At 34.1% G+C, this 143066-nt stretch overlaps 12 protein-coding genes, 2 long non-coding RNA genes and 1 other non-coding gene across 21 annotated transcripts in view; 7 read left to right on the top strand and 8 right to left on the bottom strand.

Annotated features, from left to right (window-relative positions):
- LOC131183346 (uncharacterized) overlaps window positions 1-252 on the bottom strand; it is a 4419-nt gene extending 4167 nt beyond the window's left edge. The window contains exon 1 of the long non-coding RNA XR_009151468.1: window positions 165-252. This is a non-coding gene — a long non-coding RNA (uncharacterized LOC131183346). The remainder of the gene's footprint in view (window positions 1-164) is intronic.
- Window positions 253-20305: 20053 nt separating this feature from the next.
- LOC110652411 (Golgi SNAP receptor complex member 1-2) lies at window positions 20306-24178 on the top strand. Of its 2 annotated transcripts, none has more exons than XM_021807998.2 (6): window positions 20306-20541; window positions 21927-22123; window positions 22767-22856; window positions 22951-23022; window positions 23701-23830; window positions 23919-24178. In XM_021807998.2, the coding sequence occupies exons 1-6, from the start codon at window positions 20409-20411 to the stop codon at window positions 24014-24016; spliced, it is 720 nt and encodes a 239-aa protein (XP_021663690.1). In that variant the 5' UTR covers window positions 20306-20408; the 3' UTR covers window positions 24017-24178. The 2 variants fall into 2 exon arrangements, with proteins under 2 accessions (XP_021663690.1, XP_021663689.1); XM_021807997.2 differs by having other exon boundaries at window positions 20307-20541; window positions 21921-22123.
- A 9614-nt stretch (window positions 24179-33792) lies between these two features.
- LOC131183522 (small nucleolar RNA R71) lies at window positions 33793-33899 on the top strand. Its single transcript, XR_009151572.1, has one exon. It is a non-coding gene; the product is annotated as a small nucleolar RNA R71 (small nucleolar RNA).
- Window positions 33900-42881: 8982 nt separating this feature from the next.
- LOC110650779 (axial regulator YABBY 1) lies at window positions 42882-45724 on the top strand. The gene is made up of 7 exons (XM_021805901.2): window positions 42882-43219; window positions 43349-43501; window positions 43736-43856; window positions 44741-44789; window positions 45022-45097; window positions 45218-45295; window positions 45383-45724. The coding sequence occupies exons 1-7, from the start codon at window positions 43124-43126 to the stop codon at window positions 45440-45442; spliced, it is 633 nt and encodes a 210-aa protein (XP_021661593.1). The 5' UTR covers window positions 42882-43123; the 3' UTR covers window positions 45443-45724.
- A 5890-nt stretch (window positions 45725-51614) lies between these two features.
- Window positions 51615-53961, bottom strand: LOC110650781 (protein GRAVITROPIC IN THE LIGHT 1). The gene has a single exon (XM_021805903.2). It carries the CDS (start codon window positions 53670-53672, stop codon window positions 52161-52163), a length of 1512 nt encoding a protein of 503 aa, XP_021661595.2. The 5' UTR covers window positions 53673-53961; the 3' UTR covers window positions 51615-52160.
- Window positions 53962-62639: 8678 nt separating this feature from the next.
- Window positions 62640-64833, top strand: LOC110650780 (protein RGF1 INDUCIBLE TRANSCRIPTION FACTOR 1). Its single transcript, XM_021805902.2, has 5 exons — window positions 62640-63168; window positions 63288-63467; window positions 63570-63644; window positions 63945-64085; window positions 64179-64833. Exons 1-5 carry the CDS (start codon window positions 63166-63168, stop codon window positions 64512-64514), a joined length of 735 nt encoding a protein of 244 aa, XP_021661594.2. The 5' UTR covers window positions 62640-63165; the 3' UTR covers window positions 64515-64833.
- Window positions 64834-70899: 6066 nt separating this feature from the next.
- Window positions 70900-75514, top strand: LOC110654912 (vesicle-associated protein 1-3). The gene is made up of 8 exons (XM_021811042.2): window positions 70900-71141; window positions 71436-71506; window positions 71607-71688; window positions 71985-72100; window positions 72212-72373; window positions 72474-72515; window positions 74285-74362; window positions 75158-75514. Exons 1-8 carry the CDS (start codon window positions 71090-71092, stop codon window positions 75269-75271), a joined length of 717 nt encoding a protein of 238 aa, XP_021666734.1. The 5' UTR covers window positions 70900-71089; the 3' UTR covers window positions 75272-75514.
- Window positions 75515-80509: 4995 nt separating this feature from the next.
- On the top strand, window positions 80510-81189 carry LOC110654910 (putative lipid-binding protein At4g00165). The gene has a single exon (XM_021811040.2). The coding sequence runs from the start codon at window positions 80623-80625 to the stop codon at window positions 81016-81018; it is 396 nt and encodes a 131-aa protein (XP_021666732.2). The 5' UTR covers window positions 80510-80622; the 3' UTR covers window positions 81019-81189.
- A 2725-nt stretch (window positions 81190-83914) lies between these two features.
- On the bottom strand, window positions 83915-84597 carry LOC110654865 (14 kDa proline-rich protein DC2.15-like). Its single transcript, XM_021810998.2, has one exon. The coding sequence runs from the start codon at window positions 84530-84532 to the stop codon at window positions 84146-84148; it is 387 nt and encodes a 128-aa protein (XP_021666690.2). The 5' UTR covers window positions 84533-84597; the 3' UTR covers window positions 83915-84145.
- Window positions 84598-87648: 3051 nt separating this feature from the next.
- LOC131183344 (root meristem growth factor 10-like) lies at window positions 87649-88990 on the bottom strand. The gene is made up of 2 exons (XM_058154129.1): window positions 88387-88990; window positions 87649-88231 (listed from the first exon to the last, which is right to left on the bottom strand). The coding sequence occupies exons 1-2, from the start codon at window positions 88504-88506 to the stop codon at window positions 87971-87973; spliced, it is 381 nt and encodes a 126-aa protein (XP_058010112.1). The 5' UTR covers window positions 88507-88990; the 3' UTR covers window positions 87649-87970.
- Window positions 88991-89872: 882 nt separating this feature from the next.
- LOC110654909 (uncharacterized) lies at window positions 89873-92628 on the bottom strand. 5 transcript variants are annotated; one of them, XR_009151073.1, is made up of 5 exons: window positions 92506-92628; window positions 92227-92424; window positions 91066-91368; window positions 90652-90759; window positions 89873-90501 (listed from the first exon to the last, which is right to left on the bottom strand). It is a non-coding gene; the product is annotated as an uncharacterized LOC110654909 (long non-coding RNA). The 5 variants fall into 5 exon arrangements; XR_009151070.1 differs by having other exon boundaries at window positions 90439-90501; window positions 91316-91368; XR_009151072.1 differs by having other exon boundaries at window positions 89873-90759.
- Window positions 92629-97569: 4941 nt separating this feature from the next.
- Window positions 97570-100618, top strand: LOC110654907 (scarecrow-like protein 6). Its single transcript, XM_058152321.1, has one exon. It carries the CDS (start codon window positions 98100-98102, stop codon window positions 100287-100289), a length of 2190 nt encoding a protein of 729 aa, XP_058008304.1. The 5' UTR covers window positions 97570-98099; the 3' UTR covers window positions 100290-100618.
- Window positions 100619-106832: 6214 nt separating this feature from the next.
- LOC110654906 (phosphatidate cytidylyltransferase 4, chloroplastic) lies at window positions 106833-115494 on the bottom strand. Of its 2 annotated transcripts, none has more exons than XM_021811034.2 (7): window positions 115049-115494; window positions 114378-114679; window positions 114010-114227; window positions 113340-113464; window positions 112475-112608; window positions 111459-111574; window positions 106833-107400 (listed from the first exon to the last, which is right to left on the bottom strand). In XM_021811034.2, exons 1-7 carry the CDS (start codon window positions 115307-115309, stop codon window positions 107309-107311), a joined length of 1248 nt encoding a protein of 415 aa, XP_021666726.2. In that variant the 5' UTR covers window positions 115310-115494; the 3' UTR covers window positions 106833-107308. The 2 variants fall into 2 exon arrangements, with proteins under 2 accessions (XP_021666726.2, XP_021666727.2); XM_021811035.2 differs by having other exon boundaries at window positions 114037-114227; window positions 115049-115493.
- Window positions 115495-117035: 1541 nt separating this feature from the next.
- Window positions 117036-119988, bottom strand: LOC110654905 (vesicle-associated protein 1-2). The gene is made up of 8 exons (XM_021811033.2): window positions 119806-119988; window positions 119599-119669; window positions 119403-119484; window positions 119144-119259; window positions 118885-119049; window positions 118720-118770; window positions 117740-117817; window positions 117036-117337 (listed from the first exon to the last, which is right to left on the bottom strand). The coding sequence occupies exons 1-8, from the start codon at window positions 119855-119857 to the stop codon at window positions 117230-117232; spliced, it is 723 nt and encodes a 240-aa protein (XP_021666725.2). The 5' UTR covers window positions 119858-119988; the 3' UTR covers window positions 117036-117229.
- Window positions 119989-135717: 15729 nt separating this feature from the next.
- On the bottom strand, window positions 135718-137209 carry LOC110654864 (SPX domain-containing protein 3). Its single transcript, XM_021810997.2, has 3 exons — window positions 136845-137209; window positions 136271-136436; window positions 135718-136161 (listed from the first exon to the last, which is right to left on the bottom strand). The coding sequence occupies exons 1-3, from the start codon at window positions 137088-137090 to the stop codon at window positions 135794-135796; spliced, it is 780 nt and encodes a 259-aa protein (XP_021666689.2). The 5' UTR covers window positions 137091-137209; the 3' UTR covers window positions 135718-135793.
- Window positions 137210-143066: the final 5857 nt, after the last annotated feature.

Genomic DNA, 143066 nt, shown 5'->3' with positions numbered 1-143066 from the left:
AAAACTGCCCAAACAAGCTCTAAAACTTTGCCCCGCGGTCCTTAGCAATATTACTAAGCTATTGCAAAAAGAATCATAATTTTCGAAGCTACCACGAATATTTTATGGATTTTTAATCCTATTTAAGCACTAGAAAATTACGAAAAAGCAAGGTTCGGGTTTACCTTTGCCAATTCCGACTTCGGGAACGCGCTCGGGACGTCTGACAATGGGGGGGCTAGCCAAAACCTTGGTCCAATTCGGGGACTTTTCGTGCAGTGCATGCGGCGAAATTTGCGAACTTCGGTCAATCGCCGAATTTTCGCGAATCGAGGATACCTACACGAAGCCCATAACACGGGGGTTAGTACATAAATTTTTCAGAATTTTCTAAGCTCATTAAATGCTCGGAAAAATACTGCGAAGTTCCGTGGGACCCACCGAAAAATGGTGTCGAAAAAATTCGAAATTTATGTCGTTGCGAAGCTCTCGACGAGTGGAGCGTGCTGGTAGTCTCGGTTTTCTCGTGGGATTCACGGTTTTCGAGAAATCTAGCCCAAAAGTCGAAATGGGCTAAAATCTTCCCGAGCAAAAATCGGACAAACCGCTAGATGGATTTTGGCGTTCTTGGTGTCTGTGGAAAGCTCTCGCCGAGTAGATGATTTTAGACACAAGACCCGGTCCAATTGGTGGCCGGATCGGCCGGATTTGGCCGGGGAAGCTGAATCGACGCGCGCGCAGGGGGGCGTTTCGCGCGCGTTTTTCCAGCCGTTTGGGCGGCGGCCGGCCGGCTGGGAGGGCTGGGCAGCCACGGCCGATCGGGGTCAAGGTGGTGGCCGTACTGGGGTGGGGAGGAGAGAGAAAACGCGAGGAAGAGAGAAGGAGGAAGGAACGCGCGCGGGAGGAAGAAAAAGAGAAGAAGATCGGTCCGATTCGATCGGTCCGATCCGGTCCGGTTCGATTCGGCCAGTTCGATTCAAAATACAAAATTTTGAATTTTTTACTCTGCCTCGGGACCGAAAACGAGGTCCAAAAATTCTGAAAAAATTCCAGAAAACTCAGAAAAATACGTAGACTCCAAATATATTTTTAGTTTTGCCACGTGGTCTTTAAATAAATTTTTAAAATTCATCAAAGTTTATATTTTCGGAAAATCGAACCCGATTTTTAAAATCCGAAAAATCTCAAAAAAATTCCTAAAATTTAAATAAAATTAAAATACCAAAAATGCTCATAAAATTTAAAATTTTGGGGTGTTACATTCTTCCCCCCTTACAGAAAATTCGTCCTCGAATTTTACACAAGGCAGAATAAAGCACATGATTATACATTGAACAGATAAGGGTACTTGCTACGCATGTCCCGTTCTGACTCCCAGGTGCACTCTTCCACTGACTGACTCCTCAACAAAACCTTAACCATAGGGATCTGTTTTGATCTCAGCTGTCTCACTTGGTAGTCCACTATGGCTACAGGCTGCTCCTCAAATGTCAAGTTCTCTTTTAGCTCTATCACATCCGGCTGCAGTACATGAGAAGGATCGGGAATGTATTTCCTGAGCATGGAGATGTGAAACACGGGATGAATGTGAGAGAGGTTGGGTGGTAGCTCCAACCGGTAGGCAACTGCTCCAACTCTATCAGTAACCTCAAAAGGTCCGATATACCGAGGTGCCAACTTGCCCTTCTTTCCAAATCTCATGACTCCCTTCATTGGAGAAACCTTCAGGAATACATAGTCACCCACTGCAAACTCCACATCCCTCCGTCTGGGGTCTGCATAACTCTTCTGTCTACTGAAAGCTGTCCTCAGTCGTTCCCTGATTAAAGGAACTACCTCTGAAGTGTACTGCACTAGGTCTACATCATGCACCTTCGCTTCCCCCATCTCTGTCCAACACAGAGGAGACCTACACTTTCTTCCATATAATGCCTCATAGGGTGCCATACCTATGCTGGAGTGGTAACTGTTGTTGTAGGCAAACTCCACCAAAGCTAGCTGCTCATCCCATTGACCTCCAAAATCCAAGACACTCATGCGAAGCATGTCTTCCAGTGTTTGGATTGTCCTTTCGGACTGTCCGTCTGCCTGAGGGTGGAAAGCCATACTGAAGTTCAACTGTGTGCCAAGTGCCTCCTGCAACTTTCTCCAAAACCGAGAAGTGAACTGGGGCCCTCTGTCAGATATTATGGAAGCCAGAACTCCATGCAATCTGACTATTTCTCGAATGTAGAGCCGGGCATACTGTGCCACAGAGTATGTAGTCTTTACAGGCAAGAAGTCAGCTGATTTGGTTAGACGGTCTACAATTACTCATATCGAGTCATATCCTCGCGTGGTACGAGGCAACCCAGTCACAAAATCCATAGTGATCATTTCCCACTTCCATTATGGGATAGGGAGCTCTTGCAGCTTCCTTGACGGTCTCTGGTGTTCAAACTTCACCTTCTGACAAGTCAAGCACTTGGACACAAAGTCTGCTATGTCTCTCTTCATGCCATTCCACCAGTAGCTATCTTTCACATCATGGTACATTTTGGTAGAACACAGGTGGACGCCATGCAGGTGCAGCATGTGCCTCTCGCATGATTTCATTCCTGAGGTTGTCCACATCGGGCACACATATCCTAGAACCTTGCACTAGGGCGCCATCATTGGCAAATCCAAACTCACCACCTTCACCTTGCTGTACTCTTTCTATAATCTTCATCAGTTGTTGGTCTCTGTGCTGGGAAACTCTAACTCTGTCCCTCAAGTCTGGCCTCACTGAAAAGTGAGCCAACAATACCCCCTTATCTGAAAGATCTAGGATTAAACCTTGATCCATCAACTCATGTACCTCCTGAATCAATGGTCTCTTCTCTACTGAAATGTGCGCCAAACTGCCAGAAGATTTTCTGCTCAAGACATCTGCCACAACATTGGCCTTTCCAGGGTGGTACTGGATGGTGCAATCATAGTCTTTCAGAAGCTCCATCCATCTCCTCTGTCTCAAGTTCAAGTCCCTCTGTTGGAAGATGTACTTCAAACTCTTGTGGTCGGTGTATATCTCGCACACTTCACCATACAGGTAGTGTCTCCAGATTTTTAGTGCAAAGACTACAGCCGCCATTTCCAAATCATGGGTGGGGTAGTTCTGCTCATGCCTCTTCAGCTGCCTTGAAGCATAAGCCACTACCTTTCCATTATGCATCAAATCACACCCTAGGCCAACTCTGGAGGCGTCACAATACACGGTGTATCCTTCACCACTCACAGGTAGTGTCAACACAGGGGCAGTGGTTAGACACTCCTTAAGCTTCTGGAAACTCACCTCACAGTCATCTGTCCAAATGAATGGAACATTCTTCCTGGTCAACTTAGTTAGGGGAGCCGCTATCCTGGAGAAATCTTGTACAAAACGCCTATAGTAGCCAGCTAAACCCAGAAAACTTCGCACCTCAGTGACTGTTGTAGGCCTAAGCCAATCAGTTACAGCTTCAATTTTCTTGGGATCCACTTGAATACGGTCACTAGAAACTACGTGTCCCAAGAATGAGATGCTTTCTAGCCAAAATTCACATTTCAAAAATTTGGCATATAGCTGGTGCTCCCTCAAAGTCTGCAACACCATCCTCAAGTGCCACACGTGTTCTTCCTCGGTCCGAGAGTACACCAAAATGTCATCTATGAATACGATGACAAAACGGTCCAAAAATGGCTTGAACACCCTGTTCATCAAGTCCATGAAGGTCTTTGGTGCATTAGTGAGTCCAAAAGACATCACCAAGAACTCATAATGACCATATCTTGTCACGAAGCCGTTTTGGACACGTCCTCATTCCTGATTCTCAATTGATGGTAGCCTGATCGCAGGTCTATCTTGGAAAAGAATCTAGCTCCTTGGAGCTGATCAAACAAATCATCGATCCGAGGAAGTGGATACTTGTTCTTCACAGTCACCTTGTTCAGCTGTCTGTAGTTGATACACAACCTTAATGACCCATCCTTCTTTCTCACAAATAGAATAGGAGCGCCCCAAGGTGAAGTGCTCGGACGTATAAAACCCTTGTCCAGTAGCTCCTGTAGTTGCTCCTTTAACTCTTTCAATTCTGCTGGGGCCATCCTGTAAGGTGGCATTGATATGGGGTTTGTACCCGGAACAACATCAATGCAGAACTCTATTCCCCTTTCTGGTGGCAACCCTGGAAGCTCCTCTGGGAAGACATCCATAAATTCTCTGACAACAGGAACATTTTCCATGCTGACACCTTCTACAGATGTATCTCTCACCAATGCCAAATACCCTTGGCATCCACGCCTCAACATTTTTCTAGCACTAATTGCTGACACCAAATTATATGGAGCCACGCTCCTGTCACCATCAAAGCTAAACTCTTCCACACTAGGTATGTGGAAATACACCTTTTTGTTCCTGCAGTCTAAAGTGGCATAGTGAGTTGACAACCAATCCATCCCCAGGATTACATCAAAATCCATTACTGGTAGAGGAACCAAGTCTGCTGGGAGGATCTTTCCATCCACTACCTTTGGGCTACCGGAAAAATCATATCTACATCTATGTTGTCGCTAAGTGGGGTAGCTACGACAAAGGGCACTCTAAAGTTGTAGGGTTTCTACCCAACCTCATGGCAAACACGGGAGACAAATGAGTGCGTAGCACCGGATCTATCAAAACACGAGCCTCATAGGAATGGACTGGAAGAATACCGCCACAATTGCATTTGAAGCTTGAGCATCCCGGTGGGTCGGGGTGAAAACCCGAGCTTGACCCTACCCCGAGTGGCGAGAACCACGACATCGACTTCTACCTCCGACCGCCTCCAAATCCACGTCCCCTTGTCCTCGGCCTGTTGGCCATGAATCGATCGCTGCCATGTTGGAAGTACCGAATACAATCGGTGAGGAACATTTGCATGAGAACCTGTGACCCCATCGTGGCTCATGAAACGGGCATTCTCTAGCAAAGTGACCGGGTTGGCCATACAGAAGCATACTCGATCCCATCAAACAAGGTCTGAATGTCCTCTTCCACACTGTGCACAAGGTGCCAAGGAGGATCTGAACTGGACCAGGCTGTTGTACCTGAGCGTGACCACCGCTGGATCTGCACAGTGCGAATCCTCGAGGTTTGTGTCTAAAACCACTCTTCTTGTTCCTACTTCTTCCTCTGTAATTATTCTGGCCACCATGCGGAGTACCCATGGAAGGGACACACGAGGAACCCTCGCTCTGTTTTCTTGGCTCTCCATTTGTCATCCGCAGCATAGCTGATCTCTATCTGTCTAGCTCGATCAACTACCATGTCAAAAGACTGATCAGACATCATGGCTAGGTTCGCATACCTTCTGTCAAGCCCCCTTAGGAATCTCGTCACCTTCATAGTTTCTGTAGCTATTGCTGCGCAGGGCATATCTGCTCAATTCGAAATTCAGCAGCATATTAGTCTACGGACACGCCATTCTGTCTTAAGGCCTCAAAGGCCCACCGCTTCGATCTCTCGAAGCTTTACGCACAAATCGATTGATAAAAAGTTCCACAAACTGAGCCCATGTCAAACCTTCCATCCAGGGTAACACGTAGTCATTCATCCATTGTCTAGGCATAGGCCCCATGACATGCTACATACACTCTATCAATCTTCTATCACCAATCGTAATTGCATTTCGCTGCACAGAATCCAAAAACCGATATGCATCGTCTGACACATCATAGGTACCAGGCACCAACTTCTTGAAATTTATGATCTGTTTGTAAGATTCCTCTCTTGGTGCGGTGGACTGCTGCTGCTGTGGAGGGTGGACCATATATTACGCCATCATGTCGATGGTTCTCTGCAGACCAGCTAGAGTAGCTGCCATGGGGTCCATGGGACCCTGTGCCATAAATGATCGATCTCAGATCGGGGTGGTGCTCCTCTACTTGAGCAGCTCTAGGCCTCCTACCCCGCCTCCTCGGGGCAGGCGCCTCATCCTGTGCCGACACCTCGTTGGGCACATCCGTTTACAGTGCGATGGCGGCTCTCCGCTTCTACGCATTTTCACGAAATTCAAGACATTAGCCCACAAAAATTCAAAACTTCTCATTACACAGCTCTATAGACTCATATTTATACATAACATATGGAGCAGAAACTAGAAGCAAAGATGACAATGCAAGACGAATGTGGACCCTATATTTCCGCATGTGACTCCTAGTAGACTCTTCCCAACACTTTAGACAACATTCCCTAAGAATCTGGAGCCTAAGCTCTGATACCACATCTGTCACGACCCAACCTATGGGCCGGACCGGCACTAGGACCTAGGCCAGCCTAAAGCCCCCAAGGCCCGTAGTAAGCCTAACTGTTCATTAACCCAACTCTAAGGCCCATTTGGGCCCAATATCAAGAAAACAAACGGACAGAGTCCGGCCATAAAATGGACTTTCCAACGGGGAGTTTTCGACTCACCCGACCTGTAAAACATAATAAATACTCAATTGGGGAGCTCAGCTCACTCTCCACATACTCATATCCTCATAAAAATAAATGGGAGCTCAGCTCCCTCATCCAATCCATCAAACATGCATATCATTATATGTTTACAGGTCCAACATGATAATAATATTACAGACCATAATCAAATAAATACTTCTAACACCTGCGAAAATTCTAGGAGTAAATAAAATTACACAATATTGATAAACAACCTGCGAAGGAGAAAAGCAGGTTAACCAAAATAAAATCCTCCTGTAGCCTGAAAAAAATATTGAACAGGAGTGAGCGTTCGACTCAGAGAGTAAAATATCAATTTTAACCATAATCTCTATAACTATCTAGTACTAATGCAACCTGTGGAGTGAAATGCAACAGCAACAACATTTTCACATCATAACATCAAAAAGGTAATTTGGAGCACTCACGCACCCTGTAGCATCAATCATAACATATGGGAGCTGATCCTATCTGACTCTCTTAAATCCAACTTTGGTGCGTGAAGAACTCAAGCCGGACTTTCGCTTAATAAGCCAAATCGAGGGTCCCAGCGAAGAACTCAAGCCGTGACTACCCCTCGAAGGATCGGGTCCCAGCGAAGAACTCAAGCCGTGACTACCCGTCCTATCCATAGTCCACACCACATCACACGCACGCCAACGCACGCACACTGCTCCAAATTACCACAACAACATCATGGTACTTTAATATTTATCAATGCATCATAAATCGTGCCTAGAGTTTAACTACATAAATATATGCATATAAGTGATGCATGGGCATGTTGAACATATAATAATATCGAAATTACAATTAAAATTAATATTTTACTCACAGACTTGACGACAATCACTGTGGCGGCTGGGCGGAGGAAGAAGGCTGTCCCGGCTCACCTGACAATTATATTACAATTATTTAATACAATCTGACTCAATACAAATAAAGAAAAAGACCAATTACGTCCTAAGTCGTGCCGAAAATCCGGCAGAGTCTCCCCTATACCTAAGACCTACCCAACCTGCAAAAGGGTTCAAAACACACTTCTATACTCACAATCCATATATCCACAGTTCAATCATATCACACAGCCCCTCCTGGGCCCATCAAATCAGTCATCCATCACAATACGCAAAATTTCAATTTAGTCCTTATTATTGATCATTTTTGCAAAAACTGCCCAAACAAGCTCTAAAAATTCTAAAACTTTGCCCCGCGGTCCTTAGCAATATTACTAAGCTATTGCAAAAAGAATCATAATTTTCTAAGCTACCACGAATATTTTATGGATTTTTAATCCTATTTAAGCACTAGAAAATTACGAAAAAGCAAGGTTCGGGTTTACCTTTGCCAATTCCGACTTCAGGAACGCGCTCGGGACGTCTGACAATGGGGGGGCTAGCCAAAACCTTGGTCCAATTCGGGGACTTTTCCAGTGCTGTCCGTCGCCCGAAATTTGCGAACTTCGGTCAACTGTCGAATTTCCGCGAATCGAGGATACCTACACGAAGCCCATAACACGGGGGTTAGTACATAAATTTTTCAGAATTTTCTAAGCTCATTAAATGCTCGGAAAAATACTGCGAAGTTTCGTGGGACCCACCGAAAAATGGTGTCGAAAAAATTCGAAATTTATGTCGTTGCGAAGCTCTCGACGAGTGGAGCGTGCTGGTAGTCTCGGTTTTCTCGTGGGATTCACGGTTTTCGAGAAATCTGGCCCAAAATTTCGAAATGGGCTAAAATCTTCCCGAGCAAAAATCGGACAAACCGCTCGATGGATTTTGGCGTTCTTGGTGTCTGTGGAAAGCTCTCGCCGAGTAGATGATTTTAGACACAAGACCCGGTCCAATTGGTGGCGGACGCACGGATGGCGGGGAAGCTGAATCGACGCGCAGGGGGCGTTGGCGCTTTTCGGCCATTGCTTAATGCGTGGCCGGGCTGGAGGGGCTGGCGCGCCGGCTTGGGGTCAAGGTGGTCGTGGCCGGGTGGGGAGGAGAGAGAAAATGCGAGGAAGAGAGAATGAGGAAGGAACGCGCGCGGGAGGAAGAAAAAGAGAAGAAGATCGGTCCGATTCGACCGGTCCGATCCGGTCCGGTTCGATTCGGCCGGTTCGATTCAAAATACAAAATTTTGAATTTTTTACTCTGCCTCGAGACCGAAAACGAGGTCCAAAAATTCTGAAAAAATTTCAGAAAACTCAGAAAAATACGTAGACTCCAAATATATTTTTAGTTTTACCACGTGGTCTTTAAATAAATTTTTAAAATTCATCAAAGTTTATATTTTCGGAAAATCGAACCCGATTTTTAAAATCCGAAAAATCTCAAAAAAATTCCTAAAATTTAAATAAAATTAAAATACCAAAAATGCTCATAAAATTTAAAATTTTGGGGTGTTACATAAATCATCCAACAATTAATACAACACAAAGCGTGCCTATAATTGCTGAATACATATATTTATAAGTGATGCATGGGCATGCTTTGAATATACGGTAATAATATTAAAATTATAATTAAAATCAATATCTACTCATAGTATTCCAAAAGTCACTACGGCGGCTGGGCGAAGGCAGAAGATTGACTCAGCTCACCTAAAAATTATATAATAAATTTATCAATATTTATTTAAAATAAACTTTAAAGAGTCAAAGGATAACTTAAGTTTTATCGAAAATCGAGCAGAGTTTCTCCTATATTTAGGATTTACCCAACCTGCAAAGTGTTTTAAATAACATTTTTAAAGGTCATAATCTCACGTCCACAACTAAACATCAACACATGGCTCCTCCTAGGCCCTCCAAACCAGGCAAGTCTCGCACAAACCAACAACTCAATTATAAGGCTTAAAATGGACATTTTGCAAAAGTCATTTAAACTAGCTCTAAAAATTCTAAAATTTTATCTGCAGTCTTTAACAATGCTATAAGGCTATGCAAAAAGAATTATAATTTTCTAAGTACCCATGAATATTCTATGGATCTTTTATTCTAATCTCAGTACTAAGTAAATAAGGAAACTTAGGGTTTGGGTTTACCTATACCGATTTTGAAGCTTGGAACTCGTTTGGGACATCTAAAAATAGTGGGAAGGACCATGATTTTGACCCGATTCTGAGACGACTCTAGCAGCTTGTTTGCCCGGCCCGAAAATGCAAATCTGGGCACCGGTTAAATTTTCATGTAACGAAGATATCTATGCGAAGCCCACAACACTAAGAGTTAGAAGAAAATATTTATGAAATTAAATAAGCTCATTTAAAGCTCGAACAATCACTGCGAAGTCTATGGGACTCACCAAATTTTTAGTATCTGAAAATTTTAAAATTTATATTGCCGCGAAACCCTTGTCGAGTGCAGCACGCCGGTACTTTCAGAATCTCCATGGGGTTCTCGGTTTGGGAGAAATTTAGCCCAAAAATCGAAACGAGCTAAAACTTCCTAAGCTAAAATCAGACAAACCGCTCAATAAAAATTTATGATCTTGGTGTCTATAGAAAACTCTCGAGGTGTAGGTGATGTTTGGGACAAGACCCAGTTTGATTGGTGGCCGGATAGGCCGAATTTTGGCCCGAAAGACTAAAAGTTGCGCTGCTCATGGAGGCTTCTTTTGGCTCATTTTCAGGTGTCCTGAGGTGGAGGCCAGCAAGGCGGAGGTGCCCAGGTGATGCGTCGGCAAGCTGGAGAGGGTGGGATAGCGGTTGGCTGGTGAGGGGAGGAGAGAGGAGAGAGAAAACGAGAGAGAAAGGAGGTTGGTCAGGTGACACGCGAGAGAAGAGAGAAAGAAGAAAAAGGGGACTAGTCTGATTCGACCTATCCGATTCGGTCCAGTTCGATTTAGTCAGTTCGATTCAGGATACCCAAAATTAAATTTTTTACTTTGTCCTGAAACCCAAAACGAGACTCAAAAATTTCGAAAAAAAATTGTAGAAAACTCAAAAAAAATTTTGGAGTCAAAATATATTTTTTGTTTTGCTATGTGATCTTTAAATTAATTTTTAAAAATTGATAAAATTTATTGTATGTGGAAAATAAACTCGATTTTAAAAATTTTAAAAATTTCAAATAAATTCTCAAAATATTTAATAAAATAAAATATTAATATTTATATATAAAATAATTATTTAAAAATTTAGGGTGTTACATATATTATTTGAGTAAAATAATATTTTTGTAGATAAGTATATGCAGCATGATATAAATGGTTAATTTTATATGCTACGTGTAAACAGGGATGATAATGATTAAATTATATATATTTATATATAAAATAAAAAGTAAAGCTTTTATTAAAGGAAAACACAATATAAATATGAAATCACAATAATTTATATAAAAAATTTAAGACAAATCACTTCTATAAAATAAAAAAAATAATTATCTTATTTAAATGATTTAATTATATTGACAGAACATTTGATTTGATAATTTAGTGAGAAACAAGTTTTACTCATTGGTAATTTATTATAAAAAAGAAAAAATCATCGTAATTGGGGTAACAATAAATCATCATAAAGGATAAAATAAAACTCAGATTTATTAATAAGAATAAATTGAGGAGAATTACATATATATTTTAAAATGATATAGATCTAAATATTATTAGAAAAAAATATAAAGAGAAATACAAAATAGAAAATAAAAGATTTACCGATAATCACCCCAAAAATTTCACAAGGAGAAAAAAAAAAAAGAAGGCTAATCAAGAGAAAATTAATTCACCACAAAAAAACAATTGTTTCAGAGATGGAATTTGCGACGAAAATAAATCCATCAGGAAAAATTTCTTTTAGCGATAAACTTTTCAACGAATTAGTGACGGGTATCAATTTAAGGGAACAGTGACGGATATTAAATTAATTAGCGACGGGTTATAAACGAAATTTGTGATGGATAATATTTTCGTCAGAAATCTGTTATAAATTTTAGATTTTAAGACTTAAATCCCTAATATCGACAGCCACATTTTATCATTTTTCTTTCAAAATGCGTCTTCCTCTCTATTTCTCGACAGTAAGGAGTTGCTCCCTCTTTCCATTTGTGACAATCCACCACCGTCGTTGCCATCGCAGGTCACCATTGTCGATTGTGCACAAAGCCCAACTATCATTCTCAAGTTTCGGCTTCTCGATTCAGTACTTAATAGGTAAATAAGTTGATTTTAATTTTGTTTTGATTTTAGTTTTAGATTAGACTAGTCTGATTTTTAATTGGATTAAAATTGAATTTATATAGTTTGTATAGGCATTGGAGTTTTCTCTTCTACAATTTAGAGTTGGTTCTTTGATAATCCAATTCACTGATGATTTCGATTGCACTCTTGCTATTAAGCATTTTTTGTTGTGGAATTAAAAAATGTGCCTAACTTGAATGATCTATGTGAATTTGATTATCCATTATATATTAGAATGGATATTACGCTGTGTTTGGAGTTTTCAGATTTTCCGTTGTAGATAGACTGACTTCTTGTATTTGGGATGGCATTTAAGGAATCAGTTTTTTATCCTAAATAATGTTCAACCTCTTCTTTTTCTGGAAACTTGTTCAAACTAAATAATTAGCTGGACGTATCATTGTTAGACTATCCCTAGTTCTGATAGTAGGAATTGCATATAGGGTATTGGGCTTTTGGTAATTAGTGGAAGTAAATTTCATTGAGGTTTCTTAGCAGTAGGTAAACAATTAAAGAAGAAGAAGAAGAAGAAGAAAAAGAAGAAGAAGAAGAAATGAGGGAGGGTAGTAAAATAATTAGCCAGGAGTAAACTGAGATGTCATAACTTAAATTTCTGTTCATGGGTAAGGGTCAAAATTACCAATAGGTATGATTACAATTTGTTTTTTACTAGACCTATTTTGTCTCATTTTATAAAAATCTGCACCATATTAATTATGGATAACTAGAATAGATAGATGAATACTTAAGTACAAATAATCAGTGAAAAGCATTTGATCAAAGAAAGCTTAAATCACTGGATAGGCTGCACTACAACCTAACTTATTTTCAGATGTCACATGGATAGCAAGTCATGAAAGATGGCTATTTCAAAATCCAATATATCAAACTTATAGAGCATGCCATACATAAGTATCTAGTGTCCTCAAAGCAAATTAATTTAGGTTTGTTTTCTAAGGAAATAAAATATAGTAGAATGTCTAAGATCACAAGGAAAGATCTAATTATTGCAACTAGGAATATGTAAGTGGTAGAGGTGAGTATTCGATTCAAATCGAACCGAATTAAATTATGAAAATCAAATTATATATTTTAGAAACCGAACCGAATTGAAATGGATAAAAAAATCGAATCGAACTAAACTGCTCTTTTTGTTTTAGTTCGGTTCAAACCAATCAGTTTTGATTTTTTATTGATTTTTAAATTTAGACTTGATTTTTAAGTTATTTGATATAATTTTGACTTTGGTTTGAACCTAATAAACATTAATCAATGAAATTAAATAATTTATATATATAATTAAATATAATTCATAAATTCCCAAAAAAAAATAAACCAATTCAAAAATCGATTCGATTCTATTTGATTTGATTTGAATATATAAAATTATTATTCGGTTCAATTCAGTTTAACCGATTTTTTTCTCTTCAAAACCGAACCGAACTAAAATAACTGAAATTTTTATAATATAAAATCAAACCAAACTGATTAAATTTTAAAATCGAAATGATTGAACTGAATTAACTTGATTCGATTTGATTTTTCGGTTTAAACCAAAATCTGCTCACCCTTAGTAAGTGGTCAGGAGGTAGCATTACAATAGTGGCCATGCTTTATAATCATAAAGAAACAATATTCAACTTAACAATTTGAACTATTACACCTGTTGGAGTCCAGTACAAATCCGTAGGATTTTGCAACCAATAAATTTTCATGTCTAGCATTATCAATAAGCACTACTGGATGAGACGCGAGTTATACTAGTTGCAACAATCTTTAGCACTCTGAATGATCTGTTTTACCAGTAATTAAAAATTTCTCATTTTATATGTCACGATCCAAAATTTTGAGCCATGATCGGTGCATAATTTAATTATTCTTAAATCATGCAAGTCTTATCATAGTAACTTGAATAAATATATTGTCACTTACTAATAAAAAAAAAAAGACAAAATCCAAATAAATAAAATACTGAATAAACATCATAAATATCCCATAAGTAAACTGTAAAGTCTCTACAGATTTCAAATAAAAACTTAAACTGTTAAATAAACTAAACTAATTACTAGCCCGAGTAAACATGAATTCGGACATACCATGAGAACAAATCAAAGATTGTCCCTCTCCAGAAAATGGACTGAATATTTGGATCATTGCGAAATTCCACCGATTCAAAGCAGGATAATGCAGAGAAAATGTGATTTGAGCTAATGTTCAGTGAATGATAATTATAACACACAACAGAACAGGAACAGACAGACGCTTGATTAATTTCGCAATAAAATTTCTATCCAATAAAATCATGCTCATGCTATCACAATCATTAATAAAATAATTTCATAAAACATATAAATAAAAGAAATTCATTCAATAAAAATTTTATGGTACGGTATATCAGGGTGATGATATCCTACATTACCAAAGGCCAAATGGTAAGTGCGCTACCAGATATTAGATACCTTCCTCCTCCTTCACAGATATCAATGCATATAATATTAATGCAAACCATAAACTGCAATGATGCATGACTCGACAATGCAACCTAATACCGTGATAGTCCATACGGTGGGGCCAGATAACAAAAACAGATACTGGGCACAGGTACCAATTCAAAACAGAAAATCAATTTGTACAAATCAATCAAAATTAATAAAAAAATTTCAGATAGCAAATAATAACTGATAGTGCAATTCCAATAGTTTTTTTTTTTTAATAATTTCAGAGAGTCAATAAGATCAAATCAATCTCAAATAAATTCAATGTAACATATCATTAAATTTTATAGTCAGATATCAATCAATATAAAGACACTAAAGGCCTGTTCCCGGTAGAAAATCACATGTAAAATAATTGTTAAAATACTGATTTAAAATTTCATTTAACAACAAATTTAATGCTAAAAAATTTTAAAAGGAACTAAAACAGTGCTATGTATTATAATTACCACTCACTTGTAACCTCAAAGACAATAGTTATTTTCAATGGAAAATAGATAATTTCAACTGACAGATTGAATATTCGAATTTCTTACACACCCACAATATAAAAGAAAATATCAAATAATAACAAAATAAAATAGCTTATATATATATATATATATATATATATATATATATAATCTGAATTCAAGGTTTTTGTCTCATAATAATCATTAGCAACTCAATTCAATTCCAATGGTCAAGGAAAAAAAAATAAAAATAAGTATCTAGAGTAGTTGTAACAAATCAAGGAGAGAAAAATAAAATCAAATTCACCCATTATTGAACAAAAAATGAGAATTTTTACGTTGAAAATATAATCGAAGGTGATGAATAGAGAAGTAAAAATTTAGAAATTCTCTGCGCACATCAAATTATAAATCGTAAATAGGTATTTTCATCATCATTTATTTATTGTTATATAGTTTTATATATATATATATATATATATATATATATATATATATATATATATATATATATATATAAAACTATATAACAATAAATAAATGATGATGAAAATACCTATTGAGAGTATTTTGTAGAAAAAGGAGGTGACAAACAGGTTTTGAGAGCAAAGTTTAGCAGAAGAGATGATTAGGGTATATATATTTCAAGAGTTCTATTAGATATAGAATGGGATAAGAGTTATTATTGAACTTGGTTATTTAGATTGCAGATATATATTTAATTTCAAATATATATATATATATATATATATATATATATATATATATATATATATATATATATATATAAATAAGCAGACCATCTAATAAAATATTTTTTTATAAATACATTAAATTATTGTTAGCTAATTAAAATAAAATAAAATAATAATAAATAATAAATATATATGAGTTTCTACATTATAATTCTAGAACAACTTTCAGTAACACAAAGAAAGATGATAATATGCAGACAGTTCCCATTATAAATCCATTATCATTAAATTACAGAAGCATAAAAATACAAATGCATAATAAATATGATTTCTCCCATCAATAATCTCAAATGGATTTAGACAGTTCCTTTCTTTTCTTTTTCTTTGGGTTGGGACAATGCACCCTCTTGATCAGCATCATGATCATTACTGGCAAAGACACAGAACCTTGGAGCTTAATATGATTTGACACCCTGATATACTAATATGTACACGAATTGAGTAGTTTAACATTGTTCAAAATATTATAGGGACCTGTGCCATCTAAAGTAGTTCCAAAGTTATTTAGTGGTGATTTTTACTGTTCTTTATTTATACACTACCATGTAAATTGACTGTTATAATCAAACATGATATGCTTCATTCAATTGTAGCTTAATTGGTAGAGAGGAAGATTATGGCTATGCTATGCATGCGAAAAAAAATTTTTAGTGAACGAATTTTGATAATAGAATATGCTATTTGTTTCTTCCTTTCATTCATTATATGGTTGTTTATTATGATTGTTAACTATTGATATATGTTAGACAATGTAGACAAAGAGTTGTTTCCATCCATTTTAACATTTCTTGTTAAAAAATATTGTGTTATATTAAAAAATCCTGTTTCCTGTATTATTAAGAATAGCATTTTTTTTTTAATGGTGATAAGTCAATTTAATTTTGGCATTTGCTTAATTCAAAAAACAAAAAAATACTTGAGGTTAGGAAACATACTTCTATAGTTAAGCCTTGAGGGCTCCTTTTGAGTTGGCTTTGTAATTTTTATGTGCCTATTTGGTGATATAAGGTCTGTCTGGCACTGGTAGGTTGCTTTTCGTAGCCTGTGCTTGTTAGACCATGTTTTTGGAAAAGCTAGATTTTCCAGCTTTCACTAAATCATCGTCCACTAGCAGCAATACAAAAAAAAAAGTAAAAATAAAAAAGCAATTTTGATGAGCAACTGAAAATATAGTGCCAAACAAGATTTTGTGGCAGAGTAGTGACTGATTTATTGTGAAAAATAGCTAGGTATGAGATATATGGCAATGTTTTTTTTAATCATTTTAACATGTCATTTTCATTAATAAGGTTTTCTTTTAAATGATGAGGAGCTTGAAATGTTGCCGGCATAACTCTTTGTAGGTTTTACACATTTTTACTGTATATTAGATTGATATCAGTGATATAATTTGGTCCTCTGTTTGGCATAAAACTAGTTAGTGTGGCTTATGTATTTGGTTTTTCACACCATGTAAGTTTGCTTGATAATTCTTGAATAGAAGTGGAAGAACTTAAAAATATAAATAAGAATTTCATTATGTGCAAATCTAATACCATTTAAGGTCTAGTGTATGAGAAAGATGATTATTGAACAAACAGGATGGTACTGTTTGTGAGTTAACATGCAAAGGAAAAATAAAGATGTGTCTATGCATTTCTTATTACAAAAAGCTTTATAATGGGAGGAAATATACTTTTATTCTGAAAAAGCATAAAGTTCTTAAATTTGCTATTTGTGCCTATCATAATGCCAAGGTATTAGGCAGTCATACTCATATCAAACAAAAAGATGTTTAAATTGAGATTTAGCTATGTTGTTAATTAATATTCTTTAAAATTTATTCACTTAATATTTCTATCATAGTTAATGCAAGATGAAGGAAAGGAAGATTAATTTTCCTTGACGATTTGGAACTTCTGCACTTCCTTGGAAAAGGATTTTGACTCTCGTAATCTACAAAAGTGGGTAAAACTCTTGGTTGATGGGTAATACAAAAGATAGATCAATTACAAAACATGCTGGTGGTTCAATCAAAATTGAGATTTATGAGGATCGATTGGTATAATTTTTTAATTTAAGTTATTTTTTTATTTATAGTTATGGATTTTGTTGGTTGTAAAATTGTTTAGTATGTATTTTGTTGATTACTCAATATGATAATTTTTATTTTGTAGACAAAGAAGTTAGGTAGGCCACCAAATAAGTTTGAAGTATTTTGAGCAACTTGCACCAAAAAGGGTACTGATGGTGTATTCATTGATGGCAAATCACAACGGGTCGATGTAAGTTTTTTTGAAAATATTAATTTTACCACGATATTTTTCTAATTTAATTTCATTGTTATTAAGTTGTATTGGACTATAATGTAAGGTTATGTGTGTTGACTATTCATTTAATAAGATATTACTGTATTACATGTCTTTAGGAAGATTATGCAAGTGCAATTATAGAGAAATATGGTTCTAATTCTGAATCCCCGCCAATATTTGATATGGATAAGTGGATAGAAGTATCTGGAGGTTTTAATAAAGGAAAGGTGTATGGTTTTGGATATTCTGCAAAATCTCAAACAAGTGGATCATCTACTTCTCAATCATGTACATCTGCTTATCCTGGGTCATCTTCTCAGCTTGTGACGACACAAGAGGAAATTCAACAACTTATAAATGAAAAAACATCATGAATGAGGGCAAAGATAATGGCAAAAATACTTGATCAGGTATGAAAGGAGTTAAAGACTACAGGTGGTACTCAGTTTGCAACATCTTCACATTCGACCACTTCAGACTCCACAAATCCATAGAATAATATAGATAATTGACTATACTATTTATGTTTCCATTTAAATATATTATTATTTGTGGAATATTAATAGTACTTTTTCTGAATATGACTGTATTTTAACTTACATTATGTTAATATTAGCTACTTTGTACGGATTATTTTACAACTTTATTAATATATGCATTTTAATTATGTTGATTAGGAAAATTATAATTAATATATTGTATTTATTTATAGATTTTTTTATTTATTCATTATATAGGAATAACATAATAATTAAAAAATAATAAATTTAATGATAAATAATATTATTTTTTTGATAGATTCACGACGAATTAGCGATGGAATTTTAAAATTATTTAAAATTTTAAAAATTATTTATTCATTATTGACGAACCATATGACTTTAGCGACGGATTTAGTGACAAAATTAAACATAGATTTTTTACGGATTAACGACGACATTTTTCTGACGACACTAGTAATAAAAAATTAATTCGGTTTCATTTATATTAGTGACGGTATATTGCGTCACTAAATGTTAACGACAGTTAGAAATTTTGGTCGCAAAATTTCTGACGAGTGTTTTAACGACGAAAACTTGTCCGTCGTAAATCAGTCACTAAAGTCTTTTACGATGAAAAATAACCCATTTGCGACGGATATTGTGGTGATAATATTATATTATGGATTGTATAAAAATCATTTTATTCCAATTTAATTAATAAATTTAATATTCGATTCCTTTTAAATCCTATTATTATTCTAAACTAAGTTTCAAATTTAATAATCATTATTTAAATACTACTCAAATTTGTTTAATTTTGTAATATTTTAATAAATAATTTATATAAAATATTATTAATAATTCTATAAAAATATTTATATTTTATTTATTTAAAATATAATATTTCAAAATTTATAAACATTACTATAAAATATATATTATATTTAATTAATTATTTATATAAATAAATTTAAGTAATAAATATTTGATAATACAAAGCTTAAATTTATTTTTTTAATGGGTATTAATTATTATTATTATTATTATTATTAAATTTCAATTTAAATTTAAATTCAATTATTTATTACTCAAAATTATCAAATTATGACCAGATACTGGAAGAAATCTGACTCTGCCATAGTCGGTGGTGAATAAGAGTCACACGAGTTTTCCCTCATTTGGTGGGTCGCTGATGAAAAGCTCATGCAAGTATTCCCTCATTTGGTGCGAGAGTCGGTCCATTGGGCCATCTGTATACCTAATCATATTAATGAGGTGATCATATAAAATTAGTCCCTGTTAATATTATGTTTCTGTTGAAAAGTTGCTTGTGAACTCTTCCTATGGTTTAATTATATAAGTTCTAAGAGAATATATTAAGAAAATAAATTGAATTTAATTCAATTTCAAAAATTAATTTAAAAAAAAGGTATTTAAAATCACATAAAAGATATATTATCCGTATCTCAAATCAATATGAGATATTAATATATCCTCTCGCACTCAAAATCGTATACTTATGTGAGACCTAATATTAATTGAAGAGATTTTGATATTATTTTAAAAAAATAAACCAATCCTAATTCAACCCCAAAAATTAATTTAAGAAAGGGTGAGTGCAGGCACATTATTTATATGTCAAATCAATATATTTGGATGTGTGTGAAAAAGCTCAAACTTAATGACCAATGTGAATAAATATGGTACGAGAATTTTTTCTGGTTGAGTTTTTGAATGCACGGCTTACTTTGATGCTAGGGTTCCTATTGACAACTGCGCTATGTATGGAAACCCATTAACTACATTTTAAATTTATTCCATTATTAATTAAATATAAGAGACAACCGATATATATATATATATATCACAAATTAAGTCAATTGTTTAAATAAAAAATTCAATTTAAAATTTTTTGATTTCAAAATAAATTTAAAATGTGTTAAAAATTAGAGAAGGATTTGAATTGCAAAGAATTTATTCAGTATAATTATTATATCTATATATATATATATTAATTTTTAATTATGTAGAATCTACTATAAATAATATTTAGAATAAAATTATTATATACATAAACGGGTGTACTTTTATTGGGCCATGTTTAGGGCTTGGGTAAGGTCACCCTCTATATGGGCCACTGAGCAATTTTAAGGCCCAATAGAAACTGCACAGTGCATCCTTTTTAGTGAAATGAAGACTATGACTACATGGTTAGATTACTACCATCTACCAGTGACAACTGGCAAGATCGACTGTGTCAGTAACCATTTTAGATCACAGAATCTGGAATCCATTTCTTGGAAGATCCGAAATGACGGATCCGAGTCTAGAGTTGCAGGAGTCGGGTTGGGAGGAATTGAGGAGAGAGGCTAGAAAGCTCGAAGGAGATCTTGATGTCAAGCTCTCATCTTATGCCAAGCTTGGCGCTAGGTTCACCCAAGGAGGTTCGATTTTTCTCTTTTGCTAATTTTACATGCGCATTTTGGTTATTATCAACTCTAGAACTGGAATTAGTGATTTTCATTCCTTGTTAGTTTGGATTTGGAAAGATGCTGATCCCAATTTAATCATGATTTAACTGTGTATGAGCTATTTTGTTCTAAATTAACGATTGTCTAAGCTAGAATTAAATTACTGTGTCAAAGAATTTTTTTTTTTTTTTTTTGTTGCAAATCACATTTCAATAAGCGTTGTCTCTAAGCTGTGTGGATAGTGCAAATTTCCAAAGTAGATTACTGGGTTGATTAGGTTCATGATGAATGGCGTGATTGATACCGTTTACTCCGCTGAGTTGAATTTCAAGGGAGAAGGTGCTCAGAAGTTGGTTTGGAAACTGGAAAGGAAGAAACGAATGTGGCTTCTAAAAATAATTGATGACTTACAAATCCATTCCCCGTTAGATTTTTGCAGTGTTTTCCTTTCTTTACATCACCACAAACCTGGTCGTATTTCTGACTCTGAAGTTAGATATGCGGTACAACACTGTGATATTGCAACCTTATCTGGCTTGGTTTATCTTCATTGCTTTGAAAACATATCATCTGACATAGTTGCATTACACGGGGTGTACATTGGATACGCTATGGTCGGTGATTGCTCTAGGAGATGAATATGATGTGTCAAAACTAGAGAAGATATCATCTGTCTGCCCACTGTATTGCTGTAATCTATTAGTATTAGTGCCTTCCTTCTCTCAAACTGGATTGCCATCTTAGCAGTTAGGTTACATATTCATCATATATATTTTCAAATACTACTTTATCATTTCTTTTAGTAATGCAGTAACAGAGCAACATTACCGGCCATTCAACAAAATTGTTTTGTATGGCAATAACCTGTCACAACCTCTTTGTGCTTCTTGTCATTTTTTGATTTTTTCACTTCTTTAATATGCATATAGGTGTTGCCCTCATGTTCACCAAGTTTATTTTGTATGCATAAATCTCTTTGGAAACACCAATATCATATTCTTGGTTGGCATGTTCTTACTTACTCTACTACTGAGAATGCAATAATTCCGTATACTACTAGAGAAGCAGTGAGGACATGTCCTTTACTGTTTATATATTGTAAATTCCAACAGTTACCAAATCAAAATATACTTTATTTTGCAAATTGTTGCTTGTTTATCTAGGGTGAAAGTTTGGTTGCCAATGTAGCGAACAAATTTTAAGGCTTTAATTGTTATTGTTCTGCTGCTGCAGAACTGATATGTCATCTTAGATAATTATTCTAGTTTTAGCTTTAACTTGTTGCACTTTCATGGTTTTTATGGCAAATAGCTTGATAAGACTGTCTTGGTTCCTCATGATGTATGCTTTAGGTTCAGGTTATGTAGACACTGGTTCACCAACAGTTGGATCCAGCAGGTCATGGAAGTCCATGGAAATGGAAATCCAGTCACTGCTTGAAAAGTTAGTAGATACAAATGATGCTATGAGTAGATGTGCTGCATCTGCTGCACCAACTACATCAGTTACTCAAAAGCTCGCAAGGCACAGAGACATACTTCATGAGTTTACCCAGGTTTCCCATGAGTTGCTATGATTTCAATTTGTAGCATTTTCTGCATCTAGTTGCATTTGAATTTCATTGCATTACTTTGATTTTGAATTATGTCTTATGTGACTCTAGTTGCAAGACAGCATTGAACATTGCACTGACTATTCTTGAATTGGCTATTTGGATATAATTACATAACATTAACTTCCCAGTGGATTATCACAAGATCTTGTAACATTTGTCATTGAATTTGTAAACATTTCTCTTTATATCATTTCTCTTTATAGTTCATGCAGGCTAATATTCTATCTGCTTAGCTGTTTTGAATGTGGGTGTCTAAGATCAATCTAGGATCCCAGTAAGCAAATTTTTTTTTTTCTAGTCAATAGCACTTACATTCTTTTTGCTGCCTGTTGGTATTGCGGTTGAATGGTTAGTCCATTATAGCAGCTCTTATGTGGATACATAATTGAGAAAAAGAATTACACTATGAAGGCAGATGCTAGTCATAACAGGAATTTTCATGTAGTTTTTATTTAAACAGTTTTCCCTGCGTATGTACCAGGCATCTGCATTCTTTTTCTTTCATGTGGATGTGAATTCTGTATTAAGAATTGTTCTATCAGTGCTTCTGTCTCATTGGAAAAAATAGAATTTGTTAATTTAGGAATTCAAACGAATCAAGGGAAACATAAACTCAATGAGGGAACATGCAGAACTTCTGAGTTCAGTCAGAGATGATATTAGTGAGTACAAGGTAAGCTTTGTTCAGTTCTTAGATATTGTCATTTGACTTTATAATCTATTCTTGTTTATCAAAAGTTGAGGTTTTGTTGTCTACCTTCATACAGGCATCTGGGAGTATGTCTCCAAGAATGCTGTTACTACGAGAGAGAGCTGCCATCCATGGAAGTATTTCTCATGTAAGACTTTGCCTTTTTTTTTTTTTCACATTTCGTGTCAGATGCTTTGGGAAAAAGCTTTTTCAAAATGCATTTCTTGCAATCATATGGCACAGTAGGCAAAGAAATGAGGAAATATAGTGAACCGGCAATATTGGAATGGATAGAATAAAAGAGCAATTTTTGCCAGTGAAGACATAAAGGTGGGGAAAAATTTGGAGAGGACAAATAGAAGTTTTTTAATTAAGTTCAAAGAGCTACAAGAAGTAGAAGCACCAAAAGGGTGTCAGTGCAGTGAAGAATTTGCAATGGACTGAGTTTATTGCCTATCTGGCCTTGAGTACTGCTGACAGCTAGGTGGTAGAAAGTTGTTTGTGTTTCTTATTTTAAATTGAGGTGGTTTAAAGCTTTCTGAATTTTGTTTTAGTAAATAACAGGTGCCATTTATTTGTGTTGGTTGTCTATTGCATGATATCATGGTAACTTTTTGCATGAATATTGACCTAACATGGGTTTGGCCGTGGCATTTTCACTTCTGGGTGTGAAGTGGGCGTGTGGCATTCTTGAAGCACCCTACATTTTAGATTTGTTATGATCTATATTTCAGATTAAAAAACAGTTCATTTAAGTGCTAACTTAGTCAGCAATGGCTTCTCTGATTGCTAGCCAATTGACTATGTTAGAGTTGCCTTTTTGCAGATAGATGATGTTATTAATCAAGCTCAAACAACAAGAGCTGTCTTAGGTTCTCAAAGGGCTTTGTTTGGAGATGTTCAAGGAAAAGTGAAGCTTCTAAGTGACACGTTTCCTATTATCCGTGGCCTGCTTGGTACTTAATGAAATGATTAGTATTACAGAGTTTACTTCTTGATGTAGTTCAGATTCAGTAGTGATGCAGTACTCTTTTTTCATTTTAGGTTCTATCAGGAGACGGAGATCAAGAGACACCATTATTCTGTCCACTGTCATTGCTGCTTGTACGTTGTTTCTTATTATCTATTGGCTCTCAAAATGACAGGTGTGATTTATCATACAGAAATTACAAAATGATGATGGTCTTCAAAGGAATTTTTCTGTAATATGTTAGGATGAATAATGGATCAAGTTCTCTGTACCATAGCCTGTGGTGCCTTCATACTGCCATTGTGCATCAAGAATATCTTTTTTTTTTTTTTAATTTTTTTTTCTTTTTTAAAATGAAAATTTTGTTGCGTGGCCAAATATAGGTATTGCTATTAGAGAGTGTTTAGCCAACAAAAGACTCAGGTTATTATCAGAAGAAAAGAAAGTGTCTATGTGTTGTGGTTGTGTAGTGTTCCAATGGTTTCGTGGTAATGTCCTAAAGTCGAATTCTCTTCTGGTTGCATAGCCTTGTCAACAAATGGAGTTTGTTGATCAGCTTGTGCTAAAGTGCAATGAAGTATTTTTCCTACGACATGGCCAAATGCTCAATTGTTTTGCTGGGTAGTACATGTGAGTGCTAGGCATTTTGCCCTCTATTAGTGTTCCCTTTTTTTCCCGCAAAATGAAATTGTCCGTCCAGGTTGTGGTCCAAACGGGATGTGATGTGGCCCAATCGCAAGTGCACGGGTCGTACAAGTAGTATAGAAAAAGATATCGTTCCCACGAGGAGTTGTGTTAATGATTGAATTTTTGATATAAAAAGTTGACTAAATTGAACTATCTTTGAAATTAAAGTAACAAATTGATGGGTATTTGAGTATGAAATTTATATGTGCAAAATTAATAATCTATTAAAAAATATATTAATTAAATTAAAATTGCATCAAATTGAAATAAGTAAGTTCAAATATGGTAATATTTAAAATGGTAAGTAATAAAATTCAATTAGAAATTGACAATGATAAAAAGGCGATTCCGGAGTTCGGGATTTCATATTCAAGCTATTTTGGGATTTTTAAATTGGTTATCCAATCTTGTGGAACTTATGGGTTTTAAGGAGATTAATTCTTAAATCCTTTGAATACCCTTTCGAGTGAGACAAAAAGTGCCTTAATCAATCTAATCCTACTTTCGTGGAGTTAGTTAATTAAGACCCATTAGGTTCTTTAATTAATCTGTGAATCCTCTTAATCCTTAGTCTATTTCTAGATCTAAGTTAATTAAGTCCAATTTCTTGATTATCTATCACAAGGCCTTCTCCTTTCGGTGCCTCAACCATGGATTAAGAACATCACTTAATGGGATCCTACATTAAGCATGTCATTGAGCACACAAGAAATGAATAAAACTCATTAAGACCACAAAATATGGATTACCCAATCAAAATTCACAAAATATCTCAAATATTACAACCCTTACTCCAGAATCTAATTAAACTACTCACTACCCATAATGCTTACAAGATATTCTAAGTTTAAATGGAAATAAAGCTTTAATCTAGGCTAAGAAACAAAAAAACTAAACACTAGAAAGGTAGGAAAAATGTAAGGAAAGAAAGAAATCTCCAAATCTGGTTGGAAATGGTGTGGAAAATGAATATGACTCTTCAGCTGCTCCTGCTCCTCTCCCTTTTTCTGCTCTCCTTCTTGTCTTGTCCCCTCTTCTAAAATGGGAAATGGGGCTATTTATAGCATTTTCTGACATGGAGCCCTAAAATGATGTGTTTTAGGAGGAATTTTCTGAGGGAATCTTCTGCCGGCTCATTAATGAAACCTTTGTGGGACTGCATAAGTTATGCAGTCCTTTATGCAGTTTTCGGCTGTTTCTGGTTCACTTATGCGAAACTGCATGACTTGGCGCATAGTTTATGCACAATTCCGTGAGACTTGCATAAGGGAGGCGTGAATCTGCATAAGCTATGCACTCCCCTTATGCACAATTCGGCAGGTGTTAGAACAGTGTTTCTTCTCCTTATGCAGATCTGCATAGCTTATGCGGCAAGTTATGCGCAATTTGGTCAATGCATATTTCAACTTGAAAACTTGTTTTTGACATCTTTGGCTGTAGAAGTCACTCCTCAATGTAAAATTTCTCTTCAGTCCTTCAAAAACACCATTTTTCCTACAAAACAAAGTAAAAATTATAAATTAATCCAAAATTGACAATTATGAAAAACTAACTAAATAACTAATGAAATTAGCTAAAAAATGATTAATAATCAAATAAAATGGCTATGAAATTAAACCTAAATGATTGTGTAAAATGTATGCATCAAATACCCCCAAACTCAAGCTTTTGCTTGTCCTCAATCAAACTTTAAAATGTGATGCAAAAATTTTTAGGAGTGCCTTATCCAAAGAGCTATGAAAATCACCTATTAAAATAACTTAACACACCTTTAGCCATACCAGCAATTCATATACCATCCTTCAAAATGCAAAGAATCTAATGCTTATCCAAGCTTTCATCGCTTAGCCATCAAGTCAATTATCATTCAAAATCCCCAAACCAACCAATCAAAAGAGAGAGTCATGCTCAAAAGGAATTCTAGGACAATCAATAACCAAAGTGTCTCTATATAGAATGATGGAATTAAATGAATGAATGGATAATTTTCCAATCCCATAGGCAAATTCCCTACTCCTATCTCCTCTAATGTAGCAAGTACGATCAAGAGATCAAAGGTCTTTTTAGGAATATAATGGGGCTATGGGGTTCAAAATGAGGCTAAGAAGAAAAATGGGTAAAAAGGGTTCAAAGCATGAGAATATTTTCAATTTTGAGACATAAGGTACACTTCTTATTTTATTATATTTTTTTCTTTTTTTATATGGGGGAGAGAAATACACAATGAGGATTGTCAAGTGCTAGCATAGTTTACAAAGCACATAAACATGGAGGGACATTTTGATTCTTTAAACTTGTATCTTGCATTTTCTTTTGATGATTGTCCCTAAAATTTGCCACCCCCAAACTCATTTCTTTTAATACTTTGGGTGGATTTCTTTCATTTTGAATGACAATGGTGAAAAGCATATATACTAGCACTTTTACAAGATGACAAGTATTTCTTCTCCCTTTTATTGAATTTTTTTTTTATGTACCTAATATTGTAAATAATTATTCTCATGAAAAGGGTTAGAGTGTTTTGTTCATTGGCTAGGTAACAATAAGGATTTCAAGAAAAATTAGGGATAAAAAGGCTCAAAGGGGTTTGCAAGGGTCAATTTTAATTAGGAAAAGGGCCAAAGGTTTAAAATGAGAAGGTTTAAATCAAAGAATGCCTAATCATCTCTCTTTTCAAGTACAAGCTGGTATTTCGCCTTGAAAGGTTTGGAAAATTTGTTCTAGGATTGGTGAGACATCATTTGACTACCTTATATCCAATAACTCCCTCTAAACATTCCAATCTCTAAATGACTAGTTGGGTGGCTTTTTGGCTAAGAAGATATAGGCAAGGGATAGACACTTCAAAACCTTGCATCTCTTAGGAAACTTTCAATCCACAAACCAAACTAAAGGTAAGTCAAATCACTCTCATAGGCAACTTTTCAATACTCAAGGGATTTGGCAAAAAATTTTAATGCATGATGCATGATGCATGATTCCTAAAAATGAGTAATGCATTAACTAAATGGAGGAAATCTATTTGTCTATTTGTGTGCAATATGTACAATTTCTAAGTGATGTATAATGTGTGTGTAAATGTGTTATGTATATGTATGTATGGATGTATATGTAAAATATTTACAGTATATGTAAATGGAATGGGATGAGATGCTCTTATACTCAAAATGTGAAAAATGTAGCAAAAATTAAAATGTGCACCCCCAAACTCAAAATTAGACATTGTCCTCAATGTCTCAAGCAGTGTATTACCAAAACTCAAAGCAAATAGTAATTACCATGAATTGTGAAATTTAAGAGCAAAAAGAAAGAGTTACCTGATATAGAGCAGATGAGAATTCAAGAGATAATGGGAATGCATAAGAAGCTGCACATGTTATGCAGAGTAAAGTGCTGTCCAGAACAGGTGCATAAGTAGGGTGCATAAGCCGTGCGGTGCTGCATGAGTGGCAATAAGGACTGCACAGGCTATGCAGAACATTTGCATAAGGGTATTCATAACCTGTGCAGTATATTCAAAAGCTGCTGCATGATGATGAGCAAGGGAAAAATGTGCAACCACCAGTAGAAGCATGCAAATATATACAGAGTATGGACAAATATGCACAAAAGGGCAGTAAAGGCAATGAAAATCAAAGAAAAACTAATGTAATAGCCATCCAATAAAACTTCAAGAAAAACAGAATTCAAAACAAATTAAAATTGTTTCAACATATCTACAAAGAAAAAGGCCTACAAGTTTGAACAAAAGTAAAACAGAAACTAATCTAATTCTATTGTTTTGCCCTTGTCCAAAGAAGTTGCTAAGGGGCTGGTTGCTGCTGGTTGCTGTCGAAATGATGGTGCTGGAGGAGGTGATGGAAGTGGAGGAGGCATTCCCAGAAAAACCATCAGTTGCTTCATCATCTCCTTTAATTCTTTCTGCTTGTCTCTGGTTTCCATGACAAAGTCAAATAGTTGATCATGACGATCCTTGAGGGTATCAAGACCAGTGTCAAGCTTCCTATCCACAAAGTATATATCATCACTAAGCCTTTTAAGGTAGGTGAATAAGGCTTTAGTGTTGAAGGCAGGAGGGGCTGTGGATGAAGAGGGTTCAGCTGCAGGAGGTGTGGGCTATGCAGAAGCTGCTGGGGTGTCCTGTGCAGACTGAGGGGGTGGGGTAGGTTCAGCAGAGTGTTGTTGGGCTGGTGGAACAGATTGTCCCTCTGGTTGTGCAGTGGGTTCAGTTTCTGTTGCTGGTTGTGCAGTGGCAGAAGGTGGCAAGTTGAATCCTGTTTTGGATAGGTGTGTAGCATCAAAATATAGGGTGTCTACAAGTGCTGGTATTGGATGCTCTTCCGGATTAAAACCAAAATGCTTGGCTATGACAGTTATAAGCCCACCCAAGACAATGTCACCTATGGATTTGGTGGCAATATGCAACACATGCTCACAAAAGAAGTAACCAGGAGAAACCTTGACCTTGTGAAAGGCACACCATAACATGAATAATTCAGATTTCCCAACAGCACTAGAACTAGTCCCTTTGCCCAAAATAGTGCTAGCAATAAGCCTATGGATAAACCTAAGTGCAGGGTCTAGTATTTGAGAGGTTTTGGATCTGCCAGTAAAAAAAGTCTGAGGTTGGTGTGTGATAATTCTCCAAAATTGAGCAGCATTCCAAATAGCTTTGTTTGCTACCTCTACCCCAGTATATGGTACTCTAAATAGCCCATCAATTGCAAACCCAAGAATGCTATGAAATTGGTCCAATGATAACTCTCTATTCTGCCCCAAACATCTAAATTTCATAGTTGGCTTAAAATCTACATCATGCAATTTCAGGGTGGCAGAGAATGAGGAAATGAATTCCAAAACTAAAGCTGGATAAATAATTTCTTGCTTGTGCACAAATTCCATCCAACCCATACCATCAAGATAGGCAATCACATTGTCAAATAAACCAAGTGATTGGAGAGAGTCTGCAGAAATATACCTAGTGGGTTGCACCCTCCTTTCCTTAAGTCTCTTAAAGGTTGCCTTGTGAGTTGTATCATGAAGGGACCATGGTAGTTTTGAGACCTGTGAGGTTGCTGACATTTGCTTTTTGCTGGAAGAGGGTGATTTGGCTTGTGTGGAGGCTGAAGTTTTTGCGTTTTTGGGTGGAGATTCTGACATTGGGGTGGTGGGTGGTTCTTTGCGTTTTGAGAGAGGAGGTGCAGAGGCAATGGGTTGCGTAGATTTCGACCTAATTTTTCTCTTGTAAGTGGCTGTGGGGGGTGGAGGAGGAGTTTCTTGTGGAGGAGAATCGGGGTTGGGAGGTCGCATGGACAATGGCGAAACTTGGAAAGGGGAGGTTGGAGGGGAATGGGGAGGCGATTCCATGGGTTCCCGATAGTGTGGATGGAGGAGATGAAGGCGAAAATGAAAAATGCAGGGAGAAATTAGGGTTTATACGACGAAAATACGAGTGAAGAAGAAGGGGAGAGGAAGAGGTATGCCGGAATAAGGGTCGTGGGGGGAAAAAGGGAATGAACAGGGATATCGGGAAGTGGAGGTGGGAAAAATGGTGCCAAAAACAAATTTTTGATTTGAACAGGGCATGTGTTAAGGCTGCATAAGTGAAAAATGAGTGTGCATAACTTATGCACTCTCTTATGCATGTTTCGGTGGGTGATAAAAAGTGTGAAAAACTGATTATGCAAGAGTGCATAGCCTATGCACTAACTTATGCAAGTTTCGGCCTGTTTTGGATTTCAGAAAAATAGGTCATGCAGAAGTGCATAAGTCATGCACTCTCCTTATGCAGGTCTCGGTAAGTTCTGGAATTCAGGGAGAGCGGTCATGCAGAAGTGCATAAGTCATGCACTCCTCTTATGCAGGTCTCGGCAAGTTTTGAATTTTTAAGGGTTCGGTCATGCAGAAGTGCATAAGTTATGCACTCTGCTTATGCACCTCTCGGCAAGTTTTGGAATTTAGAGTTTTTGGTCATGCGGCAGTACATAAGCTATGCGCTCTCCTTATGCAGATTTCGGCAGAGAGAGAAAATGCAAGATTTGAAGTCATGCAGAAGTGCATAAGTTATGCACCCTGCTTATGCACCTCTCGGCAGGTTTTGATTTTTGGAGAGTTCGGTCATGCGGTAGTGCATAAGTCATGCACTCCCCTTATGCAGATTTCGGCAGAAAGAGAAAATGCAGGATTTGAAGTCATGCAAAAGTGCATAAGTCATGCACACACTTATGCAAGTCTCGGCAGGTATGAAATTTGACAAAAATGTGGCTATGCAGAGTTGCATAAGCTATGCACCTCCTTGTGCAGTTTGCAACAGAGATGAAAATGGCAAGAATTGTGGTTATGCAGGATTGCATAAGCTATGCAGTTACTTATGCACAATTCAATAAGATTGAGAGAACAATTGAAAATGATTTGCAAGTGTGAAAAATACCCTAGAATGAAGAAATATAATTCTATGAAGCATAAACCATGAGAAATTTTCACCAAAAACACATCAATATATACAAAGTCCATCAAAATTGCATCACACAAGCTTGTAAAAATGAATCCTGCATAAAAGGCCTTTGTTAACCATGCCATTTTGACTCAAATTCTGCAAATCAACATTTAGCACATTAAAACTCAATAAAATCTGCATAAAGTTGCATTTATCCACAAATGAGAAATGAACTCTCCAAGTTATGCCAAGAAAATGCAATATGTCCACCTTGAATCTCACAACCCAAATAAGCTCAAAACTACAAAGATGACCCACTTACCACCATATTAACATTATAAGCACAAATACTTAAAAATTACACACACAACCTCACCAAGAACATAAGTCATCTGCTGTAGACCCTTTTTTGCTGTAGAATTTCATTTTTTTTTTCTCTCTGCATAAACCAGGTAGCAAACCTGCGCAGGTTATGCAGCAAAAATCAATCAATTTTGGGAGAGTTGAAGGATAAAATATTAGCTAAGGATCACTCCCCAGCAGTTCATCAGCCTTCCTCCATTGAAATACATCTACAAGGGACAAGATTCAACAATGTCAAAAATTGAATTTGGGGAGATTTTAGATAAAAACAAAAGCAATGTAAATAAAAGTAAATCAACAAAAAGGAAAATAAAAGAACTTGGGATGCCTCCCAAGAGCGCTAATTTATAGTCCTTAACTGGACTCTTTTCATGTTTCATGATGGCTGAAATTGGAATTTATTGCCTCTGTTTCCAATAGGTGCTTCAATGAATCTATACTTCATTTTCTTTCCATCACATGAGAAGATCCTTGTTGCTTTGTCTAAAAATCCAACCATTTCTTTCTTGACAACCTTTGGTGCATCTTTTTCTTTGAGAGATGGTTACTTGACCTCACTTTTCTCCACTTGTTTAAGTTGAAAGATTGGTGCCATATGACAAGGTGGATTACTCTTCAAATATTGTGCAAATACAGCCTCTTTTGTATTTTCATTATTGATAGTCCCTTCATGGACAAGACAACTTTCAAGAGAAGCCTTTGGATAGCTCTTTCTAAAGTTCTCTTTTGCTAACTCATCAACTATATCAATTCTCGAACAAGAGTCTACATCTTCATGTTGCTTCTTCTTCTCATTACCAATATTGAAAACTAACTGATCCTCTCCGACTCTAAGAGTAAGCTTTTCACCTTTCACGTCAATCAAAGCACCAGCTGTAGCTAGGAATGGCCTCCCCAAAATGATTGGGATATTAGAATCCTCTTCCATGTCCAAGATGACAAAGTCAACAGGTATATAGAATTTCCCAACCTTCAGAGGCACATTCTCCAAAATTCCTTCAGGATACTTAATTGATCTGTCAGCTAACTGAAGAGAAATGTGGGTTGGCTTAAGATCTCCCATATTAAGCTTCTTATAAATGGAGAGGGGCATAAGGCTAACACTAGCCCCTAGATCACATAAAGCTTTTGTAGAACATGATTCCCCAATGTGGCATGGAATTGAAAAACTCCCTGGATCCTTGAGCTTTGGAGGAAGTTTCCTTTGGAGGATAACACTACATTCCTCAGTTAAGGCTACAGTCTCATAATCTTCAAGTCTTCTTTTGTTTGAGAGAATTTCTTTCAGAAACTTAGCATAAGAAGGCATTTGGGAAAGAGCATCGATAAAAGGCACATTTATATATAGCTTCTTCAAAACCTCTAAGAACTTCCCAAATTGCTTATCAAGCTTGGCTTTTTGAAATCTCTGTGGAAAGGGAAGCTGTGGCTTGTAAGGCTCTGGAGGTATGTATTTCTCTTCTTTCTCTTCAACCTCCTCTTTACCTTTTTCTGCACTCTCTTGTTTTTCATCTCCCTCAACATCTTTCTCATTTTCTCTCTTCTCAACTTTTTCACTCTTCTCAACTTTTTCACTCTTCTCATTTTTTTCACTCTTCTCATTATTTACAACTTTCCCACTTCTTAAAGTAATAGCTTGACACTGCTCTCTTGGGTTTTCTAGTTGACTTGGAAGTTTTCCAAAAGACTTGGTATCTGAGGAAGATGCTTGTTGTGCAATCTGATTTTCCAGCATTCTGTTATGTGTTTGTATCTGTTCTAGCCTTGCTTTCATCTCTCTCATCTCCTCATCATGCTTAATTTGGTTAGCAAGAATCTGTTGTAATAAAGTTTCTGTGGTGAAACTTTGTTCTTGTTGTTTTGGTGGAGGATTCATATTTTTCTGCTGAAAATTAGGCAATGGTTGGCTATTTTGCTGAAATGGAATTCCTTGTTGCTGTTGTGGTTGAAAATTCTAATTTGAAACTTGACTTTGCTGATTTCCCCATGAAAAGTTGGGATGATTCCTCCAAGTTGGATTATAAGTTTGAGAGTAAGGATTCCCCATTTGTTTGTTTCCATAATTACCAACATATGCAACTTGCTCTCCATAATCTACTCCACAGCTGGTAGTTCCTTCTGCATAAGCCACTTGTTGTGAACTTCCAGATGATGATGATGAACTAACCAACATACTTAAATCTTCCATCTTCTTAGCCAAAACATTTGTAAGTGCATCAAACTTTGCATTAATCATGTTGAATGGATCAAGATCATACATTCCAGCAGCTTGCCTCTTTTGAGTTGGAGCTGGTCCTCTTGGACTACTCCAAAGATGAGTATTCTTTGCAATTTTCTTCAATAGCTCATAAGCTTCATCTTCATGCTTCATAATAAATTCTCCTCCTGTTTGAGCATCAATAATTCCTCTAATTGCAGGAGTGACATTGGTGTAAAAATTCTGATTTATCATCCATTTTGGAATTGCATGATGTGGGCATTGTCTCTCTAATTCCTTCCATCTCATCCATGATTCATAAAGAGTTTCATCTTCTCTTGGTCTAAAAGCTGTCATTTGATTCCTCAATTCTTGAGTTTTTCCAGGTGGAAAATATTGTGCAAGAAATGCATCAGTAAGTTGCTCCCAATTTGTAATGGAGTTGTGAGGTAAGGAATCAAGCCAATCCAATGCTCTATCTTTCAAAGAGAATGGGAATAGCTTCAATCTTGCTGCATCATCAGACACTCCAGGTTGTTTTTGCATATCACAAATCATAGCAAACTTCTTTAGATGTGTGTGTGGATTTTCAGAAGGATGTCCCCCGAATTGGGAATTTTGAATCATTTGAAGAACTCCAAAATCCATCTTGTAACTATTTGCGTCAATTCTTGGTCTTGCTATGCTTTCTCTCAAATCATCAAAACGAGGAAAAGCATGATCCATCATACTTCTCCTAGGCACATTAGCATTAACAACTTCTTCACCTTGGGCTGCATTTTCATTGTCTCGATCATTTCCAGCATTACTTCCAATTCTAATTCTTTCATCAGCCATGTCTGCTTCAATTTCAGTTTCTCTCAAGGCTTCTTTCCTTTTTCTGATTTCTTTCTTGTTGGCTTTACAAAATTTCTCTATTTCAGGATTGAACAATAAGGATGTGTCACTTGTGCTTCTAGCTCTTCTCATAAAAGATTAAGAGTACCTGAAAAAGAACAAACAAACACAAAAAATGAAAAGATAACAAAGATAAAACTAAAAAACAACTAAAATAATCAAGAATTCAATATTAAACAAACAACTCCCCGGCAATGGCGCCAAAAACTTGATGTGGCCCAACCGCAAGTGCACGGGTCGTACAAGTAGTATAGAAAAAGATATCGTTTCCATGAGGAGTTGTGTTAATGATTGAATTTTTGATATAAAAAGTTGACTAAATTGAACTATCTTTGAAATTAAAGTAACAAATTGATGGGTATTTGAGTATGAAATCTATATGTGCAAAATTAATAATCTATCCAAAAATGTATTAATTAAACTAAAATTGCATCAAATTGAAATAAGCAAGTTCAAATATGGCAATATTTAAAATGGCAAGTAATAAAATTCAATTAGAAATTGACAATGATAAAAAGGCGATTCCGGAGTTCGGGATTTCATATTCAAGCTATTTTGGGATTTTTAAATTAGTTATCCAATCTTGTGGAACTTACGGGTTTTAAGGAGATTAATTCTTAAATCCTTTGAATACCCTTTCGAGTGAGACAAAGAGTATCTTAATCAATCTAATCCTACTTTCGTGGAGTTAGAGTTAATTAAGACCCATTAGGTTCTTTAATTAATCTGTGAATCCTCTTAATCCTTAGTCTATTTCTAGATCTAAGTTAATTAAGTCCAATTTCTTGATTATCTATCACAAGGCCTTCTCCTTTCGGTGCCTCAACTATGGATTAAGAACATCACTTAATGGGATCCTACATGAAGCACACAAGAAATGAATAAAACTCATTAAGACCACAAAATATGGATTACCCAATCAAAATCCACAAAATATCTCAAATATTACAACCCTTACTCCAGAATCTAATTAAACTACTCACTAACCATAATGCTTACAAGATATTCTAAGTTTAAATGGAAATAAAGCTTTAATCTAAGCTAAGAAACAAAAAAACTAAACACTAGAAAGGTAGGAAAAATGTAAGGAAAGAAAGAAATCTCCAAATCTGGTTGGAAATGGTGTGGAAAATGAATATGACTCTTCAGCTGCTCTTGCTCCTCTCCCTTTTTCTGCTCGCCTTTTTGTCTTGTCCCCCCTTCTAAAATGGGAAATGGGGCTATTTATAGCATTTTCTGACATGGAGCCATAAAATGGTGTGTTTTAGGAGGAATTTTCTGAGGGAATCTTCTGCCAGCTCATTAATGAAACCTTTGTGGGACTGCATAAGTGGACTGCATAAGTTATGCAATCCCTTATGCAGTTTTCGGCTGTTCTGGTTCACTTATGCGAAACTGCATGACTTGGCGCATAGTTTATGCACAATTCCGTGAGACTTGCATAAGGGAGGCGTGAATCTGCATAAGCTATGCACTCCCCTTATGCACAATTCGACAGGTGTTGGAACAGTGTTTCTTCTCCTTATGCAGATCTGCATAGCTTATGCGGTAAGTTATGCGCAATTTGGTCAATGCATATTTCAACTTGAAAACTTGTTTTTGACATCTTTGGCTGTAGAAGTCACTCCTCAATGGTAAAATTTCTCTTCAGTCCTTCAAAAACACCATTTTTCCTACAAAACAAAGTAAAAATTACAAATTAATCTAAAATTGACAATTATAAAAAACTAACTAAATAACTAATGAAATTAGCTAAAAAATGACTAATAATCAAATAAAATGGCTATGAAATTAAACCTAAATGATTATGCAAAATGTATGCATCAAGATGCCGCTATACCATTTAGGGCTATGATCATGCAAACTTTCTTCTCGACTTGTTCTCGCTGTTTAAAGCTTCTTATAGCTACCTAATTGAAACTCTTAAATTTACCTATCTCGGCCTATTTCCAAAAGCCATTTGTGTGGAGAGGTGGGCCAAATGTTCCAATAGGTTATAGTAGGTTCTGGACGTTTGGTATACGGATGACAAAATGTGGCCTCTCGGGATGTGCATATTTGCACCAAGTGCAGGCCCGGCTAAATACAGGGCTGGGTCGGTGGTTCTCGCTTGATGTTTAGCCTGTTTTAGTTGTTTTGGAAATTTGCTTCTTTACATGTAAAACGCGCATTTCTTGAAGGTTGAAGCCAAGCCATTGGGAAACATTTAAAAGGACTTTCTTAGCTGCCTCATGAACTGCCTAAAAACCTACCTTAACGTTAATTTTTATCTATGGGATTTTTCTGTGTCTTTGTGTTGTTAATTCCTTTTTTTTTTTTTTTTTAAAGAATGATGAGCATTAGAGAGGAAGTCAAAATCGCCACGTGAAGCTTTACACAGATTAGGCAACATTGGACTTGAACTACCGGCCTTCAAGCATTAAAGCTCCTGATACTCGGAAAAAACTGTGGTCCCCCTTTCGACCTACCAGAGATGATAGCTGCTGATCAAATATCAAATCAAGCGATCGAGTCAATTTGAAAATGGGTGGCGGTGATCTCTCACGATTCACAACTCATAACACATCCCCAATGCACATGCACTTAATTCCGACAAATGTGCCCGCTCATTCAGTTGTCTCTTTGTTGGATGCAAATCGTTTCCGCTTTCTTGAAAATGAGAGAAATACATGTATCAGTATGTGTGTGAAAACGTAAAAATGATGATAATAACAATGGCTTGTCTCTTGCCTGAATAAGAAGGAAAATACTTGATTCAATCTCGCATTCTAGTTTTTAAAGCCTGGCTCGCATGTTTAAATATTTTGAAGTGTTATTTTTCTTTTAATTTCAAATTATAACAGCTTTCTTGTTTTAATATTTGCTATAAGGTTTGCAACTGCTATCTGCTGTTAATTTAAAGGAGTGTGATATTAATCAGCAACAAGTCTATCAAAATGTATTACAACGACATGGATGTATCCCTTCAATTGACACTACGAGTAAGATGACCATTAGCAATTTCCTTTAAAAAAAATATGGCTTACCATTCTGATTATATATTATCAGTTGGTTTATTTATTTGGTTTTTTTGCTTTGTAAAAGATAAAAAAAGGGTTTGATAATGTAACAAAACCATGGCCAGCATCTTTATTGGTGGGACTTGGCTGCAGTGAACCCCATTGGCAGCTGAATTTATACCATTTATGGAGAATCAGAAAACGTTGCAGGGCTGTACAAAAACAAACAAGAAATGGATCTTACTTTCATGCCTTTTGCAAGTTGCCTCGAGGTCACAACTCGAGAAAGAGCCAAGTGGGGCTCATATATACATCTATGTATAACACAGGCTTAGTTAGCTCTACCCCCCAACCCACCAAGTACTTCATGTCACAGTAAAATTCGTACACTAACTCAAACCCTAGCTACTGCTTAGAGCTTGAGATACCAAAGAAACCGAACAGCTCCATAACTACCATCTTTATTGGATTTCTACCCCATTCCCACCGAGGAGGAGGGATGGATACAAGGGAGTTCTTGGTTCTTACAGGCTTTTTTATTATTATTATTATTTTTTATTTATACAAAGATAGCTATACAAGTATCCGTATATCTTTATGTATGTTTCACGTTTGCTTGCTTTTTTTATGATCTGGTTGAATAATTTTACATAAGAGAATTTATATATTCTGTGGTAGTTTATAATTTTTTCTTTTTTAGATCTTAGATATATTTGCTGGGTAACTGGGTGGCTTTGCTGTAAAAAACATTCAGATCAGCTTAAGTCATTGTCAAGTTACCTCATAGTACACTTCCATATTTACTCTTCCTGCACATAGCTGCAGTGCTCCAACTCCAACACAAGCCTCCCGCTGCTAAACAAGACTAGCTAAATTAAACATCTTAATTTTACTTGTTTTACATTCTTAAATTGTACATATCGCAACCAACATAATATTCAAATCACGTTTTATGATTAGTTCCATAAAAAAAAAAAAAAATTCTAAATGGAGTTATAAAATTATTTTTGAAACCCTCTGTATAAATTTGTGTCAGACTTTCTTAGTTTATGTTAAAGATATAAATTTAAAACCTTCATTTACAAGCTTGAATTTAAATTGAGTGATTTCTTCAACAATTCTCCTAAGGCTTTTCTCAACCACAAAGCACTTGGTATGACGCTTTTAACTAGGGGTGTGCAAAGGTCGGTTCGGTTTCAAACCGAACCGAACCGATAAAACCAAAAATCAAAAATAAAAAATTTTAAAAATCAAATCAAACCGATTAATAAGAGAAAATCGAACCGATAAATATCGGTAGGGTTTGGTTTTAAACCGATCAAACTGAAATTTATAAAATTTCATATTTTTAACATTAAATCTAAATAATAAAACATAAAAACAAAAAAAAAATAGAAATCAAAACTCAAAAATCTTAAAGGTCGGTTCGGTTTTCTTTGATTTCGGTTTGGTTCGATTCAATTTGGTTTGATTTTCTTTGATTTCCTATATATATTAATAATTTTGGTTCGGTTCGATTTTTTTTAATTTTTTATAAAAATAACCAAACCGAACCGATTTACCAAAATTATCAAAATTATAAACCAAACCGAATCGATTGAATTTTAAAACCGAACTGATTGAACCAAATTGAATAGGTTCGTTTCGATTTTTCAGCTTAAACCGAAAACTGCTCTCCCCTACTTTTAATATGATACATAGGTTGTTCATATTTTCTATTAGCTAGTGATCACATTTATGACAGAATTCAAGTGGTCGGCCCCCGTGATGGCAAATTTACTAATAGATGTTGTTCCATCGATATAAAAATTGTAATTATATAAAATACGAATGAGATGTTGTAAGATGGAAGAAATTAACGTCCATGAAATCTTGCAAAAGAGATGTCAAAAGAATGATACGAGAATTGGGGAAGAAACGAAAGTGATTTTTATCTCGCAGAAAATAAGCAGGGAATGGAAGGCATACTATCAATTATATACATGCGTCTCAGTCTAATCTCCTTCTAATTTGTCCCACAATTATGAACGAGTACGAAGACGCTGATATGTTCAGATCTTTATTTCATCTAATATATGTCTGCATTTTGTCTCCTATATCTTATAACCTTGTTCACATGTGACGGTGTAATAACAGATTTTTGAAGATCAATTATTGTTTCCACCCCTTATTTATTGAATCAACTACTCCCAACCTGGAAAGAAACCTGCTTTTACTATTTCCATTACTTTTTCTTCACAAAAAAAAAAAAATAATAATAATAATATCACCTTGTAGACGAACTAGCTGTCAACGGTCATATAACAAGTAGAAGCTAATTAACAACACAATAAGATCTTTCAAAATTCAAATACCTCAGTCCTGGAAGACTGGTATAAATTAATCAATTTATTTCAAAAGAGAAGGGGAAAAATCTAGGGGCAATCTGTTTTGGAAATGGGTATATTTCTCATCACAGTTTCATGAAATGAGGTATTTTCCTTTCAAGTATTTTAGTTTTTTAAATTTTATTGGATTATCTACCTATCTCTATCATCATCAAGTTAAAAAATGTATTTATGATACCAAGTGTAAATAGAGAGGGAGAAGGTTGAGAGTTCACTTACATAAATAAATACTCATTTCGTCTTATAAAGATAAATTTACTTTTTTTTTTCCTATTCGTTCTAAATTACAGGTCACTTTCCTTTTTAAAATAGTAATTTACTAATATGCTCATTTTTAATATATATTAAAAAAAGTAAAATTTATTAATTTTAATAATAATTTAGTCACATGAATAATTTAATTTTTAATAGAGCAATATGAATGAAGAATATATTAAAAAATACTAGATAAAATTTATTATTTTAATCATATTAAATACATTTTCTTCATACATGTGAAATCAAAACAAGCCCATCTTTGTAGCACAGGAGAGTATTATTTGTGTATTTCTACAAGTAAGTACAAATTTTCCCATAACTATACAACGGTTAAATTTTGGCAATTGGCTATAATAAAATCTAGGACGATTTATCATAATCAATTTTCAACGGTTGTATAATAAAATAGCATTTAAAAATTATTTGAATGATTTAAAAAGAAGGCTACTGCGATTTGCAACCGCGTGACTGACATTTTTACCGAAGTGAGAAATTCTGACCGTTTTGCAAACAAAAGGGTGGATGGTGATAGTTTTCAAAAATGTTAGGGAAACAACAGGCATCATTTTCAGCAAACATATATAGGGTTACAATGCAGCTTTGTTGCAATGAGGGAAGTAGTATATCGAAAGGGAAGACTGGTAGCCTAAGGTACAGAGAATGTCACATTCAGCTGGTGTGAATGCGTAGTTGGCCTTTGGCCATTGAAACCCATTCTTCCCCTTCGTCTTTTCTTGTTTTGTTGCTTTTAGTTGCTTCCTTTTCAGAATAAGGTTATCTGTCTCTAGTTTTGGAGATCTATTACCACTATGGGGTCTAGTTTTAACTTAAGGATATGAGGGAGGGAGCTTTTGGATTCTTCTATATTTTCCTTTTTGGCTAAAGGAGCTCCGTTTTGAGATGTTTCAATGGTTACTGCCAAAATTATAATGCGTGATCTTGTTGTGGCAGCAAGCAATAGGCCTTTTCCAAAGTTCCTATCTGGTGGAATCACCAGATACCAGTTACATCTCCGATCTTGCGTATGATGGTGGTTTAAGGGTGTTGCAGCATTTTCTTCCATAGAGTGTCGAGGATTTCATCCTCCTCCATTGGTTGCTAGACAAACTCAGTTTCTCTCCATGTTAGAGTATGCTATGTTTGATTGGAGTACATAGGAAGCTGAGTAGAAAAGGGCTTGAAATCTTTAGAAGCTCTCATGGCAGCGGCAGATCTTCCGTGGCATCTCTTTCATTTTTGCTCCTGATGGCTAGGGTTGAGTGGGTGGTTTTTTTTTTTTTTTTTTTGGACTTCTTTTTAGTGGGCTAGGCTTGTAATGTCTCTGCCTTTTGAAGCTTTTTAATGGAAATAAATCCATTGCTAAAAGAAAATGGAGGGAGTAGTAATCGCTCGACAGAGTACAGAACTCATATATAATGTTGGCACTTGGTAGAGCCCTAACAAATTAAACAAGCTATGACCAGCCCCTACTGGCAATCCAGGCGTTCGAGGACAAGGAAAAGTAAGCTAAATTCAATTAAAGGACCTGTGTCTCTTCTGTCGTCGCTGACAACTACGAATTCCTGTGTACATCTGAGTGGTCAAATCGTTAAAATATATAAAGCTTAATGCCTTTGGTTTGATTTTGTTATAATTGTGACAATAATTTGATGGTGAACGCGCACATAATATATAATATGAAGCCAAAAGCATCTTTTTGATATATGAGCTTGATGTGAAAGTCACAATCATCACTTGTGGTAATATTTATTTATCTGAAATTTATAAAAATATAATAATTAAATCCCTGAATTTAAAAACCTTTGAAGCTTATAAAACTGTATTATCATGTGCCTGCTCTCGGCCATGTCCTTGTGCCTTTATTATTTAGTTTAATCATTTCTTTCTGGCAGGTGAATTTGTATTATGTGGGGAGAGATTATTAAATACATTCAAAGTATATATATATAATTTTTTATAATTATATAAAATTTATTTTTTATATTGTAAAGAAAATTTATTTTTTTAATAAAAAAAAACTATTACTTTCATATGTATCAGAAATATTTTATAATCATTCGTAGCTGGTAATAAAAGGATTTTGGACTAATCATTGATCGATGTATTGCATAGTTGAATAAAAGGAAAGAAACAGGGATGAATCAATTAAGAATTAACGAATTAATTAATAGCTATCTTCGATTAGCCAGTTGACATTAATTAACTAGAGCAAGAGAAGGGTCAGAACTGATAAACGAAGGTTTATCAATGCACTTAGCAGCTTAGGAAACAGTCGCCAATGAAATCAGGGCGACTTTTGGGCTAGAACAACAACACAGCAGTGAAAAGACAGATGAAACCATAGCAGATTGGCTTGGGACAAAATAGGAGCTGACAAAAGCCACAAGGCAAAAAAAAGAGGCGTTATAGAGGATAGGTGCCCGCTATTTAGGGCTTTTATTTAATCAAAAGAAAGTTAACTAGTAAAGGTTGTGGGGGTGAGGCCTGGATGGAATTGTAGTGAACCAAGAAAAGGATTTCGCACCTCCCCCCTCCCTCCTCTTAACTGTGAAAACAACAGGTGAATGAGCCAAAGCCCATGCACACGTCCCTTTCTCACTCCCTCCCCTCTCCCCCACATTGCTCTCTCTATCTCTCTCTATACACACAAATCCATTGGGAATGCCAACCATTCATCTGCTTTCTCTCTTTAACTTCGACCGTTTATGAATTAACTTACCCCCTATATCTCTCTCCACTGTCTCCTTGCTTATGATACATTAACAAATTGTACAAATTCCAAAACATGTATAGATATATATATTAACAATAAAATATTATAACAAGATGCGGATTGAGAAGGAACACTTTCCGCTTCTGCTCATTCTCCTACTACATTAGTGGTATTTTCCCCTTCTCTTTCTCTTTCCTCTATCTCTCTCTCTTTCTCCCTTTATATCCATCCTATAGTATAACAACTCAACAATCAAGAAGATCAGATCCAAGAAGAGGATCATCTGTCTATCAAAATATACGCTGATCAGTCACTTCATCAATCAAATCAAGAATCAAAAAGATGTCCTCCTCATCAGCTGCCTTTACACCGGACCACCTCTCTCCCTCCGAGCAGCTCTGTTACGTCCATTGCAACTTTTGTGACACTGTCCTCGCGGTATCATTTTCTTTCTGTCTTTTGTCCCCTCTGATCTTATACCTAATCTACATGTGCCTCTGAAATATTGTTCTTCTTCTTCTTCGGTGACAAATCATAAGGGTTCCAATTGTATTTTTTGTGTCTTAGGTGAGCGTCCCTTGCTCTAGCTTGTACAAGACTGTCACCGTTCGATGTGGTCACTGCACCAACCTCTTGACCATGAACATGCGTAGCCTGCTTCTTCCTGCGACTAACCAGCTCCACCTTGGCCATGCCTTCTTCAATCCGCAGAATATCCTGGTATATCAAGAACTTAGGGTTTCAAACAGAAAATAGCAATGCTTGATCAATTCTTTTAAACATTCTTTTTTGGGTATCGATACATTTCCAAAATTAGGGTTTCCAAGCAAAAAAAAAAAAGGAAAAAAAAATCAGACAAATATAGTTACAATTCTATTAAACGAGTTCTAATTATCTGTATAAAAGTGAATTCCATGTATAATTCTCACGTTTACCGGGTGATGGTATTGATAGGAGGAGATCCGGAGCGCAGCACCACCAAATATGCTGATAAATCAGCCCAACCCAAATGAGCCAATAATGCCGGGGCGAGGAGGAATGGAGGAGCTCCCTAAGCCACCTGTGGTTAATAGACGTGAGATTCTTCAAATTTTTTTTATTATTTATTTAACATGGCATCTGGCCTTTTAAATTGCAAGAAAAGCTACGCTCACGTTCAACATTTTTAGGTCAATGGTAGACCTTTATGTTTTTTGAAGACGTGAAAGAAAGTCAACACCCTTGACTGTTTCTAGCGTTCGCTCGATGCAGTGGTCTATTAACTGATTGAGAAAGAAAGCTTGTATAGGCCTTTATAATCAACAGTGTTTGAGTTTTCTTGGTTTATATCACGAAGCAAGAATCTTTCGGACACTTGTCTCATGTCTAGCTTTCTTCTTCCTGTTGTTCCACTTTCATAGGTGACTACCAGAAAGCCTACTTCAGATCTGCGTGTATAGCTCATCACATAATTACTTTTTAGAGACCCCATGTAGCTATACCCTATATGCAACATTATTTTATTTACCACTTTCTAGTTTCTTCTTGTGTTCTTCCCAAGTCCCATACTTACAAAGAGAAGCTTCCTTAAAAGTCGCTTTATTCTTACTCGTCAAATGGATTCTTGAATTCCCGTCATGCATGTTTCATTTCATTATCAAAATGCATAAGGTATTAAGGTTGGTTCTCTTTGATAATTTTGTGTATTTGTATGTAAATGAAAGAGTTCTTTCTGCCCCGGAAATATAGATGGGGAATCAATGATTGATAGACCAGATACATAGATCGTTAGAGATGATGATGAATAGAGAGAGAGAGAGAGAGAGAGAGAGAGAGAGAGAGAGAGAGAGAGAGAGAGGGAGAAAGAGAGAGAGAGAGAGATAATAAATTGGTGAAAAATCTTTCACAAAGTCAGCGAATTGAATTTTAATATCTTTGTCCGTTTGTTTGTCTTTGTGATGTCTGCTTATTCATATCCAGCTCCGGAGAAGAGACAGAGAGTCCCATCTGCCTACAACCGCTTTATCAAGTAAGCAATCTTTAACTTAATTAATTAAACACTATTTGTTTTATTTATTGTGATATACACAAAAGATTTGAAAATTAAAGCTTGAATTAATAATTACTGCATAAAATTTATATATGTTTCATTTCTTTTTTTATTTTTGGCTTTTCTTATGTTAATTAATTTAACTACGGTGAGGAATTTGTATGTTTCTATGAAGCATATGAATGATCTTGACATACCTACCAATCTGCAGGGACGAGATCCAACGCATCAAAGCCGGAAATCCTGATATAAGCCACAGAGAGGCCTTTAGTGCAGCTGCAAAGAATGTGAGATCCAAGAAAATTCAACGAGGGTTCCATTCAATATATTGTGCAACTAAATTAGCTAGGATATGATATCAATTGATAAATAAATAAATTAAATATGTATTTGTCTGTTTGTTTCAGTGGGCACACTTCCCACACATCCACTTCGGACTCATGCCTGATGATCAACCCGTGAAGAAAACTAATGTGCTCCAACAGGTACGTACTAACTTTTGAAACCCTAAAACTAAAAGTTCTTTGTTTTTACATTGTCATCCTTTAACACTGTGTCTTGGTTTTGTGTAGGAAGGAGAGGACGTTCTCATGAAAGATGGATTATTTGCTCCTGCCAATATGCCCTACTAACAAGTGTAACTATTAGGGTTTCTTTTTCACCTCTCTCGCTCTCTATCTTCTCTTCTCTTCAAAATATTAGGCTACTGGTTTTAAGCTTTCTTCCCAGGAGACTACTAAAAACCATGGGTTATTATTGGTTGGCTTATGTTAGCTAGTAATTGTGTTTGGGAGAGCATTTTCAAGTTCAATTAACTACTAATCTCCCTACAGCCATAAGAAAGTGAAGATCTCTAATGTGGGCAATTTGGAATTCTTAAGACATTATTTGCTGAGTAGTTTTGCTGAATCTAACTATTCGATCTCTTATCACTTTTTTTTTCTCTTAAAATTTCATTTATTTTGTAAAAAATAATTTATACATGAAAAATATTTTCTATAAAGATTATTTTTTAAAAAATATTTTCTATGAAAATATTTTTTTATTATTTGATTGCAATATTAATTAATAATGTATTTATGTAACATATGTATAAATATTTTCATATTTTAATAAGATTGTTACAGTTCAAAAAATAACTTCCCCTTAGCTTAATTTTCCTTTTTATCAAGAAAATATTTTATATCGATTCAATAATTTCTTAAATGCTTAAAATATTGGAAAATGTGAATAATATTTTTAAAAATATATATTTTTTGTAAAACAAATAGAGCCCTAGTGTTCATTGATTACCCCTTCCCCCCCTCATTCCCCCTTCTTTTTTTTTTTTTTTTTTTCTCTGGGTAAACTTAAAATTCTGATTGATAAATCCATTTAAGCCATCTTCAACCAAAATTACATTAAGATCCACATGCCAAAGCAATCATAAGATAACATTGATATAATCAACTCCCAGTCTGCTTTGTACGACGGCGGATGGTGCTTCTGACGATAATGGCACTTGCAGTATTTAAGGAGTACGTCACTTTGCCATAGTCTTTGCATCCCCAGATGACAGCGTCTCTTCTGCACTCTTTTCTCCCTCGTTCTGCACTTTTACAGATGCGCTACATAACAAATTTGGAAACAGATTTATATATTTCTTTGTTAGTTAAGAGTATCATATAGGTATTTAGTTAGATTCATAAATCAGATTTTTGAAATGCATTCATTTGTATTATGGAAAATCATGGATAGTGAAGTATAGAACAGGTTTCGAGGTTACATATACATTTGAATTTATCAACAAAAGGAAGTTTCTGTTTCTACAGACGGAATATGGAATGATTAACTAGCTAGAATCTTATAGGTATAGCTAGAAATGGTTCTTTGCATGTTTTGTGGTATATTGCCACCACAGTGCACAGAAACTCTCCTATGCACGTCTGCATGTATATCATCAAGTTGATTCATCTATTCATTTTTAAATTTAATATTGCTAATTGAGAATAAGTTGAGAGAAGAGAGATTGAGATAGTTTGGTCAAGTGGAGTGCAGACATTCGGAGGCTCCAGTTAGACAAGTAGAACACATTAGGTTAGATGATAGAAAGAAAAAAAGGGGTAGACATAAACTGACTTAGAGGAGAGTAGTACAACATGACCTAGAAGCATTACATATTTTCGAGAATTTAACCCAAAATAATTTAGAGTGGAAAAAGAGAATCCGACTCTCAATTTTTGAGATAAAGGTTTAATTGAGTTGAGTTATATTTATAATAAAAATTATTTATAAGAGAAGATTATGCGCGCTAGGTGACAACCAGCGTAAAAATTTCGTCACACCTTATGATATGGATTCAAATGATATAAACGTTGGGGCGTCCTCTACTAACGATGCGCTACATCGGAGCCCGGGTGTAGTGAGAAATATGCAAGGGTGTATGGCGTTCACCAAAAGCGATGCGCTATGTCGGCGCCCGGGTGTGGTGTTAAGTGAGCAAGGGTTCCCACATCATGGATGGGTGTGGGTAAAGAAGTTAGTCCATAGGACAGATAGTAGAACAGATAGTGGAACAGAACACAAGATAGACATAGAAAACAATAGAAGATATCATAGAAGGAGACCAATTAGGAAGGAGCAGGATAGGAGGAGGATCAAGGTTGGTACTTGGAATGTTGGATCACTTACAGGAAAATTAATGGAGCTTATGGATACCTTGAAAAGGAGAAGGGTGAATATTGCTTGCATTCAGGAGACTAAATGGGTAGAAGAGAAAAGTAAGGAAGTGGGTAATTCAGGGTATAAACTGTGGTTTACCGAAAAGGAGAGAAACAAGAATGGAGTGGCCATAATCATAGACAAGACATTGAAAGACGCAGTAATAGTTGTGAAAAGAGTAGGAGATAGAATTATATTAGTAAAGCTAGTACTAGAAGGAGAACAATAAATATAGTTAGTGCTTATGCCCCATAAATAGGACTAGACAGTGAGAGTAAACAAAAGTTTTGAGAAGATATAGATGATTTAATGCAAAGCATACCGAATGAAGAGAATATTTTCATTGGTGGAGATTTGAATGGACATGTAGGAAGTGATAGACAAGGTTATGAGAATGTTCATGGAGGTTTTAGTTTTGGCAGTCGAAATGAGGAGGGAAAAAGCATCCTGAATTTTGCTATGGCATACGACCTAATACTAGCAAATACCTACTTTATAAAAAGAGAGTTACATTTAGTGACTTTCAAAAGTGGGCAACATAGAAGCCAAATCGACTTCCTTTTAACCAGGAAGACCAATAGAGCTTTATGCAAGGACTGCAAGGTCATTCCAGGAGAGGCTTTAACAAGTCAACATCGGTTGGTGGTCTTGGATGTCAAGTTTAGGAACAATTCAAGTAAGGTCAAAAGAAATAGTGTAGCTCGAACAAAGTGGTGGGAGTTCAAAGGAGTAAAGCAAGTGAAGTTCAAAAATGAGCTTCTCGAGTCCGAAGTATGGAAGCTGGGTATGGAGACCAATGACATGTGGATACAGATGGCATCAAAGATTAAAGAAGTAGCTAGAAAAGTACTTGGAGAGTCCAAAGGACATGGACCACCCTCAAAAGAGAGATGGTGGTGGAATGAGGAAGTACAAAAGGTAGTGAAGAGAAAAAGGGAATGGTATAAGAAATTACCTAAATGTGATAATAATGAGGCATATGAACAATACAAGATAGCAAAGAAAGAGGCAAAAAAGGCAGTTAGTCAAGTAAGAGCACAGGCCTTTGAAAAGTTATATGAGAAACTTGGAACTAAAGAAGGGGAGAAAGATATTTATAAATTAGCAAGGAGGAGAGAAAGGAAATGTCAAGATCTTAATCAAGTTTGGTGCATTAAGGATAAAGAAGGAAAAGTGTTGGTAAAAAATGAGGACATTAAAGAAAGATGGAGAAATTATTTTAATGATCTCTTTAATAATAGTCAAAATGGTAATAGCGTGAATATAGACTAAAGAACAGTAGAAAAGAATTTGAATTATACTAGAAGGATTAGATCTTTAGAAGTAAAGGAAGCATTTAAGAAAATAAAAGTGAGTAAAACCTGTTGACTCGATGAAATACCAATTGAAGTGTGGAAGTGTTTGGGAGATATGGGAGTGGCATGGTTAACTAAATTATTTAATAAGATTCTAAACTCAAAGAAAATGCCTGATAAATGGAGAAGGAGTATTTTAGTACCTATTTTTAAAAATAAGGAAGACATACAAAGTTGCTCAAACTATAGGGGAATTAAACTCATGACTCATACTATGAAGTTGTGAGAGAGAGTTGTGGAGCATCAACTACGTCATGATACTTCTATTTCTCCCAATCAATTTGGTTTCATGCCCGGTCGTTCAACTATGGAAGCGATCTTTCTTATTAGAAGCTTGATAGAGAAATATAGAGATGTGAAGAAAGATCTACATATGGTTTTTATTGATTTGGAGAAGGCTTATGATAGTATTCCAAGAGATGTCTTATGGAATGTGTTAGAACAAAAGAGAGCATCTATTAGGTACATACAAGTGTTGAAAGATATGTATGAAGAAGCAACTACTATTGTGAGCACAGTGGAAGAGGACACAAGAGATTTTTGGATCTCAATTAGATTACACCAAGGATCAGCCATAAGCCCTTACCTTTTTATATTAGTTTTAGATAAATTGACGAAACATATACAAGAGAGTATTCCTTGGTGTATGATGTTTGCGGATGATATTGTTCTGATAGATGAGACACGAGAAGGAGTCAATAGAAAGCTAGAGCTTTGGAGAAGTACTCTAGAGTCAAAGGATTTTAAGTTAAGTAGAATGAAGACAGAATATATGCATTGCAAGTTCAGTGAAGGCCAAACTGGTGATAGGGAAGGAGTTAGTTTGAATGGAGTGGTTCTGTCCCAAAGTAATCACTTTAAATATCTAGGCTCAGTCCTTCAAGTAAATGGGGGATGTGAGGAAAATATTAGTCATAGGATTAAAGCCGGATGGTTGAAGTGGAGACGTGCCGTGGGAGTTTTATGTGATCATAAGATTCCCAATAAGTTGAAATGAAAATTTTACCGTACAGCCATACGACCGCCTATGTTATATGGTAGTGAGTGTTGAGCACTGAAAGAGTCGTATGCGTCTAAGATAAGAGTTGCAGAGATGAGAATGTTAAGGTGGATGAGTGGCCATATTAGACTAGATAAAGTCTGTAATGAGAGTATTATAGAAAAGGTAGGAGTGGTGCCAAATGAAGATAAGTTGATGGAAAGAAGATTGAGGTGGTTTGGTCATGTAAAGAGTAGATATACGGAGGCTCCAGTTAGACAAGTAGAGCACATTAGGTTAGAGGATAGAAAGAAAAAAATGAGTAGACTTAAATTGACTTAGAGGAGAGTAATACAACATAACCTAGAAGCATTATAAATTTCTGAGGATTTAATCCAAAATCGTTTAGAGTAGAGAAAGCGAATCCAGATAGCCAACTTCAAATTTTTGAGATAAAGGCTTAGCTGAGTTAAATTTAGAAATTCCATTTAAACCCTTAACCTGAATTTAGATGATAATGGCATACTTGCATATCACAGAATATTTAAGCTGTTGTTAAAGAAAAATATAATTTAAGAAAAAATTTTAAATTCAATATATTTTAGTTTTAAAAATTTCCAAATATTAAAATAGCTTTTCAACTTTTTCTTAAATTAAAAAAAAACTTGTAAATGTACTTTTCAACTTCTTAATTATAAATTAAATCCAGCTTAATTTTTTTTCCTTAAAAAAAAAGGGCTTAAATTTACATTTTTCTTTCAGTGGGCCAATATCATTGGCCCATCGGATATATAGTTGGACTGGAACAGCGAAGTTGGACAACATAACATCGCCTTTTGGCCCCAAGTTAATTAGGTGTGGCCGTTCCTTCGTATCTACTTGATAAAGAGTGTATTGAATCCTTTTCTATACAAAATAGCTAGTAGGAATACTTGAATTCAATGGGACTTGATTAGACTTTGCGTGAACTATTTTCTAAAGCCTTGAGACTAGATCTCTGCTACAAATACAAGGACCATTTATCCTAGGAAGTGGAGCATGGATGCATGAGGATGGGCATCTGCAAGGATAACAAGTAAACAAATATCGAAAGCTTCCGGAGCCCCAGAATGACTAAAAGCCCACCCGATACTGTTCCAACAAAGTGGCGGTGTCGGAGATGCAATTACGCAGTATGCAATTTGCTTACTCATTTTGTTAAAATCACATGCCTTTTCTCACCAAGCACTTCAGCAAGAATTTCCCCTTATGAGAAGAACAACATTCTTTGAACAATTTACAATTTGCCAAATCTAAAGAAATTTTGTTAACTCAGTATGTCATCAATAAAGAACCAAGATAGAATACCCTGATTTACAGCCATCTCCATATTCCATAAGCACAAACTAATTTGACAAGATAGACCAACTAAACCAAGCAGCACATAAGAAAAATGCAAACTAGTAGCCTTAGATTCTGCATTTCACAGAATTTGAACCCATCAGGAACAGACAGATGAAAATGTTATCTTTATTATCATTGAAAGAAAAAAGAGTAATATCTGCAATAGCAAAATTGTTTTTCAGTCCAAGTCAAAATAAATCTTACGGAACTGCTAATTCTGCAAGACAGACACTAAGGCAGCTAGTCTCTACCAGAAGCAGGAACATAGGGTCATGCATCCAAAGCCTAAAAAAAATCCAGAAGTGCTTGATTAATATGAAAAGAAAATGCTACTCAAGCCATTTATTTAATACCTGTGACACAACTTACTTAGCATAAATAGAATCATTAAAGCACAAGTTTCTATTCCAAGTTGAATTGTTATGTATCCAAAGGAAGCTAATGTGGATACACAGTTTCCAGACTTAAAAAAGAGAAAAAAACAAATATATGGATACACAGTTTGGTAATGTATTTTTTTGTTAGAAGGGAGCTTGCAAGCAAAATCTTTTAAGGGAAAAAAGCAAAACACAAAAACTCTACAGCAATTTTTATATAGCACCGGCCATAAGGAAAAGAAAGACAAAAAGAAAAGGTAAATTCACAACCAAGATGGAAGTGTAACTACACATCACAAGGTAACTGAGAGCTGTATACCACAGTTGCTCCAAGTGCCTAGCACAATTATGCAGAAAAGAGCTGGCTTCTCCAAGTGTTTTATATCTCGGATTCCTTTCTCACCATATTTAACTGGGGCACCCATTAAGGATTCCTATATTGCTGTCATTTACTCACAATGATTGTGGCGCAGAGTCTTAAACCAAAAGCAAGATATAAATTATGTTGCTTAGGCTGTGTAACTCCTAATTCCCTAGATGATACAACCATGAACAACTATTCTGTACATTTCAAGCCGCATAAATAGACCTGGGACTGAACAACTATTCTCCCAATCTTAAATCCTGGAACTACTGTGAACCCCACCTTCATCCGGGTCTTAGCTGGCAAGTTGCATCTTCTAGTTATATCTTCCATATATACCATTGAAAAATCAACCCCTCTTTCCACCTGGAAAATCTCAAAAGCAGGATCAAATGAGATCGCCAGTTTATGAAGCATCCATACTGCACTAGCCATGTTAACAAATGACTCATAGAATATACGAAGTGACCTCCATGAATTCAAAACTTCTTCATTTTTATCCAAATTGCTGAAAATTGATGATTCCATTGTTGGATGAACAAGTTCTTGATACTTCTTTTCACAAAATTTTGAAAATTCACAGTTGGGATTCCTATGTAGCAACTCCACAGGACTACAAGACACATGCTCAAGCAACTGCTTCAATGAACTGTGAGTCTTAACAGAATCAGAAACATGCCCATTACAAAGGATTTCAGTATCACCCTCATCCAAACCAAACTTCTTTAAATCAAAACCTCGAAACATGCCCAAACAGACATATGAGAGAAAAGCATAGCGATTATGCCCTGTTTTTGCATATTCAATATCAGCATGAACTGAATTCGCTGCCAAATCCAAATCCCACCCAGCTTTTCTCATCAAATCTATCAAAATCTTAGTGAATTTATGTGTAGCCCTACAAGCATCATTTAACACAGAATCGAAAACCCTAACAGACAACAAAACATCACAAGATGAAGGCAAATTCAAATTACCAGATAACCTATTTGCCAACTTGAAATTAGACTTTTGTAAGTCGACCAATTGCTTCCTTAAAGCCGAAACCTCGTTATCCTTTCGATCAATTCCTGCTTGTAAATGGTCCGAAGCAATCCCCAGAACTCTCAGCTTGCTTTGATTTTCCTGTACTTGAGCTTCCAAGCACGACCCAATAGGCAAAGCTACCCCGACGTCAGGATTCCTACAAAAATCCCTATAGAATTGCTTGAAATCAGATAAACTCCGAAGATGCGAAACCAGAGCTTCATCCGCCGCCTTTATACTCTCTTCATTGAAAGGCAGATGGGCAGTCTGCAGCTGCAGGTACGAAGCTTCAAATGAAGAAACAGTCGCAAATATGGAAGAAATCAACATTTGAGCGGACTGGGCATTTAAAGCCTTGATCTGGGTCTGGTCCGCAGGCTTATTTATCGTAGATTGGTGAGATAATTGTAGAGGCTCCCTCGGTGGAGTTGGAGAGCTCATTGAATTTTGATAGAGGGGTTGATCAGGCTTGAGGATAATAACTTTCTGATCGGAAATGAAATCTTCGGCTGAGTCGAGGAGGGAGAAACCGTCGACGTCGGAGGGGTTCTCGGCGGCAGACTCATCAGCGAAGAATTCGAAGGTTTTGGTCTTGAAAGCAAGGGCGAATTTCTGGAACATTTCGGATATTGGTGGGGCTTTGGGAGTTGGTGAGGTGCCATCCATCATTTCTGTCATGACAAATTGAGGGAATTTGTTTCTCTTTTCTCGTAATGGGCTGTTAAGAATGGGATTGAATTCCAACTTTTTCTTTCCCCTTCCCTGAATTTTGTATCGGGAAGATTGATCAGAGAGGAAGAGGAAAGAAAGAGAAAAACTGTTACTTTTTCTTCAGGGTTGTGCTTTGGATGTCTTGGAAGGAAGGTACGCGTATGCGTGGGTGGGTTTGGCTTTGCTGACTGCTGCTGCGCTTCACTCTTTTCTTTTTCTTTATTTTTTTGAAAGAAATTCTTCTAACTCCTCGTTCCGCTGACTTTTTCATTTTGCTAAACGTTAATAATAAGGAAAACGTCTAGTGGACGGAGCATTTTGTGATTCTATATCACTGACCAATAATTTTATCAGATAATGCGTCAAACGGTCAAAGTTAGTGGTTAGAATTTGAACCTAAACAAAAGTTTATGAGCTAAACATGTGTTTAGTATTATTATTATTTTTATAATAAAAGGAAAATTAATATTTAGCATTTTTATTTTAGGAAAATTAATTATTTAATTTTTAAAAAATATATTATTTTATTATATATTTTATTTTTATAAAATTATTTAATTTCTTTATCAAATTTTTTATTAATCTTATTAATCAAACTAATATTTAAGTTTTTTATTTTAAAAATATTAATTAATTAATTCATATATTTAAAAAAATTATTATTTAATAAATTTATTTTAATAAAATTAATTGTTAGTTCATATATTTTGATAAATATAATATTTTAAAAAATATATTATTAAATAAAAATAAAAATTTTATTATATAAAGACTAAATTTCAATTTAATTTTTTTTTTAATTTTTAATTCCTTAGATATTTTTTTTGTATTTTCTCTATTAAAAAATAATTTTTTTTATAAATAGTTTGTACCATTTTATTAATAAATAAAAACAAAGAGAATAATGAAAATAAAAGTGTGAGTGTAGAGAATAAGAAAATAAAGAGAGAAAAATAAAAAAAGTATAAAAGATAAATAAAGAGGTAAAAATTATAATAATTTAGATATAAAAAATAATTATAAAATTAAATAATTAATAGAATTAAGTTATATGAACTAATTAATATATTTTTTAAAATATAAATATTAATTAATTAATTTTATTAAAATAAAAAAATTAAATATTAATTTAATTAATATTAATTAATAAAAAAATTAAATAATTTAATAAAAATAAAATACATAAGTTGACCCCTCAAATCATTAGTAAGAATCCATACACAGTTCAGGCACTAAAATAAGTGAACTAGTGATGTTTGGTGCTACTTCATTTTCACTAATTAAATACTTGCAGAGGAATTCCACTTTCTCACTAATATTACTTATCTTAAGTAGCATTAATGAGGTTGTGTTTCCACTACCTAATCAATAAAGGGACATTATGTATCTTCTGTCTTGGGGTCATTTGGTATCATTAAATTGAATTTATTTTCCTTTTGGGTATTGAAAAAGACAAAGTAGATAATAATTTCATTAGAGAAATGCTTATCCTGACATGTAAGTGTTGTTGGCATTGGAATGGTATATTTTTGTATTGAGATAACTAACAACCATCTCTGTCTCAAAGTAGTTTTTGCATGCCCTGTGTGTTTTATTATTGACAACTCTGTCGTGCTATCTTTATATACACCTTTAAATCATTTGTGACGCTTTCAACCGACATATTTTAGTGGCAAACAAGACTTAACAAGCTCAGAATCAGGGACTGGGCCTTGAATTCATATGAATAAAATTATAAGTCTTATATGGAATTGAGTTTTCTAATATTTTTGCAGATAAAATGGCAGTGCAATTGTTTCAAGCGGTAGGTTTGCAACTGCCAACCTAGAAAATCCTTTAGAAGTATGTTGGATTCCTTGAGGTTGTAAGTTGACTCTGTGCAAGACAGTAAGCCCACATCAGGATGATTGGTGAAATTTGTGGCCATCATTTTTGGGGTGAGTGGGGGTGGGTGTTGGGGTGTTGTTTTGCATAAGTCAAAGCATACTATGCGCTTTGATAATTACCATTTTTCAGATTTTTTTTTTCTTTCCTTTGTTAAAGATATATTTGATTTAACTATTGGTGATAATTAACAATTGTTTGCAGTTAGCACCTAAATGATAGCTAGTAGAAGCTAATAATTATTAATTATATGATAAAATTTAATAAAAAATCAAATACCCTCTAAATCTTTAAAAATTGAAAGGAGTAACTCTACTGTTAAAGATTAAAAAAAATCTCTATTTTATTAATTAAAATTTAATTTTATTGCCTAATATTTTCGGACTAATAAAATTGAACCAACATAAATATACTTCATGGGCTGCTGGGCTCCAATTAATGGGCATCTAGCGAAAAGTTGATTAGATAAAATAGAATTTTAGGAGAATTGGACGTCAAAGAACCGGTATATATGGAAGTTCTCTTTCAACAATTGAATTGGTTTCTATGATTTAGAAAAGTATGAAGCCAAAATCGAAGAACAATCGTAGAAATAAGAAGAATGAGACTGCTTCATGTTTTGATTTAACAAATCTCTCTCAGGCCCTTGATGTGGTGAAGGAACCTAAGAAGAAAACCAATTCCCCCTATGACCTTACGGAGCTCTTGAAGGCGCTTTCCGTTGTTGAAGAGAACGAGAAGAGGAGGAGGAGGAGGAGGAGGAGGAGGAGAAAGAATAAGAAGATTAACAGAATATCAGGATTGAAACTGAAGGTAACCTGCGGTGAAAAGCAGAAGCTTTCCAATATTGATGAGCAAGATAAAACAATAGCCTCGATGTTATTGAACGCGCGATGACACTCTGAGTCGAAGGTGAGATCCGACAGAAACATATGGTTGAAATTCGGCCGCACTTAATAGGACGTTGAATAGAAAAGAGAGATTTTTGACTCTGATTAACTTCGTTTGTAGTATTTTTGGCTATGATTTCGATTAGTTTTTAAGTTATTGGAAACACTGCTACTTCTTCTATGGTATAATGACTTTATGAAAATTGGTGTTTATTTTGCTATAATATTGTTAGATTATCACCAGATTTTTCAAATTATTTGCCAGCCCTTGCTCAATTTTTTCTTCAACTTGGTAAATGCTCCCTGTTTGATTTGATTTATGGATCTTTGTGTTGTATGCAAACTCACCATTATATCATGTGAAGAGGTGAAAACGTGAAGCTGAGGAGCACTGGATGGAAATGGTACTGACATATCAATTTTCATTCCTACTCCTGTTTTTATGTTTGGTCTTTAGTTATCTGCGTCACTATCTTATTAATTTTAACGTTTTCTAGTTGTAGGATTTTGGTAATTGGCGCAGGCAAATGCTAGCCTACAAATATAGAGCCATGAATCATGATCTGTAGACCACCTTATTTTGTCTTTGATACAACAATTTTAATACTTCCATGTTGAATTCTTAATTATGACAGATCTAAACTCGGGCACGGTAGATTAGTAGTTAACTTAGTGAGATAACTTTATTGTACCTCAATTTGACTCCCACGTTAATATTTGATGATTAATTATCGTCTCTATTTAAAAGTGTGAATGAGGATATTATTCAGGATTCGGTGATAAATCACTTGTTAGAGTCCAAGTTCGATTAGAATTATAAATTAGGAATTACAATTAGTTTAAATAGTTTATTAGAATTTAAATTACGAAATTTAATAATTAGAGTGCTAAAAGAATTATATTTTTAGTGACTTATACATATGAATAATTGGTTGACCTTTCTATTATAGAGAGCTCACGAATTGGAGAGATGTATTGAATTTCATGAGTTTTATTTAAGTGATTTTGAAGGTGAAAAAAATAATTAATGTATGTAATTATTTTTCCTTAATAGTTAATTTATTTAGTGAAATAGGCTTATATCAAACCACATTAAATTTTGTATTTTTTAATTTGTGTGGTGAGATATTCACAACAAATAATATCATAATTATGGTTCTAAATGTCAAATATGGAGAGTATAAAATTTGAGGTGGAGCCTTTTGATGGAAAAAATAATTTCAATTTGTGATAAAGCACCGTGAAGAATGTCCTTGTGCAACAAGAATTAATAAAAGCATTAAACAAGAAGCAACCGGTGACCATAAAAGATGATTGGGAAGAACTTTAATAAAGAGCAATGAATACGATTCAATTAATTTTAGCCCCTGAAGTAAAATACAACATCTTGGAAACGATTTCACTAGTTATTTTATGAAAAAAATTGAAGAGTTTGTATATGTTAAAGTCACTCACAAATCGCTTGTACTAGATAAGGAGTTGTATCAACTCAAAATGGAGGAAGTTACTGATGTGAGAGATTACCTTAATGTTTTTAATAAATTAATTACCCAATTGACTAGTATTGGTGTGAAAGTAAATAATGAAGATAAAACCTTCTTGCTTCTAACTTCTCTTCCACAACTTATAAAAGCTTGACGACAGCCCTAACAGTTGAGAAAGAGACTTTGAAACTGAATGAGGTTACCGCAATTATCTTGAATGATGAGAAGTTCAAGAAGACAAGTAGTAGCAACGAAGGTAGAGTTTTTGTTGTTGATTTTAGTCGTGGTAGAGCAATCTACATAAAAACAATTGGAAAAGAATTAGTAGATCAAGTTTGAGACCACGGGTAGACCTTGAATATAGAGAATGCTACTACTGTCATGAAAAGGGCTACATTCAATACCATTGTATGAAGATGAAAAAAGATTTTACAAAGTTTAAACAATTAAGAAAGAGTTGCGAAAAAGAAAAACAAAGAGTTACTGCAATTACAATTGATAATGGTGTTGATGATAAATATTTGAATATGGATGATGATAAGAAAAAGACAAAAGATCCATTACAAATGAGTTATTGATGAATTCTATTTGTCCATTCCATATTTACTCAAAAATGAAATGATTTGATATGATTGAAGATAAGAAAGGAGAGAAAGTGAACCTAATTAATGGGAAAAAGATGAAAGTCAAAGATGTAAATAGAATGAAAATCAATTTACATGGTAATCGTATGAAGTTATTAATTAAAGTGAGAAACGTTCTTAAATTTGAAAGTAATTTAATTTTCTTGGGTAAGTTGGATTTTTTAGATTATAGATATTCAATTCGTGGTGAAATCATGAGAGTTAATTCAGGTGCTCCTATGATCATGAAGAGCAAGAAAATTGATATAAAAAATATCTACAAATCGGAAAGAAGCACATTGATTAAAAAAATGCAAGTTAAGGTACAAGACAAAATCAATAATCAATAGTGTAAGGAAATACTCAAAAGAAAATTAACTTTTAACTCCATTGGACTTGGAGGTGGACATTGTTAAAATTTAAGTTTAATTGAAATTATAAAGTATAATTAGTTTAAAAAGTTTAATAAGATTTAAATTATGAATTTAATAATTAAAGTCTCAAAAAAATTATATTTTTAGTGATATATATATATATATATATATATGAGTAATTGATTGATATTTGTACTATAAAAAGCTCTTATTGAGTTTTATAAGTTTTATTTAAGTGATTTTAAGGATAAAAAAAAGTTATTATAGGTAATTATTTTTTTTTTATAATAAATATATTTAGGGAGTTAAACTTATATTTAGTGGGATAGACTTATATTAAATTATGTTAAATTTTATATTTTTTAATTTATATGAATAAAATATTCACAATACCATTGTTATAGAGTTAGATTAAATTAAAGATATTAAGAAGTTTCGATCATCATCCTTAAAAAAGCTCTCATTTTTTCTTAAATAAAAAAAAAGGGAAAAAACACATCTAAAAACGTTGAAGTAGAGAGAGTTTTTTTTTTTTTTTTTTTTTATGCGTCTAGAGAGGCTATCCCTCTTTTAAAGATGATAATTATTCTCAAATTCGATCAAACCAATTCAAACCTGTTCAATTTTTTTTTTATCTCGCTGCATCCTGCATTCCTATCACTCACCCATAATAATAATATATTATTATTTTTTGTATTAAAAATAATTTATTTAAAAAATAAATAAATTATATTTTATAATAAATAAAAATAAAAATAAAAAATAAAACCCCACGGCGAAATCTGTCTTGCTCCTTTCTCCAGCGGGAAGACAAGGACGAGGAGAGCAATACTGACCCGTGGTTTGGTAGTGCTTTTGTGGTGGTTCTTGTCGGTGAAGAGCTTTATTGAGAGGGATTTGTTGTATTTGGTTCAAAGGTGTTTTCTGAGGAGATGAGATGATAGGTAGTCCGCTTGAGCGTTCGTGGTTACGAGTGGGAAGCTGTGAAATGTTGGTGGTACCTCATTAGGGCTTGAAGCTAGTATCCAAACGATGACCCATAAGGTACGAGTGAGACACTGAATAGCACTACCGTCGTCACCATCTGCTGGTTTCTACGACGATCTTGGTCCTTTGTCCCATCTTTGCCTGAGATGGTACTGATGGTTTTGGGGGGTCTTTGCCTCTTCTCAGATGAGTTGCATGTCTTTGTCAGATAGAGATCTTCCCTAGTTCTTTTGAGCTTCTGGGTTGTTGAAGCCACTCCCACAATTGGGTGTCCCGATGAACCGACCAACGCTGGGCACCAGCTAGGTCTTCTATGTTATGGACTTGAGCCTATCTTCTGGGTTTAGGTGATTAGGATTAGCTAGGTTCTATTTGGTGTAATGAGCCTTGGGCCCCTGTGCGTACTCAAGCTATTATCAATGGAATTCCTATCTTTTAATTTAAAAAAAAAAAAATTACGGCAAATCTACATTTTCCACAAGTTGTGCTTTATTAGCTTGTGTGTTGACCAATTGCACTAGTCTTGGAGCCATTTTTCTCTGCCTGTCATCTAAGTTCAAGGCCCCATTTATCATCTGGGCATGCCTTATCAATTTCCATGCACATATGATATCACAACTCAGAATTTCTACTAGGATTGATAGAAAACATGCTCACCTATCTTTACTTTCCACTAATTTTGATTTTATTAAATATTTAATCCCATGTAGAAAAGTGCATGGCCTACAATTTAGTCACAGACAAAATTTCACTGGGTGATAGTCGGTTTTCATTTTAGCTTGCTAAGGTTTTCATTTTAGCTTGCTAAAGTTGAGTATCAATATGAATGATGTATAGATTATAATTTTATACTTAAAAAGTTAGATGTGATATTTATATAAATTAAAATTATTAAAATAATAAAAAAATTTTATACTAAAGAAGAAATTAATAATAGTAGTCTTAGTATTTAATAGAAGCATTAATGAATGCGTGAAGACTGAGCTTCCTATGAAGAAATTATTCAGTAGACGCCTTAGATGCCTAGATTATTATCACTCGCGAGACGATGTAAAAACTAAGGGCGGGTATTATTTGATTTAAATTAGATAAATTAAATTAAATTATTTTAATTTGATAATTTAATTTAATTTTTAAAATAATTTAATTTAATTTAATTTAATATTATAAAAGTTTTAATTATTTTTATTTGGTTCAAATTTAAAGAACAAAAAATTAATTAAATTAAATAATTTTATTAATTTTTGAATTAATTTATTTTTATAAAGAATTTATAAATTATATATAATTTTATATATAAAAATTATTTAATTTATTAAATTGAAATCAAATTTAAAATTAAATTAAATAATTTAAAAATTAAATTTAAATTAAAAAATTATTAAAAATTTAAAATCAATTAATTTAAATATAATCGAATTAAAATAAAATAATTTAATTTAATTTTATATTTATTTTAATTTAATTTAATTTTTATAATTTAATTTAAACCGAATGCCCTATAAAAATTGGGTTCACAAATGCATGATTCAGTTCAGATAATAATAAAGAAACTGGTAAATATCTGAAGGGAGGGCTATAGTGGGTGGAACTGGAAGGGGATGGGTGCGTGGATGCAAGCTGCTCACCACTGCGCTCAGAGATGTCCTATATAGCTGCTGTGTTCTGATACTGCTTGCTAATTCGTACGGTTCTGCACCTCCCTTGTCTACAAGTGTATTCCTTTCCTTATTTTTCTTGCTCTCACAGGCTGTTTGGCCTCACTTATAAGCTCTAAAATGCCAAAACCATTGCTTGATATATATCGTGAGTTGTGATATGCTTCCTTGTAAAATTCACCATCGTTAGTCAGCGATGGGATCAGGCTATCTTACTCATTTGGTTTCTCATTCCAAGGCTAGGGAGGGAAACTTTTGCAATATAAATAAAACTCTCTTTGGGTGTCTTATTTTTTAGTCCAGAGTTACCCTCAGACTGTAATTTAAATGGTTTATCAAGAGAAAAGGCTTTTATTCAAACACAGTATCTGATATGATATAAAATCCATGATATTGCCACATTGACCTCTAGTTTGTTTTATTTCCCAGCAAACCATAACATGAGACTGAACAGAAGCTATGAACTGCTCAGTTTATTTGCTGATCATAACATAAAATCATCACCTAAATTACTGTTGCAATGGCGAAAAAGTGCATACAAATTAAGCAAAAAAGAAGCGAATTTAAAAACTGAGTTTCATAGATGTAGATTTTCTTTTCATCTTCCTTTTTATTCTTTTCATGGACCTGGTTTGACATCATGAACTGAAGAATCCGGTTAGAATCAGTCCATATTTATGAAGCAACCTTAAATAATTGTACGCTCGCAGAGGAAGTTGAATGGAATCAACGTTATCATGATGTTTCACAGCATACGCAAGCTAAAAACTTCAAACTTTTTGTTCATAATACAATTTATTTCTCGCTTCAGTTGAGGAAAATATGGAATCACTCTATATATATAGTACTGTTGCCCAACCAAATATACTATTCTACTGTTAATATACTCGAGGAGAATTTGGACTTATCCTCGAAAATTTTTGATATTTTCCTGCCAAAGTATATAAAAATGGGGACTTTTGAAGACCCAATGCGCCACCTGCCCCACCCTTACCGTTTTCCACCGAGAACTGAGAAAAGTGGCTGTTTCTAGTCTTGTCATGTAGCACTAGCTTCACAGCGCGGAGAGAGAGAGAGAGCGAGGCTCGGCCATTTACAAAGAAGCAAATGGTTAGAGGTTTAGGGTTTTTGGGGGACGGGCGCATAGTAAACAGCAATAGAAAAGGAAAGTTTATTTTGATTCGGGTTGAAGAAATATTTTATAGTTTTCCTTTATCATGTAAAAATTTGTCTGCTTTTCTTTATTTTTGTTTCATTTTCCAAGCTCCATTACACTAAAGTGTAGAGCATAATAGTCTAGTGATACAAACACAAAACCACGACACTCACACACTCTCCACTCTTTAATGAGCCCAAACCCCACCCACCCCCCCTCCTCCTTCTCTTTACTGCTCTTTCATTGGTAACAGTAACAGCACAGCATGGCATCAGTTGACAGGCGCCGTTTCTCTCTCTCTCTCTCTCTCTGTCTGCTATCATAGTTAGTCCACCTCTATCTTTATAAACCCTGGCCAAACACTCCCTGTCTCTCTCATCGAAATTCGAATACGAAAAGAAATCATGGTGGGATTTTTATATGTTCTCTTATTCTTTTCTTTTCTTTTCTTTTCTTTGTCTTTTTTTTTTATTTAATCTTTTTTCCTTTCTTGCTAGAATTGATTGAATTCATGTTTTGCATACAGCTGGTTTCTTCACATCTACTTCCTCACTGGCTTCAAGTTCTTCTCACAGAGAAGTTCTTCAACGCTTGTATAATTCACGAAGAAGCAAAGAAAAATGAAAAGAACATATTTTGCTTGGACTGTTGCATCAGTATCTGCCCTCACTGCTTGTCTCCTCACAGCTCTCATCGACTCTTGCAGGTTAATTTCCCCTTGAAATTCACCTTTAATATCTGCGAGGGGATCCATTATTTCTGGATAACAAATAATTTGGTGAATTTTTATGTTTTCTTTTTGTTTCAGATAAGAAGGTATGTATATCACGACGTTATAAGGTTGGGCGACGCTCAGAAGCTGTTCGACTGCGCTTTTGTTCAAGTAAGTAAATTAAGTTTTCTGATGGTAATGAAATTACAGAAATACTCGGAAGAGCTTGTTAAAATTGCACTCTCTTTATAGTTTACCTCTCTTGCTAATTTTAATGGTGCAAACTCTTTACTGTTTGTACTGACATATTGAGAGAAAATCTTAGACAACAGCCTTGTTTGTCTAATTGTTTAATGTTGGAGTTTTGAAAGAAAAATTAAAAGCCAGAAATGCAAAGACCATTAACATTGGAATTTTCCTGTTTTGGAACCCATTGGCCTGAATCGAGTTTCATTTTCCCTTTCTTGCCAGTCCTACACCACTAACAGTGCAAAAGTGATATTTTTAAACCCGAGGCCGCAAACAAGACAATTCAGAGGCTCCGGCAATGTCTGCGGCAACTGTGACAGAAGTCTACAAGACCCTTATCTCTTCTGCTCTCTTTCCTGCAAGGTCCCTTGCTAACCTTTCTTTTATAATTCTCTCAATTACCCATATCATTTTCCCACTTCTCTAATCTGGGTCTCAGTTTTCTAATTGTTGCAGATCGATTGTATCGTTAGAACAAAAGGTGTGGGTGGGCTTTCAAGTTTCCTCTTTGATTGCAAGTTTTTGTCCTTGCCCGAGTCGGGTTCAGACGACGGTTTTATGACTCCAGACTCGGTGCTTGAACCGGCTGCCTCAAACCGGACATCTTCTAGTTCAGGTGGGTATGGTGGGGTTGGGTGCAGGACAATTGCTTGCACTGCTACAACTGAAATTGTGAGAAAGAAAAGGAGTAGTTTATCGGCTTGCCGGCCAATATTCCCACGGATATCTGAAATATCGGCTGGTTTGATGAACCGAAGAAAGAAGACTCCAAACCGGGCTCCGCTTTATTGAATAGCGTAGAACGGCGACCAGGCGAGGGGGATAGAGAGAGCGGATGGTTGGGGAGGAGGTGGTAGAATTGGTATTTTATTGTTTATAGGAGGGTAGTTTGGGGACAAGGGATGAATCCTCCCAAATTTTGTCTAGGAGTTTCTCTCTCATGGTCTAGGGGTTGGTTCTGGCAAATCAAATTATTCAATGGCTCTTTTTTCCTTCTTTTAGCAGACTTTGGCAACTGTAATAGTGACCAGAGGACCCTGTTTTGCTCCCTTTTCTTCTCCCCCTCCCCCCTATTGATTACAAGTTATTGAATTTTCTGTACCTTTTCTAACCTTTACATTTAAATATTTTAACTTATAGCATATATATCAAATGCTTAGTTGATGATATTTATATTCCACGAATCTAGCCAACCCTAGAAATCATTTTTGATACTCTTAAGCTATGTTAATGTATCACTCTCTTCTCGTTTCATTTAGTGGCTGCATTTTTTTTTCAGGGAAATTCTGGTTTAACTTTCTTTTCTTCTTTCCAAGGTCGCAATAGAGGCAAAATTACTAGCCTTTATTATTCTATTATTTGTTGATTCCTCTCCCAATGTACTCTGTATTTGAAATGAGAGGCTCTGGATCGTATATTATATTCTAAGCTTCAATTTTATTCGGAACTTGTGATATATATATATATATACTGTAATTATCATGCATGTGAGAATACCATGGATTACTTTTTATAGATCATAGTTTCTCTTCTCATTAATAAATTTAATAATTCAATAGGTGTTGAAGAAAATTATTTTTTAGTAACATGAAAATTGAACTCAGGTTTATCATACCACAACTTTGTACTCTGTCGTCAAAGCAAGCATGCAAAGCGTCTAAATACTAACATTCACGTTTAATTAGATGAAGTAAGATACACCACATATGGAGGAGGAGATGCTCGGACCACACCCACCAATGATGATGGAGAATTAAATTTAGCAGGATTTATTTAGCGTGCTGCAATGGAAAAGCGACCATGGGACATGAAGTTTCCCGGATAAAATGAGAAAAAAAGGGAAATGTGGATGAGCTTTCATGAGAAAAAGATGTACTTTGACAGTGACGGATAACAAGGGGATTGAGAAAAGCATTTAATTAATTAATTGATTTAGATATGGGGGACCGACTAGGCCTTAACATATAAGAGACTTGATAATTGATATCCATAGACCAAATCTTTTGAGGGGACTAGGAAGATATCCACAATCTTCCTCTCTACTTGTCCCTTCATCTTTCCCAATTCCACAGGAATCAACCTTGATGGAAATTATTAGCAAACGAAACCATGTCCCTGGATGGCGGGTTCAATGGCAGTTGAGTTTGAGGTGTAGCAAAGCAGGAATGGTTGTAATGGCACGTTTTTAACTCTTCACCTGAAATGAAGACAGAAGTGTGTGGGCAGGAATTGATGAACGCTGATGTATGATTTCTGTAACCAGGACATAGCATTTGCCTTTAGTTATGTCTGTACCTGGAGCAGACATACTTTGTACTATCGTTCAGTTGGCAGCCCTGCTAGCTACCAGTCCAGCATACCCATGCATGAATTATAATTAACCAACAACTATCCTCACCACTTCTTTACTTCCAGCTGTGTTTTAATTTTAAACTACGGGACCACAACCACCGTTCGCTGCCTAAACCTCCAATTCCAGCTTCTGAATTTGTTATCAACGGTACTTTTATTTGTTTTCCACAAAGATATGAAAGAAAAGATAAAAATGAAATCTCTATGACACGAAGTTAATCAATACATTTGTATGGTAGCTGATTTTCTTGGCGTTCACACAACCTCATCGGGGTCCTTGGATAGTTGGACCACATTCATATCGGTCCCTTGTTTTCTTCAGTTCTGGGTCTGTCAATATCCCCACAATTCAAACAACAATAATTAACAAAAGCTGGATAACTGATGAGCTTGGTAATTAATATGTTAAAATTTTGTCAAATGATGAAAATTAACAGAATCGACATGCGGAATATGTACTTTTTTCAATACTAATTTCCTTTTTAGACTGGAATAATATTTAAATTTTCGCACGCCATTGTGCCAAACGAAAATAAAAAATAGGAAACAGCATTGAGAATGACATCATTCAAAGAAATAGATCACCAATTTCATAAGATTTTACTGCTTCAGGGAATGAGCAATCACGTAAATATGGTCTCCTTTTGCAGGGCGGAGAGGCCAGAGCAATAGCATATCATCTTTCACTAATCATAACAACATCCTTGATCACTGATCAGGTCTCTCACAGACGCAGTTGAAAAGCACCAATGTCAGGTTTCTCTGTGTGATCAAACATTTGGACATCTGCCACATTTGCTGCAATTTCATTCATTCTCACTAATGCTTTCAGGGGAGTCTACCTCATCAAGCGTTGCCTCCAGTTCATCCAGCACCAATCTTCTGGTGGCTTGAACCATAAGATGCGCACCCTTCAGGCACCAGAAGAATTAAACAGGGAAACCAGACTAGAAATATTGATCATTCACAGGACAACATATATAACGAAGCTATGAATTTCCAAGGAGCAGCTATTCATCTCAATCATATAGATACAAGAACAACAGAAAGAAATGACACCACTCATAATGGAAGTAGAGAATACGATTAATAAGATAATACCTGAATAGCATCAACAATGAGAAGGGCAAAGATCATCTCGCAAAAGCGCTTGTCCTCTTCTGCATTGCAGGCTATATATGCGCTGGCGATACGAATAGTTAGAAAGTAGTATTATCTCTTTTAACTTGGCAATGGCAAGTGCCAGTTCGAGCAGCGATCGCCGAATTAGATGAGCATTGAAGCTCATTCGAATTACCAGCGCAGCATTTCTCTGCTTGGCATTCGCCACAGGCTTACAGCCGCTGCTCTCTTGTTGAAAGCCTTTCCTGATAACATGCACAGACAACGTTGCTGCTCTCTTGTTGAAAGCCTTTCCTGATAACATGCACAGACAACGTTTTCAGCACCTTCAAGCCTTCAAGGTAGAGCCATTATTATGTTAATAACGACACCGTTTTCATGACTGGCACAGTGGCAGACGCAGACAACCTGTAGATTCTACCACGACCAAACCAAGCTTTTTACTTTTTTTTTTTATTTTTGACATTTTTCTTTCCCTTTCTCAGATACGGCCCCCTGATCAAGAGGCTCTTTAATCTCAACCGTACGCGTGGCCTTCCTTCCATCAACTTTCCCTGGAGCCCCTCAGCACACTCCAGCGACAGATTTCGGCCTCTTGGTCTTTAGCCAATGTTTGGAAAGTTTATTAGAGAGAGAAAAAAAAAAATAAATAAGGAAAAATAAGGAAAAAAAATAAAAATAACGTAAAAATTAATTTTTTTTTAGTAGTAAAAGAAAAAAAGGAAAATAATTTTTTAAATAATAAAATATTTATTTTTTTATTTAAAATTAAAATAAAATAATTATAAAAATAAAAATAAAAATATAATTTTATTTATTTTTTATTTATTTTTTATTTATTTTCTTTTTAAAATGAGAGATAACGGATAATAAAATACATTTATTATAATTTATCTTTATTTTTTATTTTTTATTTTTTTTATTTTTAAATAAAAAAATATTTTTATTTTTTTCATAATTTTTCTTATTTTCCATCAAGCGTTTTAACCTCAGCGATCCACTTGTATTTAATATCAATCTAGTCTTCACCGCGGTCTCAATCTGAGCCGTCAACCCGTACCCGCGAGTCACGAGTTTTCCCAGCCTTAATTTCAGACGACAATCTGTTCTTCCAGTCAAGCCACTATATTTGATCTCAGTCGTCCACGTGTCTAACTTCTTCCTTTGCAGCGTCAGCAATTGTGATCTCCAAAGCAGAACCAAATTTCGCATGAGCTGCTAAAAAAAGGGAAAGGATGTGGGTCTCGCCTGTAAAACTTCCAAACAACTCAAAGATGAAGAAAATGGCATCAAATTGAGTTGGGTATGGTGGAATTGTAGAGAATGCAATGCAGCTCGTACAGAAAAGAGGGATATCTGATACTGTAAAGAGAGATGCCGAGGCTTCAAGAGTTTGAAGCTTTCTGAAGAGAGAAATTGTTGTGTTGTGGGCTCTCCTTTCGCACAGAGAGTTTGCAGATGGAAGCCAAGGATTAGAAAGGTAGGACTATTTTGAATAGGGTGCGTACTGTGTCCTGTCAGTGGTATCAATTAAGTAATATATGGGGAAGGGTAAAATGGATATTTTTCGACAATGCGGAGCAGCTGGCGATGGGACTGTACGCACAAGATTCTTTGAAAAGCCCTGTGATCTTTTACCCCGACATTACAATTTAACTTCTAAAAGGGTAGGGATGAAAAATGACGAAAAAAATAAAAATAAAGAGAAAGAAAATTAAAATTTTATTATAATTATTATATTTCGTTCAATTTACTAAGCAATATGCATCGAGCCGAGCATCTTTTCACCATATGTGAAATTAATTATTAAAGAAATAAAATATGTAAAATTAATTATTAATAATGAAAATTAAACGTGTTGTGTATTTTTTATTTCAAATAAAAAATATATTTATATAAAATATTAAAAAATTATTCACATTATTTGACATTTTAATTATATTAATTGATTTGCTTCTTTATTTTAATTATCTAATTTTATATATTTAACTTAATTGCATTGGTTTTCTCTTTTTTTGGTTATGTTAATTTTCTAAATTTATATTAGTTATTTTTTCTAACAATGTTAAATTCATATATTTCGATTAATTATATTGATTTCCTTTTTTTAATTATTTTAATTTTTATTAAAAAAAGTTATTTCTTTAATTATTGATTAAATTTTCTTAATTATATATTAATTATAAGTAATGATTTTTAATTGGATTTAAGTCAAATTATTAAGTTAAAATTATGATTAATAAAAAACTTTTTTTTTCTTTTAACAGTTTGCATATAATTATTATCATTTTTCAATTCAATTTTTTTTTTAATTTTCACTATTAAAATAAAAGTGATTTTAGCAAGACTTCGTTTTAGGATGGCGTTTGAAATTAAAGATGGCAATGGGTTATAATTTTGTAAGTACATAATTTGACTAAATTTTAATAAAATATGCTTATATAGTATATAATCAAATTTAAAATGAATTTAAAATTAAAAAATAATACTCATGGGAAGTTTGATATGGGTTTGAATTTTAAATATTGAACGTCTGTTATTCGAATTCATTTATATAAATATTTAACCAAATATAAAAAATATATATTTTTATAATGATATTTATAAATATTTATATATTTTATTTTAAATAAAATGAAATTTAAATATTTTATGAAATTATTAAATATAAATTATTAATAAAAAATATTTTTTATATAAATTATTAATTAAAATATATAAAATTAAATAAATTTAAATATTTTTCTAATAATAATAATTAAATTTGAGATAAATTTAATAATCAAGATAAATTTAAATTTTAAAAATATTAATATGATTTAAATTTAAATAAAATAATTTTGGCAAATAACATCCTAAATCAACATCTCTTATAAAGTAATACGATTATGGGATAAATTTTAACAACTATCCATAAATTTATCTAGTTGTAACATTACAATTTCTTAATTTAAAAATGTAATATAAAACACCATCAACTTTCACATTTTATATAGTAAAGTCTCTCTAATATTTAATTACTGATTTTTTAGCTAGACGCTGATTTGAACAGCTTCAATATGAAACTTAGTCAATATTTCTCTTTTTTCTCTTATGTCATATGTAAATTGAATCACTCTACTCTCTATAGACAGAATAATTTTTCATGTGTAAAAAGAACAGTTTTACACTTTGCATAAAAGAGGAGAGAAAAATATTGATAAAACACTATATAAGAGCTGTTCACATTAAATTCTAACTGAAAAATTAATAATTAAAAGTCAGAGAAATTTTACTGCATAAAATTTTAAAATTTAAGGTATTTTATATTATATTTTAAAGTTAAAAAATTATAATATTATAACCATATAAATTTAAAAATATTTATTAAAATTTATCCAACGATCATGGTCTAACTTGCAACCATAAACCATTAATAAATTTGGGCCTCAAAATTTAACCAATTTGATTTTAAATCTGTATCAAATTGTGCAATTTTGGTCACTTCGAAGGCCATTTTGGTTAATCCGGCAACGGTGGAATGTACTGGATCCTCCGATTCTCAGCCCAAAGGGAAGTTAAGCCCTCATCACAGATGTTCACGTTCCCAACATCACAGCCCATTCAAGTTGAATGCCTTCACGAGGACAAATTGTTTATCCTAAAGGGCCCACTTTCTTCAAATCCAACGGTGCCAATTTATCTCTCTAAACACATTGTTTTCACTTCTGCCTTTACCAATTTGAAAAACGTTAGAAACGCAAGAACTGTTTTTTCTGCCATTTCTGTTTCCAGTCTCTTCGATCACACTCAACTTAAAGGGCTGAACAAGTTATTCCTCCACCACAACAAACCCTAATCTTCATACAGATTTCAGTTCTCATAATATTAACTGATTTTCTGATTGGAAAGTCATGACCACCGGAGATCTTCTCAACATTCAACCAACTGAACTCAAATTCCCATGTAAGTTCCCCAGTTCTTTCCTTTTCCCTGCTTGCTTTCTGAAAAGAATTGCTCAAAGAAAGATAATGTATTAGGTGAGGATCACATTCAGTTAAGCCAAATAGCTGATGGCTGAGATTTTATGTTTTTTCTCTAGGAAATCAAGGAAAATAAGTGAAAAGGAAGATGGAAGTTGAAAGATTTAGATAAAAACTTTATCCTTTTTTTTCCTTTGGGCAAGAAAAAAAGTCTAATTTGTCTGTTTGGTGTGATTGTTTACTATTTTTGTTACTGATTCTCTGGCACGCAACGAAGTTGAATTGAAGAAGCAGAGTTCATGTTCTATGCAATTGACTAACAAGTCAGATAAGTACGTTGCTTTTAAGGTAGGTTGTCTTTTGTCGTTGTCCATATTAATTGGGGTTGATTACGATTTTTATTGCCTAACTAGTCAGTATGCAACTTGTGAACATTGGAATTGAGTAGGTTAAAACGACCAATCCCAAGAAATACTGTGTTCGTCCCAACACTGGCATCATTTTGCCTGGGACTACTTGCAATGTTACAGGTAAATATTCAGTAATCACTGGTAGTAAAAAAATTTCTATTCATGGGTCACAAATTGCTTGCTGATGGTTTCTTGCATCTCATCTTTAGCTGGTATTTGCTTACATATGATGCAATTCTGCATGTAAATTATTTGTAAATTCTACTATTTTTCTTAAAGCAAAGAGGATCTTCTTTCAGTTATTTTTAAATGTTAAACTATGTATTTTCTTTTTCTTTTTGGTACCATGAACTCTTGTAGTTGCTGTTCATATTTTTCCTTAACAAATTAACTTATTTTGGAGTGGATCCTGGCAGTTACAATGCAGGCCCAAAAGGAGGCACCCCATGACATGCAGTGCAGGGACAAATTCCTTCTTCAAAGCGTTGCTGCTTCTGACGGTGCAACCACAAAAGATATAACTGCAGATATGGTGAGAATGGATAGCTTCTCATTAGCTCTCTTTTTCTTCTCCCATTACCCCCTTCTCAACAGTTTCATGTTTTCCTTTTTAGACTGAAGGTGGCATTAATTGGTTTTGCAGTTCAATAAGGAGGATGGTAAGGTTGTTCAGGAGTTCAAACTGCGTGTAGTCTATATCCCCGCTAATCCTCCCTCACCTGTCCCAGAAGAATCTGAAGAAGGATCGTCTCCGAGGGCTTCTGTGCTTGAGAATGATAATCAAGATGCATCGTTGTTTGAAGATGTAAGTAATTTTCCTTGTTGCTGCATGCACATCTGTGAAGATAGCCATATCGCTGCATATGTTTTAGCATAAACACTCAACATAATGTTATAATTTTCAGGTATTGAGATCTTTAGAGGAGCCTAAAGAGAAATCTTCGGAGGTAAGTTGTCTTTTTACCTTTTGCTGAAATTTTGGTAACTTGATTATTTTGTGTCTTGCATTTTAATATTTCTGAGTAGGTCAAGTTCTTCAACGGCTTCAATATTTCTGAGTCGGTACTTGGTTGAGGTGAAATGAAAATTTAAAGGCTTCTTGACTGTGTTTAAAATGTTTCACGCCTTAAATGTGGACCGATATCCACTAATTCTATACTTGCAAAATTTTTTCTACAAATTGTGATTTTATGGAGTTTGCATTGCTTGCGTGAATGAATAGAGGGTTTCATATTTTTTTTACTTGGAGATCGGAAGTAATCAACACTGTTCTACTTACATTTTGATAGTATTCTCATTGAAGTGCTTGATTATGATATTTCTTAGGGGCAATCCTGTAGTTTGCTTGATGAGTTCTTGAAATTGCATATGGAAGTATAAAATCTACTTCAATGTCGATGTGGTTTCTTGATGGCCAAACTTCTAAAAATGATATAACCTATAGAAAGTAGAATGTTGATTTTCTGACAAATACTCAGTTTTCAGTTCTTGCATAACTGGTTATTTTAAAAAGTGATTCTTCATTGTGTATTAATATCTAAAGGTTTTGGAAGAACATGTAATTACTTTTTTAGTTGTGCTCTAACTTGAATGGACTCATCGTAGAGTGTGTGCTAATGTAGTCAAACATTGCACTTATGAAAGAATTATCCTTGGAAACTGAAGTTTAATTTGGAGGTTTCTGTATTATCCTCCATGGGAGGTTTCGGATTTACCCTTGGTATTCATCTGACTTCCAAGGGCTTCTAGTAGGGTGCAGGCAATTGGCCCATTAATCATAAAAAGCAGTGGGAGCTTGTCTCTCTTTTTAGTGAGAGAAACCTCTTTTCTCTCTATCAGTTTTCTTCAGTTAAAGGCGTTTGTTGCCCTGGGCAGGGGATGGTCCCTTCCCTCATCAGTCACTGGGTCCTGATGGGTTAGGCGAGATTCAAAGCCTAAGTTTGCCTTGCTTTCCCGGCTTGTCTGGCATCTCCTTGATGTTCTCTGGCAAATCCATGGTTCTTAGCTTTGTTTCTATAATTGCTTGATTCCTAGCCGATCCATCTACAAGGATGGATATGATTATTTCAAGAGAAATCTGTTTGGATGTGGGTTGGCTATTTTTGGCCTTGCATGGTCCTCTTTAAGTTCCCCTGTGTTTTGCTTAATGAGCACTGCTTGTAGTCCCCTTTGGTTGATGGTGGTTCCCATGCTGGTGGTGTTGGTGGTGATTTGCTTTGAAATGTTGTGCTGGGTCATTGGCTTCAGGTCAAACACCTATTTGTCATAGGGTTCTGTTGTAATGGTCTTGGACCATCTTTCATGAGCTTGGGTGTTAGTGTTGACCTAGTTTTCTTGTTGTAGTGGGGCTTTAATCCATGCACATTTGCTTTCATCAATGAGATCTTATTTCTGATATACTAAAAAAAAAAATTAGGATGCAGGCCAAATAACCATATTTGTCACTATTGGAACCATATGCAAATTGCACCATGTGTTTGGGGGAGCATGTAAAATATCAAAATTCTCTTTTATCTTTTAAAGGGTCCACAGATAACTGAGGTCATATTATGAGCCCAGCAAGATAATGGCCATCTAATATTTATGTGTTTCTGTTGTCAAGGAGGCTTGTAGAAGTTAATCTGCGTCAGTTTTTATCGTCATCGTCTTACCAAAATTGAATGTTTTAATTTTCTTTTTATGTAATTTCACAAAGCAATTTTTATTGATTTTTCAGGAATGGTCTACCATTTCTAAGTTGACTGAGGAGAAAGCTGCTGCTCTGAAGCAAAATCAACAGCTACGGCAAGAACTGGTATGATATTTTCGCCGCCTTAGATTTGATAGGGAAAGGTGGGATGGGAAACTTTACTTTAGTTATTGCAAACTTGTTGCTTCTTTACTTGGGTAGTTTTGCTGCTACTTCTCAAATGGCTACTCTTTAACTTTCTTTGGTCTGGGACCTGCAATACAAAACTTCTGCTGTGAAATGAAGTTAATGTTATGAAAAGTTCCTTTCTGCTGATGATATTCTGAAAGGTGTGGAAGTGGGAAGGGTGTTTTTCTGTTGTAATGTGTTCTATTTTACCTTCAATAATCTCTCTATTGATGTGTCAGTGAATTTTGACTATGTGTACTCATGCTGATTAGTATAATGCTTTAGGCCCCGTTTGGGGTTGAAGCTGAGAGGCTAAAAAACTGTTAAATTTGGGGAGTGTTTGATAAATTAAACATTAATTCATTTTAATATGGGCATATGAGAGATTGAGTTGCTTTACATATCAAAATGATTAGCCAATTTAATGTTACAATCCAGCTATATATATTTTGCCCTTTCATTTCATACTTTACCCATGGGGGATTTCCAACAAAAATGCTTTTTGAAAAGGTATCGTTTTAGATGTTTAAAAAAAAAAAAAAGCCATTTAAAGAAGTTACAGTTGTTTTGGAGTCTTAATGATTAAAACAAATCAAAATTTTAATTTTAAATTAATTTTTAATATCTTGTAACTAAAACGACAATGTCAGGCGGACCCTTACTGTTTAAAGTTGTTTGTTAATGTTATGCTTACTAACTTTCTTGCAATTATGTGCTAATTACTTGCTACAGGAACAGATGAGAAAACAAGTAAGCAAAAATCGAGCGGGTGGCTTCTCTTCATCGTTTGTGTTACTGGTTGGTCTATTTGGTATCCTGGTTGGCTATCTTGTGAAGAGAACATAGAAAACTACCAATGAACTGGTATTTGTGTGGTAGGGGTGCTGAATTTATTTTTCAGCCTTCCCCTAGTTTTGGAACTTTTTAGGACTTTCTTATTAGTTTGTAAAGTCATTCTGATATATTATCGGCACTTCCGGTTATTGATTTGTCCGATGTTTGAACAAGACTAGCGCAGCCGGTGATTTGTGTTTGTGGCACAGTTAATGTTGTTTGTTTCATGAATGAATTGATTCACATGTCCATTAATTGCTGCTCTGTATCCTTTGATCAAAGGATGGTGACAGGCATTTGGCACAGTTAGGTCCTAAACTGTAAACGCGATTTAAGATAATTCAACAAGCTGTTTAATTGAATCGATCTCAATTGTGGATGACAATCAAATACAAGATGAACCATTTAACATGGATTAAGCAAAAAAGAATACCGAGTTACATGGGATACTGAAATGGCGATGGGTGATTCATTCTGAAACGTCGTCGTTGTTACTGGGAGTTGGTCTGCGATAGGTCTCTTCGATGTATCTAGCCTTAGCAAGGACTGAGTCGCCGAGTTTTCTTATGTTAGGTATGTTGTAGTTTTGAGCGATGTAGGCTCCGCATAATGTTCCTAGCATGAATGAGAAGGTTTTCCTTGTTATGCCCATTCTGCCTCTCTCAATAATGGCTAATTGGTCGATATTGTTGAGGGGATAGAACTAGAGAGGTTTGTGCAAGAACTTATACTATCTTGTGTCGTGATATGCAAGAGTTATTATTATTATTATTATGCCAAAAAATTCTGACTCCTCTTCCAAGGGTCAACCCCACTTGCTCAAGTAACTTTGGGCAATTAAAAAATCGGATGGCGGCCATGACAAGGAGAAAAATAAAAATAAAAATTGGACTAATTTGATATTCAAATCTAATAAGGGTTAAAATCAAATTGAATAATGAGATAGAATTGAATCAAATAGAACTAATTTAATTTAATTCTATTTTGAGTTTTATTTTTAAATTAAAATAAGGAATATAATCATATTTCTAAATTATAAAAGATGGTTGTTTTGAAGAACTTTGATTTAGTTTTTTTTTTTTTTATAAAAAAAAAACTGAACACAATTGAATAAACTGAACCTTCTATATTTTTTAAGTATAAACCAATTAAATAAAATAAATCAAATTAAATTTTAAATTTAAATTATTTAGTTTGAAATTTCAATTCAAAATGAATGGTGTTAAACCTTAGACTTGTCAACGAAGTTAGAATATGACAGAACTAAGAAGATGATGTAAATATTACAAGATTAAAATAAACTTTTTTTTTCCTTGAAAGGAACTTAAAATAACTATGGTGTGACAATTTCTGAAAATTAATTTAAATTCTATGTTTGATTTTAAATTTCTTTTAGTTGAATAATAAAGTAATGAATTTTAACTTCTTGCATTTTCAATTATTTTTAAATTTAAAGATAAAGATATAAATTTCTAAGTTTAAAATTTCAATTTAATATGAAAAAATTTATCGGGACTTGCAGTTATTGATTTGTTAGATGTTTGAACAAGACTAGAACAACTAGTGGTTTGTGACACAGTTAGCGTTGTTTCTGCCACGAATGGATTAATTTACATGTTAATTACTCTTAATATAATCCTAGATTTTGAGGTTTTTAATAATTGTATTTCAATTTCTTTTTTAATAAAAATAGCCTGAACTTTTAACTTGATCACAATTGCACCCTCCCATTTATTCTCCCATTAATTTTAGCAGTTTTTGCCACGTCAGTATATTTAACCTCCAAATTATAAAAAAAAAAAAAAAACTAATTACAGAGATTTTCCTTCCCACCTTCCTTCAGGCGTTCCCCTGTCCAGAGCAAAGCCCTTCCAAAATGACATTGCTACTTCCACATTCTCAGTTCACTATTCCTCGATAGTCACCTCCCTCTACTTCAATCCCATCTCCATCGCCTCATTCTCATACACAATAAACCAAACTTTAACACCCATTTCGATGTTGTCTTCAACATCACGTGCATCACCATCTTCGCCTTCACAGTTCACACAACAACCTAATCTCACGCCAAGCCCGAAATCAGCTTCCCCCTACACCTATGCAACTGCTTCAGAGAGTTGGTGGGTTTTGAAGAACTGCTTCAAGCGTGAATTGCTTTAGAGAGTTGCGATATACTATGAGAGAAGGAACTGTTGAATGGGTTTTGTGAAGGCTTGATTGAAATACAGTGAAGGGGAAAAGGGATGGCTTTTAGTGTGGTTGCTGGAAAAAAAGAAAGAGATAGAGGGTGACTAAATCTATGATACAATACAAAATGGATCTTGATTGAAGAAATAGGAACTACTGATTTGATTATGTCAGCGTTTAATTAATCTATTGGAGGTAGCCAATGTGTATTGAAGCAAAAGAGTGAAATGGGCCTTAGTTTGAGGATGATGACAATATGTGGGTGGAGAGGGAGAGGAGTTGAGATTGTACTGATGTGGAAGAGCATTAGGAAGACTGTGGCATTGCGTTTCTACCCAGGAGTGAAGGGATGCTTCTTGAAGGGTAGTGACCCTTTGTCGGCGTGTTTGCTACAAGTGCTGGTGAGAGAATAGTTTAAATAGAGCTCTATGAATGGTCTTTGGTTGTAACGTTGGCCAAGGATTGAGATGGTGCTGCCCAATGAAGAAGATGAATCTATGTTCTTGGTGGAAGTCAGCTCGTTTTGCTGAAATAAATGTCTTTTTTACTTTTTTTTTTTCTTTAATAAAGAAAATAGTAGCGAATGTGATTAAAGGTAATAACTACTGATTATGGAGGCTGATCTGGCATCAACTGTTAACTTTAATAGTTCTATTTAACAGTAGGGTGTAATTGTTTCAATGTCATTAGTTTGCAGTATTTTTGTTAAAAAAAAAAAATTTTAAATACAATTATTAAAAACCTCAAAGTTTAAAATTTTTTTTAGACATTATCCCATAAATATATAAAAATAATTTATTTTTTTTAAAATTTATTTAATAGTCAAAAGACTCATTCATCTCTGCATATTTAATATATGCATAGATTATTAATATATATATGTAAATTTTTTAATATGAAATTACAGTTATATAATATAATATCTCCTTTTAGGAGTACATGCCCATTCTCGACCAACTAGCCAATAGATTCTGGAACTTCGCAGGAGTGGCCACCGGAAATTTTAAAGCAAGGTGCGTGGCCACCGGCCTAAAATGCTAATGTGGTGGGCTGGATAAAATATCGCATGTCGTTTTGATTAAAAATGTAAATAAAATATTGCACGTCGTTATGATGTGACATTTTCTGAAAATTAATCTAAATTCTATGTTTAATTTTAAATTTTCGATAATCTCTTCGTCCAATCATAAAGTAATGGATTTCAACTTCTTGCATTTGAGAACATAAAATTTCCATAGTGAGTGTATCGCTATCTCTCATGTTCTTGATAATCTGCAATTTTATGCTGAATTGAAACTCTTTTCATGTTGAAAACAAAAAAATTAAGAGCGTAAAATCAATGATAAATGAAGGCCAATGGGTTATACAACTTTTGGAAGAAATTTATTTTGCATTGTTTTTATTATAAAGCTTCATAATTCAACACATATAGAGCTCACTGCAAAATTGACCATATCAACACATGACTGAGTATCAGGAGCTCACAGGTGCTGGCTCTAATCACCAATAGTCATGAAATCATGATGAGTGTATCAAGAATTTCATTTACTAATAATCTTGCCTGAAAGCTTGTGGAATTGGGAAGGCTTTTTTAGTTTGAATTAATATTTAACCTACATATGTATAAAGAACAAAATCAAAACTGAGGAATTGAAACTAAAGAGGGCAATAATACATGAATAATCATTTATTCGGAATACGAATACAAGTACAACACAACATAATACTATGTGTGAACGATGGGCGCAGACGCAGTGATGGTCTGGTCACCTGGATTCTTCTGCGCTTGGGGTTTGAGAGGACAAGTCCATTTTCCAGCATTTCTTGCTTGCACTCCTCGTGCTATGAACGCCCCAAACATGGCCCCAAAAACAAACGGAACAACTGGCTTCATTCTGTTCATTGAATTGGTTTATAAGACTAACAATCAAGTACAAAATTGTTTAAGCAAATATGGGATTGCACATTTGGGAGTTGGATAGCAGAGGATTTATAGGATCCGCGTTCTTTTCAGGTACGTGATGGCCAAGCTTTGCTGTAGCGCAACAGCGACTGTAGGGTTTTGCTTATCCTGCACGGCACTCCACTTCGAGTGTCAAATTTATTTTTTCAAAGAGAAAAATTGATGATTTTTCCAAGAACCCAATTGTAAAAAGTTTATTAACTCAACCCAAATAACTCTTTAAGTTTATGAGAATATATTATCCTCCTTTTTACTTTAATATTTTTTAAATATTATATTTATATTAAAAAAAATTTTATGTCATTTTTATTATCACTTTTTACTTTACTTTTTAGAAATTTAACATTCAAACCAAACCATATAAATAACTTCTCTAGAAGTACAGGTTATTACACTACTAAAAAATAGACTATTTTCAACCAAGAGGCCCTAGTGTAATATTTGAGATCATTTTCTTTATTATTGTTATAATTCACCACAGGAAATTGGGCTCACTCCTATGGTTTGTTGAACCCAATTTCTTAATTGAAGAATTTCAAGTTCAGAACAAAATAGCCCAATAAGCCCTGTTTCTCTTCATGATTTAGTCAAGACATACAAATCCCACAATTCCATTTTCTACTCAAATTGCTTATTCTTTCTATGGATTTATATCTTCTAAATTCAGATAAGTTATTAATGTCATGGCTGGACTTTTCTTTGTTATCAACTGTTATGGCACAAGGATTATCTTTATGTTGATTAATCCTAGCTAGAACTTAATAAAGTAGTCATAGCCATGCATTTAGTAAATGATGTTATGAAGTAACTATCTTTTTTGAAAGGAAAAAAAATCTGGAATCTGCTTCCAGGGTGGAAGAAGGAACACAAGTCAGTGTTAAAAGCTGTTAGCTAGGGACCTTAAATTATATCTTTTGGATGTTTCTGCCAAGATTAAATCTAAAGGATAATACATACAATATATGAAAGGTTCTTATAAGCTATAGACCCAAAAGTTTGGCTGCTTCAGGCAATTAATGCCATTCGCACTCCACATTAAAAATCTAGCTTTAACACTTTTCATTGCTCAATGCTAGCCACAACTGCCATGCACCCAGACCACATGGGGGTCGCTGTTCTTTCATAATTATGTGCTATAAAATCTACAAGATCTTTCTTCTTTCTTAATTATTCCATCTTAATTTTCTTGACAATACCGTGCAGCTACTGTTAAATGGGTTCTAAAGCAGGGGCTCTTTTAATTCTCCTTAATCTCAAATTTCTCGCTTGCGTTTCCTCACACAAGGTACCAGCATGTTCTCCTCCAAAAGTGCCGTCGCCATCACCTCCCACCGTACCAAAGAAGCAGGCCAAATGCCCCGCGGATACCCTGAAGTTTGGTGTTTGTGGCAGCTGGTTAGGGTTGGTTCACGAGGTTGTAGGGACTAAACCAAGCAAGGAATGCTGTACCATCATTAAAGGTGTCGCGGATCTTGAAGCTGCATTGTGCTTATGCACTGCTATAAAGACTAATGTACTAGGAGGTGTCAAACTTCAAGCACCTGTTGCTATTAGTTTGCTTCTTAGTGCATGTGGGAAACAGGTTCCTGAAGGCTTCAAGTGTGCATAGAATCTCTATCTTTCCCTATCTATTGATCTTTAGTTTCTGAATTGAAATATGTAGGACAATATATTTCCTACTCCAAGCTCTGTTTTCCTTTTAATAAAATCCATGCTATGCGATTGTGTTTCCATTCCTGATAACAATGACTTTCATTTCCACATTTAATAGTTTTATTGATATTGAATGTCCTATTTTGTTTTGTATTTAACAATAAATTAAAATAAGCTTAATATTTTCAAGATCCCATAGGTGATGTTTTTGCATGAATTCTTCATAATATTAGCAAAACGGTTATTCGTGTAATTGTGTGGTTTAATAATTTTGAGGCGTTATCCTCTTTGTAAAATAACAAATAAATAAAATACACCCTCATTACTTTAATTTTTTTTTATGAAATATGCTTTTAATTAATAATATAGAAGTTCAAAGATTATATACCTTTCCTGTCTCGTGTGTACATATGCTCTTAATCAATTAAAAAAAATATAGAACCCAATAAAATGAAAGAAAATAAAAACTAAGTTTCCACTTCTTATTATTCTTTAACCAAATAAGCTTTAATTATATTTATTTAATTTTAATTAAGATTTAAATTTAAAATTTAATAATTTTAAAAATAATTTAATAAAGTTAAATTTTTTTATAAAATTATTAAGTACATTTGATCGTTAAATTTTAATTTTTCTTCCATAAATTATAAAAAATAGATCCCATTTGAGGACATATACTCCATGTGTATTTTAGAATTTGCCATGTTTTTCTATCGGTTGGCTGGCTGCCTCCTAATCACACTTGAGACTAGCTAGGAGGGACATTGGTGCCGCACGTGCTTAGCATGGAATTAAAGCGATTGAGGACATTAATGAAATCGAGTCCTAGTAGATTCCCATTCACTTTAGGAAGAGTGCAAAGGCAATTTTCCAAGCCCATGAGTGCCGCCAAGACTTTGCAGGATGCTCCTGTTGGTGCATCATGGCCCATTTGTTTATCGAACAAAGGGATACACGCGTATAGATAAACTTAAAAGGATCAATGGAGCAGCGTGTGGAAGCTCGTGGACTTGGATTTTGATTGCTAGGCCTAGGAGCTGCTGTCTCAGGGGCCGTGGGCAATGTGTTATGGGCTGACGCTTGATTCCTCATGTTGCTCTGCTGCTTATGAGAGCAAACAAGATCGCGTTGATCTAGAGGAAAGGAGCGTAGTCGGGATGGTAATGAATCAGACTTTTGTGCGTATCTGATTGAATTAAATTTTAATATGATGAATTTAAATATTATATAATTGGGTTTATAGTGGGTTTGGATTTAAAAAATAATATTTTTGATAAATTTTAAATTTTACATATTAGATATCTGTTATCCGAACCGTTTATATAAATACTTAATATAAAATAGAATTTAAATATTTTTTTAAAATATAAATTATTAATTAAAATAATTTTTTATATAAAATATTAATTAAAATATATAAAATTAAACGAATTTGAGTTTTATTCAGGTAATAATAATCAGGTTTGGAACATATTTGGATAGTTAAGAATAAATTTTAAATGAATTTTGAATGGATTTGAATTTTGATAATATTAATCGCGTTTGGATTCGAATAATTTTTTAGGGTACCCGTTTTTATCTCTAAAGCAGAGGGAACGGTCTTGAATGACATATGTATTCCTTTGTTGGGCCTTTCATTACTCATTCTCTCTTATTAAAATCATAAATTAATGAGAAATTATTATCATTAATGACATAAATATAATTAATCAATAAAAGTAGCAGGTATACCTAATAATTTATCGGAAATTACATATAATTAAGGAAGCAAAGTGTTGTGATGTTAATTGTCTGTTTATGAAGGTGAATTGATTCCTGCAACAAAAGACACGTTAGCTCCAAGTTTTCTTTGGTGTTTAACTCCAAACTAAAGTTTTTGTAGACAGAACCCGTGAACTTTCATTTTTATTTAAATAATATTTTGGCATAGTTAGGGTTCGTGTCTCATGCAACAACAAGAGATATCATGTAAATTTTCTTCTTCTATTGTTGATGGCACAAATCAACCACAATTTGAGTATCTTATTTATTTATATTCATCATTTGATCATTGAATTTTCGCTGAAATAATAATAATAATAATAATAATAATAATAATAATAATAATAATAAAACAATCATTTACATATTTTTTCGAATTTTGTATTAATCTATGTTTTCTCATAATTTTAAGTTTAACCACCAATGAATTAGATCAAATGAAAATGTGAGCACTTAAGGATGCAATAAGTCTAATTAGATTTAGTTTAAAGGCTGAAAACATATTTTCAGAATTAAATTTGAATTTCAACTCTCTTAACTCCGATTAAAAAAAAAAAGACAATAAAGATATGAAAACATCTTCGGGCGCTTAAGACTTTTTAAAAGTTTTATAATTTGAAGATTATAGATCAAATGATAAATATGGAACACTCTTAATGGTACAATAAGTTTAGTCTAGTTTTGTACAATAGCTGCATTCATTTGTCAAAGTTTGATTTGAATTCTCACCTCCTAATTTTCAACTTAAAAAAAAAAAAAGTATAATAGAAATATGATAGTATCTTTAATCCACTTGTGATTCCTTTAATTCATTTGAAGTTGAAATTAGAATGACATTTTTTATAGCTAAACTACAATGATAGTTTTATAATTTTATTATTAAGAACTTAAATATAGAGTTTTGAATTTTGTCAATTTAATTAATTAATTAAGACCTAAAAGTTTTATAACTTGAAGATTATTATTAAATTTTATTCAATTACCTCGTTCCAAATTGCACAAAACAATGTATCAAGAATGAATAAACAGCGACCAATCATAAAAGAAATATATTATTTACATTTGAACTTAAAAAGCAGCAGAAGAAGAAGTACTAGAAATAAACATCCCCGTTAAAGCATAAATAAAATGGATACAGACATTCTGTTGCATTTCGAATGGTACACATTAGTTTTGTTCATAGCCGAAAAGACTGAAGAATTAAATATGGTGACAGAGATGTCACCTCAAACCCAAATATATAAATAAGCATTCAAACTCCAAAACAAGCCATGAAAACAAATTAAATCAACAAGGAATAAATTAAGAAAACCAAGAAACGCTTAGGCGCACTGGAATCCTGCAGGAACACCCTTTCCACAGTAATTCAAGAGCAAGCTTAAGGAGATAGGCACATTAAGATGGATGCCCAAAACATTGGCCTTAAGGGCAGTGCAAAGGCAAACGGCGGCTTCAAGGTCAGCAAGACCTTGAATGAGAGGGCAACATGGTTTCTTTGGCGGGGTTCCCACTACCAGATGCAGCAAATCGTTTAATAAGTTAGCGCATACTCCTAGCTTTAGAGTGTCTTTTGGGCAAGTGGCTTTAGGTGTTGCTGGTGGTGGTGGACAAGGGACCTTATTAGGATGAGTTGAGCTAACCAAAGTGAAGAAGAGAAAGTTAAGGGAGAGAAGAAGAGCAATGCTTGCAACACTAGTGTTGGAAGCCATTATTTGGGTATTAGATGGTGCTCGTATTGAAGTGAAGTAGCTAGGCTAGCTAACTAAGGTTTATATAGATGGAGATTAGTTATTCGCTGTTTAGGATTAAACGTTAGAAAAGATACCCATGTGAGCACATAGCATCGAAATCGAATCAAACCCACTCCCTAGCTGGCAATTTAGCTATTTGGGCAACAGGCCATCTTCATTTCCTTGGAGGCTTGTGCATTTGATTAACTTGCATTTCAACTTGTTAACATAATTACAACGATTAGCATGATTATAGGAGATTTATGTAGCATAATTTTAGCAATTATTATTTTTGTCTAAATTAGCTTATATTCTCATGTATAAATAGATGTAATATCTCTGTAAATAAGACACAGATAAATACACAATTATTTCCTTCATTACTTGTATTCTTTCTTTCTAACATGGTATCAGAGCCTGGTTAGCTTTTATTTCTAGTTTCTGGGGTCTCTCTTCTCTCTCTACAATCTGTTCTGGTTCATTCTTTCATTCCTGTTATTATACCATTTTTTTTTCTCCTCATCTTATTATCAATGGAGAAATCTGATATTTCAAAACCTACTGCAACAGTTCTGACTGACTGGTTCCAACTATAATATTTGGGTTCAAGGAATGAAAAGTTTTTTGATAGGTCGCAAGCTTTGGCGTATTGTTACCGAAGATATCACTACGCCGACAAGAAAGAACGAATGATTATAGGAGATTTGTGTAGCATAATTACAGTAATTATTATTCTTATTTAAATTAGCTCATATTCTCATATATAAATAGATGTAATATTTCTCTAAATAAGACACAAATAAATACACAATCATTTTCTTCATTACTTGTATTATTTCTTCAAACATAACTCTAAATAATTTTAATTTTAATACGTATTTCTCTCTCTTCCACTTACATATTACAAATGTTATATTTTCTGTCATTTTGGAAATGACAAATCCGAGCTAGCATGCTTTCACAAAAATAGCAAAACGGAGTTGCATTGATGATAATGAAATCGTAATACACCCCACATACAGGTAGCCCACCAGTAATATGGTGAATTAGTATCTCATTCATTAAATATTAGTCTGATTTGTACTCCTCCATCTTTAAAGATGCATGTAGATTTCGATTTTGAATTTCTTTATTCACTTTTTTTAAAAATTATTTTTATGATAATATTTAATGTATATTTCACATGATTTATTTGTATCCAGTCATTTATTTCATATCCAAAAACATGTGAGATTTATAATGGAATAGCTCTTCTATTTTAATGGTTTTTTATTTTCGTTTTAATGAAATTCAAATTTGGAAGAAAGAATCAAAACTTGTTATCAATATCATATTTCCTATAAAATTCTAGAGTGTAATTAGAATTAACCCAATTTACTTTTGATCTAAATAGAATAAAGCTATCCAAAACCTTCAACTAAATCTATGAAACAAGCAGCCGATAGCAGATGAATTAAAATTAGAATTAACCCAATTCACTTTTGATCTAAATAATGCTATCCAAAACCAATTAGTAAGTGATTAACGATTAAGTAGCTCAAAGCCTCAAACAATCCCAATCAGCTTCTTTGAGAACAGAGGAAAAGTAACAGATGCGACCAAGGTGACGAAGAACCTGTAAAGTATCAGAATGCAGAAGGATGACATCTCACAATTTATGAATTGACATAAAAGCTATTAGACATCCTATGTTATCATCCTATGAGCCCTCAAACAGCAGGCAACAGCAGCATAAATTTCATAGAATTGTTTTGTTCCATTTACTCCCATATACGAACTATAATTGTTCTGTTAGAGGTCCATGCTAAGTTATGGGAAGCTCTGTACTTAGAACCCGCATTAGCTTGAAATCTCCAAGTATGCTACTAATAACTGAATGTCCTTGATCTTACTGGGGCAAAAAATTTCTATCACCTAATGAAGGATTAAAAAGAAGCTTCAATTTAGCTTCAATGTTGGCCCTTCGATGTCATTTTCAAGGAAAACGTGTTTTCCCTTTTAATTTTCTTTTCTTTAAGTTGGTGCTCTTCATCTCATTTTTGCAGTTTCATTAAAAAACTCTAAAAATTGGTGCACACTCATAGAATCTAGTGAAAGTTGAGAACCATTAGGACTGCATAGGAAAATGTTACATTGAAAGAATGGTGGCCTCTATTAAGGGTTCGAGTATGGGATGTCTGTTTTCTTTACAACAAGATCTGTGTAGCAATTCTCTTGGGATTTTAATAAAGTAGTCAATGTCTCTTTTGGAGACAATCTAGGAAATGATGCATCTCATGTTAGATAGATCCAAAACAAGTCTTGGTGCATCGGCTTACACAATTAATATTTAGCTTATACATTTTTCATTCTTCTGGCAGAGCAATGCAAATTAGAGGATCAAAAGCTTACACAATTCAGTGCGTTAATCAAAAGCTTCCAACTAGTTAGCTAACATATATAAACTTACTGTAGCAAGGCCTTCGTAAACAGCTAAATATTCAGCTTCCAACCGAGTACCACGTCCAATTTTTGTTTCCATTTCTTTATTTATATATATATATATGGAGTAAAATTATTTAATACCTTGACATTGTATATAGCATATATTTGCAATTTGCAAATGCATGCGGCGATTTTTATACACTCAACTTCTGCCTTTTATCAAAGGCAAAAACTGGAGAAGATTGGCAGCATGCATTCATGAATGAAACTATATATTTGTTTATATGTTCATTGCGAATAACTACTTAAATGAATCATGAAATTATTTCTGCTCACATACTATTAACTACAGAGCTCTAGCTCTGCACCAAAACCAGTCAAAATCTATCTAGTGGTCCCTAGCTAGCTACCGCGATTGGCTATGGCTTAGGCCTAAGAGACTAATTACATTTCAATTTTCCAATTAATACACTCCAATTACTTATAATTATTGATCACCTACCTTCCGAGGCAGACATTTAAAGTACAAACAAACCAAACCAATGTGAAGGGTGTGCCATGTAGGTTTTGATGCAATTGTCCAATCTGGAACTGGATGGAAGCCGGAGGAAAATGAGACCGACCCATGTCCTGCATCTCTCCAGCTGTGCTCATGAGGAGAGTCGGTAGAAATTAGTAAAAATTATGGGGAAATGATAAAATTTAATTAATAATGATACTACTCGTAATAAAAACTAGAAGATGAAGAATTGACTGTATATTTCGATTGTTCATAAACCAAGTAAAATATCATTTTGATGTACATCAATCAGAGGCATGGTAGTACGTTAATCCACGAGAACCTGCGTGTGTGTGTGTATATGTACGCTGACAGTGAGCGTTAGCACCCTGGGGGTGTTGTCACACAGACCCTTTGAGTTCTTCATTACTCTCTACTTGATGAAAACTTAATTTCCAGATGATACGTAAGAGTACTCTTAAGGATCATATGATTCAGTTGTGCGAAGGTGGGTGTGTCTTGGGTGGTGAGTAGTCCAAGTTGAAACCGGGATGCTTTTTAGCTCCATGTTTATTGTGAGGCACGCGCCAGGGAACTGAAACAAGGGACTCTTTTTTAGTAGAACCTGAATGTTTTGCATTCTCTTCTGACATTAAGCTCCGAGTCTCTGGGATGCTCTCTTCCTTTGCAGCTTTTGCACGTTCATTTGACGAAGAAGACTCCATTGGTGCAACTGAAACTTTCTTCTCATCATTCTGTAATATATAGAACACATAGACAATTTTAGAAGTGTAATTAAATAAAAAAAGTTGGATGATGCTTCTCCAAGAAATTAGACAAACAAGAAAAAATAAATGCATAAAGCAGTAGAAGATTTAGTTTTCAATGAGAAAAAGCTAGCTGCACCAACCTGATTGGAGATGTGAAATTTCTTGAGGAGGTTCTGATCAGCAGAAGCAAGTCGTCTGGCACTACGTGCATGCAAAGGAAGGCATAAAAGTAACAGAAGAAGACAAGATACGACCGACATGTTAAGAAGGACAGGTCTAATTAAGCTAGCTTAGCTTGGGCCTTGGTGAGGGTAGTAACAATGTAGCACTGCTTGTGGTAGCTAAGGTATTAGTGTGGTAATGGTGGTATTTGCAGTAAGAAATTGCAAGTATCCCGGAAGATTAAAGGCTTTCTAATTGGAGAACATGCAAGTGCAAGGGTGAGGAGAAATTAGGAGAAAATACGAAGATATGGGTGGTTTCTATTGTCCCTTCTCTTTCAAATTTCCAATCAATTGGGTCCCAAGACACAGAACCCCACCAGGGGAAAGCAGCTTAGAGCCCTTCCTATGGACATAAGGGGAGAGAAGAAGAAAGTACAAAAGAGAGATTTTCCTTCAAAATAATATAACAATAACAATTTTTTTTTTGGAAACGAAAAAAGAAAAAAACCGCATGAAATACTAAACACTAAACAAAATCTAGAAAAGCTTATGTATTTTCATTGTTTCCACCGAGGAACTCCAGTCCCTGTTTTGGTACTAAACTTTCATCACTTGCATATAGTTTATGCCTCCTTGTTTTCTTGGCCTTGCGTGCTTTCGAACTTGAAAATCTTACCTTGAAATTTTTTTTATGAGTAATATAATATTGTATTATTAGAGAAAAGTATTAAAAAATCAATTTGTTATTTAAATTTTAATTAATAATCAAAATCTTACATTTTTAATTAATATTTAATTTGACATTTAATTAATATTTTGTTATTTACAGCGAAAGAAGTGTTTAGTAAAAATAATTATTGAATTAATTATTAAATATAAAAATAATAGTATAATCTTTTTTATAATAATTAAAATACTAAATTCTGTCTTGAAAAGCTAAAAAAGATAATATTATATGATCTATTTTCTTAAATTTTAAACACTAATATAAATATTTATTGTACCGAATACCATAAATAAGAGAACTAGATTAACACCATTTTAAAAGTTATTATCAAATATAGTCTTAATAATTAAAATAAAATAAAATTCTTAATTAAGGGGAAAGACAATAAGCATGTAACAACCCAACTTTAGTGGTCTCAGGGATGTTTGTTAGGTTTATAGGCTTTTTTTTTTTTTTGCAAGTGTTGATGGGGTCATGTGAAGTGAAGTGGTGGTGATGATCGACGGCGGGGTTTAAAGGTGGATAGGTATTCGGTCTCGCCGTTGACGATTGGCCCATCTCGATGTGTATTGTAAAAGTTGAGCAGTCTCGGTAGGATCGCTCCGCTGTCTCCACGGCATCTTGTATTCTAAGAATAAGAAATACAAGGTTTATTTACTTGTCTGGCTAGATATTAAATAATTTATCCTAGAGAATAGAGATCACTTAAAACTACTTTTTATGAAGCGTCCCATGTTAGTCTCTCTTTTTTTTTTTTTTTCAAAGATAAAGGATTCATTCAAGAACTCCACCATCAAGGTGGTAGGAAGTTAAGAACAAAGTCCATCTATGCAATATGGATGCTTGGTTACATCGACATTTGACTGCAGAAAAATGAACCTCCTGCAGCCGCTTCAAAAGCTCCAAACCATCTGCTACGGTCTCCTGGATAGCAATAGGAATTGGATGGCCCCTATATGAGTAAACTATGACTGAATCGCCTTTTACAAATTACTTTCGAAAACCCCCTACTTCTTGCAAAGATGAGAGCTTCACGGCATGCTCAGCTTTCCAACAGCAAAGGATCTTCAATGGATGGCCACAGACAGCAGCACCAGTCCAGTATTTTACCATAAGGATCTCGTCCAACCACATCAATAGCACCCATTCCTATTTCTATCAACTTCAGCATCAACATTTAGTTTAATTATAGACTGGGGAGCTGGTAACCATCTTCCTATTTGAATTATGCTAGGCACAACATTCAATCGCTCGATGGAGTTGGCCTCCCTGAAGTCCTCAAGATGCTTATGCACTGCCACTAGCACTCCCTGATAGGGAATATTTTGTTGATTGAACCGTAAAAGAATATATACAAAATATAACTGCACATGAAAGACAGGCAAGGTCAATGAAATTAGATATGACACTAGAACTGTTCAAGGCATGGAAAGACTTGCACAGCTTTTGCCAAGTCATCATGAAGATGAGAAACTCATGAACGCATCACAAAGAATGGAATGCGCTAAAAGTACTTGAGCTACGGCAGCATCTGCTCCCAAATGTGTTCTCGCCACTGTATGCGACATACAGAAATCCATCTGCATCCTCCTTTTCATCATATATTGTAGACATTACTGCCCCTGCAACACATTAGAATTGAATAATTAGTTCATCATTCGTTATCAAATTTTACAAACTGCAAAAGCCCAATATTCTAACCACCAGGTGCTACAAAGTATATATTCAAACTGCAGATAATCTGATATGAAATATAAAATAATGGGTTTTACAGCACCCATTATATTAACTACAGATCTTACACACATAAGATACATTGTGAATTTACAAATTTTTTGAAGAACTTTCTCTAAAAATATGTCAGAATTACTTAACCCACTTTCATATGTAGTATGTACGTACAAACCAGATGGGAGAGAGATTGTTACCTGTTGGTGGAAGGACATTGTCCACAAATATGAAGATTGCCTTTTCTGCACTCAGTTTAATTCTCTTCCGGATTACATACACAAACTGACCCACAGTCAGGTCATCTTAAAATTTTAAACCAATGTCAAAATGAAGACATATCATCATGCATTTCAAGTCTAATATCCATCAAATGAAGATTCAAAACAAATTCATGGTAAATACAAGAAATTGATGGGGAAAAATTTGCAGCATGAAATTGAGTCTTACTTTTTCTTGTCAATTTTGGGGATGTCACTTCTCTCAGCCTTCTCCACAATTACCTAGAAATGCAGGAGTCGATGAAAAATAGAATCAAACTGAGAATACAAAGGTTCAAGACAATGCTACCGATGGGAAAAGGTAACCCACTGCATAATGAATGCAATAAACAACATAAAGCTTGAGCAAAAATTAACAGCCCAGCAAGCAAACAATTTAATTCACAATCCTCTAAATGAGTATTGTTTTCCTTTCTTCTTCCCTTTTTTCTGTTGGAAAGAAGGGGAGAAAGAGGAGGTGGCACCTTTGACAGGCTCTACCTTCAACCCAATAAATAATAAAGCTTCCACTATTATAAACCCAAAATGCAAGAATATTATTGAATCTTATCAGCAAAAGATCTTTTCAAATGGCTTTGGTTGAAAAAAGATGCAATAGCAAGCCTCTCTGTTTAGTTCAGGCAGGAAATTTCTTCCACAAAAGATAAAAATAACAAAACATTCCATTAAAGCCCCATGCAGCATTTGTTAAAGATGACTTATAAAATCTACTAAATATGCTTTCTATTCACTGAACTCAAAATGTAAACGGTAAAATTGAGGCAGTTTCTATTCATACCAGAAAACTAGCATGAAAATAATGTAGATGCTTCTTTATATGAGTATTAGACATTCAAGGCATCGTCATTGAAGTGAACACATTCCCATAATCCTTTTCTTATCCTACCTTAGTTGCATTAAATTATTTCAGTTCATCCCCAAAACACAACATCAACCTATAAACTGGTTCACAATTGTAATCATAAATTCTAATCATTCAATTTGATTGCATATGAAATAATTCATTATCAACTCTCAGAGTCAGAGCTCATTCAGAAATCAAGTAACAAGCCCAAAGTCAACGATCAATTGAATTCTCACCGGAATTCTACCTGGGTATTTCTCCCTAATTCTTGCAGCCTCAGCGCGCCTCTCCTCTGCAGACACGATATTATTTTCAATCAGAAACATAAAAACCAATAAAAAAACAATTAGGGATAGGAAAAACTAAGATAAAATCACCTAAAAAAAAATCATGCTCTAGCTTGAAGCAGCTCTTTGTCATCTTTCTTCACAATCCTGCGAAGTATCAAAGACATAAATTCAGGGCGCAAGTAAATAAGTTAAACATATTAAAGGCAGCAGCCATTAAAGGCTTACAGGTAAACTGGAGTATGAGACGAGATTTCGAAGGCAAGGCAGTAGTGTTTTTGGTGATAAAGACGGGAGAGAATCAATTAATTAGAACATAAGCTATTGGAAACTATTCACCGGGAAAGCTTCTTCGATAATTATATAGGACATTTTTATATATTTTTTAAAAACTATATTTTTTTATTAATATTAGATTTTTTTTTGTAATTATTAATATATTTTTATAAAATAAAATTTATTTAAAAAAAAAATTATAGTAGAAACTCCTTAATAATGGAAGTTTCGATTTTGAATTTATATATAACTAATCTATATGAAATAATAAATTGGTTAAAAATTAATAAATATATAATTAAAATTATTTAAATAAGTAATTATTATTTTATTATATATTTTTTTTATTAACTTATTATTTATATAAATTATTTAATATGAAATCAAAATTTTAGCACATATGTTCTAATACCTTCTCATATACGATGAAGTTACCAATGAAAACTTGCCATGTCAAATAAAGCCTATAATTTATTTAGATAATGGATATGGCATTGAAATTAATATTTAAATCATGTACCATTATAAAAAGAAAATATTATATAAATCGAAAGCACTCTCTGAAAAATAAAAAAAAATTAACAAATTTTTTCTTAATTTAGAAAGAAGAGATTTTTATTTTCAGATAAAGAATATATGTGCATTCAATAATCCCTCTATTACAAGAGCACTTCATTTGAAAGAATATTTTATGAAATAATAGAAAGTTTTTAAAAATGAAAATTCGTGATTTTATAAAGTTTAATTCTTAAAATTTTTTTATTTAATTTATTAAATAGGTGAGTTAAAAGTATTTTCTTCTTAAAATTTTAAAAATTGTTTCATTTAAATAATAAAAATATAAACTTTTAAAATTATAAAAAAAAAATTTATATTTACTTTATCTTTTTCCAAACAAAGCGTGAAGGATATAAGGCAATCAAATTGCTGGCAAAACGGCTATAGGCCACAACTCTCAAAGTGGCACGTTTATAGTTTGGGCTCACCAACATAGCCTAGGCTCACATTATAAGCCTTTATTCTTTTACCTCTTTATGGTTTCACTTTATTTTATATCCCAAGTCACCACCATCACCATATCTATACCTCTTTATTTTAATCTACATTAACAATAGCTTCATACAAAGTATTAAAAAAAAAATTAATTAACATAAGAACGTATAATATAAAATATGAACCTACCCTAAACATATTGGGAAGGGTAAATGTGCTTAATTCTGAGAGAGAAGAAGATTTAAGGCTAGATTTTGATAAACCAATATATATTTAAAAAAAAATATTATTTGATACATTAGATATATTAAAAAAATAGAGTTTTTTTATGTTTACATATGTGTAGAATTTTTAATTAATTAAAGTAATTGACTTATATTTATATAAATAAAGAAATAAAAATAGATATGTGGAAGAAGTTGTCGGTTGCTAGAAATATGGAATTTGATAGACAACTGGCGTTGAATGTTAATTGTGAATACAATGCATGTATGGGCTTAATTTTATAGTTATTATATATGCATGATTTTCTAGTGTATTCCAATCATGGCATGTTGACAAGAAACAAAGGTAGAAGCTTAAATGATAATTAAAGCCTCCACTAAGCTTATGGGAAGGTGGGTAGGGTAGAGTTTCTTAATCCCTTAATCTAATAACTTATTAATCATAAGAAACCTCCAACCATAACATGAAGACAAGACCAATAAGAAGAGGTAGAAATGGTTTTTAATCTCGACTTTAAGTTGAGAGTTAAGAGTTTAATATTTAATTAAAATTAAATCAAAGTTGAACCGAATCATAACATAAAATTCTATATAATAATATTATTAATTTAATATAAATCACCATATTTAATATAAATATCTATAAATAATATTTTACAGTATATTTAATTAAAATAATGAAGATAATGTAATTATCAATATAAATTATATTAATAATAAGTCATCATAATATAATAATAGCTTAAAAATTAAAAAAAAATAAAAGGGTTGAATACTTAAGTTGTATTTTTTAATATTTTGAAAGTAATAATTTAACAAAACGATATCATTTTAATTAAATTGGTTGAATGAAAAAATAATAACGAAGATTTATCTGAAGTATTAAACTCGCAATGAATCGAACAAGTTGATGGGTATTTGATCGATACATTAAGTTATTTTTTTTAATTTTAATAATGTACAAGTTTTTAAAGTAAACAAAACCATTTAATGAATTTATTCACAATTTTCACGACTCAATCGGTGGAATTAATTCGGATTTCAAAATCATGCTTATTGCGGGATTGTGAGTTAGTTTGTATTTGTGTTGGCTTGAGGGGGTAGGTAGGGTGTCTTGAGAAGAGAGAAAAGAACTTAGATAACCCTCTTTTAGGCAACAAAGAAACAAATATTGTGCAGACAAATAAAAAAAGAGGGATAATAAAAAATTTGAATAGAAAACTCAAACAAGGGAAGCAAAGTGCCTTTGATTTAGGTCACTTTACACTTCATATGAGGGAGAAGAAGGAGAGAGTTGTTGTTACTTGTTAGGGTTCACATGGGGTTGAAACTCTAAAAATGCTCTCCTTCCTGTCATGTCCAAATCATGGTTTCCCTAAACAATTCAACACAGACCTAAGCATGTCCCTTCCCTCCCACTTCCCACGTCATTACCCAACATTACAATTTTATCTACACAATTAATTAATTAATTAAACTACTCCCTTCTTCTACTTCCCCAAAATGCCCTTTTGGGTTTCCATTATCGGCTCTCAGCAGTAACTCTACGTCCACTTTTCCATCATCATCCCATTCACTGGAAAGTATAAAGGACACTCCATTTATTGTGCCTGCTGCTTACATATTTAGAACGAATCCATCTTGAATCTAAGAGATGCATTTAGAAAAAATAGAAAATTGAGAGCAACATTGAAATGAGAACATGTAAAAACAAGGCCATCCTGTAGTGAATGCAACAAGTTGAACCTGTAAGTGGCTCTGTTTTATGTCCACCCTTTAAAATGCTTTGTTTCCTCATCATATGATTTGACTGATAGTAACACCTTTTGTTTTGCCTACTGCACAAACTAGTTTGCTTCTTGCATCTCAGTGGCCAGTGGGTGCACACTGCACAACTCATAGGATTTTCTTCCACCGAAAGATGGATTCTTTTTTGGATTTTCCAGTCTCCTTCTGCTGCTTGAAATATCATCTAAATTTTCAAGCAGCAGAAGGAGACTGGAAAATCCAAAAAAGAATCCATCTTTCGGTGGAAGAAAATCCTATGAGTTGTGCAGTGTGCACCCACTGGCCACTGAGACGCAAGAAGCAAATTGAACTTGTACGAAATCCCAAGGGATAATGTTTTTTGCTCGAATTACAGCAGCAAACAAAACTAATCTCTATCGTGTTTCGTTGGAGTTTGCATAATTGAAAATGTAAAGAGGTGGTGACCTGTTAATTTTCTCCGTATTAATTCGATTGTCAAGGCTCAAAACTCTCTTCATTCATTCATGTTCTCTAGGCGAATGTTCCTTGGTTTCTATCACAATTCACAAGTGGGTGTTTGACAAAATGATGGTTTTTTTCTGTCCAAGTTCCAAGGGAGAGAATTTGAGTAAAGAAAATGACTACTATTAAGACAATTGCTCTAATTGGACTTGCTCAGTTCAATGCCAGCCAAACCCAACCTTACCCACATGGAATTTCTTATACATAAATTATTTCATTATCACCCTAATTATAATAAAATAGAAAACTAATTAAATATTATCCTAGTTACTTTGGCTTTTTAGGTTTTTAACTGGGAGCAGAAAGGGACAGTTGATCCAACGAACCGAAATCCGTTGGTCAAGAAGAGCGGAAGTGGGCTCTTTCTATTTGGACCAAAACTCAATTTCTTTGAACTGTAGATCACAGCCATACACTTTTCTCACCTCAAATATCTCAACCGTTGAATCTGCCTCCAGTGTTGTGTACCTCCTAAAAGCCTCGCTCATTATCTTGGCTCGTCAGATTCAGTTTCGAAATCCAGGTCAGCAGAACCTGTTTCTCCATCTTTACTATAGTACCCCTCCCTTACATATGGATTAGTTTGAATACTCCGTAAGATTAAGGGGCTTGCTAGGAATTTCATGTAAATTACAAATACAATCCCAGACAGATAACCTTTTCTCTGTCTCGTTGGTCACTGTAAAAGAAAATAATTAACAAAGGAGTACCCAGAATGCCAACCCCACGTGCCTTTCAGGAGCGTTTCATATACACACCAGCAGATTTAATAAATTTTAAATTAAATATTTATATTATATACACATAACATAAATATTTAATTTATAAAAAAATATATATTTAATTTAAAAATTAATATATTTATTTTTAGGTAAAATTAAATTTATAATAATTATATTATTTAATTATATTAAATAACTAAATCAAATTAAATTAAAAAATAACTAATATTGACAAAAAAATATTGATTCAATTGTATTATAGATTAATAATTACTAAAATTCTTATTTGATTATTTTTATTTAATAATTAATTATATTTAATTTAATTTTTATGTTAAATTAATAAATAACAATTTATTATAAATATATTTTTATTAATTAATAATATAAAATGCATATTATATTTTTTTCCCTTATAATTGATTGAATATATTTAATTTTCAATAAATTTAAAATTGTCATTGTTAATTTAATTTCATTTAATTTTAGAATTAATTGAATTATTAATTATTTAAAATTTTAACTTAATTTAATAATTAATTAAATTTAAACTTCTAAATTGGAACATAATTTTATTGTTGGGGAAACAAATATTTTTAGCTGATTTATTGTTCGGAAAATTTTCTACGTTTTTAAAAAAGAAATTTTTGTCTCGTCAATCTGACTATTCAATATTAATTGCGGGGAGTTGTTAAAACGCGTCATCAAATTGAGCGTGGGATTGGCTTGGAGAGAAACCCTACCGCGGGAGATAACTACGTCCATCGACAAAAGCCGCATATTAAAAAAAAAAAAAGTTAAATAAAAAAAGGGAAAAAATTAGAGAGAGAAAAAGAGAGGAGCGAGAGAAGGAGAGGGAGGGGGGGGATTGAATGGCACTTTACCACTTTTATATGTTGCACGCATCCATAGCAGGAAACAGAAGGAAAACACAGTACTAAAAACTTCAGAAGAAGAGAAGAAAACCTACCAAAGTTAAACCACAGAATCCAGATAAGATAAAAGATGGTTCCAAAATGAGTTCTTCCTTCCATGCAGTACAAAAATTAGAGAGAGCAAGATCGCCAAAGAAAGAAGCAGCTAAGGTGTGTCCCAAAATGGTTTTTCCCTGACTTCTGCATGCATTTAAACAACTTTCTCATCCAAATAATCTAATTTTGTTTTCCCATTTAAAGTGTCCAAATTTAGCCTCTTTTTTTTTTTTATATTTAAACTAATATTTTTGCTTCTGTAAGTAAAACTTTTGGGGTGGTGGGTGGTTCTTGATTTTGGAAACTGGAGAGTTTTGGGTTCTTGGGTTTGTGGGTCTTTCCGTTCTCTTTGTTGATTTTCTTGGATGAAGGCCATGCCCCTGCCCTTTGAGGATTTTCAAGGGAAGGGGGTGTTAGGTTTCTCTTCTTGTTCTTCTTCTTCTTCTTCTTCCTCTTCTTCCTCTTACCCAGATTCTTTCTCTCATCTACCACCACAAAATCAGCTTCAACAGCCACAAAAGTGGCAAAACAGCAACACCCAAGAAAATTGCTGCTATGTGGGCAGTGAGCCCACATCTGTGCTTGACGCTAGAAGAAGCCCGAGCCCACCAACATCTTCTTCAACACTGTCTTCTTCACAAGGGGGCAGTAACGGCGGTGGTGGAGGTGCCTCCACCGAAACCACCACCGGCGTGGCAGCGGCAGTTTCCGGGTATCCCTCTGTAGATGTAAGTACTGAAAAATGTGGGCAGCTTGGAATGGAGGACTGGGAGGGCGTGTTGCCTGGGTCTCCTAGTCATGAACAGTCAATTTTGAGGCTAATTATGGGTGATGTTGAGGATCCATCTTTGGGATTGAACAGGCTCTTGCAAGGTGGAAGTGGGTCACAAGATATGGAGTTCAATGCGGGTTTTGGGGTTGTAGATCAGGGTTTCTTCTTTGAGCCTATTCACAGTACCACCTTGGTGAACAGCATTCAACCTTCTGTTCATGGAACTTCTTCCGAGTTTCCTCTTCTTAGCCAAAATGCCAGGATTGGTTCCGTATTGAGCCAAAACCCGAACCCGGTAATTTCTACTTCAGCTGGCAACATATTACCGGGTATGTTTCAACATCAACCACCACCACCAATTGAAGCTGCAGAGGAGAAGCCACAGATTTTCAATCCACAGGTGATAACTCACCAACATCAAGCACAGTTCGGCCAGAATCCTGCTATGTTCATGCCGTTGTCATATGCCCAATTGCAAGAGCATCATCTCTTATCCCCACCGCCAACTAAGCGCCTTAATTCAGGGCCCATTGGAGCCAACTGTCAGTTGCCAAAGGTTCCGTTTCCCGATTCAAGGCCGGAGTTATTTCTCCAACGACAGCAACATCATCTTCAAATTCTTCAACAGCAGAGACCAGCAATGATGAAGCAAAAAATTGTGACGGATGAATTGGCGGCCCAGCAGCTTCAGCAGGCAATATTAAACCCAATATGCCAGGCAGCAGAGCTGATCGAAACTGGCAATCCGGTACTCGCGCAAGGGATATTGGCGCGGCTCAATCACCAGCTCTCTCTTTCGATCGGCAAGCCTCATATTAGGGCTGCTTTTTACTTCAAGGAAGCCTTGCAGTTGCTTCTTCACATGAACAACAGTACCAACCCATCTACTATGTCCGCTTGTAGTCTTATTTCCAAGATTGGTGCTTACAAATCTTTCTCTGAAATCTCTCCGATCCTTCAGTTTGCTAATTTTACTTGTAATCAAGCCCTCCTCGAGGCGTGTGAAGGTTTTGATAGAATTCATATTATCGATTTTGATATTGGTTTTGGTGGGCAATGGGCTTCTCTGATGCAAGAGCTGGCTATGAGGAATGGGGGTGTCCCTTCTCTTAAAATCACTGCCTTTGCTTCTCCTTCCTCACATGATGAGGTCGAGCTCGGTTTTACTCGAGAAAATTTAAGAATCTTCGCTAGTGAAATCAACATGCCATTCGAGCTCGAAATTTTAGGCCACGAATCTTTAAATTCTGGTTCTTGGTCATTGCCTCTTTGTGTATCAGAGAAAGAAGTAATTGCTGTGAATCTTCCAATTGGGCCCTTCTCTAATTATCCATTATCCCTTCCTGTGGCACTTCGATTGGTGAAGCAGCTTTCACCTAAAGTCGTGGTCTCATTGGACAGGGGCTGCGATCGAACTGACCTGCCATTCGCCCACCATGTAAATCATTCTATTCAATCTTATTCAAGCCTGCTTGAATCTTTGGAAGCTGTGAATATGAACCTAGATGCGCTGCAAAAGATTGAGAGATTCTTGGTCCAACCAGGTATTGAAAAAACTGTATTGGGTCGTCATCGCCACCCTGATAGGACTCCTTCTTGGAGGAGTCTGTTTCTGCAGTCTGGGTTCACTCCATTCCAATTCAGTAACTTCGCCGAGTCACAAGCTGAGTGTTTGGTGCAGCGAACTCCAGTTAGGGGATTTCATGTTGAAAAGAGGCAGTCTTCACTGGTTCTTTGCTGGCAGCGAAAGGAGCTCATCTCAGCTTCAGCTTGGAGGTGTTGAGGAATTAGAAATAGCATTTCAGATATTGGTTCCACCAATTAGTCATTGTTTCTGAGGTTCCTCAATAACTTGCTAGTTTAATTTCTGATCTTTCTGAATTTTTGAATTCTGCGGTTCTCCTATGCTAATTTTCTCCGTGTCCTAGGGTTATTGTTTCTGATCGAGAAACCAAACATTTTAGTAACTGGATTGCTGTGTACAGCTCTTGTTTCCTGTCACTTTAGATATTGCTTGTAACTGTTATGGTGCAATGCCTGTTTGAGGTGGTGATGGTGTTCTCTTGTACACTTGAAAACAAGATGTGGAAACCAGAATTAACATTTTCAAAATTAAGTCTCTTCTGCTTATTGTCTATAATTTTTATCCTTTCTTCAATGTTGTCTAAGCTTTTCTAGTTTTCTTGCTGAGATATCTTTAGGTCTGATTGTAATTACTGTTTGGTATTGCAATTGAAAAAGTTTTAGTTATAAAAATGTTAAAATAATAAAATAATTTTTTTAAAATTATTTTTTTAATAATATTTAAAATGATATTTTTATTTAGTTATTAAATTCAATGTCATTTTGCAGTTGTAGGCTTAAGAAAGGCATTAGGCATTGAGAAGTTAATGCTTCAATGATTCTTTGTCTGCTACAATTAGCTGCAATATGATGATTATGCTTTGTGCCACTCATAATTTACTTCCAGCCTCCAATATTTATTAGAATCTGAATTTACTTTTTCATATGCTATGCTTTGAGAGTGAAGACCCACTTTGGATTGAAATTTTGTGTAGACATCTTTCTGCTTCTCAATTATATAAATTTTTGCCGCCTTTTCAGCTGGGACACATAACAAACTTTTGAATGCAATTATGGTGTGAAATGGCAATTCGTATAATTTTTTGGAGGATTGAATTGGACATTTTGGCTACAATTGCAAAACTGCCTTTAGATTGATTTTTTAGCATCTTTTTTTCCCCTTTAGAATTGATTTTGTCTGCGTGTCCTCACATGAAGTGTGTAGGGATAATAAGGATAAAGTAATTCCTTTAGAATTTAATAAATTCTTTCTTTTAATTTAATTTTTACATTACCCACAGGTGTTGGTTGTTGAAGATAACAACCGCTCAATATTTGCCTTTAGACTGAAAAAAAATAAAAGAAAAGCAAAAGAATGATGAGACAATGGCGTTCCAGGTTCATGGATTTTGGGCATTGGAGTTCTCAATTATAGGATGTTGGCCTGAATTTTTCTAGTCACTAATACATGCATTAGTATAATATTAGCCACCAAATGTGTATTAAGGTCAGATAAATTTATTTATTAGCAATTGACCCTTTTTGATAAATATATAAACACTTGTATTATTATTATTATACATTGAATCCACTAGTGTTTGATTAGTTTTTAAATGCATGCTTTGATGAAAACACATGGCTCTTGTATCATTGGACCCCTTGCTTGATTATCTTAGATGCTTTCTACCTTGGATGTTCATTCACATATAATTTTTAAATTTTATTTTACTCACCCTTTGTTGAACACCATCAAAATATTATAGGACGGAGGCCTTCTCAGGCTCCATTTTAAAAATTTATGCTAGTACATACTAATAATAATAAGATGGCCTAAAACGTCGGCTCCATGGGTCTTAATACCTCTTGTTTTCACTATATAATTCATTTGCTCGGTCTTGCTTATCTGAGTCACCTTGCCTTGTCGGTGCAGTTGAAATGATTTTTTTTCTTTATTTTAACTTTTTGATCGAGTATTAACACTTTCTCATTTGAAATTTTTTATTATGCACTGATTCTTTATCTTGATTGGAGGCTGGTAGCATCAATAATTATAATATTTAAATTATTATTAATTTTTTTTTATTAAAAATTTTAATTAGCAAAACCTCAAATCCTCCGGGGCAATGCAATATGAGCTTTGCTAACCTGCAATTGGCTAATTGGAGAGAACGAGTGAGTGAATGAGGCGTGGGATGCAATGATTGGAGGAGAAGCTAAGTGAGACCGAAAGACTTCCAAGTAGAAACTCTTCAAATAAGAGAGGAGAAAGTCTCTGATTACAGTGTACGAAAGAGCGATCCAACGATGGAGACTTGTTCTCATATGGTGCAATTGCTGGGGATAGCGACATCGAAAATGACAAGCGGATAGGTACATATCTTCCGCTCTCTCGAGTCTCAAGCAACTTACGAAGTGGGGCACAAAAAGCAGAATGAATGGTCATTATCTTAGGTGGTGCCACGTGTACGGTCAATGCTAATGTAAGGCTTGACGATTGCACGTACAATTGGATGATTGCGATCCAAATTTCAACGGCGGGAAAATGGAAGAGCGGGTGGGACCAGCCTTCCATGGCCTGCGAGATACAGTATATGAACATGAATGATGTCATCTATGATGATATGTCAGGATCAAGTGATCCTGACCGTTGGATCAATGCAGTTTAAGGGTTACTACTGCGTGCCTGTTAAAAACTGGATGGTACAATACAAAACGCGTAATTGAATTGAATGTGAAGACTCGAAGAGTGATTTTAGAAATCTGTAATGATAAGTCACATTCGATTAATTTAGAGTATTTTATTAAATTCGTATTCTTATTCTTGAAAAATAGAAAACAAATCATCCCAAAATTCCCTTGGAAACTGGAATTTTTCACTTTCCTGGGTTGGTTGAGATGCTTGGCTGCTTCATTGCAGGTTTGTTTTTGGGGCGAGCGGGTATGTGTTTTCTTGCAAATTCTTTTCATGAGAGATTCTAATTTGTCAAATATTACAGGAATTAATTACTTCAGAGAATTTCTTAGGGAATTCTTTTTTCATTGATATATCTGATCATGGGAACAATTTTGAAGTAGTTTATTTTATAGAGTGAGAATTTGAAATTAAAATCAGTAACAAAAGGAATTTCCTTATCTGCAGATAACAAAAGATTGAATGTATAGTCATTGTCGGAGCAGTTTTTGCTGGCCTTGTTCTATTCTTTCAAGTCTTAGATGGAGTGTTTAAAGGAAGTATGTTGACCTGAATTTAATTCAAAGTTTATTTTTAAAATTTAATAAAAATTCTCGAAGAAAAGATTGTGGGAGGGGGGGGTGGTGGTGGTGGCCGGGCAATGCGAGTAGCTAGTGATGATATTTGAGGGTTTTTACGTGGGGAGAAGAAAGGGAAAGAACATAAGCAAATATACAGAAAAAGAGGCTTTCCTTATTCTCCTTGAATCATTCTCACAGAAAACCAAATTCAAAGCCCTTGCCCTGTTCTTGGATGGACCTGCCAACGCCACATTGTTTGTTTTGCCTTTAGTCACTTCAATCAATATAGCCCAAAGCAGATTCTCATGCACACAGACAGGGAGAGGGAAGAGAAAGAGAGAGAGAGAGAAAGCATCTTCTAGATATGGGAAGCCCATAAAAAAGTTGGACACTTTTCTGAAGATCTAGAAAATGGCTCTTCCTCCTCAGAAAGTATAATCATAATCAACTTTTTATTAAGGAATTGAGTAAGCACTTTTGTCTTGAAGAAGCATCCTAGGACTCTGGAATTCTCTTCAATTTCTACAACAAATTATGTAATTATAACCTAATAGACCTTTCCAGCTTTTGTCATCTTCAAACTTCATAATTGCTCACTACCCAAATAAAACAGCTACTGATGACTTGCTAATTATAATCTTCATCATCTTTTTGAAATCACTTAATGATGTATTTCGTCCTTGGTTATTTTTTGAAACTTAATTACTTATTTAGGTTTAAATTAATCCAAGTTTTCAAGAGTTCATAGCAAGAATCATATTCCTTGGTAGATTGTGGTAGGCACAAATTTGGCCGCAAGCTACGTGTCTCACATGTTTCCTTAGTAGTGAAGCCATCTATATATTTATATATAATAATGTGTTTAGATCAAAATATAATATATTATATAGAATTTAGATATACTAAAAATTATATAAAGAAGTTAATAATTAGAAAATAAAAATATATTAATGTTTGCATCACAATTTAATTTTTATATTATAGATTTTTATTTTTCATCAATCATTTAAATTAGAAGGTAGTCTACTACATTAATATTACATACTCAGAATTTTATCGTTCCTAACACACAGATGTGAGGAAAAAAAAACCATACTTACTTTTGACACTCAGAAAATCAATCTAGCATGAAAATAACTAATTAATTTTCTTTTAAATAATAATAATATGTAATTAAATTAGGGTGAATAAAAAGAGGAAAAGGCTAAAATCGATAGCTGGGGAGCATCCAACGCAAATAGCAAAGAAAAGTAAGAAAAAGAAAAGCAAAAGGTTGAGTGAGTTGGATTGAGAAACATTAGTATAGGTGGTGCAAGAAATTACAAAAAGTTCATATTCATGCGAGTTGCGAGATCTCTCTCTCGCTCTCTCGCTATATACTTTAAAAGATGCTTGCCCACCATATCTTCTCCATCTCTTCTTTAAGTTTCCTTCATTGTTTCTTTTCCTCTCTCCATTTTCTTAGTCAGCTTAGAAACTACGCATTCGGTGCATTCCACCCATTTTTATTTACAAATTGTGTTGCTTTTTTTTTTTTTTTTTTCCTTCCCTATCTCTCTTTATGTGCCAAAAACCCAAAAAGCAAGCACTCATTCTTGCGAAGAGCCACTTATGGTAGGACCTCCAATAACTGAACAAACCATTTCCCATTGGCTCTCCCATCGCTCTTCATCTTCAAGACTCTCTCTGTCTCTGGTGGAGATTTGGTTCCACACCACTTTTGCATGGATATTTTTGTTGCCTAGTTTCCGAACCAAGAGTTTTTGTTTTTATGGTTTTTGGATTTTATCTCATCCATCCAGGCCAACCTTACATTATCATGTATGTCTTTTTCTTTTCTTTTCTTCTTTTTAATTATTTTGCCTTATGTATACTTTCTTTTCTTCCCCTTCATCCAAAGGTCCCAAAAAAAAAAACACATTAAGACATGCCCTGGCCTGCACTTCCAGGAGTGCAGTGTGTAAAAATTATTGGGAGGAAAGATAGTTATTAGACCCGGCCATGGTACCTATGGATTCGATAAACAGTTTAAGATTTTAAATTGAATTGAAATCAAGAATATCAATAGCTAAGCTTGATTCTCTTTTTCTAAGATTGTGAGCTGGACCACAGTAAATCGAAATCAGTCCATGGCCAAGACTTAATAATAATAATAATAATAATAATAATAATAATAATAATAATAATATTATTATTATTATTAGTTAAGTGTGATGCCAACATAAGGCCAAAGAAGAGAAGTTAAAGAAACAAGTCCACGTGAAATTGAAAGAATTTGCAAATGTAACAACTTTGGACCATGTCTTTAGGTGGTAGTTGCCTCGAGAAATAATTGGTCACCTTCTCCTTGAATAATAGTCCTGTCTTTCGGTTATGGGATAAGAATGTGACTTTTCTTCAATTTTTATCATAATTTGGACGGCACTAGAAGGTTGACAACTTATTATGATAGCTTCATTTTTGCTATCGAAAACCACTTGACGAGCGCTGGTTGGTGAGATTTCTCTTTTCTTTAGCTTGTGGACCTCTTTTGCCTATGGATTAAGGTTGAAAAAGCCATATTTCTTTCAATCATTTTAAATGGATTAAAATGCAGCCAAAATAATAACAATAATAATAATAATTGTTGGTCAACTTGAAGAAGTAGCTTAGTGACATAAATGGTGCAATTGAGAATATAGAGAGGCCATTGTCATTTAGTTGGAATTTGGACAATTTGTGCAATATATATCGTGTAATTATCATAACCACCATGATTACTTATGATAACATCATAATTTGAGACTCCAACATGTATTACACAACAAAATTATAATTGAAGTGTCATCCCATTTGAAAATAAACATTCAGAAGAAGCAAATACGTAACCATCCCAAAATAAGGATTATGTATTTGAACCTCAAGCAGATGTCTAATTAGTCTGGTCTCATCAGACTCCTGAGTAAAAATTTCCCATTTCTAAGACTGATTCCATTTGAAGGGACCCTTTTGTATAATGCTTTAAGGGAAACACAAATATCCGCCCCTTTTTTTCAATCGCCGGGCCAATTTTATAATAATTGGATACTTGTCCCCCAAACATTTCAAACCCTTATTTCTCCCTTTTCCCTTTTGGCACAGAGTCGGGAATATTGTACCCCAATCACCTGTGGGCTTCATATCCACCTTGAATGTGAAGGCTAAGCTACGAGGCCAGAACAGCACTCTGCAAGTTGCAGAATAGGTTTTCGCATTTAAGTGGTTTACCGCAAAGTTATTTGTGTGTACCAATGGTGATACGCACAAACTACATCATGGAATCGACCCAAAAGCCCACTGCCTCGGGAGAAGAATAGAATTCCCTTGTGCCAATATGCACACAGCATTTGAATGTGTGTTACCCTCCCAATCTTATCTTTCTGTAGATATATGCAACTGCTGAAAAAAGTAATGACCAACAGATTTTCTACAACAATCAAAGCAATCATATGACTTGGAATGAGAAGGTAACATTTCCTCGGTAAGATCAGACTTGCAAAAAATGAATCGACTTTGCATTTACTATTGCAGCAAAGATTGAACAGCAATATGTATAGCAAATTAACACTGGCAAGCTGACATGGGCTGTCGCATGAAATAATAAAATGTTCACAGCCAACAAAGGCTCTACCTCAACTGTAGTTATCATCATTAATCCATGTTATCTCAGAGGACCACCACATCTGATTAGCAAGCAAAGCATAATTGACCTCACGCAATTCCACAAAGGATAAAAACAAGGCATTAACGTGTTTGCACTTGATGATCAGGCAAACATGGTAGAGTTGCTTATGCAGCTTCAGTGCCCTTCTATGAGATTTTTAGAAGAAAACTTTTCTGTCTGCCCCATAGATGCTCCAACTTTAATCAAGTATTTGCTCGTTTCTGGTTTAGCTTTCTAGAATGAGGCAAACTCAAAAAGTTCAGTCTTTCGTATTTTTTTCTTGCTATTGGTCAATGGTTTTCACGTCAAACTCCATAAAGTGGTAGGAAAGTTTTGACAAATGAGTATGCAAGTGCACCCGTGAAAATGTAGCTGTCCACTCGGTCCAGTATTCCACCTGCACGCCAATATTAGAGAATAAAAAAAGTGGTATTTAACTCAAATGCATGATAGACAAGGATACCAATTAAAGATAAAAAATATACCACAAGGGAAAAAAAGTTTTATCGGTGTATTGGCCCAGTCTGTCAACTTATTGTCCAACGGTCAAACAAGGTAGCAGAATTCACATTATAGAACAAGACTAAAATGTCTTAAGGATGTATGCAAAACTATAATGGATTAAATCACCTTACATTATCAGCCTGACAAATAAATTGATAAAGAACAAGCTTTCACAAAGAGCAAATCCAGTACTGATACTTTTTATCTTTAACATGTTAAAAAGAATGGTCATGCTAGCCTGCAGGCAGGACTTGTTTCCAAAGAAAAAGTACCTGATCATTCCATTTTAATCTTTGATTTTCAGGTGTTTGAATCGGCAAGTCAGGAGCATCATATAGAACAAAAAAGAGGGAGTACACTACAAAGGCACATTCACATCCACCATAGTCCTTTCATACAAAAAAAATTTTGAAGAGGAGGAGATGGTGAAGAAAAGAAAATCAGTACCACTGCATTTTCTCTAACTGTTTACCCTTCAACCTAACATTTGCCTTTATCCTTTCTTTGCCAAGTACCTGGAGTTAGCATGTTCATCTCCATGCCTCCTCTTCTGAAGACATTTCTTTTTGCGTGTTTTCTCTAGTTTCATTCATCAATAGAATTGGAGCACATACAACAGGGCCTTGTTTAGGGTTTTAAATTATATTCAGAAAGTATACTAAGAACATTGGAACACAGACAAAATTCAGGGTTCTAGTAACCCTAATTAATCACCTCTCCCTTTTCTCTGGGCACGGGTGTTACGAAGCAGAGTTTTGAAGACCCAAACCTGCAGAAGAAGGATATCGAGAAAGAAGGGAAGAGAAAGGGAGAGAGAAAGAAGTAGAGAGAGAGAAGAATAGAGAGAACAGTGCTTTGTATTATTCAATTTAGGGGTGAGCATTCGGTTCGAACCGAACCGAACCAAATTAAATTACCAAAACCGAATTACTATATTTTAGAACTGAACCGAACCGAACTGAAATAAATAAAAAATCGAATCGAACCGAATCACTTTATTTCAGTTTGGTTCGATTCAAACCGATCGGATCCGAATTTGCTTATTTTTTAATTTAGACTTGATTTTCAAGTTATTTGATTTGATTTTAAATTTAATTTGAACCTAATAACCATTAATCAATGAAATTAAGCAATTTATATATATAAAATTACATATAATTCATAAATTCCTCATAAAAATAAATTAATTCAAAAATAAAAAATACTATTCGGTTTGATTTGGTTCAAACCGGTTTTTTTTCTAAAAAACCGAACCGAACAGAAATAATCGAAATTTTTAAAATATAGAACCGAACTGAACCGAACTGAATTATATCAAAAACCGAACTGAATTACCAAACTAAGGAGGTTCGGTTCAGTTTTTCGATTTAAACCGAATAGTGCTCACCCCTAATTCAATTCTTGGCTGACCCTCATTAGTTACAATGCTCCCTATTTACAATATTTTACTCCTATACATTATCATAGCTCCTATTCTCTTCATTATCATAACATTCCCCACCTCTTGAAATCATTCCTATCCTCAAGAATGAATATGAAAAGGTTCCATGAAAAAAAGAAAAATTCTTCTGTTCAAGCATCTTGAATGCTAAGGTTAAAGCTGCACTTGAATGCTAGAACTTGATTGGTAGAAAGCATTTATCTGGACTATATTTCCCTTCCAAGTGTAATGTGTTGTCTTATTTAGCCATTGCACATTCTCCCTCCAACGACAGAATCTTAATTTTGATTTTATTTCTTTGCCACTTCTCACACACTCATCCTCTTTGAGAAGTAAAATCTTAGAGGAACCAAACTCCAAATCATAACCATGAAACCCAAAACCAACCTCTTCAGCAACCTTAATTACCTTTAAGTCGTCTAGCTTATATCATGTGGTTGGAAAGGCCTGCATGTAGCAAAAATAATGCCCAGACATGTAGCAAAGGTAATGCCCACAAGTGGATAAAAATCCATTATGTACCATAGTTGCTTAAAGATGAGACTTCAAATGTGCTTGACTGTCATTACTCCCTTGACTGCCATTGGTGTAGGGTTTCAAGTCCAATCTAATGGAAACTCTATATGCTTGCCAATCTTCTCAATAAATGATGATCCCCTTGCCTTGTAGGAGCCTGGTCTATCATAAATTGTCGCTCCTCTTCCTCCTTACAATTGTCACGTCCAAACTTTGTTCCAAAATCTGTAATTTGGTACATCTTGGTGAGAGATTCTAGAGCATCTTGAATAGTTACCAAATCCTCAATTTCCACACTCAAGTCAATCAGAAATTCATGTTTATTAAAACAGTGACATAGTTGCAATATAGCAGCGATCCATCAATATATGCTCTGTCCAATACTCTGTAGAAATTTGTTTTTGATCGCCGGAGATCTGTTTTTCCAACTTGGCCTACAACGGTCTTTCCTCGAATTGGCAATCCCAATTCACCTCCATTGTTCCAATTCTCAAAACCTAGATTATTCTCACCATTTGCACCATTTATATCAGCTTCAAAACTTTGAAATTCCTGAACAATCTCCTCTGAATATTCAGGTTGAAATTCTTGAACAGTCTTCTCTTCATCACTAATAATATCAATCTCTTTAACATCAAAATCCCTTGTCTCTCTGTTTTGAACCAGCAATCCCATTTTACAGCCATTATTCCAAGAATTCTCAATTACACAGTTGTTGGTTTCTGCATCTTAAATTGGCTTCTAAAACGTTTCCCATCTCCAATCCCTTTTTTCTAAAAACTCATTTTGTCTTTTAATATTTCTTTGCAAACGTTCAATCAGACCCAGAATGATCTGTTGCCGCCAAGGTTCTATTTCCATGGCCTAATAGTAAAAGGGCTTAGTGTGGGTTACAACAAAAACAGAAGGGAAAGATTTATTTTCAAGAAAATTGGGTAAAAGAGTTGAAAATGAAAGGATTTGAAACAGAGAAGAAATTCAAGAAAGAAACCCTAATTTCAGGTTTCTTGGGAAAAGAAAGAAATTAAGGAAAAGAGAAAGAAGACATTGCAGAGAATTAGAGAAGGAAGAAAGAAATATAAAGAGAAAGAAATCTGGATTTCAAGAAAGAAAAAAAGAATGGAAGGAAGAAGAAGAGAATTTCAATAAAGAAGGAGAACAAGAAAGAATGAGAAAGAAGAAAGGAAGAAAAAGGAAACAGAAGAAGAAGAAGAAGAAGAAAGAAACCTGGAATTTGTGAAGGTAGCCCCTGATCTGGAATTGTTTGCGACTCCAACAACTCATTTGGAAGCAAAGCCCATCCTCGAACAGGGCTCTGATACCAATTTGTTACTTAGGAGAGTTTGGGAGAGAGAAAGAAGGGTAGAGAAAGAAAGAAAAATAGAGAGAGAAGTGCTTTGTATTGTTCAGTTCTTGGCTGACCCTCATCAGTTACAATGCTCCCTATTTATAATGTTTTACCCCTATACATTATCATAGCTCCTATTCTCTTCATTAATAACAACAGGCAGAGCAGAACCTACGTATTCCAAGGATTCCATGCAATCCACAAAATTATGATAAGACTACTGTGATCTTCAAAGGAAAGCCATGAACTGAAGAAATTACCATACAGCTATAATCACTGCATTCATTGAGCATTCCTTCTTCATAACAAAAAGCCCTTAGCTACAGATGTCCATTATGTTTTTTGACCTTCTTCATACTTCGATTGTTTCAAGTCATATGGAAACAGTGGGAAGGGCTGAAAATGAATACTAAGAGAAATTTTGGTGACGTCACAATATCCAAGAGGATGATGTAAACCAAAAAAAAAAAAAAAAAGCAACTACAAAGATTTTCATTGAGCACACAAACAACATATTAAACTAGCTATGTATCTCCAAAAAAAAAAAAAAAAAAAAAAAAAAGATAAAACAAGTATCATATGAAAAAAAAATTCTTTCAGAAAAATGTCTGATCTGAGAAGTTTAACATGAGCTGGAAGTCATTACCGTGTCCAGGTATGAGAGAACCAGAGTCCTTGACACCTGCATCTCGTTTGATCATTGATTCCGTAAGATCACCAAATATTGACCCAAAGAAATTCAGAAACCCAAAAGCTATTGCACTGGCAGCCATTGAAAAGCAAATGTCAAATTCCCTTTGATATATTCCAAATCAATAAATAATGTAAGTTCACATATTTCTTATCTTTTAAAGGACGATTCAAGTTGTTCCAACAGAAGATAAAACCAGATCAACAAATATTACTTTCCAAGATTTTCTAATTTCTAAATAGATGAAATGATTGACTTTGTATATGCCAGCACATTACCATATCATGACTTCCATTACAAAGTCACCTATTTATTTCATTTGCTTAACAGAAAGAAAAATAAATGATTAAACTCACTAAGCATTTCTTCTGCAACTAACCTCAGCTACTTAGAGGGACATTCTTAGCATGCAAAGCATGCATGTGAAAATTAAAACAGGATAACACATCATAATACTGCATTAAAATCGGTATTGAATCCTTACAAAGAAAAATTAATAAATAAATGCACGTCCAACATTCGACTCTTTCAGTGCAGCTATCAGGCATGCCTGACAAAGCATGAAACAATTTGCTGAACAAAGCAGATGAAAATATGTCCCTAGTTTATTTGCATTGTATGTAGGTTTACCCATTGGTAGTAGAGATTAAAAGCTCTTGGACATTGAAAAGGTTTGTACATGTTACCCTATTTACACATATAGAGTTATAGACACACCACTGAGACATTTACGCATTAATAGTTTAATAACATACATGGTGCAATATTTTCTTATTATTATCCAATTCCACTGGATATTTTAGCAAACTGCAAATTTTGCATTCATAATGGGCCTGCTTATATTAATGCTTCCTGGAATAATTGACCCACAAAATTTTATTGATAAGAAATATGCATTTGTTTGAGTGTGTGTCTGTGTGAGAGAAAATATTTTAGAATGACTTGGTACCATGCCAACAACGATTGAATACCTTAGCAATGATGTTGGCCAGGACAAAATCTTTGATAGTATCACAGAAGTTGCTATACAGCCACCCAAGCCTGCAATAGTCCCTTCCCATGTCTTCTTTGGACTAATACTAGTTAATGGTGTCCTCCCAAATGCCTGCATTAGACTAGGAAAACTGTCTCATACTATTCAACAATAGGATGAACAGGGAAAGAGAATGAAGATGAAAGTGATATAAAAAAATTAAGAAGAAGAATAAAAATGTATTAGAATGACAAGAAGAATATGATGATGTCAATGCACCATAGAAGAATATGATGATGTCAATGCACCATTTCTTAACCAGATAGCCTAATTCCACAATCCAGCAACCATGTAAATTGAATACTTGGCATGTTCATATAACTCAAAGAAGAAAGGAATTCTGTTTTCCAATGCATTAATCATATTTCATCATTATCCTTCTATTTCAGAAAATAGCTTTGGCTGTTGATACTACAATTTCAGTTTAAATTTACAGTGGAAACCATTGCGATGATCATTTTTGTTATGAATGATAAACTCAATAATTAGGGGGACAATTTTCAATGAAAATATTTTAAAATTGAAATAGGCTTTAGGAATAACAGATTTGACCCAAGTTTCCTGAAAGGTAAAGAGTCAAAATGAGCCATAATTTTAGTACATTTTGCAAATTAATGGCTAGGAAAAAAATTATGTGACAAAAGCAGGAGATAATATACATGTACATAAGCGTGTTTGCATATTTGCAGATGCATGTTTGTGATTTGGATTAATATTCCTTTTCCTTTACATATATCATCAGACGTGATAATTATTGCTTCTAGTATACTGAATATCTAGAACTATTTCAAAAGTCCAAATACCTTGCCACCTATAAAAGCAAACGTATCAGCAGCTATGATGCAGCTAAAACAAATCAGGGTTGCCACAAGGCCCACAGTCCAATGAGCTTGGCCTCCAAAAAGAACAGGCCATAATGCTCCTATTCCTGCCAAACAAAAAGCAGACAACATTAAATGGGATAATTTTGATTTTAATTTGAAAGAAATAGCGTTAGAAAATCCAGCCCATCATCTCCATGCATCATTTAACATCATACCATATTTCATTTAGAGAAAATGAGATTCTCATCCTTAATCTCTTCATATGCAGGTCCAACAGAAAATAAAGGAAAACTGAAACAGAGATAAGTACAACAAATGGGATTGATGCGTTGGATTTAGAAATTGCTCATTCTTATTGGTTAGAGCATCTTATCTAAAAGCTCGAGTTATGATTGAAAAACTCTATATGTTACATTAATCCACATCATATTTCATACACAATTGACTTAAATTCATGCTCTCAATAACCAAAGAACCATTGCTATGATACTGCAGAATCATTATTTTTAAACGTGTGAACACTGAACACATGAAATACATGAATAGGCCAAATTTCATCAGCGTTTCATACATTATAATTTGCTAACCATGAGTGAAATGAGAGAAGGATGTTATTGCATGACAATATTAGGCAAATCAAGTTACCCACCAATTATGATTAAAAATATATTCTTACTAGTGTTCAAGGCTGGGACTGCCAACCCACACCGAAGCTTGACCCAGAAACAAGGAAGATAGCCGCAATAAAATAACCCAAACATAGTACTACTAAGCTGAGCAAAGCGAGGATTCCCTCTTTGCAGAAGCAATGACATTGCCACAACAAAAGCAGCAAAAGTCACTGGAATGTCAATCTGACCAAAATACCTGACCATGTATTAGAATATACCAATCAGCAACTAATATAAGATATGCCCTTAAACCTAAGAAAGAAACAGCTCAGAAAAGTGACAGTCAAGAAGCAATGGATTCTCAGTTGAGTTAGCACAAGAATTTAAGGCAAGTTGCCAATCTTACAAGGTAATTAGAGGCATGACAGCACATATAACAGAGCAAACTCGTGAGGCATAACGAGGAGGAGGTGTCATCCCTGCTGCAATTCCACGACTTCTAACCAATTCAAAGTACTCACGAGCACCAACAAATACAATAGCTGCGAAGGCCAAAGTGAAAACCCATCCTCCAGCCAAGACAACACCTCCAGCAGAAAATCCAATCCCAAGCCCAAAAACAATTCTTTTCCTCAACTGACTCCCTTTCTGTTGAGGCTCTGAGACAATTCCCTCTTTTTCCGGTAATTTATAGCCATTGTCGACTTCCTACAACTAACCCCATTTCAGTAATCCCATTCAATTATCAATACATACAAAGGAACTAATGAAACAACATATGTAAACTGCATGTACTGAATTATATTAAGCGCCATCGTGATTCCAAGTTAACAATCTTCATCAATCACTTCAACAAATACTGGTAAAATTCGCTTTGTCTTATACTCAAAACCGAAATTGAAATGGTGAAAACATCTTCCTACTCTTTAAGCACAAGTTCCATATTGATATATAGTGAATGCCAAAAAATTTCCAAATGGGAATTTAATTGCTATAACTAAAACATAATATGAACCGCAAGAAGCACCAATTATATTCACTATGAGGTTATATGAATGTAGATGAAGTTAAAAGTACCTCTTTAACGTCTTCCTGGCCAAGCCTATCTGGCTCAGATCTGGCAACGGCCGAAACCAAGTGGCGCATCGCTGAAATGCTGTTTGCGTTGACCGGAAACGTAGCCTTGGATCCATTCAAGACCAGCTTGAGGTTTAATTTCGAACATCGTCGAGCATGAATTAGGGTTTTCTTCGATAAAGGACGGCAGGGGCGAGCACATAGACAAGTCACTGAGAGTGGTATCAGATTGTACCTCTCAATTTCCACAAGAGAAGCCATGGAAATCAGCGAGCAGGCAATAATGATAGTAATAATAATAATAATCGAAAATTGGTCAGCTGAATTTTAAAAGCATGATGATTTTGCACAAAAGCTCTGCAATTTAAGAAAACTGGTTTTAATGGTCGTCTTGTGGATAGCAGATTTTTTCTTTTTCTTTTTCTTTTTCTTTTTCTTTTTCTTTTTTGCCCTTTTTTGGGTGGCTTTTTATGGTAGGGTCGTTTCTTGAGAGAGTAGCTCAAGCTCAGAACTGCGACCCACGCACCTTGCGATGCGCGTGGCATTGTAGACACCGAATGTAGTTTCCATTGCGATAGGGTTCGGATTGGATGCAGCTGGAGCATTTTTTTATTCATAGAAACATTTTTTTTTTAATAGTGAAAAGCGAATTTCACAATTATCTAAGCCAAGAAATTAGGTGTATCCTCTAGTTTGTATCGGATTATGCGCCTCGGGAGAAGCTCGCTATCACAGTGTCTCTAAAATCCAATCGACTATCAATCCCTTAATCCCGCGAATAGCAGCAGCAGAATCTAAATAGCAAAACATGACAGATCAGATTCAGAACTCGAAACAGTGAAGTTAAGCGAAATCGAAGAAGAAGAAGAATAAGTGGACGAGCCTGGGATTCCCAACAGGATTGTGATGAAGCAGGGGATATCAGAGTCCCAAAAACAAAGGCTATTGAGAATCGCGGAACACGAAATCAGAATGGATTCGGCTCAGAAGTAGAGTCAACCGCGGAATTATCATTTTGAAGAAATGAGGAATTATCATTTTTATGTGTGTAGTTTGAAACTTTTCAGTTTTAATGCATTATGTTTGTTTTGTATTCTGAAGGTCATTAAGAGGGTTTCTAGCAGTAAGAGATCTAGAGAGAGTAGCAGCTGCTCATGATTTTACATGGACTGACAGGGAAATTGACTGATATGATACATTGCTTTGATAGTGACGGAGATGAGAAGCTCGGTTCTTGCTCTTCATTTTGTTCAGTTTTCCTTAGTTTTATCAATTAATATAATGCAAATATATTATTACTGGTTAGTCTTAATGGTACATTGGAAAAGGATACAAAAATGATCATGGTTGATCAGTGATTGTGACTCTGATTATTTGTCTGGATTGGTCTTGTCTAATGACCAAATGTAAGCTTGATGTGCTTCAGGAATGTGTTCAGGCTCTGGAATGAAGTTGGACCATCAATTCCCACCCTCCACAAGTGTTTCTTTATTTTTTTTTCAAAAGCCCTTCACGGGTGTAGCAAATGTAACATAATGATTATCCAGAGGCTCCTTCTATTGAACCTTTTTGTGCTAATGCTTGGCCGGAGTCTCACATATTTTGTAAATTGAATTTGCATCCTTCTGGGAATTAATTTTTATCTTCAACAATATTTGTCTGTTACCTAACATGCCCTTAATTTAAAAAACAAAATTGTGTTCAAAGCAGTAATTTCCAGAACCAAGAAAAGTACTTCTCGTCTTGCTAAAATGCTGAAGCAATTCGCAGCTCTGCAAGAAACATGAGCACCGAGGCAGCACATGAAAACTTTGGGGCCTTAAACTTGGCTCCAGCAAATAAAATCAAATAGCCTAACCCCAAGGTTGGGGCTGACCTGACTGCAAGGCCCTGTAAGCCATCTTGGCGCAGCTCTCACACGGCTCATTATAACATGAAAATTATGAACATGTACATCCATATGAGGACAAATGTACGCGAGAGAGCGTTGAGGGAAAAATACTCACCAATAAGTTTTGCAAATCACAGAACCTACATTAAAATAGTGAACAACAATTTCATCTTACCAGTCATAACATTTGACATGTTTCTCTAAGGTCAATACAGACCCATAAGTTAACATTCCACATTCCAATTTTTCAGCAAGGATGTCAGGCAATCATTGACAGGCAACTTGACCGGTCATGTCCCTTTCATGAGGTATCCCAATATGATGCCAATCAAACCAACAACAATAACGTATATATATGGGATACCACCGCGACTTCTGGATTGATGCATCAACAGCTCCTGCAATGAAATTGTGCAGGCGTTCAGTTTTAAAATAGGATGGTATTTGGGTTGCAATTTTTTTTCCTTTTTTCAACAATAAACATATCATTATCACATTTTTGGGTGTCAGTAACAGGTAAATAATTAAAAGCAAATGCTAATATCACAAAAAGCCATTTCATGAATTTCTTAATGGATGCAAAAGAACTGTATAACCAGTCTTTAGCATTTGCTAATTATGTTTATATTGTGTCTACTGATTTGCAAGGTGTTTATTTAGAGAGCACATTTTTCTAGTCTTTTCCATTATTCCATACCTTTTGTTAATACCAGTAACAAAGATCTCAAAAAAGGTAAACGATTGATAGCTGTTTTAGTAGCATTACAGCACAAAACCTTGCATAATAAAAAGTGCATTACCAGTTCTTCTCGAAGCTTCTTGTTTTGCTGAATAGCAGAATTTTTCTCCTCAGTCAGCTTTGAAATAAGAGTCCTTGCCTGAAAATACAAGTATTACTCCAAGTAAAAGCGTCAGTTACTCTACAATAGCACAATGATCTATCAAGTTCATTCAATGTTTGAGAGATCAGCATTGAATTTCAATAGACCATAAGATGCTTTTACAAAATTTATTGTTTTCCATGCAATTGCAATGATAAGAAACGAATTACACAGGAATAAGATAAACAGATTACAATGCCAAATACCTAAAAGAAATACATATTATCATTAAAACAATAACTCATCCATGATATGCCTCAAAATGTGGCAAATTTGAAGGTCTCAGCCCTCATTAATTCCATCAAACTGGTTCATGGAAGGTCCAGGCTAATGGCCAGATCCTAGCTGTGCATGCAGCATGCCATTATCAAAGATCGAGTAATAAAATCAACAAATGAGATGGATCAGTAAATTACCCAAACAACTAATGGCAAAGGTATTTCAGATTCTAATATGTTGCAGAACTACCTAATTACCAAACCATTAAAGAGATAGTTTGACCAATTTTTAAGAAATTCCAAGATATTAGCTTAAAATTGATCAGAAGATTTATCCAGACTCGAGTAAAATGCAATAATCTGTGAGTGGGAAGGAATGTTATCAAAAAGACTATATACAAGAGATCTTTTTCTGAACATGTGTATGACAAGATCATATCACTCATCATACCATGAACTGTTCATATATATATATATATATATATATATATATATATATATATATATATATTTGCTTTCAAAAGTAAATGAATTACAAGTCAAAGCAAACAAAAGAAACAATGAGAAATTAGTGGCACACAAGAGGTCATCACAATTTTATCATTAAATAGTTTTTCTGTCAGTTATGAAGGACTCCAAAATTTGATGGTAAAGTGAAAAAAAGAAAAGAAAAGAAGTTACCTCAGATGAGTTATCTTGAGGCTCGTGTCTCTCAACATGAGTTCTTGAAACCTATAGGCACCAGTTGCACAGTCACAACAAAATCCACTAAAATGTAATGGGAAAAAAAATAAAGATCAAAGCACGAAATAAATGAATTCAAGAACAAAGACATCAAAAACTCACAACTGTTCGTTCAGAGGTGCTCAGACTCCCATCGTCAGACACAGAAGCTCTGGGTGAAGAACCTTCCTCCGATCCTTCTCGAACCGGTGATGGAGGTCTAGGAGGAGCAACATAAACAACCATCAATTTGCACTCTTCAACATGATGTCCTGCCTCTTTATTGAACTAAGAATCAGAAAATAGAAAAACCCATTAGTGAAAGCCATAAATTAAGTTGATTGGACCCAAAAAAAGGATAAAAGAGTGCTTGTACTATTACCATCTCTGCATTGACATCCTTTGCGGTAGCTCCAGGACTTGCAACTACACTCTGAAGTAAAAACTTGTCCTTGCATTGCATATCAGGAGGCGCCTCCTTTTGTGCTTGCATTGTAACTGATTTAAGTAAATTGACAATCAATCACCAAATAACTTAACACAGAATGAGTAACCAGGGCTGATCAGTAAATCAGACACTAATGAAAGAGAATGTCATCCAACACAATGAGGTAATTGGAAAAAGACGGAGAGAAAAGGACCTATAACATCACAAGTGGACCTTGGCGACACAACCCCAGTATTAGGCCTAACACAGTACTTTTTTGGATTCGTCGTCTTAACCTAAAATTACCAGCCAAATGAAAATTACAAAATTCTAGGGCACAAGAAGTCCCAAAAAAATACCGAAAGGATTACAATAAATGCATGAAAATTTTGAAGCTAAGATTAAATTACCTTGAAAGCCACATAATTGTCGCTCTTATTTAACAGCTGTAGGGAACAAGAGATCTGCTTCCTCAATTCAACTTCTCCGAAGAAAAAGATAAAAAAAGACAAATTTAGAAAAAAAAAAATCGAAACAGGAAAAGCAAAACCAAGAATCTGAAAACAGAGGGAAGCAGGCAGCTTAGCAAGGCAAAACTTAGTTGTGAAGGAGCTTACATGGAAATTGGAGCTCCTGAGGCTCGACGCTGAGAAGGTAGCCGGCACTCATTCCGTTGCGGTCGGCGAGAAAGCGACGGAGAGAGGAAGGGATCCAAGTGAAAACGAGAGAGGGAGAGAGAGACGAAACAACGCGCGAGACAGTGTCCGACTCTGATGTTAAGTTGGTGTTCAGTGCGTGTGTGTTTTTTTTTATATAATTAAAATAGTGGTTTAATGGTCGATTTTTATCCTACACATCTTGGATTCAATTTAGTCAATTTTTTATTTTTTTTTAAATAATTCAAAATTTTAATTTCAACTTAATTTAGCATAAAAATGATAAAATTAAATTTTTTTATTGTTAATCAAATAAAAAATAAAATTAAAAAATTAAAATTTTTAATTTTTATCAAATTAAAAATTTTGATTAAAAAATTTTAACTTTGAATCAAATTGAAATTTTTAAATTAATTTAAATAAAATAATAAAAATAAATTAAATTAAATATTCCAATAAACATACAGGTAAAATTAAATATTTAACCTTAAAAAATATTGGTGTTTAATTGGATGTCACGTTTGCAGGTAATTTACTGTTTAGTTTTTATATTTTATTATTATTAATATTACAATAATAAAACACTAACTACATAATAAATTACTCATTTATTTTGTGGCATGCCAATTTTTATGCTTCTTGATTCTAAAATAATGTAAGGTATTTTTGTCTGTAAAAAAAAAGGTATTTAAAAAAAAAGAAAATTTTCTAAAATTAAAATATAATTTTTGTATTTATAAAATAAAACTACAAGTAGATTTTTGTATGTTTAATGGGAAATAATTTAATCACTGTGATATTTTTTTCATGAATAAAATGATAAATTTAACTATTTAAATTCATTATTTATTGTTAATTAAATAAATTTAATATCAATTTTTTGCTATAAAAAATTGATAAAATAATTAAGGTTTTTTTCAATCTCTTCTTTTGGTTCAGTGGTGGGTTTACGGGTGATTACTCCACATCAATTTTCTTTATTTATTAATTTTTTTAACTTATTTTATGCTTTTATAAATGAATTGTCCATATATATATATATATATAGGCAAAGAAACACTGGAAAGAGCAATGGAGGCTATGAACTTAATGGAGGCCATTAGCTTGCTCATGGTATGTATTCAAGCAAGTGGAAGCATAAGTTATGGATGCGCTCACAAATATATCAAGGTCTCCCATATGATGGAGCTCTGTGACTGACTCTAAGAGACTGTCCACTGCATCTGCATCACTAAATAATAATTATACATATACAAGTGTATACAGCTTGAAGGTTACTAATTTCGTTAATTTGATCATCATGACCATTAATGACCTTGATGTTCTTGGCTATACTGGTTCATCAAAGTGGCAGCTTTTACTTGCATCTTTGGGTGTTTTATCACGGAGTTCGGCAAGAAGAAGAAGTATTGGATACATAGAACAGGAAATTGGAAAGCCTTGAATCTACACCATGGCCTGAAACTTGAAAATACACTCAATTTTTTTTATAATAATAATAATAACAATAATTTTTACATTTTTAATAAGAAAATACTGATCAAAATTAGAAAATTAATAAAATAATGATCAAACATAACTGTTGACCCCACAAACTCAAAGGAGCATAGATTTTGATGATACCAAAACTCAACTAGAATCAAACTAACATTGTTTTAAGTGTTGTGTATCTCAAAGAAAAAGGACACAAGGATTTTATAATGGATTCGTGCTTTTGAAGAAAGGATAACATTCTAAGGATAACACAGGACGAATCAAAGGAGACCAAAGAAGAAAATGTTACCTTCCAAGGCTACATTGAAAATCAGAATTGAAGGTATATATAGTATAGAAGTTAAGTTTTATTTTTAGGATTACTTGTGAAAAGAATTGAGGAGTAAAAGTCAATGATGCTTATTTTCAATCCTTCAAAAGATTTTCTTTTAAATATCATTATTGGCCTAAAAAAAGTGTTTGACTATGATTTGGTGTAAAGTTTTATAGTTTTGAAAGTTATGCAGAAAAGTTTTCCTGGTATGCTAACTGGTTTGCTACTTATTTTAGTATGCTACTTGTTCAACCACTGAGGCTGGAGAAACCAGTAAAGCTGCTACTGGTTCTGTTCCTCAAACAGAGAAAGAAAAAGAAAAAGAGGAAGAGAAAGAAGAAGAAGAAGAAGAAACAGAAGAAGAGGAAGAGAAAGAAACTGAAGAAGAAGAAGAAAAAGAGGAAGAAAAGGAAGAAGAGGAAGAAGATGAAGCTGAAACAGATGAAGATGATTCTGATAATGGGAATAGTAATGGAGGCAGCAAAGAAGGTAGTGGGAAGGAAATGAGTGACTCAAAATCTGAAACAGAACCTCAGACTCCTGCTCCTGCTGCTCCTGGAAAAGGAAAGGGAAAAACAGCTCCAAAGGAACAAAGCAGTAAGCAGAAAGAGCAAACTGGTAAACCATCTAGCAAAAAGGCTAAAACTGGCAAAAAGTTGACAGACCGTACTCATCACAGAATCGAGTTAGCGGTGGCCCTATTATTCCCTTGACACCGTGAACTGAAATGGTCTTTGAAATTCTTCAAACCTTGAGTGATAAACCTGTCAAGCCTAAAAAGCTGAAAATGGCTGCTCCAAAACCAATCAGAAGAAGCTCTAGACTGAAAGGATAAACTGAATTTTGATTGAATTTTGTCTAACAGTCTGTCTGTTAGTTTGCTACTTAGTTTTTCTGAACTTTAAATTAGTCTGCTATATCAGTTACTGTTTTGACTGTTTACTCACTGCATTTAGACTGATTTTTGACATGCATGATTTCTCCCATATTCTTTTGATGCTGACAAAAAGGGGGAGAAAAGTAATGGATGAGTAATCTTAATGAGTAATCTTGATGGTATAACTTGTGGTTGATATAGTTTGTGATTACTTGTGGTTGATATAGTTTGTAAATAGTATATTGTTGATATAACTTTATAGTGTGCATATTGTTGATATAACTTGTGAATGATATACAGTTTGTCATTAGTGTGCATATTGTGCATATTTAGTTAATATCTTTAGTCACACTTGACTCCTTAAGCAAAAGCTTATGAATATTTCATTGAAATTATTAAGGGGGAGTTATTTGTGATTAATTGTTGATATAAGCACATACATAGGGGGAGTTATTCACACATATACATTCATACACATACTTACACTTATTTACATTTGCATGGTGATTCAATTGAGTTTTGTCATCATCAAAAAGGGGGAGATTGTTGACCCCACAAGCTCAAAGGAGCATAGATTTTGATGATACCAAAACTCAACTAGAATCAAACTAATATTGTTTTAAGTGTTGTGTATCTCAAAGAAAAAGGACACAAGGATTTTATAATGGATTCGTGCTTTTGAAGAAAGGATAACATTCTAAGGATAACACATGACGAATCAAAGGAGATCAAAGAAGAAAATGTTACCTTCCAAGGCTACATTGAAAATCAGAATTGAAGGTACATATAGTATAGAAGTTAAGTTTTATTTTTAGGATTACTTGTGAAAAGAATTGAGGAGTAAAAGTCAATGATGCTTATTTTCAATCCCTCAAAAGATTTTCTTTTAAATATCATTATTGGCCTAAAAAGTGTTTGACTATGATTTGGTGTAAAGTTTTATAGTTTTGAAAGTTATGCAGAAAAGTTTTCCTGGTATGCTAACTGGTTTGCTACTTATTTTAGTATGCTAACTGGTTTGCTATTTTCTCAAGTATGCTAACTGTCTCAACTCTGCACAACATCGCAGAAAACGACAAAATAACGGCTATTTTCTTGAAATTCATATCTGTAACGTTCAAATGAGTTCTGCAACGGTAAAAAACGTTCCAAAGCTATAAATACACCTTCCTTTGGCCATTTTGCACTTAATGAAAGTCTCTCCACTGTTCAAAATCATAAAAGCTTTCATTCAAAGTGCTCAAAGTGTTTTATTGCTCATCATTGGCTTATTTACTCAACTCTTCTTTATAGATTCTGTTGTATTGAGTGAGAGTGAGTTTTAAACACATTATTATCATTTATGAGAGGTCATTCAAGCACCTATTGAAGCTTGGTTGTGATAAAGTGTTGGGATAACACTTGGTAGAAGTGTGAAGCTACTTGCAAAAGCTTTGGTGAGAAGATTTGTAAAGGGCTTTTGTCTCTTGCCTTTAAAAGAGAAGAATAGTGAAGTGAAGACTCAAAGTGGGATCTTTGAGAGAGTGGATGTAGGCTAGTTGAAGCCGAACCACTATAAAAATTTCAGTGTTCATTTTCTCAACCCTTGCTCTTTACATTTATGCAATTTAACTTTATGATTGATATGCTTTTGCTGATATGACAGTTGATATTGTTTGCTGATAATCTTCCTGCAATCTGAGAAAATCGGTTCTTGCTAAATGCTTTTCTCGCTAAATCTGGCGATATTTGATTTAATCTGCTTGTTGTTTGATCTGCTGTCAGTTAGTATATTTGGTATACTGCTCTGGTTGCTGTGTTAAAAACTTATCCAGATTACTGATATCTCTGCTGAATGCTGATATAATTTGTTAGATCAGTATACTGATTGCATATAGGCTAACCTTGAATTAAATTGTCAATAGAGTTGTATTGTTCATATTTTATGTTAGTCAATTGAGTTGAACCTAGCTGCAATTTTCAAAGGTTTTGAGCAAGAACCGAAAATTGTTTTTAAAGTCCAATTCACCCCCCTCTTGGACATATTTTGGGATATCAATTTGGTATCAGAGCTTGTCTCTCTTGCTTGAGGATTAAACCCCTTAGAGTGATCCTTACACATGGCTAGTTCATCTAGAAACTCTGCTGGTATACCTGCCCCCTTAGCTGAAGGTTATTCCATCACTAGACCACCACTTTTTAATGGCACAAATTACTCCTTTTGGAAAACTAGAATGAGAAACTTTATACAATCTGTTGACATTGATGCTTGGAGAATAATTAAAGATGGTCCTTATATTCCGTATAAAACTAGTGAAGGAACAGTACAAATTCCTAAAGCTGAAGTTGAATTTGATGATAGTGATTGGAAGAAAATTTCTACAAATGCCAAGGCTATTAACATTCTTCATTGTGCTCTTGATATTAATGAGTATAATCGTATTTCAGGATGTCAAACTGCAAAAGAAATATGGGACAAACTAGAAGTCACATATGAAGGAACTGATGTGGTAAAAGAGTCAAAGGCAAACCTCCTCATCCGTGATTATGAGTTGTTTGAGATGAAACCTGGTGAAACTATTGCTGAGATGAGTACCAGATTTACAGATCTTGTCAATCTACTTAAAGCTCTTGGAAAGAGATTTGAGGAACAAGAGCTTGTAAAGAAAATTCTGAGGTCTCTTCCAAAGACGTGGGAAGCAAAGACTACTGTTATTCAAGACACCAAGGATTTCAGAAAATACACCTATGATGAGCTAATTGGTTCTCTCATTGCACATGAGATGATCTATAAGAAAGATGAGAAAGAAGGTGATCAAAAGAAAAAGAAAGGTATAGCTTTTATATCCGAAAAGGTAGATGAGAAAAAGAAAAGTGTTGCTCTTAAAGTTAGTTCAAGTGATGATTCAAGTGCTTCAAGTGATGATGATGAAGATATGGCTATGATAGTCAAAAGATTCAAAAGAGCATTTAGAAAAGGTGGAAGCAAATACAAGAAGTTCACAAAGAAATATGCTTCAAAGACTCCAAATCATTCAAGTGAAATAGTTTGTTATGAGTGTAACAAACCAGGCCACATTAAACCAAAGTGTCCTACATTGAAGAAGAAAAACAAGTTTAGAAAGGATAAAAGCAAAAAGGCAATGGCGGCAACATGGAGTGATAGTGACTCTTCATCAAATGATGAAACAAGTGACAAAGAAGCTGCAAACACTTGTATGATGGCAATTGAAGAAAAAGGTGAAAGCTCACACATTGAAGATAGTGAAAATGAGGTAAATCTTGAACTTTCTAATGTTGATGAATTAGAACTTGCATTTGTGAAGACATATGATAAATATAGAACTTTTAAAAAGAAATGCAAAATTTTAGTTCATGAAAATAGTGCTTTAAAATCAGAAAATATTTCCTTGAGTATGGCTTCAAAGGAAAATGAATTTTACAAATCTCAAATGAAATTATTTAAGGAAGTTAATGATGAGCTTCAAAGATCAAAAGAAGTGTGTGAACAACTTCTTGAGAAAAACAGAATTCTTGAGGCAAAAGTTGAATCTTTGACAAGAGATTTAACTAAATTTACAAAAGGAAAAGAAACACTTGATATACTTCTTGGGAATCAAAGATCCACAAATGAAAAATCTGGAATTGGTTATGATGGATTTATGAAGTATGGAAAATACAAACAATTTTTTGTTAAAGCTACATCCTTTTCTCAACCAAGTATTACATGCTTTTATTGTAATCATAAAGGTCATATGATTAATGCTTGTCCTATTAGGAAAGGAACCTTTAAGGCAAAGAAAGTATGGGTGCCTAAAGGAACCCTACCTAATGTTACTAACACTCAAGGACCCAAAGTTGCTTGGGTACCTAAGAACAGTTAACTGATTTCAGTGTCCTAAGGAGTATGCTGGAAACAGAACATTGGTACATTGATAGTGGCTGCTCTAGGCACATGACAGGAAATAAAGGCAAGTTTTCCTCTCTTACTTTGAAAGAAGAAGGTTATGTCAAATTTGGTGATAAAAGTAAAGCTAAAATTATTGGATGTGGAACTATTGGTAAAAATCCTTGCATTGAGAATGTTGCATTAGTACAAGGATTAAAGTATAATCTTTTAAGTGTTAGTCAACTATGTGATAATGGTTTTAAAGTCATTTTTACTTCTACACATTGTGAGATTCATGGAAATAATGTTATGTTTGCTGGTGCTAGAATAGATAATATTTACCTACTTGATTTAACAAGTCTTGAAGAAAATTGTGAAACATGCTTTATGACTTCAGATGATAGTGCATGGTTATGGCATAGAAAATTAGGACATGCTAGCATGAGTACACTTGCTAAACTCTCTAGAAAGAACCTTGTTAGAGGACTTCCAAAGTTAAGATTTGAAAAAGAATTTCAATGCAAAGCTTGTGCACTTGGTAAGCATACAAAATCATCTTTTAAATCCAAAAATGTTGTAACTACGTCTAGACCATTGGAATTATTACATCTTGATCTTTTTGGCCCAATCACACCTAGAAGTCTAGGAGGCAAGGCATATACATTTGTAATTGTTGATGATTTTTCAAGATTCACATGGACTTTCTTTCTTGCTCATAAAGATGAAACCTTTGATATATTTGAAGCTTTTTGCAAAAGAACTCAAAATGAAAAAGGATATTGCATTACATCTTTGAGGAGTGATCATAGAAAATAATTTGAAAATAGTTTGTTTGAAAATTTCTGCTCTCAAAATGGTATTTATCATACATTTTCAGCTCCTAGAACTCCACAACAAAATGGAGTTGTTGAAAGGAAAAATAGATCTTTGCAAGAAATGGCAAGAACAATGCTGAATGAAAACAGTTTACCAAAATATTTCGAGCGTGTCAGAATACAAAGATGCTACATTTTGAACAAAGTTTCCATTAGAGCTATTTTAAAGAAAACTCCTTATGAACTATGGAAAGGAAGAAAACCCAATATTGCATATTTTCATATCTTTGGTTGCAAATGTTACATTTTGAATAACAAAGACAGCAATCTCAAGAAGTTTGATGCTAAATCTTGTGAAGGAATATTTCTAGGCTATTCAACAAATAGCAAAGCATATAGGATTTTCAATAGAAAAACATTGACCATGGAAGAATTAATGCATATACTTTTTGATGATGCTAACACTTCCTTGCAAAGGAAAGATTCTTGTGATGATGAAATTGAGCAGATTCTAAATTCAAAGAATTCGAATAATGATGAGCTTGAATCAAAAGAACTAGTGGAGGATGATCAAAATGACAAAGAAGAAGAACTCCCTTGCTCCACAAATATTGAAATTCAAGATGACTCCCAATCAAATGTGGAAGAACTACAAATTGAGGAACCTCAACATCAAGATATTCCACAAGAATGGAAGTACCATAGAAATCATTCCAAAAATGACATTCTTGATAGTCCATCACAAAGAATGATGACAAGAGCTCAACTTAGAAGATATTTTGGTAATGTTGCTTTTGTTTCTCAATTTGAACCCAAAACATATGATGATGCTCAAAATGATGAAAATTGGCTTTTTGCTATGCAAGAGGAATTAAATCAATTTGAAAGAAACAAAGTGTGGACACTTGTTCCTAAACCTAAAAAGCATTCTATTATTGGAACTAAATGGGTATTTAGGAATAAGATGGATGAAAAAGGACATGTAATTAGAAATAAAGCTAGACTAGTAGCTCAAGGATACAACCAAGAGGAAGGTATTGATTTTGATGAAACCTTTGCTCCGGTTGCTAGAATTGAAGCTATTAGAATATTGTGTGCATTTGCATGTTTTAAGAATTTCATGCTTTATCAAATGGATGTTAAAAGTGCATTCTTAAATGGATATATTGATGAAGAAGTTTATGTAGCTCAACCTCCTGGTTTTGAAGACCCTCACTTTCCAAATCATGTTTATAAGCTTACTAAAGCTCTCTATGGTTTAAAGCAAGCTCCTAGAGCATGGTATGAAAGACTTAGTAAATTTTTACTTCAAAATGATTTTAAAAGAGGAAAAGTGGATACTACTCTTTTCATTAAGAAACTAGGAAAAGACATGCTTATTGTGCAAATCTATGTAGATGATATTATTTTTGGTGCTACTAACCATTCTCTTTGTAGAAAATTTTCAAATATGATGAAAAGTGAATTTGAAATGAGTATGATGGGTGAACTTACTTTCTTCCTTGGATTGCAAATTAAGCAAGTGAAAGATGGAATTTTTATAAATCAGTCCAAGTACATAAAGGATATGCTAAAGAAGTTCAAAATGGAAGATATGAAAAGTATTGGAACTCCCATGAGCTCAACAATTAAATTGGAGAAAGATGAAAAAGGTAAAGAGGTAGATAACAAACTCTATAGAGGTATGATTGGTTCTTTACTCTACTTGACAGCATCTAGACCAGATATTCATTTTAGTGTATGTTTATGTGCAAGATTTCAATCATGTCCAAAAGAAGCTCATCTTATAGCTGTTAAAAGAATTTTTAAATACCTCATTGGCACTCACAACATTGGCTTGTGGTATCCAAAATGTGAATCATTTGATCTTATTGGTTATAGTGATTCAGATTTTGCTGGTAGTAGACTGGACGGAAAAAGCACTTCTGGAACTTGTCAATTTCTAGGTCATGTATTAGTTTCATGGCACAGTAAAAAGCAAACTTCTGTTGCACTTTCATCAGGTTGAATATATTGCAGCTGGAAGTTGTGTTGCACAGATTTTGTGGATGAAACAACAGCTTGAAGACTTTGAAATTAAATTTGATCACATTCCCATAAGATGTGACAATACTAGTGCTATAAACCTATCAAAAAATCCTGTTCAACACTCTAGAAGCAAGCATATTGAAATTAGACATCATTTTATTAGGGATCATGTTCAAAATGGTGATATTCAAATTGAATTTGTCCCTTCTGAAAAACAGCTTGCTGACATTTTTACAAAGCCACTTAATGAGGAAATTTTCTGCAAAATAAGAAGAGAACTTGGTATGATTGATGCTATTGATTAAGTTTTGATGCATTCTCATGATTCTATATGAAAATGAAGTGATATATGTTGATTTGCAGTGTTGAAAATGCATTCTGATATTTCTGGTGCAATTTGAAAAATTTTGGGTCTTATCAGATATGAACAGTATTCTGCAAAATTTGATCATAGTGGCATACTAGTCTGTTTGCTAATTTTCGTGATTGCTAAATGCTTTACCACTGCTCCTACTTTTTCGTTGGCAAACTGGAAGTCAGGTCTGATTGCTCTAAAACTATAAAATTATTTTTTTTCGAGCGCCTATTCTGCATGATTAAAGCCCATATTACTTAAATACCCCTCTATTTAGAGCATTGCATCTTTATGCATTTTAAGGGCAAAATGGACTTTTAACACATTAATTAGCGCGGGACTCAAATTTTTTCTGAACCATCAATCTTCTCACTGTTTCTCCTCTGCTACACGCTACCCATTCTCTGCAAATTCCTACAGTTGTGTCTTTTCAGTTTTAAAATTAAAAACTCCTTCTCCTTCCGTCGCCTCGTCTGCCAAAACCCTAACAAACGCGTCTCCACCTGCAAACCCACTCCATTCGTAACCTTCCGAGCCATTGTTTCCCTTCATCGTTTTCAAAGATTTCCAAAACCCATTGGCTGTGAATCGATTAAATCGATTATTTCAAGATAGAAAATCCCCAAGTTTTTTTTTTATTGTTGTCATTTCTCTAAATCTGCCGAAAGAAATTATTTCCTGTTGGATATTTTTTTCTTGAATCGATTCGCACTCTCTGTCTCTGCATATCTCAGGTATAAAATCTAAAACTTTAATGGAATCAAGTTTTACATTTTGTTTGTGCTTGTTTTATTTATCTTGCTTTCGCAATATGCTGAGTGATTTTTTTTCTTCTGCTTTCACTTGTTTGCTCTGTTTTCGCACTCAGCTGTTTATTTTCTGGGCATTAACATTTCGTAAAATTGTTGTATATAACAAAATCATGAATCGGTTGCAGTTGATTCTTAAGAACCCGATTATCTCTTGCTGTCTGTTCTATTTTTGTGTGACATTGTGCTCAGTTGTGCTAAAAGTATGCTGATATGCTTCGACTGATTATATATATGAATATATATATATTGACTGCTCACATCGCTGAATTTATAATCTCAGTCTTCACTATCATTTCGGCCTATCTTACTTCTGAAATTGGTTATGGCGCGGGAAAAAGGGAAAGGCAAAGCAAAAATCCCCACATATTCATCATCAGACTCCACTGACGCAAGTGTCCCTGCGTCTCCTCCTCCACAAAAAGATGCTCCTCTGGTAATTAGCAAGTTAAAAGAAACACCCAAGAAAAGAACCAGTGAGCTAGTTCAAGACAAAGGAACCAAAAAGAAAAAGACTTCAAAAGCTCCAGTTGTGCATATGGAGAGGGCCATTCATGAGCCAAGGTATATCCACTGGTCTGCTTTTATTGAAGTTTCTGTTCCTTTACAATCCTTGTTTGAGTGTCAAAAATGGGATAAATTGTGTTCTGACACTGAAGGAGTATATGTGGACTTAGTTCAAGAATTCTATAAGAATTTAAGAGTTGATGATTCTGACAAAGATGAGTATTTTAAGGTAAAAATGAAAGGGAAAGTCTATGAAGTAACTGTTGCTAGATTAGCCAAAGCCCTAGGAATCCCAAACAGTGGAAATAAAATTTGTTCTCACAAAGATGTTTTTGCTGTGGGTGGATTTAACAAAAGAGATTTTGAGGCTGAAGTGTTTAAAGGGAAAGTAAAGGATAAGACTAGCATTACCCATGCTCATCAACACATCAAAATTCTTCATAGTTTTATCATTTATGTGTTGAATCCTAGAACTGGCAGTCCAAACTATTTGAGTACCCTTGATCTCTGCATAATTTGGCATATTGTGAACCAAATTGAATTTAATCTTGCCTATTTTATGCTGAAGCAAATCATGAAATGGAAACCACTTTACAAGCTACCTTATGCCCATCTTCTTAATGGTCTGTTTAGAGACTTTGGGATACCCTTGAAAACAGAAAAACTTAGGACAAATATGATCTCAATTACAAGTTTGCAAAAAGATGATGATGGTAGAAAGATTAGATTTGAAGAAGGTGCTAGTTCCAAGGATAGTGCAAGCAGTACTTTTAATGTTGAAGGAATTTTGGAGGAAGTAAACAACTTGAGGGAATTTGTTGAAATGGAACTTGGAGAGCTACAGAAATTTAGAGGTTTTCAAACTGTTCTTATGAATGCTCTTGATTCTAAAGTTGATGGTACTTTGATGTTGATGTACAAAATTGTGGAAGAATTGTTTAAAATCAAAGTTCATTTGGGTATTTCAACCACTGAGGCTGGAGAAACCAGTAAAGCTGCTACTGGTTCTGTTCCTCAAACAGAGAAAGAAAAAGAAAAAGAGGAAGAGAAAGAAGAAGAAGAAGAAGAAACAGAAAAGGCAGAAGAAGAAACAGAAGAAGAGGAAGAGAAAGAAACTGAAGAAGAAGAAGAAGAAAAAGAGGAAGAAAAGGAAGAAGAGGAAGAAGATGAAGCTGAAACAGATGAAGATGATTCTGATAATGGGAATAGTAATGGAGGCAGCAAAGAAGGTAGTGGGAAGGAAATGAGTGACTCAAAATCTGAAACAGAACCTCAGACTCCTGCTCCTGCTGCTCCTGGAAAAGGAAAGGGAAAAACAGCTCCAAAGGAACAAAGCAGTAAGCAGAAAGAGCAAACTGGTAAACCATCTAGCAAAAAGGCTAAAACTGGCAAAAAGTTGACAGACCGGTACTATCACAGAATCGAGTTAGCAGCTGGCCCTATTATTCCCTTGACACCAGGAACTGAAATGGCTGCTGAAATTCTTCAAACCTTGAGTGATAAACCTGTCAAGCCTAAAAAGCTGAAAATGGCTGCTCCAAAACCAATCAGAAGAAGCTCTAGACTGAAAGGATAAACTGAATTTTAATTGAATTTTGTCTAACAGTCTGTCTGTTAGTTTGCTACTTAGTTTTTCTGAACTTTAAATTAGTCTGCTATATCGCCATCGCTTTGACTGTTTACTCACTGCATTTAGACTGATTTTTGACATGCATGATTTCTCCCATATTCTTTTGATGCTGACAAAAAGGGGGAGAAAAGTAATGGATGAGTAATCTTAATGAGTAATCTTGATGGTATAACTTGTGGTTGATATAGTTTGTGATTACTTGTGGTTGATATAGTTTGTAAATAGTATATTGTTGATATAACTTTATAGTGTGCATATTGTTGATATAACTTGTGAATGATATACAGTTTGTCATTAGTGTGCATATTGTGCATATTTAGTTAATATCTTTAGTCACACTTGACTCCTTAAGCAAAAGCTTATGAATATTTCATTGAAATTATTAAGGGGGAGTTATTTGTGATTAATTGTTGATATAAGCACATACATAGGGGGAGTTATTCACACATATACATTCATACACATACTTACACTTATTTACATTTGCATGGTGATTCAATTGAGTTTTGTCATCATCAAAAAGGGGGAGATTGTTGACCCCACAAGCTCAAAGGAGCATAGATTTTGATGATACCAAAACTCAACTAGAATCAAACTAATATTGTTTTAAGTGTTGTGTATCTCAAAGAAAAAGGACACAAGGATTTTATAATGGATTCGTGCTTTTGAAGAAAGGATAACATTCTAAGGATAACACATGACGAATCAAAGAAGATCAAAGAAGAAAATGTTACCTTCCAAGGCTACATTGAAAATCAGAATTGAAGGTACATATAGTATAGAAGTTAAGTTTTATTTTTAGGATTACTTGTGAAAAGAATTGAGGAGTAAAAGTCAATGATGCTTATTTTCAATCCCTCAAAAGATTTTCTTTTAAATATCATTATTGGCCTAAAAAAAGTGTTTGACTATGATTTGGTGTAAAGTTTTATAGTTTTGAAAGTTATGCAGAAAAGTTTTCCTGGTATGCTAACTGGTTTGCTACTTATTTTAGTATGCTAACTGGTTTGCTATTTTCTCAAGTATGCTAACTGTCTCAACTCTGCACAACATCGCAGAAAACGACAAAATAACGGCTATTTTCTTGAAATTCATATCTGTAACGTTCAAATGAGTTCTGCAACGGTAAAAAACGTTCCAAAGCTATAAATACACCTTCCTTTGGCCATTTTGCACTTAATGAAAGTCTCTCCACTGTTCAAAATCATAAAAGCTTTCATTCAAAGTGCTCAAAGTGTTTTATTGCTCATCATTGGCTTATTTACTCAACTCTTCTTTATAGATTCTGTTGTATTGAGTGAGAGTGAGTTTTAAACAAATTATTATCATTTATGAGAGGTCATTCAAGCACCTATTGAAGCTTGGTTGTGATAAAGTGTTGGGATAACACTTGGTAGAAGTGTGAAGCTACTTGTAAAAGCTTTGGTGAGAAGATTTGTAAAGGGCTTTTGTCTCTTGCCTTTAAAAGAGAAGAATAGTGAAGTGAAGACTCAAAGTGGGATCTTTGAGAGAGTGGATGTAGGCTAGTTGAAGCCGAACCACTATAAAAATTTCAGTGTTCATTTTCTCAACCCTTGCTCTTTACATTTATACAATTTAACTTTATGATTGATATGCTTTTGCTGATATGACAGTTGATATTGTTTGCTGATAATCTTGCTGCAATCTGAGAAAATCAGTTTACTGCTAAATCTGCTTTTACTGCTAAATCTGCTGATATCTGATTTAATCTGCTTGTTGTTTGATCTGCTGTCAGTTAGTATATTTGGTATACTGCTCACGGTTCTTTGTGTTAAAAACTTATCCAGATTACTGATATCTCTGCTGAATGCTGATATAATTTGTTAGATCAGTATACTGATTGCATATAGGCTAACCTTGAATTAAATTGTCAATAGAGTTGTATTGTTCATATTTTATGTTAGTCAATTGAGTTGAACCTAGCTGCAATTTTCAAAGGTTTTGAGTAAGAACCGAAAATTATTTTTAAAGTCCAATTCACCCTCCTCTTAGACATATTTTGAGACATCAAGAACTGATGTTAATTATGCGGAAGGCCTTGAGACCTGTTTAGTTGTTGGTATTTTTTTAATCTCTTCTTTGGGTTCAGTGGTGGGTTTACGGGTGATTACTCCACATCAATTTTCTTTATTTATTAATTTTTTTAACAAATTGTCATATATATGTCATTTAGATTATATTTTGTATTCATTAGATATAAAATTTGAGATTTTCTCTCAATATTGAGTCCTAATTTCTCATTAATGAGTTTTATTTTCTTTTTTAGTAGAATTTTATTTTATTTTTTATAATATTTAGTTGGGCGATGATTATTTATTTCTTTTAATCGAAGACTTTTAATCTTCAAGATTGATTAATAATTTTTTTAAAGAATCTTTTTAATTGTTGAAAATAAGAAAAATGAACTAATTACTAATTTACTCTGCTACATTGATTTCTTATTTATATTTTATTTCTTTTAAAAAAAAAGTATATTATACTTATTTTATGCTTTTATAAATGAATTGTCCATATATATATATATATAGGCAAAGAAACACTGGAAAGAGCAATGGAGGCTATGAACTTAATGGAGGCCATTAGCTTGCTCATGGTATGTATTCAAGCAAGTGGAAGCATAAGTTATGGATGCGCTCACAAATATATCAAGGTCTCCCATTTGATGGAGCTCTGTGACTGACTCTAAGAGACTGTCCACTGCATCTGCTTCACTAAATAATAATTATACATATACAAGTGTATACAGCTTGAAGGTTACTAATTTCGTTAATTTGATCATCATGACCATTAATGACCTTGATGTTCTTGCCTATACTGGTTCATCAAAGTGGCAGCTTTTACTTGCATCTTTGGGTGTTTTATCACGGAGTTCGGCAAGAAGAAGAAGTGTTGGATACATAGAACAGGAAATTGGAAAGCCTTGAATCTACACCACGAGCTGAAACTTGAAAATACACTCAATTTTTTTTATAATAATAATAATAATAATAATTTTTACATTTTTAATAAGAAAATACAGATCAAAATTAGAAAATTAATAAAATACTGATCAAACAGAACTGATGTTAATTCTGCGGAAGCCTTGAGACCTGTTTAGTTGTTGGAATTGTTCATGAAAGTGAAATTACTGTGTTTGAGGAAAGATAAATTTCTAAATATGTGAAGGTTTGCCTTTATTTTCCCATTTATACTTTTACTTTACAAGTATGAAAAAGCATAACAGAGACATTCTTTAGAGAATGGGTATGGGAGAGCTGAGTTGTAATGATCGAATAATATCAGAATCTGACAAGTTGAGAGGAGGCAGAGAGAAGTGACTGTGAGTAGAGCTGCCTCTTCTAATTTCTTGCATGGTCAATAGAGCTGCAACAGTGTTCCTAAAAATTCCCTCTCCTTCTATTGTTATAGCTTCTCTTCCCTCTCTTTCCCTTTCTTCTTCCTCTACAGGAAACACAGCATCTATCGTATTCTCGCATTCCTTGACAAGCTTTGATATAAGATCTGTTGTAAAAAAGGGTTGTTGCAGCACCTTCTGAATGAATGGCAGCCGCAATAACGCTCCTGTTCTCTTGTCATACTTCTTCAGTATCTTGCCCAATCCTACAAGATTTTTAGATTTCAACAGATGAATTTAATACCCTTTTCAAGATTATCAAATTCGAGACCTTTCAATGAAGAATTAAAAGATAATGGGCTCATTATTAAGTACCTGTGTAATTGATATTGCTATAGTTCTCTAGGAGCACCATTTCGCCATGGAAATTGACAATGTCTTTTCTAATCTTGCCCATCTCCTTTTTATACTCTGCTTCAGAAGGTTGACTTCCATTTGGCCCCCAGGAATCAATAACAATCTGAATCCTTTGCTTTAATTCCTGAATTCACACGTTCTATGGTTTTAAGTCGTGGGTTGTGTTTGGAATTGATTCTCAATTTTGAATTTTATATCATTTCATACATAATATAAATATTTTTGATAAAAAGTTATTCCCTTAAGCTTAAAGTTGTACACTCTCTCCTCACGTTCAATATTAATTTAATCAAAGAAACTGCATTGGGTAATGCTGTACCATATTAATTTATGTTTTTATCAGAGATACGCAAATTATAATTGAAAAATGCAGCATTGGGTCAACTCGGTTAAGTCGTCATGTACTCAACTGAGTTAACTCGTTGACAATGGTTGATCTAGTATGCTAGTAGCCTCTGACACTGGTTGATCTGGTTCATCTTCTCTCTATAAAACCCATGAAGTGTACAGAGAGAGAAGAAGAAAAGCTTACCTTATGTCGGATGATGAAATCCTCTTCCTGTTCAATGAAAAAAGAATTGAACTTGTCGATCTCATTGTTCAGCAAATACACGAACTCAGCTTCGGCTTTTCCACACTCAATTGATCGAATCGACGACAGGGGAGTAGAAGAAAGTAACCGAACAAGCTTTTTCAATTCCTTGTACGACAAGAATTTGTCACGCCAATCCGGCAACGTTTCTTGCATTTGTTGCTTCAATCTCTTCCCAAACTTCATTTGCAACTCTGCTCTAGCCACTTTCAGATTAAGAAAATAAATGAAAGAGCCAACCCAAGAATTGCTGCAAGTATAAATTAAGAGAAGGTAGCAATAGGAATAAAAACGAAGGGTTTTATTAGCAAAAGATTATTAGAATATTAAAGAGCATATGCTTGGAGTGATGGAGTGGCGGTTAGAAAAGGAATAAAAGAGTCGTTGAAGCAAGTGAAATCCTCAGCATATTCGGTTAGTGTTGTCATTCCTAAGAACAAGGTTTTGAAACACTTGACTTTTGTGCAATGGGCGGTGCCATATTAAATCCTAGCAAATGGGTAATTAAACGAAATAGGGGATTTTTCATTAGTGTTGCTGAGTGCGTCTTGCAAGCTAACTGTTGATGGAAGAGAGAATGCATGGTAGGTGACTTTTCTACAGGAGGAGAAGGGGCTTGGGGAGAGGATGATTCTCAGGAATCTCCTTAGAATCTCTTGCTGAAATGGAGATGGTGTACTAGAAATGTAACCTTGGAGAAGGTTTCAGAAAAAAAACAAATTCGGGAATATTTTCTATCTGCACTAGAAAATTTCATTTTTTTAGGCTGTATAAGATTTAAAAAAAAAAAAAACAGCCTACTTCTCCATGTATCCCGTTAGATTAACATAACTTTTACTGTTTTTTTAGCAGCAAAAAATTTGATGGCTGAGATCTCCGTTAGGGCGCTGGCTTAAACCTAATGGCAGAAAATTAAGCACTAATTGACAAGAAAATCTGCAACTGAAGACCTTAATTAAAAAAGTGTAGAAGCCTATAATATTATCATGGGGTACAAGGGCGTCATATAAAATCAGGAAAGCAAGTATCCCCAGGCGCGATCCTAAAATTAAATATTTTAATCTTATAATTTATTATATTTTTATTTTTTAAAGGATAAATTAGAATTTAATTCCTAAAGTGTTTGATTTTAAAATTATATAGACTAACTTATAAGTTTAGTAAAATTTCAGAGATTAAATTACTCAGATTGAAAATAGACTTAAGATTATTTTAGTCAATTTTAATAGAATTAATGATCATTTAACTTAAATTCTAACGTTATAAATTAAGTTATAAGTTTTATCAAATCTCATGATTAAATTATTTGATATTGAAAGTATAAGGATTAAGTTATAGGTTTTATCAAAACATAGGATCATAACATTTTAATAAATTTATAAGCTAGTCCCTACCATTAGAATTATGGTTAATTGATATATATATATATATACTCTTAAAATAATAATGACATAAATAAAATTTTATAAAATTATAAGAGCTCATTTATACATAGTTATAATTTTTAAGAAATAATTTGTAAAATATAGAGATAATTTTGTAATTAATCAAAATTTTTAAGGACTTTAAAGTAATTTATTTATATTTTAATAATTTAAATTTAAAATTTTTTTAATTTAATAAGACTCACATTTTAAAAATATTTTAAAAGTACACGAATTAAATTATTAATAAAATAAAATTTTAGGAACTAAATTATAATAAAATAAAAACTCATGTATTAAATTATTTTTAAATTGAAAATGCTATTAATGATTTTTTGATTATTTTACTAAAATTAATAATAATTTTAAAATAATTCTAATAATAAAGATTAAATTATAAATTTTATCAAATTTTAAAAATTAAATTATTTATTCTGAAAATACGAATACTAAATTATAAATTTTATTAAATTTGAGCTTTCAAATCCTTTAAATTATTAAATTTAAAATAAATTTAAATTTAAAAACTTATTAAAATGAAATTTGTATTTAATACATAGATACCCAATTCTCGCGAAACTCTAAATGAAGTTGTTCCTTACTGATCTTATGAATGTTGTTTTCTTTAGAACATGTTCCAGCGAGCAAGTTCCGAAGAATCCATTGACTGGGCTCCATGCTGTTCTTGGCGTGAAATATGAAACATGAAGAAGTCTCGCCATTTGAAACACGCTGCCCAACCATGGCAGGTTTTATTACGGCGACGTTTATTCAAAAAGCAGGCTTGCCGAGGCCTCACGATCGCCACCACACATGCACAAACACACATGCATGGGCAAGCCCTAAATTGCTCCTCCAAGGCCCGAACACTGGAAGCCCATCCATGAAGGTATTATATAGAATTTAATATTTTTTAGATAATCTCTATATCAAAATTTAGTCTCTTATTTAAGATGCCGATCCATTTTCCTTAGTTAATTAGTATGATTTTGCAATTGAAATTTTAATTAAATTTCAAGAGAGGGTTAGTGAAAGTTTTCACAAACGATTTTGAGCAACATTGAAATTTAGTTAATAGGTGAAATTAGTGATTAAATATTTTTTTATAAGGGAATTTAGAAAATGAAATTCAAACTTGACATTTATCGGATAAATTATATATTTTAATCATTAAATTATATATATATCTTATTTAAAATTTTTAAATTTTTTTTTCTTGAATTTTTTTTTCAACATAGATATCATTTTAATGAAATTAAAAAGATATATTAATCATGGCAAAATAAATCTCAACTATTTAATTCAATAAAGATTCAAGTTTATTTAAATTTGTCTTAATGAATTATTATTATTATTATTATTATTATTATTATTATTATTATTATTATTATTATTATTATCCAGATAGAAAGATTTGATTAGAATTTATAACATGTATTTTCTAACATGTGATTTTCTAACATGATTTTGACACCAAAACTTTACCTTAAAGAACTTTCCTTTTAAATTGAATTGAATAAGACGTGGATGTCTAATGTATAAAATATAATACGAGGACGTTTTATACGTCTTTTATTTTCCTTACACCTTCTCAGAAAAAGAGCAACACCCCAAACTGTGCCTACTTAGATTTTACCACTATAAAACCTGAACCGAGTCATCTCATCACATCCATTATCTTAGCAGGGAAAGAAAAAGAATCAGGACTACAGAAGAGAATGAATATCGGCCAAACAACAAATCGTAGCTCTGAAAGGTTAGTATGAATCTATATATTCCTCCATTTTCCTCTCAGTATCATCACCTTGTTTTTGTATTTCAGGTTTCAGTTGAAAAACCACATTATCCAGAACCAATCATTAGGCATTAACCATTGCTTTCGTGCCTTTGCTTGTTCATTTATTTTAAGTTTCAGGTTCTCCATCAGTAATCTTTTATTCATTTTCATGTCTCATGATAATTCTTTCTTTCTTTCTCTCTTTTTTTCAAGCCATTCTGTCAGTGCAACTTGAACTCCATAGACTGGTTTTCTACTCTTCTTCTTCTGATGATAGTTTTAGGTGAAATCATAAGGTGAACTTTGATGAATTAAGAGATGGGATTCACATATTGATCCCACAAGTGTTCATAATGCTTGAATTGGAGTTTGCTAGATCTGTACCGGGTAAAGTCCTCTGTTTCGGGGACAGAGGGCTCTGTCAAGAATCAAGGATTCAAAGGATGTTAGTTTTGGGACACAATAAACATAACCCATTTGTGAAGATGCAAAATTGTTTTCAGTTAGTGGATTTTGCTATTGTTTAATGATCTAAATCCATAATTGTTTATTCTGGTGATGACAGATCAAGTGAGGGAGTCCTAACTCTTTACACTGGACTGCACGGAGTTTTGTTTTCTCTAATTATGACACTGGAAATCCTACTGCAAGTGAAGTACCAATCTGCCAAGGAATCCCCATTTGAAACACACAATGTCATTATCTTGACATTTATCGTTGATATGCTCGTATATGCAGTGGCCCTGATGCTGGAACTTTTCGTCCGAACTCACAGCTCAACTTACTGTGCAATCATTGGCAACATTAATATACTAGTTGGAGGTCTTGCAGCAGTCTTACTCCTAATGATCCTGGTCCCAATTGTTGGGTGGACACTCTTGGCCATTTGGGTTCCTTACTTTGTCAGAGCAGTTTGTGGCTCGTACAGAGAAGTATGCAAATTGCTATGTCAAGCAATTCATCAAGCATTATTATTATTAAATATGCGAATGGCACGCCGCTTCATGGATGAACAGAATAGATTGCCAGTGTAGGAAGCTTGTTATTTATGTATTCAACTGTTTTAGGGAAACATCTTCCTTAATAGGCTACGATTGTATTGAGAATAACTGAGCTTTTTGATGGTGTAATTATTAAAAAAGAATTGAATTACTTACTATTTTTTATTATTAATTTCTTAATGGGTCATTAGTAAATTTTAATGAAATCTTTCATAGTTTATATATATAATTTATTTGGGCCATAATGAAATTATGATAATCAATCTCCAGTCGCTGAAATAATAAACCATATAAAAAAAATAAAATAATAAATCCATCAAATTTCACAAAGAAATCTATCAACCAAAAAAAAAATCACAAAAGGAGAAAAATAAAAATAAAAATAAAAAGCCCAAGGAAGTGGCACGATAACAAATTAAGAATTCCCGAGCTTGAGTCTCCCCCTGGAATTTATCTACAGTGGCACCTCGGTTGCAACTTGCAAAGAAGGTGGAAATGCATATTTGCTCATGACCATAGCAGCAAATAAATATGAGATCCCATTCTTGTTGAAATTTTGCGAGACCAAACACAATTAAAATTTATTTTTACCTATTCAAATCCTCTCAAATCTAGTTATTTTTATTTGAAAAATATTCAAAATCATTTAATTTTATATATTTTAATTAATAATATATAAAAAAAGATATTTTTTAGTAATTTATATTTTAAAATTTTAATAATTTAATAAAATACTTAAATTTTATTTATTTAAAATATAATATATTTAAAAATTTATAAATATTATTATCTATTCTAAACTCAAATATATATTATTAAAAATTATCTCATTAGGTTTGTTAAGTTGAGAATTTACAAATACCTGGCAAAAATATGATTTGATTTGATTTAATTAATTTATTTTTTAAAAATTAAATCAAATTAAATAGATTAAAATGTGTAAAATAAAATTAAATAAAATTAAATTTTCATAAAAATTAAAATTAAAAATTAAAATTAATTCAATTTGATTGATTTATCCCATTTGCAGTGAATAATGATGAGACCTGTAGGTGAAGGGCTCCCGAGGGGAGGCCCGAACACCGGGAGCCCAGCCAGACAGTCCACATTGGGAATATTATGGAAAGCTGCTGAGAAGTTTTAACGTTGCCGCTTGCCAGGGTGTAAATATGAAGTGAAATTTTAATATTTAATGCTTTTTCATTGGAGGTGATATATTAAGAGAATAAATCCATAAACTTTAACTAAATGAACTAATAGAATATTAATTACACTTTAATAATTTAATTTGATTATTCAGGATGATTAATTATTTAAATATATTAATTTATTTTAATAATTTAACTTTTAATAGAAATATATCTATATAAACATTAATTAGGTGTGCTTATTAATTCATACAAAATGATACTTTAAATGATAAAAATAAAAGTAAATCCGTTGGTTGACGATAAACTTTTATTCAACTATAGTTTTTATTATTAATTGGATTGACTGTGGAAGAGAGCCTTGAATAAAATCAAAGAGATGGAGGAAATGTGAACAGAGGGAAGGGGTTGTAGCTACGAAGCGCAAGTATAATACGAAAAAGGACGCGTCCCGTTCTTTTGGCTCCGCACGTCAAAGTCAGTGTAGTGAAAGAAAAAAAAAGGTATTTGGATTTTGGAGGAGTCAGCGAGCACAGTGCGTCGGATAAAGAGTAATTGGAACAGACGTTTAATACGAATTTTGATTTTAGTACGTCCTTTTTGTCTTTCATAAATGACAGAGACAGACGAGCAAGCCCCAAAACAAAGTGGTTTTTCCCTTTATTCTCTCGTCTCCGTTCAACTATCCGAAAACAAAGCACTCTGCACAATTTGAAGACAGGGAAAACCGAAAAGATGCCTCTCAACCACTGGACAGATCTTGGCATTGAAAGGTCTGTACGAGTCTCTTTTCTTGATTATAGATGCACGTT

This window comes from Hevea brasiliensis, chromosome 9, assembly GCF_030052815.1.
Source record: "Hevea brasiliensis isolate MT/VB/25A 57/8 chromosome 9, ASM3005281v1, whole genome shotgun sequence".
Classification (NCBI taxonomy): domain Eukaryota; kingdom Viridiplantae; phylum Streptophyta; class Magnoliopsida; order Malpighiales; family Euphorbiaceae; genus Hevea; species Hevea brasiliensis.
This window is presented reverse-complemented; position numbering and strand designations above follow the sequence as displayed.

What these genes read in the sequence shown, in the direction of transcription:
- LOC110652411 (XM_021807997.2), top strand. Translation starts at nt 20,409, where the DNA reads ATGACGGATCCGAGTCTAGAGTTGCAGGAGTCGGGTTGGGAGGAATTG. An exon ending in CGCTAGGTTCACCCAAGGAG is followed by an intron (nt 20,542 to 21,920) that starts GTTCGATTTTTC and finishes TGTATGCTTTAG; the next exon opens with GTTCAGGTTATGTAGACACT. An exon ending in TACTTCATGAGTTTACCCAG is followed by an intron (nt 22,124 to 22,766) that starts GTTTCCCATGAG and finishes TTGTTAATTTAG; the next exon opens with GAATTCAAACGAATCAAGGG.
- LOC110650779 (XM_021805901.2), top strand. Translation starts at nt 43,124, where the DNA reads ATGTCCTCCTCATCAGCTGCCTTTACACCGGACCACCTCTCTCCCTCC. An exon ending in TTTGTGACACTGTCCTCGCG is followed by an intron (nt 43,220 to 43,348) that starts GTATCATTTTCT and finishes TTTGTGTCTTAG; the next exon opens with GTGAGCGTCCCTTGCTCTAG. An exon ending in GCCACCTGTGGTTAATAGAC is followed by an intron (nt 43,857 to 44,740) that starts GTGAGATTCTTC and finishes ATTCATATCCAG; the next exon opens with CTCCGGAGAAGAGACAGAGA.
- LOC110650781 (XM_021805903.2), bottom strand. Translation starts at nt 53,672, where the DNA reads ATGACAGAAATGATGGATGGCACCTCACCAACTCCCAAAGCCCCACCA.
- LOC110650780 (XM_021805902.2), top strand. An exon ending in GCTCTCATCGACTCTTGCAG is followed by an intron (nt 63,468 to 63,569) that starts GTTAATTTCCCC and finishes TTTTTGTTTCAG; the next exon opens with ATAAGAAGGTATGTATATCA. An exon ending in TCGACTGCGCTTTTGTTCAA is followed by an intron (nt 63,645 to 63,944) that starts GTAAGTAAATTA and finishes CTTTCTTGCCAG; the next exon opens with TCCTACACCACTAACAGTGC.
- LOC110654912 (XM_021811042.2), top strand. Translation starts at nt 71,090, where the DNA reads ATGACCACCGGAGATCTTCTCAACATTCAACCAACTGAACTCAAATTC. An exon ending in AACTGAACTCAAATTCCCAT is followed by an intron (nt 71,142 to 71,435) that starts GTAAGTTCCCCA and finishes CACGCAACGAAG; the next exon opens with TTGAATTGAAGAAGCAGAGT. An exon ending in AACAGCTACGGCAAGAACTG is followed by an intron (nt 74,363 to 75,157) that starts GTATGATATTTT and finishes TACTTGCTACAG; the next exon opens with GAACAGATGAGAAAACAAGT.
- LOC110654910 (XM_021811040.2), top strand. Translation starts at nt 80,623, where the DNA reads ATGGGTTCTAAAGCAGGGGCTCTTTTAATTCTCCTTAATCTCAAATTT.
- LOC110654865 (XM_021810998.2), bottom strand. Translation starts at nt 84,532, where the DNA reads ATGGCTTCCAACACTAGTGTTGCAAGCATTGCTCTTCTTCTCTCCCTT.
- LOC131183344 (XM_058154129.1), bottom strand. Translation starts at nt 88,506, where the DNA reads ATGTCGGTCGTATCTTGTCTTCTTCTGTTACTTTTATGCCTTCCTTTG. An exon ending in AATTTCACATCTCCAATCAG is followed by an intron (nt 88,232 to 88,386) that starts GTTGGTGCAGCT and finishes TATATATTACAG; the next exon opens with AATGATGAGAAGAAAGTTTC.
- LOC110654907 (XM_058152321.1), top strand. Translation starts at nt 98,100, where the DNA reads ATGAAGGCCATGCCCCTGCCCTTTGAGGATTTTCAAGGGAAGGGGGTG.
- LOC110654906 (XM_021811034.2), bottom strand. Translation starts at nt 115,309, where the DNA reads ATGGCTTCTCTTGTGGAAATTGAGAGGTACAATCTGATACCACTCTCA. An exon ending in TATATTTTTAATCATAATTG is followed by an intron (nt 113,465 to 114,009) that starts GTGGGTAACTTG and finishes TTTGTTTGGCAG; the next exon opens with GAATAGGAGCATTATGGCCT. An exon ending in TTCTCTCATACCTGGACACG is followed by an intron (nt 107,401 to 111,458) that starts GTAATGACTTCC and finishes ATTGGCGTGCAG; the next exon opens with GTGGAATACTGGACCGAGTG.
- LOC110654905 (XM_021811033.2), bottom strand. Translation starts at nt 119,857, where the DNA reads ATGAGTGCCGGCTACCTTCTCAGCGTCGAGCCTCAGGAGCTCCAATTT. An exon ending in GCACCTCTGAACGAACAGTT is followed by an intron (nt 118,771 to 118,884) that starts GTGAGTTTTTGA and finishes TGGTGCCTATAG; the next exon opens with GTTTCAAGAACTCATGTTGA. An exon ending in AGAAGCTTCGAGAAGAACTG is followed by an intron (nt 117,338 to 117,739) that starts GTAATGCACTTT and finishes ATTTCATTGCAG; the next exon opens with GAGCTGTTGATGCATCAATC.
- LOC110654864 (XM_021810997.2), bottom strand. Translation starts at nt 137,090, where the DNA reads ATGAAGTTTGGGAAGAGATTGAAGCAACAAATGCAAGAAACGTTGCCG. An exon ending in ATTTCATCATCCGACATAAG is followed by an intron (nt 136,437 to 136,844) that starts GTAAGCTTTTCT and finishes GTGTGAATTCAG; the next exon opens with GAATTAAAGCAAAGGATTCA. An exon ending in TAGCAATATCAATTACACAG is followed by an intron (nt 136,162 to 136,270) that starts GTACTTAATAAT and finishes AAAATCTTGTAG; the next exon opens with GATTGGGCAAGATACTGAAG.